The sequence below is a fragment of the Chenopodium album genome, chromosome 19 (genome assembly GCF_948465745.1).
Source record: "Chenopodium album chromosome 19, dcCheAlbu1.1, whole genome shotgun sequence".
NCBI classification, from domain to species: Eukaryota; Viridiplantae; Streptophyta; class Magnoliopsida; order Caryophyllales; family Amaranthaceae; genus Chenopodium; species Chenopodium album.
Genome location: NC_137852.1, coordinates 40,895,837 through 41,005,870, shown reverse-complemented (window position 1 = coordinate 41,005,870; position 110,034 = coordinate 40,895,837). Strand labels below are relative to the sequence as shown.

The 110,034-nt window shown below is 33.9% G+C and overlaps 11 protein-coding genes, 2 long non-coding RNA genes and 1 pseudogene across 17 annotated transcripts; 5 read left to right on the top strand and 9 right to left on the bottom strand.

Annotated features, from left to right (window-relative positions):
* Positions 1-7,246: 7,246 nt before the first annotated feature.
* On the top strand, positions 7,247-15,360 carry LOC145595618 (hydroxyacylglutathione hydrolase cytoplasmic-like). Its single transcript, XM_081652036.1, has 7 exons — positions 7,247-7,374; positions 7,486-7,608; positions 9,008-9,169; positions 9,899-9,977; positions 10,318-10,431; positions 12,011-12,187; positions 15,096-15,360. Exons 1-7 carry the CDS (start codon positions 7,328-7,330, stop codon positions 15,168-15,170), a joined length of 777 nt encoding a protein of 258 aa, XP_081508162.1. The 5' UTR covers positions 7,247-7,327; the 3' UTR covers positions 15,171-15,360.
* Positions 10,605-15,672, bottom strand: LOC145595619 (uncharacterized). Its single transcript, XR_014102981.1, has 2 exons — positions 15,512-15,672; positions 10,605-11,537 (listed from the first exon to the last, which is right to left on the bottom strand). It is a non-coding gene; the product is annotated as an uncharacterized LOC145595619 (long non-coding RNA).
* Positions 15,673-19,545: 3,873 nt separating this feature from the next.
* On the bottom strand, positions 19,546-24,230 carry LOC145594387 (uncharacterized). Its single transcript, XM_081650699.1, has 9 exons — positions 22,865-24,230; positions 22,490-22,729; positions 22,338-22,378; positions 21,625-21,973; positions 20,742-21,253; positions 20,405-20,575; positions 20,234-20,297; positions 19,741-20,125; positions 19,546-19,591 (listed from the first exon to the last, which is right to left on the bottom strand). Exons 1-9 carry the CDS (start codon positions 24,228-24,230, stop codon positions 19,546-19,548), a joined length of 3,174 nt encoding a protein of 1,057 aa, XP_081506825.1.
* A 5,896-nt stretch (positions 24,231-30,126) lies between these two features.
* Positions 30,127-32,558, top strand: LOC145596063 (uncharacterized). Its single transcript, XR_014103070.1, has 3 exons — positions 30,127-30,537; positions 31,460-31,514; positions 31,644-32,558. It is a non-coding gene; the product is annotated as an uncharacterized LOC145596063 (long non-coding RNA).
* A 7,553-nt stretch (positions 32,559-40,111) lies between these two features.
* LOC145595616 (autophagy-related protein 18d-like) lies at positions 40,112-45,877 on the bottom strand. Its single transcript, XM_081652033.1, has 4 exons — positions 44,746-45,877; positions 43,506-43,764; positions 42,697-42,820; positions 40,112-40,418 (listed from the first exon to the last, which is right to left on the bottom strand). Exons 1-4 carry the CDS (start codon positions 45,508-45,510, stop codon positions 40,325-40,327), a joined length of 1,242 nt encoding a protein of 413 aa, XP_081508159.1. The 5' UTR covers positions 45,511-45,877; the 3' UTR covers positions 40,112-40,324.
* A 1,402-nt stretch (positions 45,878-47,279) lies between these two features.
* On the bottom strand, positions 47,280-51,935 carry LOC145595615 (uncharacterized). 3 transcript variants are annotated; one of them, XM_081652031.1, is made up of 6 exons: positions 51,334-51,935; positions 50,241-50,349; positions 50,039-50,130; positions 49,700-49,952; positions 49,342-49,485; positions 47,280-47,711 (listed from the first exon to the last, which is right to left on the bottom strand). In XM_081652031.1, the coding sequence occupies exons 1-6, from the start codon at positions 51,678-51,680 to the stop codon at positions 47,616-47,618; spliced, it is 1,041 nt and encodes a 346-aa protein (XP_081508157.1). In that variant the 5' UTR covers positions 51,681-51,935; the 3' UTR covers positions 47,280-47,615. The 3 variants fall into 3 exon arrangements, with proteins under 3 accessions (XP_081508157.1, XP_081508156.1, XP_081508158.1); XM_081652030.1 differs by having other exon boundaries at positions 49,694-49,952; positions 51,334-51,933; XM_081652032.1 differs by having other exon boundaries at positions 49,694-49,952; positions 50,241-50,386; positions 51,334-51,581.
* Positions 51,936-53,939: 2,004 nt separating this feature from the next.
* Positions 53,940-58,284, top strand: LOC145595614 (uncharacterized). Its single transcript, XM_081652029.1, has 6 exons — positions 53,940-54,284; positions 55,378-55,855; positions 56,361-56,700; positions 56,801-56,899; positions 57,002-57,122; positions 57,896-58,284. The coding sequence occupies exons 1-6, from the start codon at positions 54,065-54,067 to the stop codon at positions 58,102-58,104; spliced, it is 1,467 nt and encodes a 488-aa protein (XP_081508155.1). The 5' UTR covers positions 53,940-54,064; the 3' UTR covers positions 58,105-58,284.
* A 484-nt stretch (positions 58,285-58,768) lies between these two features.
* Positions 58,769-60,947, bottom strand: LOC145593696 (uncharacterized). The gene is made up of 2 exons (XM_081650017.1): positions 60,338-60,947; positions 58,769-59,552 (listed from the first exon to the last, which is right to left on the bottom strand). The coding sequence occupies exons 1-2, from the start codon at positions 60,822-60,824 to the stop codon at positions 58,966-58,968; spliced, it is 1,074 nt and encodes a 357-aa protein (XP_081506143.1). The 5' UTR covers positions 60,825-60,947; the 3' UTR covers positions 58,769-58,965.
* A 150-nt stretch (positions 60,948-61,097) lies between these two features.
* On the bottom strand, positions 61,098-62,721 carry LOC145593697 (GCN5-related N-acetyltransferase 3, chloroplastic-like). Its single transcript, XM_081650018.1, has 4 exons — positions 62,196-62,721; positions 61,871-61,929; positions 61,506-61,562; positions 61,098-61,428 (listed from the first exon to the last, which is right to left on the bottom strand). Exons 1-4 carry the CDS (start codon positions 62,640-62,642, stop codon positions 61,239-61,241), a joined length of 753 nt encoding a protein of 250 aa, XP_081506144.1. The 5' UTR covers positions 62,643-62,721; the 3' UTR covers positions 61,098-61,238.
* A 397-nt stretch (positions 62,722-63,118) lies between these two features.
* Positions 63,119-68,155, bottom strand: LOC145595613 (cytochrome P450 714A1-like). The gene is made up of 5 exons (XM_081652028.1): positions 67,765-68,155; positions 65,148-65,374; positions 64,597-64,847; positions 63,719-64,109; positions 63,119-63,600 (listed from the first exon to the last, which is right to left on the bottom strand). The coding sequence occupies exons 1-5, from the start codon at positions 68,069-68,071 to the stop codon at positions 63,175-63,177; spliced, it is 1,602 nt and encodes a 533-aa protein (XP_081508154.1). The 5' UTR covers positions 68,072-68,155; the 3' UTR covers positions 63,119-63,174.
* Positions 68,156-81,156: 13,001 nt separating this feature from the next.
* On the top strand, positions 81,157-88,589 carry LOC145593695 (uncharacterized). The gene is made up of 8 exons (XM_081650016.1): positions 81,157-81,626; positions 85,665-85,812; positions 85,921-86,071; positions 86,260-86,385; positions 86,481-86,561; positions 87,137-87,329; positions 87,426-87,696; positions 88,025-88,589. Exons 1-8 carry the CDS (start codon positions 81,426-81,428, stop codon positions 88,285-88,287), a joined length of 1,434 nt encoding a protein of 477 aa, XP_081506142.1. The 5' UTR covers positions 81,157-81,425; the 3' UTR covers positions 88,288-88,589.
* Positions 88,590-89,794: 1,205 nt separating this feature from the next.
* On the bottom strand, positions 89,795-91,640 carry LOC145594385 (UDP-glycosyltransferase 76C2 pseudogene; annotated as a pseudogene).
* A 3,188-nt stretch (positions 91,641-94,828) lies between these two features.
* LOC145593694 (uncharacterized) lies at positions 94,829-104,109 on the top strand. 3 transcript variants are annotated; one of them, XR_014102794.1, is made up of 11 exons: positions 94,829-95,373; positions 95,932-96,060; positions 96,148-96,279; positions 96,380-96,505; positions 96,659-96,999; positions 97,911-98,063; positions 99,413-99,505; positions 100,247-100,305; positions 100,497-100,595; positions 101,770-101,863; positions 103,627-103,671. XR_014102794.1 is itself a non-coding variant. In XM_081650015.1 (10 exons), the coding sequence occupies exons 1-10, from the start codon at positions 94,998-95,000 to the stop codon at positions 103,616-103,618; spliced, it is 1,530 nt and encodes a 509-aa protein (XP_081506141.1). In that variant the 5' UTR covers positions 94,829-94,997; the 3' UTR covers positions 103,619-103,722. The 3 variants fall into 3 exon arrangements, 2 of the variants coding, with proteins under 2 accessions (XP_081506141.1, XP_081506139.1); XM_081650015.1 differs by lacking the exon at positions 100,497-100,595 and having other exon boundaries at positions 103,592-103,722; XM_081650013.1 differs by lacking the exon at positions 100,497-100,595 and having other exon boundaries at positions 94,830-95,373; positions 103,627-104,109.
* A 604-nt stretch (positions 104,110-104,713) lies between these two features.
* On the bottom strand, positions 104,714-107,605 carry LOC145595887 (uncharacterized). Its single transcript, XM_081652317.1, has 2 exons — positions 107,088-107,605; positions 104,714-105,311 (listed from the first exon to the last, which is right to left on the bottom strand). The coding sequence occupies exons 1-2, from the start codon at positions 107,441-107,443 to the stop codon at positions 105,200-105,202; spliced, it is 468 nt and encodes a 155-aa protein (XP_081508443.1). The 5' UTR covers positions 107,444-107,605; the 3' UTR covers positions 104,714-105,199.
* Between the last annotated feature and the right edge of the window lie 2,429 nt (positions 107,606-110,034).

Genomic DNA, 110,034 nt, shown 5'->3' with positions numbered 1-110,034 from the left:
TAAGGAGTAGTGCCAAGGCAAAAGTGCATGACTAGGTTGAGTAGTAAACACGTGACACCAAGTTAGCTTCCTAGTGTCCATCGTATGTGGACCTTACAAAGTTGGTCAACTTTAATTAGTGATTCAATAATGGCCATTTTGTTATTTGAAATTGGATAAATTAAAATCATGAAATGTAATCAATCTTACCCGACTCGTCCGAAATATATATATGGATTATATGCCAAATTAAACTTGGAATGATGTGATAATATTGGAAATATTTTATGCATTGGTCTAATTTCTTTTTTAAGACAGATAAGTCTATGGAATTATTAAGTTGTTCATGATGGAATGATACTGTAGCTTGGGTCAAATTTGCAATTGAATGGAAGTATTTGTGAATTGTGATTAACTGTCATGACTGATTGAAGATTGTTACTCTATAGTATTGTCATATTTATAGTCTAGGAGATTTGTAATTGTACTTTCGAGATTTTGGTTCAACTCGATTGCTATTGTTTTGCTGGTTTTTGATCGATGGGTAAATTATGGTTCGCGATACTAGTGTACATTTTTGGACTAATTTTTCAAGGTTTCTATAATGCCTCGACTTATGCGTTCCATAAGGAGGAAAAAGCTAAAACAAATACAACTCGTTATTTCAATGGTTATTATTATTTTGATGATGTATTGGATGTGGCATATATATATTACAATAAGGGATGTTCAAATAAAAGTCAGGAAAAGAAACAAAAAATTGTTACGAATGTTGTATTGAGAGGGTTTTATAGACTTTATAGAAACATAATAAAAGATATTACGTAGACATGAGCATAAGAATGTTGATGTTTTCCATTGTTATATCTGTGAGTAGGGAAGTATTAATAATTTAATATACCTATTCATGTAAAAAAAAACTTAAGTGCACTAGATCCTTGCTATCTAAAGAATTGACTGTTGAGTACTTGACATGAATAAGTCCTAATATCATAGCTTCTCATTACAAAATATAAGTGCATTAACATATTATTCAATTATTTGGTGGCTTTTCTCTGTTATTTGAATTCACAGAAAGTGATCTGTTTTCTCTTAGTTACAGTAGTTCCTTAAAAAGGTTCCTGGTAAGTTGTTTTAGTATACAACTCAGGAATAAAGAAACTAGAAATTGCCCATAGTTTCCATCAGACAGTGCCTTTTTATTGAGGAAAATATATTAAAACCTGCTAGTGGATGTACATATTGCTGCTGTGGAATGTGCTCAATGTACATTCTATCCTGACTTTGGTTTCAAGACATGTATGTTGTAGTTTTTTTTTTTTTTTTTTTTTTTTTTTTTTTTTTTTTTGTGCTCAAACTGAGATGAATAAGGTAGATAGGCCTTGATATAGTGATACCGAAGTAATCAGAATAATTGACCTTTAACTTGTGTGAGCTATTATGAGATAATTATATTATGCGATTAAAAAAAATTATATTCTGTTCTGATGCATTTTTCAGTCATACATGAACTATAACTATAAGATACAAATGTCTCATGTTTTAGACTTAAATTAAAACTTGATTTTTTTGCTGCATCTTGGAACATAAACCATTCCTGGAATGTTGGTTTACTTGGTTCTATCTCTTTGATATTTATGCTAGCAGTTGTACTTTTACATGTTTTGACTTGTTATATTGAATATATTCTCTTATATGGTAGACTCATAAGAAAGCTAAGGGGTGCTTGGAATTCCATTCACTCACTAGGAAACTCTTGCGGAGATATACGCAAAAGACAAAGCTACCGGACATGCAAGTGAGTCGTTTGTTGATGCTATAGAAGATATGGATCAAGAGATTGATAAGCAACCATTGAATGTCGAGAGTGATGAAGAAGATGATGTGAATTCTACTCATTCGGACACTTATTCTTCTACAAGTCAATCCGGAATACGTCCCATGAAGATAGATGATGATCATTCAACTCCTTCAAAAATGGCAAAAGTGAAGGCTTCTACGATTCATTCTTCCGCAAGTGATTCCACTACGCAATCCGGAAAACGTTCTTCAAAAATGGCAAAATGTTTCAATGGTTTTTGAATGTTTTTTTTTTTTTATTATTATTTTTTATTGGAGAAAATACTAGAATTTCAATGCTTTTGTAATCAATAATTTATGTGACTTTGCTTATATCTAGCATATGATATATTATGGTAATCGGTTTATATATATATATATATATATATATATATATATATATATATATGTATATGTATATGTATATGTATATGTATATGTATATTATGGTAATTAGTGTTGCTCTACATTGTATAATGTATAGCAAAAGTTAGCCAAGACAGTAAAAAATAAAAGGAAAGCTATTTGTTTCCAAGTTATTTATGCCAAACAAGAGGAAAGGGAATGGTTATAATTGTTTACATTTCCTTAGTAATACCAAACAACTTAGTAAGGGTAACACTATATATTACCCTTTCCCCTCCTAATTTATTTCCATTCCCTTACATGTACTAATTCGCTACCAAACACCCCCTAAGAATCGCAAGTACATTTGTTAACACTTCACACAAGGGTTTGTAATGAGTAGTGCCAAGGAGAAAGTGCATGACTAGGCCGAGTAGTAAGCACGTGACACCAAGTTAGCCTCCTAGCGTCCATCGTATGTGGACATTACAAAGCTGATCAACTTTAATTAGTGACTCAATAATGGCCATTTTGTTATTTGAAATTGGAAAAATTAAAATCATGAAATGGAATCAATCTTACCCGACTCATCCAAAAGAAATATATGGATTATATTTTTTTTTTCAATTCTAAGATAATTGACAATAAATTATAATTGACCCAACCTTAATTAATCTTTTATTAAATGATTTCTTATGGACAAACTGCTTCTTACTTAAACCAATTGACTCAATTTTCACATCTCATTGATGAGATTGTGAAATCTTGTTTGTTAATTATAATAATGAGGATAATTGTTTACCCTAAAGTTTTGATGATAACTAATGAAACTTAAGCAATTTCATAAGACTTAACTTTCTATTGAGTTGTGTGGATGACAAAGAATTAAGTTGTACGTTATGATGATCCAGAGGAGGATAGAGCATATAACGAGGTCAAGTTCCTTGAAAGAGGAACTAGAGCTTCAGATTTGAAGTCACAAGGAGAAAAGTTGAACCGTCTAATTTGGAGAAATTGCTACCGCGGTTTATTGGGATAGATTAAAATGAAACGATAATTGAGATCAATCTATCAAAGGTTCTCTAGAGATGTCGACTTCAATGCTGCTTATATAAGTGAACATTGAATAAGAATTAAGATAAATTGATTGTAATGATTGTATTTTTAGTAAAAGCAATTCTAAAACAAATTATCAAAATTATAATTGAGTAAAAATTAGGTGAATGGATTAAGGTTTTAGCAGAAAAAACTGATATAAATTACATTATTAATAAAAGGCAAAAGCTAAAGTTTAAGTTTAAGTTAAAGTGTATTTGTTTGGTTGGAATTTGTTATTTGAGAACAAGTTATCCAAACTCAATTTAAACATAAAGGATGAGGTGTTAATGATAGGTCATAGCCTCATAGGTATATAACTTTGTTCTAATAAGTTTACAATAATCAACAACAACGAACGAAGAATTGAACGTAATGAAACGAGGAAATTTTTTTATTGTAGTAAGCAAGTGCCAGGAGAAAACACACCAAACCACTATAGAGAAAATGTTGATGGTGTTGATTACAAGCTTTCAATTACACTTTGAAAGCTCACACTTCTTACATTGATTTCCCGTAAATAAATTCTTTTATACTCTATTGTACTCGTATTTGTTTTTTTTTTATTTATTAATGTCATTCAATCACTTAATTAACATTTACGAGCTGTAACTTTTCATTAACTTGGATTCTAAAAGTTTTTTAAATTACTATGCGATTACCTTACAAAAAAATTTACTCCCTCCGTCTCTTTATTAATGTCCACTTTCTATCATTTATTACTCACATAATAAAGAGAAAGTAGACATTAATAAAGAGACGGAGGGAGTAATATGCAATTCCCTACTTAATTGTAAAACATATATATACTACTACGGGCCTGTTTTGATTGACTCAACTGAGTTGAACTAAACTGAATATTTTATGAGAGAGGGAATTAAGAACTGAACTTAACTTAACTTAACTGAACTGAAAATGAGTTGAAGAGAATAGACCCTAAATCTCTCTTTCTATCCCATAAATATTTTTCTAGTGTACTTTATATTTTATTATTTAAAACTTAAGATAATGTTTTTCAAGATATTATTAAAGCTTAAGGTATTTCATTTTCTTCAAGCAAACCCGAGGAATCGTCCGGGCCTTAAATTAGTTATAACTTTTTAAGAGGTTATTTCTCTTTCAATTCATTCACATAATAACCTAATAATGAAATAACATGGGTATGATAGACATACAAAAATATCCCACAATGCTTAATTGCAAGACCTACAGAAAAGCAAAGCACGACCTGAAACTCGGCTTGCTCACGTAGCTCCCTCTTTCCTCGAGCTATTCCGTTACTGCATCAATTTATACATTAACGCATATTGAGAATAGATTAACATTAATTACACCGATATACACGTGATTTTGTCATGAATTCGCAACTTAATTCCATTAATGGCTACATATATCATTACCCATATTTAGATAATGAACACACTTTACTCGATCAACTTAAAACATATTGGTTCATTAACCAAGGCCCTGTTTGGTTTGATGTACAAGTTTTTTATCGAAAATGATTTTTCCATTTTTTTTTAATCATTTTCCTTTGTTTGGTTTGTTAAGGGGTGGAAAACAATTTTTCCAATGGTGGAAAATTTCATCTTCAAAGATGGAAAAACATTTTCCTTTCCAAAACAAAGGAAGCCACATTTTCCTCTCACCTCCTTACCTCCTTTTTTACTTCCCTATCATTCATCGTTAGATTTTCACTCCTATTTTTTATTTTTCTAAAACTTTTCTTGTATGCAACCAAACAAAGAAAAACTAATTTACAATTATATTTTTCCTTAAAAATATATTTTCCGTGAAAACTAATTTTCTATTGAAAATATTTTACATTAAACCAAACGGAGCCGGAATCCAAACTCTTCAAATGATCCAATCCGATCCAATCCAATCCAACCAACCGACTTACCGACCTAACAAATTCAATTTCAATCTTTTTTGTATACACCCGGTTTTCAGTAATTTACTGTACATCGAGTTCACTTTTGTCTAATTTAGTGTCACTTTTGTCAAATTTAGGGCCTGTTCTGATTGACTGAAATCAACTGAACTGAACTAAACTGAACTGAACTTATTAATTAGTGATTTTTAACTACGGATTAGTGGTCTTTGATTATATATTACTATACCTATGTGTATATACAAATGTACTATTTCATATGACATAATTATAAAATTTATAATATAATTATAAATTTATGGAAAATATATTAAAAACTTGAAACCTCTAAATATTTTAAACACATATACTATTTAATTTTAAAATAAAATAGTATTATGACAAAAGAACACAAAACACTTACATGTAGCAGAAAAGCAGCTATGGATATTGTCCGACAAGAAATAACTGATCAGATATGGGAGTCAGTTCAGAGGAATGCCGAGGTAATGGAGGAGCTTGGTGGACAAGAAGAAGACGAAGAACTAACTGACTATGAAAATTAGTTTAAGTTGTGTAGTACTCTAATTTTCTCAATAAGATTAACAATAGAAATGTGTATCAAAAAAATAGAACCATTTGAACAATGAATTGTATCGATATTATTATTATTATTATTATTATTATTAATATTAATTATTGTTATTATTTTTATTATAATTAATTATTGATTATTATTATTAGTATTATTGTTATTATTATTATTATTATTATTATTATTATTTATTCATGATTATTATTGTTATTTATTGATAATAATAATAATAATAATAATAATTATTATTATTTTTTGTTGCGTCGTTGTAATAAGAGCTTAAAAGAATGAAATTTGGCTTTATATCATTAGCAATATCATTAGACATAAGAGCTGAACTGAACTGAACTGAACTGAACTGAACTGAATTGAATTTCATCGGAAGAGAACTGAATATCATTAGCAATATCATTTCAGTTCAGTTCAGTTGAAATTGAACTGTTCTCTTCCGTGGAAATTCAGTTCAGTTCAGTTCAGTTCAGTTCAGTTCAGCTCAGTTCAGTTCAGTTCAGTTCAGTTCAGCTCTTATGTCTAATGATATTGCTAATGATATAAAGCCAAATTTCATTCTTTTAAGCTCTTATTACAACGACGCAACAAATAATAATAATAATAATTATTATTATTATTATCAATAAATAATAATAATAATCATGAATAAATAATAATAATAATAACAATAATACTAATAATAATAATCAATAATTAATTATAATAATAATAATAACAATAATTAATATTAATATTAATAATAATAATAATAATATCGATACAATTCATTGTTCAAATGGTTCTATTTTTTTGATACACATTTCTATTGTTAATCTTATTGAGAAAATTAGAGTACTACACAACTTAAACTAATTTTCATAGTCAGTTAGTTCTTCGTCTTCTTCTTGTCCACCAAGCTCCTCCATTACCTCGGCATTCCTCTGAACTGACTCCCATATCTGATCAGTTATTTCTTGTCGGACAATATCCATAGCTGCTTTTCTGCTACATTTAAGTGTTTTGTGTTCTTTTGTCATAATACTATTTTATTTTAAAATTAAATAGTATATGTGTTTAAAATATTTAGAGGTTTCAAGTTTTTAATATATTTTCCATAAATTTATAATTATATTATAAATTTTATAATTATGTCATATGAAATAGTACATTTGTATATACACATAGGTATAGTAATATATAATCAAAGACCACTAATCCGTAGTTAAAAATCACTAATTAATAAGTTCAGTTCAGTTCAGTTCAGTTCAGCTTAGTTCAGTTCAGTTCAGTTCAGTTCAGTTCAGTTGATTTCAGTCAATCAGAACAGGCCCTTAGTATCACTTTTGTCAAATTTATCAATGAAGCATAAATAACTTTTATATATGTCAGAGTAACTTATGTGCGTTTTAATGTAATTTTTGCGCCTTTTATTGTCACTTTATAACGGATGTTCATTAATTTACTAACAGAACATCCGTTTTATTTAAAAGTTTGTGATTCAATTTGTTGTTGTGTTGATTCTCACAAAAGAAAGATTAACGACACTTTTTCTCTCTTTGTTGGCGCTTATTACAACACCCATTTTCTCTCTCCTCTGATCACAACAAACAATGAAAATCCTTCATATTCCTTGTTTGGATGACAATTACTCTTACTTGTAATCTTCTTCTTCCTTAATTAGGGTTTCGTAGATTACAATTTTTAATTGAATTCTGTTTGACGGAAAATTAATTTGTGGATTTTAATTTTCTTTATTAATTTTCGGCAGGATTATTGATGAGCAGACGAAGGAAGCTGCAGTTGTTGATCCAGTTGAACCAGAGAAGGTTCTAGAAGTTGCTAACAACAGTGATGCCAATGTCAAATTTGTTCTCACTACTCATCATCACTGGTATTTTTCCTCTTATTTTTAGATTTTTTTAAAAAAAATTTACTCATGTTTCTTCAACAATTCAGTTTCAATTAGGGTTTTTGACAGCTTAATTTTTGCAATTAATTTTTTTTTTCTTGTATGTTTTATGTTGAAAAATGACTGAAATGATTGTTGATTGTGAATATGAATACCTAAAAGAATATTTGGTTTGGAGTGATTTGAAGTTAATCTAATCCTTTGTGAATGACAAACAAGATAAATTTGTTTATCAAGTTTTGGACAATTGCCTGTTTCGAAGTTTTTCGGAATGATATTGATTATTGAATTATTTAGTCAAGGATTAAGAAGTAATGACCTTTGGGCTATTCAAATTAGACAAAGATCAAGGAACATTGTGCATTTTAAATTTGTATATATTTTTATTATGTGTTTGCATGCTGATATTATTCATGGTAATACATTGCTGGTGGCCTGGTGCTAATCAGTCTATTGTTATTTCTTCCTTTGGCTTTATAGTTGTTATTCCACTGCCATTTCTGTTGCTATACTGTGTTGTGTTGACCATTGACACAAAAAACGTGGCGTTCCAATTTGATTCTTTATGTGGTGAATCTTTAATGAAGACTAGAAAATGGGTGGGAGGACCGAGAAGAAAGGCTTAGAAGAGTGGTATGGTATATGCTATTTACACATGAATGGATAGGCAATCTCTCTCTCTCTCTCTTTCTGTAGCCGTTTGGATTAGAGTGGCACTGTTTGGCTTTGGGCTCAAATTGTAGTTTATATAGTTTATAATGTCGGCCCAACACAAAGAATCAAGGCGAGTCAAATAGTGGGAATCACAACGGTATTCAACATCTATTCTCGAGTCTAATTGCCATAGTATCCTTTTTGATAGTACGGGGCTATCTTGTATCATCATGCCAAGAGTGTAATTTTCGCACAAAATTGCAACTTTGGGGGTGTAGTGGGAATCAAGTGTGAGAATAAGAGGTATTTTCTAGGGTGCATGATGGGAACCTAGTCCGAAGACTTCTTGTTGGCATAGAAATTTATTAAGAATTTGCTTTGGACTTTGATTTGTCTCCTTTACAGTTTTCACAACAATTATTACCTACCTAGTTTACCAAAACAATCTACGGGGAGACATAGGTGCCCCCTTTTTCCAATATGCTTTCATGCCATAAAGGATGTATTGTCTAATACACAGCAACGTCTATATGCTATTAATTATATAACTAATTAAGGATCTGTATGGTATTGTTATATGGACTACCACTACCCATAATGTTGTGTTCATTGATGTCATTTGAGAACACATTTATTGTCTTACTTCTGGGACATAATTAAGAAATTTTAGTACCTTAATTTGATACTATATATCTTTCCTAATTGAATATAAACTCCTGCTTTTCAGGGATCATGCTGGTGGAAATGATAAGATAAGAGAGCTAGTTCCTGGAATTAAGGTTTATGGTGGTTCGATTGATAATGTGAAAGGATGCACTAATAAATTGGACAATGGTGATAAGGTCTCGCTGGGAGCTGAAGTCAACATCTTGTCTCTTCATACACCTTGGTGAGTGAGTTTGCTCATAACTCAGTAGTCATTTGTGCCTTAAGTGCACTTTCTTGTATGTTGTGTCTTACAGGAAGAATTCATATCTATTATGACTTGGTTTAAAGGCTCACCTGTAATTGAGCTGCCAACATTTTTGTCACTAAGTGGAGGAAATGGACTTTGGAAGTATGGAAACAGTCATCTGGTTCTACCATAATCATGATAATTGTTTGTTACTGGCAGTTGTTTTTTCCCCTCTGAACTTGACAATTTATTCATAGGATTCATGCATACTCTTAACTTGACACTCTTTATCAATTGGATTCGTAATGAAAATGAAGATACCATTATTATATTGTACGTATTATCTCTGATCCTTTAATTTTATTACTAAGACTGTTGTTTAAAATAGAAGGTTTAAATCTGGATAAGAGAGTATGTTTTGAATTGCCTCATCTACATTCACTGATTATTTATGTTGTTGGTTGTTTGCGATGAAGTTGTTCCTTTTTTAGGATAGAGTCACACTTGCTATCTTTCGATTTGCATCCTATTGCTTTTGACTTTAGAATCCAATCCTTTCTAGTCGCCCTAAGAAGGTTGATGGCTCATCACCAGCCTTTTTGCTTGCATGAGATTATAAGTATGAAATGGTTTTGGTTATTTTAATTTGACTGCAAGAGATATTACTGGAATATCATTCCTATACAGTTGTGTAACGGTTTTGCTTATCTTTGTCTTGCTCAGCCACACCAAAGGTCATATAAGTTACTATGTGACTGGCAAAGAAGATGAGAGCCCTGCTGTTTTCACTGGAGACACTATGGTATGACTGTGGGTAGTATGACAGGAGGCCTTACTCTTGCTTTTTTTTTTTTTTTTTTTTTAGTTCATTGCTTTGCTGTTCCTTTTTTTTTTTTTAAAATTAAAAAAAGAATTACTTCATAGGTTTTGTGACAAGTAAAGAAAGATTGATTCATTTGTACAGTACACAAGAATATATCTTAACAACAGTAGTAGTAATTAGTAGTCACATATGCCAAGTACTGCGAGTTATTGATTTTATGCTTTATTAGAGCTATCAAGCCCAAGCCCATTTATCTTCATGTCTTTATTAATTTATAATAGCTAATGGTCTCATATTTAAATGTGTTTTTTGTTGACAGTTTATTGCTGGTTGTGGCAAATTTTTTGAGGGTACAGCAGAGCAGATGTATCAGTCACTCTGCGTGACATTGGGTTCTTTGCCAAGGCCGACTAGAGTTTATTGTGGTCATGAGGTGAATGATTTTCTAAGATCTTCTGTAGCTGTTTGATTTCATTTGTCTCTGAATTTTAGCTTATATTTCAGAAAAGCAGGTCCCATTGCTTCTGATCTCACAATTTTAATTTCTCATTGAGTACTGCATTATATAGACCTACATAAACTATTGATGTGGAATAAGGAACAAGCTTTTATCAAATAAATAAATGTAAACTATGGAAAAAGAAATGTAAGCTACATTAAAGCTTAGGATTATCGGCTTGCAAGTTTCTGGCAAGCACTGCTGCTTGATTCTATTAGCACTTTGTTTCATCTTTGTTGCTTGTGTTTAGACTCACCAAAATCCTTACAGAAACCCGAAATTTCCTACCCCTGAATTTTCAACTGACCACATATTGGATTGTTGGTGGCTACGTTGGCCCTGAAGCTTACAATAATAGGACTATTCTTGAATAAATTTTTCTATCACCTAGCAAAATTTGAACAACAATCTAAATCTGCCCACCATCAACCGAAATAATTTGCAGTATCTTCCTTTCTCCATAGAACTAGGCACCTGAGAATCATGGATGTGTGTGTGTGCGCGCGCGCGTGCAAAATCCATCAAATGGAATTTCTTGACTTCCTCGTGTTTGTAATTCTGTAAGGGACATCGTCAACATGTGGTTGCAAATAGTTGCTGAAAAGTAAATACATCATTGTTGGATGTGGATTTTGTTCATTGATGATAGAGGAGAATTTCTCCTTTGGTTGGCAAATGCTACAGTTTACCTTTGCTTATGTTTTCCTTTGGAACTCGTTAGAATGTCATATATCAGGCAATGGGACATCTCTACATCATTTATCTGAGAAGTTGAGAACTTGAAGGTTATATCCCTCAGCTCCAATCCGTTGATTGATTATCTAGCCTTGATGAGACTTTACATCAGCATTGATGCTTTTTCCCCCATAATTTTGTTAATCTTGTCCAAACGTCTCTTCCCCTGCACTGCCATCAAGAACCTCAATCATGCTATCTGCAGTCTGTAATCCCTGTTTGCTTCAATATTGACTTTAGTCTTTTTAGACTTGTGCAAGCCTTTTACAATTGCTACACTTGACTGAATTCTTTGCCAGGTGAACCTGTACAAATAAGGACTGTATTAGTCAATCAAAGTTACGAGGATGGCAAAAGAAAGGGGAATGCCTATGAGCAGTTCCTGCATTTCTCTATCCAAATCCTTTCAACATGGTATAAAAAAGGTTGGAAATTGGGTCTCCCTTGAGTCTCTGCCCAACTAAGAGAAAAACAAATAATTCACTATGCCTCCCCTTCTGTTTAGAATTATACTCCATTGTTTTAAGTCACCAGTGTGTCCAATGGACTGCAAATCCAGAAGATGATTACTTCCCTTGTTGCCCGGGCTTATTGGGGAGGTCTTTGTTTTAGTTGTTTGAAAATGAAAGATACTTATATTTTAAGGAAAGGCTTTTACTCTTATTTGTTGCCAATGGTGTTACAATAACGCAGGACATAGAAGTATACTGAACTGCTGCTCATTTTCTCTGTGATAAGTGATTGTCGTTATTGCTCACTTTTTCTCTTCTAATTGCAGTACACAGTGAAGAACCTTCAGTTTGCTTTGACAGTTGAACCCGAAAATGCAAAGATAGCAGAGAAATTGGCATGGGCTCAGAACCAGCGAAATGCTGGCTTGCCTACTATTCCATCAACCATTGCAGAGGAGCTAGAAACCAACCCATTCATGCGGGTTGATATATCTGAAATTCAGGTATTTGTGTCGCACATTATTTCTGTTCAGTTTGTGATCTATGCTATCTGGGTTGAGTTTGGAGTTTTTTATGTTATCTGAAAAAGTGTCTAAATCGTCAAATTTCTCTTCAGAACACACCCCCCCTTTTTTTCTTTAGCGTAAAATGGTCTGACACAGGATATACAAGATTCATTCTTTTTACTAGAAAACCCCCCTTGTCCGTATTTCATTATGGAGTAAACTTGGCTGCCCATATATACCCCCAACTTAAAGAACCCAGCCATAAGTGTACAACCAAGAATCACATCTCACATTAGCATGAACTTTGAAATTTGCTCATTGCTCCTGAAGAGTTCCAATCTCTTTCTTAATACTCTCTTACTCCCTAAATGTATGCTCCAAGTACATTTTACACGATCTTAAATATATAGTCAAGTGGAGTCAGTGAAAAGGTAAAACATTGGGACCATGGTGTTAATGAGAGATTAATGTGATCATATTGTTAATGAGAGATTAATGGGGCCATATGGCTATCAAGGAAATAGAGCATTCTTGTATGAACTTCAAAGAAAGTATGCATATAACCATATCCCTATAGGGACATAAGGAGAACTCCCCGTTTTGTAGCAATGAATACCAAGGAAAAGTGAAAATGGGGACCATGCATGTCAGCATGTGAGTAGTTTTGCTTTCAAGAGGAGAGCGATAGGGAGTAAGGGATTTATTAAATTAAACTGGGTTCACAAAGTGGGGTTGTAGGATGATAAGAAATGAATAAAAGGTTTCCATTAAAGGAATAAAGTAAAATTGAGTAGAACTTAGAAAAACGGATGAAAACGAAAAGTGAGTAACACTTAGGAAAACGGAGGAAGTAGTTTGGTATAAACATTCTGATGAGAGGCCTTGAGGGTTTTGATTAAAAAAAAAAAAAAATGGGTATAATACATCAGTATGGGAAGAATTGTATTGTTAATTATGCTTAATTAGAAACTGAGAGAAAAGGGTTAACGATATACCAAATTCACTGCCCTCTTTCATTACTAAAGTAGATACTTTGCAGTAAGCTGTGTATTTTGCACGATTGAATATTTGATAAGTTTAGAGCTCATTTGTAGGCTCGATTAAGAACCTTTACCGTCAATTAAGAGGACTATGACTGTTTTTTTTTCTACCTTTGGTTCTATGTGCTTGTCATTGTATTTCATAGTTGAGTTAGATTGTTATCATCTTTGAATAAACTCCCTCCATTCCACAAAGAACTACTCACTGTAGACACAATTTTATGCAAGTGGCCAAGTATGAATGAGATATATTATACTCTGCCAAAATAGGATTAAAATGAATAGTTCTTTATGGAAGAGACGGAGTAGAAGTGAGTAGTTCTTTGTGGAACAGAGAGAGTATAGATGAAAATAAAGGTTACTTATTACTCTTGTACTCCCTCTGTTTTTTTTTATATGCATCAGTTTGACCGACACATTTGCCGAGACGCTACTTTGACCATAAATATCTTTAATTGTGTATTAGTAAAAATTGTAACAAAATTATATTATGAAACTAGACATTATGACGAATCTAATGATATATAATATAATAACATTTATTCATTTGTAAGAGGTGAAAAGATTAAGTCAATCATGGTATGTGAATAGTGCAATTGTCAAAGTGATGCATATAAAAAAAAAACGGAGGGAGTATATCAATTTATTTGCTCCATGAGTAGAAGGCACAGTATTTTAGAAATGAATGTGTTAGTGTGGATTGTGGAACCAAACTTAATTAAAAGAAGTAGAGTAGAGCTTTTCCATAAAAAAGAATGGGACAAGTAATTTGAGATGTAGAAAACAGAAAAATAAGGCAATCAATTGAGATGGGGAGGGAGTGTATAAAGTATTTCTCAATATTATACAAACTTTATAGGTCTTTACAAGAATATTCATTTTCTTTCTGTTAAAAATAAATATATATAAATCACTCGCTGGGTCTCTCTTTATATATCTATCACAACTTGGCAATGTTTTTTTTTAAAAAAAGGTACCCTATTATAGTTTTCATTTGTTTGGGTCATGCTGTGGAAAACAACTTATTTAAATAATTTATATTTTACTATTTCAAAAACAAGTATCACCAATCTTTATTTTTATTTATTTATTTATTTATTTACTGCTGAAATGCATGAAACAATACAACAGCAATGTTATTTTTTTACTGATGTAGAAGATTCAAAGAAACTTAGATAATTACAAGTGACCTAAACTATGTTTAATTTTTGCATTATATTTGCCTTGTTATTAGTTTGCATTGAAATCTTTTAAATTTTAGTGATCCAGTGGGAATGTGTTATTATTTTGCACTGTCAAATGTGAAATTTCTGTTTAATAGCTACCCACACATAAAAAAAATAAAAAATAAAAAATAAAAATAAATAATAAAAAAAAAAAAAACACATTATCTAATTAGTACTCAGTAACTCAACATGCAAAAGGAAATCATATTGTTTTGAAAATTTCCCCTATTATAATCAGAAAGTACTTCTACTTCTGAAAACTTTTATGTATATTTGTCATTTTAAAAGAACACGAGCATTAAAGGTTGAGTTTGACATCATTAAGAGAAAACAATGTGATCATCATTTTGAATTTTGAACTTTTGGGTGTAATATATAATGTAAGTTTTGGTGTAATTAATAATATACTGAATTATGCTAGCTTGGTTTCTCGAAATGTATGTATAGATTGTATACCATACTGATTTTGTGTTTGGAACAGCTAAAGTTTGAGAAATTGATACCAGATTTTTTATTAAAAAGAGTGAACTGAGCTGTTCTTTCTCAAACAACCTTAAGAGTCTAATACACTGATCATGTTTTCAGGTGTCTTGTTGTTTCTCTCATATATTATTTTTATTTTATTTTATTTTTTTGCAGAAAAAACTTGGTCTCGACTCCCCTGTAGAAGCCCTTCGGGAAATAAGGAAACTTAAAGATAACTGGAGAGGCTAACGGAGGGCTTACCAACGGGTGTGTAATTCTAGTTTGTAAATTTATGGATGCCGTTCTCAGTCAGAGTCAGCATTTTAATAAATCTATGGCATCCAACTTTGCATAATTTTCTGGAAATAATAATGTACTTTTCAAGGAGAGCTTAAGAAATGGTTTTACCACTTTATTAGACTGCATTAGTTTTTGTCAAGTGATGATGCTAGTATTTGTGTGTTCTAAAGCATTTCCCCCCATTTTCAGACACTTTAATCAACAATCAATTCATTTAAAACAATGATAAAGTAAACCCCATGTGAGTTTCATTGCAATATGCATTACCCTTTACATTCCATGGAACATACCTTGCCTTTGATCCCTAGACAATGCTCTTTTTGCTCCTTTATTTCTTGCTTTTCCTTTTCTCGAGCCGTCACCGTTCGTGGTCGAGGATTACATACCTACATATACTACTTGATTATTATTGTGGTTCTAATTATTATCAATGTATTATTAAGGGGTTCATCATATAATATCAAAGGCTTATCGCTCGTAAAAGACGTGAGCCGTATGACTACTGTTATTTAGGACAAGCTATGTTCCCCATGATTGCAACTTGCACACAAAATGTGGGATAGGATACAAAATATCATATGGTTGTGAAAGTGAAGTAATAATCAATGGTTCAAATAATGGGTGCAAAGCACTAACTTTGAAAGGGAATCGAGCCTTCATTGATTCTTTTAGTTGGCTTGATGGGGAACAGCAAGGTTCCATTTCCAGCTAGAACAAGTGTAACCGATAAGTCCCACAGCATGAACACTAATAAGGACACCCCATATTTATGCCCTGGACCATGACGCTTTTGTCTCATGTCTATTTCAACTTATAAATTAGGACTCCTTTTAGGGTAGGTAATTGTGCCCTTTTTCCATTCGGGTTGGGGTGTTTGCTTCGGTTGGGTAAAATACATGCAATTACTCAATTAGGGCCTATTTTGATTGACTGAACTGAGCTTAGTTGAACTGAATATAATATTTTATGAGAGGAGGATATTAGGAATTGAACTGGACAGAAGCTGAAGAGAACATGCCCTTACTAGAATAATTGGCATAGTTTGACTTTCTGCACTCTTCAACTATAAAACTTGAATTATATATTTAAACTTTGAATGATTATTATAGTTTTTTTCGCTCCATCATTACATGTTTATCATCTTTGGTTCCACTACTTTTCTCTCTTGTCAGCCCGACTTAGCCAAAAATCAAATCAAGTAATTGCGCTTCCATAACACAAACAAAAGGGAACTGATCGTTTTCCCTTCACGAGCGAAAGCAGTTTAATCATTGACATTAATTGGAAATTGCAACAACATATAGCACAAAGTTGCCATTTTCTTCTCAACCATGTAAACAAGAAATAACCTCGCACTTTTTGTGGCTTTCTTGCTGGCATCGTGGGTCATTGTTGCTTTGGAGTTATAGGCAAAGGCAACTAGAAAATAACGGAGGGGAAGGTAAAAATCTAATAAGTATTTCCTTCTCAATCATATATTTTGGAGGTAAATTTTATTTCTTTTTATTTTTTTTACAAAAAAAAAAAAAAAAAAAAAAAAAAAAAAAAAAAAAAAAAAAAAAGAAGTCACGTTCAATATACTTTCCAAATTCACTTCCAAAAAAAGCGTTTCCAATCTAATTTTAAATAGAGAAAATATCACAATTTCACCTACTTGATGTTTTTTGTTATGGTGTAATATTTACCAATTTCATTTCAATTTATAAACTTCGTTTTTTAAGAGAACTATTTTGATTTTTACATATGTATAGTAACATCAACTAAATCATCATTGTGGTAAACAAAGTGAAGTTTCCACCAAGTGGGTTCTCTACTGTTTGTGCGTAGTATTAGTAAGGATAAATTGTTGTTAAATTTTTGATGTAGCTCATGTGAATCACAATGAGCGGGGCACAATGTAGCTTAAAGTATGGCAAAGTACATGAGGAATTTTAAAGGGATGAAAGTTAGGCATTAAATTAAATGCATAACATTGATTAAAATATTTTTAAAACACATGATAGAGAGAGAGAAAAGAGGAAAGGATAGGAAGAGAGAGGTATGTAGATGGACCCCACCTATTTTTTGGTCGGATTGTATCACGTGATGGGGGACCAGATGTTGATTGTTCCACTGAAAGTTAATACTGCGTATGATACCATTGAATCCTCAGTGGTACTATTTATGCATGAATTTTGTACAACTGAATGCATATAAAATACCATTGTGTTCATATATAGTATCACTGTATATTCAGTGGTACCATTTGATCATCCAATGATATCAGCACATTCGTTTGTACATATGTACAATTACATGAATACCCCTTGTTAAGCATTTGTAAATGCCTAAGTTTTCTCCATTTCTAGTTCCTCCTCAGACCTTGTTGGCAATTGTCAACTGGTTTGAGGAATGATCTGTATTATATTGAATGCTTCACTTTTTATTTGTTGAAAAATATGTTAGGTAAAATTGGCCATTAGTAATTAAGGTGTGTACACAAAAATCAAATCTAGGGCATGTTCTCATTGACTGAACTCAGCTGAACTGAACTGAATATTTTATAAGAGAATGAAATTAGGAACTGAACTGAGCTGAACTGAACTGAACTCAGCTGAACTAAATTGAACTGAATTTCAACGTAAGAGAACAGGCCCTTAGTCCAAGGGCCTGTTCACATTTACTTAGTTTCAGTTCAGTTCAGTTCAGCTCCAATCAGTTCAGTTCAGTTCAGCTCTTAATTTTCCTCTCTCATAAAATATTCATTTCAGCTGAGTTCAGTTCAGTTCAGTTCAGCTCCAATCAGTTCAACTCAGTTCAGTAAATGTGAACTGACCCAAGTCTCCAAGCAATCTTTCCAAAACCCGTTTGCTAAACATTAAGTTTGGATGTTTAATCAAATAAAATTGTCAAAAGTCAATCAAAAAGCCAAAGAAAAGCCATATATCAATCAAACAAGGCCATGAATCCTCATGATGTAATGTCAAATGTAGTTCTTTCTCTCAAAGCATAAATACTTTGACGAAAATTGATTTACAATAATACAACCTCTCGACTTTGTCTTAAAAAAAAATAAAAAAAAATAAAAACCCAAAATTAATGAACTTAAAAGTTGAATTTTAAGTTGAATTTTGGGTTGAATTGTGTACTCACAAGATCACAATTCCTTTAGTTGTGATTGTTAAGCAATTTGTTTGTAAGACATAATAATATCTTATTAATATGGGTGTGGTTGACATGAATCAAACGGCCAGCAAATTGTGAAGATTACTTTCATTGAGATGTCTGCCACCAAGTTGTTGGCCGCAACAACAAAAATGGTCAACTTTTCATTGGATCACACTTCACATGCCTAGTATTTTCAGTGTGCTTCATCATATAAATAATTAAAATGGGGGAAATTAAATGAAAAGTAAATGATGTCAATTTGAATTTTTTTTAGAAAGCTATCCTTGTAATAGTGGTCACCATAAGCCAATTCATATGTAATTTACCCTTTTGATTTGGATATGTATTCAATATAAGGTTCAGCGATTGTTTGGTTAAACATAGGGATTTAGAAATACTTTGAATGAAAATAATTTGTCATAAAGTTTTGATTTTGAGATATGCAACAGTTGCTTTGTTGATTGTGAAAAGTTATTACTTAACTTATGGATCGATCTACGCAGTTAATTTCCTCCATTTTGTAGGAATTAGAAAGTGAAATTTCACAATCTCCAATGTTTTTGTCAATTGATCAATTTTTCATAATTCCTAAATATTTCTACAATAGTTCTCATTTCCGCATTTATGTTTTTTCATATCAGCTTAATAAACACTTAATTAAGTTACATTTATCGACTCATTGTATATCTTTGTTTCTCTTTTACACTTGACTACTTGAGTTTGGTTGATTAGATATCCTTCGCATAACCATATGGACATTGTTAGAGCCTCAAAAAAATTAAAATGAGGATTTGAGAACACTGTCCAAATTCCAATTTATACTACTTTACTAAAATATTTGGGCCTATGACTGATTCTGTTTTTTTTATTTTTTTATTTTTTTATTTTTCTATTTTATTATTATTATTATTATTATTTTTTTAATTAAAGATAAATCAGATTATAAATTTACTCCACTATTTTCTTCTTTCAAAAAAGTACTAGTAAACTACATTATCACCAATGTAGTTATTAGTCTTGTTATTCACATTAGTTATCAACTGCAAATAAATAACAATAAATAATTACTTTGTTGGAGATTCATCTTTTAACTTTGATAGGACTAGATTAAATTCTCCTAAACTTCTTGTGGTACTTAGGGAGAGGATTTATGCTAAATTGCATAAAACATCAAAGCTTAATTCTCATTGATGGCTCTAATGGCCAATATATAATACAAGAACCTACATCGGATAGAAATAGGAAACTAATCAAATATATCCCAAAAGATATTCTAGCCAAAAATATGGTCACCAAATATAATCTAATATTTCCTAAACATATCCTCAATACCTCCCCTCAAGTTGGAGCATGGGGATCAAAAATGCCCAACTTGGAAAGAAGAGTATCAAACTGTGTCTTCCCAAGCGCCTTAGTAAATATATCTGCCAATTGTTCCTTAGTGGAAACATATGATGGAGCAATTAAGCCCTCTGTAATAACATCACGGACAATGTGACAGTCAATCTCAATATGCTTCGTTCGTTCATGAAAAACTGGATTTCTAGCAATGTGTAGAGCAGATTGACTATCACAAAACAACTTGATTGCCTTCGGGTGTTCAATCCCCATACTCAAAAGTAAAGCTTTTAACCACTTCAACTCATTCGTAGTTAATGCCATGGATCGATACTCAGCCTCAGAAGAAGAGGTGGAAACTGTAGGTTGTTTCTTGGTTTTCCAAGAAATAGGAGATTTACCAAGAAACACAAGCCAACCTGTCAACGAGCGACGAGTAAGAGGACATGCCGCCCAATCTGAATCACACCAACCCTCCAAAGTCAAATCACTATCTGCACTCAACAAAATACCCTATCCTGGGGTACCCTTCAAATAACGAACCACCCTGAGAGCTGCTTCCCAGTGCTCAATTCGAGGTTCGTGCATAAACTGGGAAAGAATATGGATTGAATATGCCAAATCTGGCCTAGTCACCGTGAGATAAATCAACCGCCCTACAAGTCTTCGATAAGATTCAGGATTCGCAAGCAACTCACCATTAGCAAGGCTAAGTTTGTGGTTTTGTTCAATCGGAAAACCACTTGCTTTGCTCCTAATAAACCTGCTTCAGAAATAATATCCAAGGTGTATTTTCGTTGACACAAAAACAAACCTGATTTACTACGAGCAACCTCGATGCCCAAAAAATATTTCAAAGGACCAAGATCCTTCATTTTGAAACAATCACAAAGATAAGCCTTGAACACAGTTAACGCAGCGGAATCATTACCAGAAATAATAAGATCATCAACATAAACTAAGACATTAATCTGAACTTTGCCTTTAGTATATGTGAAAAGAGAATAATCAGGATAAGACTGGAGAAAACCATACCCTTTCAGAGCCGTGGTTAGTTTTGCAAACCAACACCTCGGAGCCTGTTAACCCATACAAAGACTTTCTCAAACGGCACACCAAGCTCGGATCGGAGCTCTCAAAACCAGGAGGTAGTTTCATGTACACCTCCTCATCTAGATCTCCATGAAGAAATGCATTATGAACATCCATCTGTTGTATTTCCCAATTTTTAGAAGCTGCTATAGCAAGAAAAGTGCGAACTGTAGTCATTTTTGCCACCGGAGCAAAAGTCTCACCATAATCTATACCTTCTTGTTGATGATTACCAAAGACAACCAAACGAGACTTGAGACGTTCAATATCACCGTTAGACAAAATTTTTGTCTTGTACACCCATTGGCTACCTAAAGATTTCTTGCCATGAGGAAGGTGCTCTAAAGTCCAAGTCCCATTATCTTCTAAAGCTCGTATCTCCTCTTGCATAGAATGTCGCCAACCTTCTGATTTCATGGCCTCTTTAAAAGATTTTGGTTCCTTTTCCTGAACCACTGCGACAAGAAATTTTCGATATTTTACAGAAAACATGTCACAATTTATATAGTGTGCTAAAGGATAAGGCGTACCTGAATGAGTGTTGGATGACGGAGAGGACGGAGACGGATTATTAGCAAACACGGAGTGAGTCACATAGTCTCAAAGTTTAACCGAAGTAAATTTTTCTCGATGGCCCTTACCCATGGCCTCAAACTCGGTGTTGGGCTGCTCTTCACCCTGCTGCTGCTGCGAGGAAGGCCCCTCCGTGCCCCCCTGCGGTCTATGACAGGCTGCCGCGGGGTAACAGTGGAGCTGGCAGCATTCGGCGACAAAACAGGCCCCTCCGCAGCCCCCCTGCGGTCTGTGGCAGGCTACCGCGGGGTGCCTGCAGAGCTGTCTGCCTGGCTGTGGGCGAACTGCCCTTGTGCGGTCTGCCTTGGCTGGGCAGCCGGGTCGGTGTCCTCGTTGGCAGCCACAGGTTCTTCGACTACTAACACGGCATCGTCATTACCTACCTCACCTTCATTAGAAATCACTACATCCTCATCAAAGACCACACACTCCGAAAAATCCTCATGAATTTCTCCATTATCATACGAAGTACACTCTATGTTAACGTCATCCGGAGCATCAAAAGGAAACACTCCCTCAACAAATTTCACATCACGAGAAACAAAAAAAAACCTTAGATTCAAGGTCATACACTTTCCATCCTTTCTTCCCAAAGGGGTATCCTAAAAAAACACATTTTCTACTCCGACTTGCAAATTTATCACCATTGGTTTTCTGATTATGAGCAAAACACAAACATCCAAAAGTACGAATAGCATCAAAACACGGAGGTTTATTGAAGAGTATTTCAAAGGGAGTTTTATTTTGGAGCAAGGGTGTGGGAGTACGATTAATAAGATGTGCAGCGGCAAGAACACACTCACCCCAAAAATAAATTGGCTTGAAATCTCAAAGCTCTCCCAACATTAAGAATATGTTTGTGTTTTCTCTCAACCCTCCCATTTTGTTGTGGAGTTCCGACACAAGAGGTTTGGAAAAGAATTCCCGAAGCAACAAAATAATCATGCAAGCAATTAAACTCAGTACCATTATCACTTTGCACAATCTTAATGGTTTGTGAAAATTGTCTATCAACCATTGCAACAAAAGCCAAAAAATTCTTAAAACCTCAGTTTTATCAACCAACAAATAAATCCAAACAGCTCTAGAATAATCATCAACTATTGTCAAAAAATAACGAGCACCACATGACGAAGCATGTTGATATGGCCCCCACAAATCACAATGTATTTTCTCAAAAATTCTAGAAGCCCTACTATCACTAGAAGGAAATTTGTCTTTAGGATGTTTAGCACGCATACATACTTCACACCCCTTATCTAGACAATCTTTTTTATTACTAACATGAGGAAGCAACTTAACCACTTTTTCGGAAGGGTGCCCCATTCGACGATGCCACAACTCCAAATTTGAGGTCGCTTCACCAACGCCAACATGATGCACTGAGTCCGTATTGCTAAAATAATATAATCCGTCTCTCCTAGCTCCCGTTCCAATCAGCTCCTTCGTTTGGTCCTGTATAGCACACATATAAGAGTTAAATTGGACAAAACAATTAAGCTCATTGATAAGTTGAGACACAGAAAGCAGATTACAACTTAAGTGAGGAACATGAAGAACTCCAGTTAAAATGAGTTTGTTCGACAAACGAACAGAACCAATCAAAGAAGCCGCAACAGTTTCACCATTGGGAAGTCCAACGGGACATTCAAAACTCTTAGTATCAAACAACCAAGATAAATCGCCGGTTACATGATGTGTCGCACCTGTGTCAATTATCCAAGAAGTAACATCAAACTTATCATTCAAGCGATTTTCGGAAATATTTGCATTACCGAACAAGCCCGTAATAGCTTTCCATTGTTCGCTCGAGAAAACTTGTCCTTGTGATGATGAATTATCATTAGGACCTGAAACAACATTGGCCCTTACTGAACCTTGTCCACGACCAGCAGAGAATTTCCCCCCCTGGCTGCTATCTCTCGGGGGTGGTCTTCCATGAAGCTCGAAGCACTTTGCCTCAACATGGCCACGCTTCTTGCAATAGTTGCAAGTCTTATCAGACCAACAACTTGAGGACTCATGTCCCACTTTCTTACACTTAGCACACACCGAACCATACCCCTCTCGTCCCCGATCAGAATTCTCAGAACCACGACCTGCAGCAGTACGGACAGCAAAACCCACCGCCTCGGAAGGCTGTTGGTCAGATTCCTGCTTTGTGGTTCGTACCCTTTCTTCTTGAACAACTAATTGATATGCTCTGTCTAGACTAGGAAGGGGATCTTGAGACATAATATTGGAACGAACAGTAGCATAAAAACCAAAATACAAACCCATCAAAAAATCATGTAATTTCGATTTGTCTCGCCTAGCCTCATCTAATTGTCCAGCAACACATTTATCACAACAAGAGCACGAAATTAAGGGTTCATGGTGATCCAATTCTTGCCATAAAGAATGTAATTTACCAAAGTAAACAGAAACAGACATAGAACGAGTTTGTTCACACCTAGCAATTGAAGTTCGTAATTGTTGAATTCTAGGGCCGTTGGTTTGAGCAAATCGTTTCTTGAGATGCTCCCACAATAATCTAGCCTCACGAAATTTAGAAAGAGAAGACCGTACCTCAGAGTCGATGGTGTTGGTAATCCAGGAGATGAGCATCGCGTTAAGGGTCGTCCAATCTGACGATGTACATGGCGAAACAGGGGCAACAATCGTACCATCCAAGAAAACGAATTTGCGTCTAGCCTCCAATGCAGTTTGTATATCAGCAGCCCAGTCATCATAATTGTCAGATTTTAGACGAGAAGGAGTTATGAAATCCCCGGGTCGATCTTGCGGACCAAGGTAAAAAGGAGAATTGGGTTTAATTTCAGTCAGCGGGGGTGGCTGAGAAACATCATCTTCAGCCATATTTGAGGAATTTTAGAGAAAAAAAAAACGAAAGAAATTCAACCTGCTCTAGATACCATGCTAAATTGCATAAAACATCAAAGCTTAATTCTCATTGATGGCTCTAATGGCCAATAAATAATACAAGAACCTACATCGGATAGAAATAGGAAACTAATCAAATATATCCCAAAAGATATTCAAGCCAAAAATATGGTCACCAAATATAATCTAATATTTCCTAAACATATCCTCAATAATTTCTTACCCTATTATGCACTTTTAAGGACTAGTTCTCTTCAATTTAAATAAAAAAATCTTGTTTGATTTTAATAACGATTGATTTGAATATTTATTATCTGGTCAGATCTGATTTATAAATTTAACTAAATTTTGACTGTATTTTAACACTAGTATATAAAGAAAAACATTATCAAATTGGATCTTATTAGATTCGTTTCATCATGTGCTTTTCAAATATGTAATTTTCGTAGTTTTTTTTTAATACGCAATTAACGATATTTAGAAATAAGTAAATGATAAGTAAAAGTTCTGATTCGATCTTTTCTTAATGTTTTTGGTTTGATCTGATATGAATTTATTAAGATTAAGTAATACGTATCTTAAACAAGTCGAAGAGAACAAGTCCTAAGTGTCTGGTTTGCAACTGTAAGATTAAAAAAAAAAAAATCTGAAGACTGATATTTGGTTAAGGTCTTTTTATTAACATATAAAAAAGAAAAATATTTATTCACCACTCTTACATACTCTCTCCATTTCATAATAATCGTAATACTTTCATTCTATGTCACTTTCACTATAATTGCAACAATTCTTTATATTGTAAGGGCTCACTATTATTTTATTATTTTCTTATTTAATAAAGGACCCACTGTTTTTCTCTTCAACACATGCCACTTACACTACTTTTTTATTATTATTATATTCCTCTCCTACAAATAATTAAATATATCCATATTAAATATATTTTATACGAGTATTATAAAATTCTCCTTTTAGGCCCCTTTCACTTCACCTTAAAAATATAATACTTGTATTCAGTAAAATTGATTACATTTCAGTAAAAATAATTTCAGTTCAGCAAAAATAATTTCATTTCAGTAAAAATAAGTTCAGTTCAGTAAAAATAATCTCAATTCAGTGAAAATCAATAACTTTAAAGAAGAAATACAACATAGAATCAGTAAAAATAATTTCAGTAGAACAAAACTTATTTTATTTCAATAAAAATAATTTCAATTCAATAAAAATAAATAAAGTGAATGGGTCCTTAATCTCTTGTCTCCACCCTATAATTTGTCCTAAAATTTAAACCGAATGAGTAGTCAACTTATACAGGCCGGCACTCAGTCAAATGTACTTGTATAATCAGCTAACCTCTGTTTGGCAAACAATTAAACATGGCCCAAGTAATAAATTCAGCCAAAAACAACCAAAAATTGTTTACTCTAGTATACACGTGCACACAAAGTAGGGGGTAAAAATACAGATGTGTATGATGTACATGTACTTTAGTACAGTATTAAAAATGAAAAAAAAAATGGTCCGATTTGAAAAATATCCGATATAAATTTTGACTCGTATAAAATACAATAAGTTAGTATAACTTAAATTTTAAAATTAACTTGATGACCCGATTTCACTGAATCCGATCCGATCATCTGAATTGACACACCGTAGAAAATAGGTTGAAAGTGAATGGAGCTCATTGTTTAATCTGGTAGAGTAATAATCAGCATTGTAGTTGTTGGCTTATGCAGCTGGGATTAGATTGATCAAAATTATATAGCTTGTCTTTTTCTCCAAACCTAGGTAGCTAAGCTAGCTATATAGGTACTAACGTAGACTGATAGTGTGGATAAATAAGATTCATTGGAAGATAAAAACTAGTTGTATATTCAAATATATTCCCCGTGAATCAAACCTCTTTTCCATGAGGGGTTATTAGGGTTCGATTAATATTAGCATCTTTTATAATTGTAATTGTATATTCTCATCTAAGGTTTACTACCTCACTACTGTATACAATAATGTATTATGTACATGTAGTATATATTTTTCATTTTTTGTGAGAATATTATTTTATTATGTCGGGTTTAATCAAGAGTTGTTGTAACCCTATTTATTAATTAAATCATGCCCTATAACAAGATAGTTTGAAAATTAACTTGTCAATTTGTCATTTAAGATGTTCTAACTCCATGATGTTTTCTTTAACAAAATATTCATGGGTGATGATATATGTAGCTATTAGGACTACAATTAAGCATCTAATATCTCCTTTTTAATTTGAAATTAATTTTAAAATGTATGATAAAATCACATATAGATAGATGTAATAAGGGCATGTTCTCATACGATTATTTTCAGTTCAGTTAATGAGAACTGGCCCTAAATATAATGTGTAATACCTTTGTTAATTATAAATGAATATATTATGTCTCACAAATAATAATATCCCTTTATAACACATAATAATTAACGGTGGTAGTATATTGTTTTTCCAATCTTTATTTTTTGGAGTTAGAAAGAGCTTATTTTAAGATAAACAAACATCTTACTTAACATACATTCTCTTCACACAATATTTTAGATCTAATAAACCCTTATTTTCTCTTTAAGAAATAGGCATTATTGGACTTAATCAGCCCTAAACTTTTGAATGTATTTTATAAAGGTGAATGCATTAAACTAGTCAAGCGACATGAAAAGACAATAACCAACCACAATAAAAAGGCAATAAATAAATAAGAGAGGTAGCCACGTAAACTGGGAACTCACAAATTTGCCTTTTGTGGGTTTTTTCATGACCGAAGAGAAAAAAAGGGGAAACCAATAGTAGTAACATGCCACTAACCCACTTCAGACATCAGATATAGGAGAGAGACACACAACCATTTTCATACCAGTACAATTTACGGAAATTGATTTTGGCATATCCTTTATTGATTTTGGTACACCCCTACGTAAGAAGAGCATAGAAAATTATGGTCTCATATAGGGATATGCCAAAATTAATTAGGAGTGTGCCAAAATCATTTCCCCAATTTACAAATACAACTCTTATTCACACACATTTGCTGTTTGGGTTTGGTTGGGTCTAATTGGGTCGGGTTTAGTTTGAATTTAAGTCATTTGAATTTTAAAATTATTGTGTTTATACAAGTTGAAACTTGGATCGTGCTACTTTCAAATTGGGTAAGACTAGTTTTTAACACCTTTACTTACTTTTTATTTTTAAAAATGCTCTAATTTTGATTTTTGTGTTAATTAAGGGCATGTTCTCTTACGTTGAAATTCAGTTCAGTTCAGTTCAATTCAGTTCAGTTCAGTTCAGCTCAATTCAGTTAAGTTCAGTTCCTAATTTCCTTCTCTTATAAAATATTCATTTCAGTTCAGTTCAGTTCAGCTGAGTTCAGTTCTGTTCAGTTCAGTCAATGAGAACAGGCCCTAAGTACCCCCTCAGTTCAGATCAGCTCCTTTACTTCAATTCAGTCCAGTTCATAATTTCCTTCTCTCATAAACAATTTATTTCAGATCAATTCAGTTCAGTTTCAATTAGTTTAGTTCAGTTTAATTCATTAGTTTAGTTTAGTTCAGTTCAGCTCTGTTCAATAAATCAAAACAACCCATAAAGTATTCACATTTCACATACAAATATACAATGACGACAATAGTGTACATGTAGTTTAATGGTCAAAACTAAAAGTGAGTGATAGTCCCACTGCTCACTACGCTCCAACAAATTAAAACTTGGTACATACCATCACTATCCCCAATTTTTTCATCTTCCTCTTCATTCCTTTTATTCATCATCAAAGTATCAAGCTATAAAATTCCCAGTAACTTCTTCAAAATTAACCTTGATTAGTTACAGAATAAAAAACCAGACGAACAACATGAATCATCCTTTTTCGAAAAATAAAAAAATAACCCGGGTCATCGGTCGGTCCTATATATTCTTTCTCTCAAACATACACAATGAATAGTCAAATAATAAAAGAGAAAACTTGGAGATTTGGTAGAGATTTGAAGGTCGCTTTCTGTTTTCTGACTCTCATGAAAGACAATGACCCTTCTATTCATATTCATTCATTAATTCTTTCTCTTCTTCTTCATTCTTCTTCTCCTTAAAAATCTCACTGCCTTTCTTTCTTTCTTTCTTTCTTTCTCTGAGCCTCTCTTACTTAAATGAAGTACATCAGAGCGACACTCTATCTGCTGCTCGATTAGCTTCCCTTCTCGAGTTTTTTTATAAACTCCTAAATTGTTATTATTGCTTGTTGTAGTAAGTATAATTATTTTTTTCCCCTTTATTTAAGGGTTTGTTTACTTATTTGATTTGATGGGTTCCTAAATTTTTGCTTTCTTGTCTAAAATCCAAAAAAATAAATAAACTTTTTTTTATTTAAAATTTTGAGGAAAAATGAAGAGTGCACATTTTGGTGGTGGGGTTGTTGTAAATATTTTCTCAGGTGGAGTGTGGATTTAGTGAATGATTGTGTAGTCTTATCAATGTTGTCTCTGAACAAAAACAAGTTTTTCTACAGTTTTTTTTTTTTTTTTTTTTTTAATAAAAAAAAAATTATTATTAATAATTTAATTTATGAGAATAGAATTATATTTAGAGTGTACTTTGATGGTCAGGGTGAGATCATATCAATAGTCAGTATTCTGCCTTAAATAGATTTACATGATTCCCCATTTTAGATTCTTTTTTCATCAATCTAAGCTTTTTTTTTGTCTTTCTCTCTCTAACATTTTCTCTCTCTAAATTCAGCCTGTTTTTTCATGTCTTTAGATTCACTAATTGCATGGTTGTGAATGATTATTAAGAACATCAAAATTAAAATAGAGTATATAATTATATCTTTATAGTTATTAATTTTTGTTATAAAAAATTCAGTTTTCTTTTGTGATTTATGCTCCCTATGTTAATTTTTTGTAACTTGATCTGTCCCCCCTTTTTATTGCTTGTTCTTCTCCCTAGCATGATGGGTTTATTATATTTTTATTTTCATTTATGTGTTTTTAATTTGTATTTTTTCATATTAATCAACAGTATTAATTTTTTTTTTATTACAGTTGTTAAAGCTTTACATTAGGGTTAGGGTTTGTTTAAGAAATTGCTATGTTCAGTAAGGGTGATTGTTAGTGGTGTTTTTATTTTTTTTATTATGGTATGTTAATTAGTTTAAGTATGCTTATTAGTTTCTTAAGAATTTTTCTTTTTTTTTTCCTTACAATTACAAAATTTGTTTTATGTAATTTTATCATATTTTCTAATTAATTTTGTTTTTGACTAATTATACTCATGCTAGTCACTTTTGTTTGTTTTTATTTTTTTTTTGTTGAGTTTAGTTTCTTTTACTATGAATGAGTCTTTACTCTCTTGAATTAATTACTGTATAATTTGAAGAAACCTTATTTATTTATTTATTTTTTCTATTCAATCAACACGACACGGCACGAATGTCTTGGTTTAATTTAATTATTTTGATTGAATAAGGAAACCTCTAAAACAATTTGATTTGTTTGAATGAAACTGAATATCTTTCTGTTCAAATCACATGAATTTCATTGTTTTGTTATTAAAATCTTACTGTTCACCTCACATGAATTTCTTTAGTTCTCTCTTTAATTGAATCAATCATCGAAAAAAGTCGAAAATCGTGTGTTTAATTTATCTAATACAAGTATTAGTTATGTTGTAATTGCATGTGTTAGAAATTTATATTTATTTGGAAATGTTAGGAATGAAGAAGTAGTGTAAGAGAGCTTCCTTCAGCCCACTCATGGATGGAAAAAAGGGGTATAGAATTATCTGCCGACTCATTCATTCAAACACTTAGTAGAACGAAAGATTATCGAAAATGGTTAATACGGTACTACTGTGATTGCATGAATGATGCGGGAGATAGTTTCATCCTTCTCTATCTTTGCTTGGACTGAAGGGAGCTCCCTTTCTCTATTCCCTTCTTTTCTAATTTGCATCATTTGATTTGATTCGATTCGAATTTGTCTATGAAGATGATTTCTGCTTGCCTATGTTCATGAATAGATCGTTACTATACAACACGGAGTAGTTCGTTGTTGATAATTCTAATATAATTTCATGGTATTAATTGTTTGGAATTTCCTTTCTATCTCTTATTTTTCTCATTGTTTTGATCATATGACATTGACCTGCTTTCTCTATATAATCATTTTGGTGTATGAAACGCGATACATTTGTAAGCCAGATTGGTCTAATCTTGGATGATGGAGCTGATCAGCAAGCTTATTGCTTCAGAGTACACCAGTTAAGGTATTTTGATCTTGCAACCAATTCCGTTCATTTATGCTCAGCATATTATGTTTTCGTTCTTTGCTCGATATCTCTTGTTATAGATGTTTGTGTTGGTTTCTGTCTTAGGTACAAATTATGCATAACACCTTGCAATGTGAACTTAGATTGAAGTATTAATAATCATGTGGCTCGAGTCTTTGAGGTTGCATGAAATATACTTAGAGCTTTGCCAAAACTATTGCTCTGCACAAAATATAAATATTAGGGCCTTAGGGGAGACGTGAGTAATGATCGCAATCAGAAAAAAAATTATAAGTTTGATGTTCATGGCAAGATACTCCATATATATCTTCCTCTGTAAGAAAATCTTGATAGGTTTTGTCTCCCGATTCTTGAGGTTTGAATCATGTCAAATTTTTGGTGATTATCCAACTTTCTGGCAAATAATCTATGCTTCAGTTAGCGTAGCTTGATAAAATGGTTGTCGTGATCATTTCATTATTGACCTTCACTTATGTTGGATGAGACATTGTTGGTTCAAAAGCCTTGAGTTTTACAGGAAGAATCTATGTTTGAGGTCATTGCAATGGATATACCTCTAATATTGTCTTCTAATTCAATGTGTGAAGTTGTTGTCAAGATAGGTCAGAATGTGTTGCTTACACTTTTCATTTCACCTTAATTAGTAAGTACTTCTGTTGGGTCCTCGACACTTCAATTCAACTATGTTCATTTGTCATTAGATAGCAAAATGTGGTGCTTTGACTAATACTCGTGTCTGAAATGAGTACCCTAATCAGAAAACTATGAAATTTTCAGATTCTAGTACATGTCCCCCTTTATATATCTTTGTTCAATAAATCTTTTAAATACATAAGTTGTGATCATTTCCATCTCAAATGCGATCTTAGTGCTGTTAATGACTGCATTTATATTCCAGGCTCAAATCAATGTCTGCGAAATGTCAAAAATTCTTTCTAGATCCCACAACAATGGTAATATTTCTCATTTCTATATATTTTGTCCATCTTGAAAGTGATTGTAGTTGTGCATGCCGAAAATTTAAACGTTGCTTATGGTTGATGAGATTTATTAAGAAGTACTATAAATGTGTTATGATCCAGGTGAATGGTCTTTCAATGGAGTATACTACATATATAAAATCATACCCCTTGTTAACTAGAGTTGGGCTTTAGAGCTGAACTGATGATGAAGTCCCGAGTATTTTGTTGGTCCGAATACCGGAATGCATCCATGGTTCTGCCGGGAATATTGCGCCGAGGTATTATCTCTTCCTTCTACACCTCCTCCCACCTATCCAGAAGCAGCAGTTAGAACAAAGCAGCTCTTTGGCCTAGTAAACCGACATTCAATTTTGATTCGGCGGTGGAACTCCCTTTTTTATGACGGAATTGGAAAAGGGTAAAGGAAAGTAAGCATGGTACAGGCTACTCTTTTTAAAAGTACAATCTTAATTAATAACTAAGTATGATATTTGTTTAAAACTTTGCTTAAAATGTGCTTAGTTTAATGATAACTTGCTCACAAGTACAGATTCTCGTGGGTATTTTAGCATCAAATGCTCAGCTCATCGAGTTCTCCGAGGATGCAAGTACAACCCTAACCCAATATTATTTTCATTTGAAATTGCGCTCATGTCTTTGTGCTTGCTTTATTTCTAATTCAAATAATGCGGCTGCTACTTTGTTTCATTAAATTTTTCAATATTTTAGTGGGTTTACTAATGTCATATAATTGGATCACATTATACAAATTATTAAATGTCCTCTTATTACCCTGGAATCTCAGCTCATTAATTAGAATGATCTAGCTACTAGCTTGGATTTGGCACATTGTTAATACCTAATTTCTCTTGGTATTTACCAAATAAGGATGACTTCTACTTCTTGGTACATTGTCTCTTTTGGCAATAAGGTTATTACTTCGTACTTGTATCATTGTTTTATTAATAATACTCCTTCTGCATTTAAAAGTCGTTAAGAGGAATGAGGAGATGGAGGGATGGTTAGTCTGTCTTTCCCACCCCCCACCACCACCCCAACCCCCCACCACCACCAAGTGGTTGGGGGTTCGGTTCCTCACCCAGCCCTCCCCCCCCCTACCCAGCCCTTCCATTCCTGTGATAGGGTGGGGGGGCCCACCTTGTATCTTACCAATCTAAAAATCATTATTCAAACTTCAAATAGGAAAAACACTCAGTTGTGATGAGACCGTGATAGTTTTTTTATTATTTTTTATTAAAAAAAAATAGAATTATAGTAATTTATAGTAACACTTTGAACAAGAGCACTAGTTTGTTTTATTGATTTATTTATATACTCTAATATTTTATACTATAACACAATGATTTTCCTTATTTTCTAATAATGTTTGGGTACAAAGGAGTTTTTTTTGGTCAAGATGAAATATAGGAATCAGTTAAATGTGGTCCAAGAAAGAATAAAAAAAATTGAGTTCAGAAAGAATCAGAGAGAAATGTTAGATGTTGTATAGTTTATGAAGTATAGTATGAATAGTGGTCCCAATAATAGTATAAGTACATTGTTGTTGTAGTTGTAATGTTTTATTTGTTCCTTCTTTTGAGGTGAACAAGTAAAGATTTGAAGTGGTTTAGCCTAGATTTCTGGTGCACTCTTTAATCTTCATAACTGTGAAAAGCCTATTGTGTGTAGCCTTATTTCTTTTCCAGTTTTTGGTCAGAATTTGTCATGATTTGGAGTTCAGTTTTTCCTTTTTGTGCTACTGGATTGGTTATAATTAAACTAGGTTAATTTAAGCAGGTTAGTTTCTTGTCAAAAAAAATAAAAAAAGCAGGTTAGTACTAAACAGTGTTTGCCTTTTCTGTTTTAAGTTTTTTGACCGTTATCAGTCCAGCTTTTGATGACTACACGAAATAATCAAATTTGGTTCATGTTAGTTGACCCAATTTATGGGATTAAGGCTTGGTTAGTACTAAACAGTGTTTGCCTTTTCTGTTTTGAGTTTTTTGACCGTTATCAGTCCAGCTTTTGATGACTACACGAAATAATCAAATTTGGTTCATGTTAGTTGACCCAATTTATGGGATTAAGGCTTTGATTGATTGATTGATCAGTCCAGCTTTGCAAGTCAGGCCTTTGCTAACGAGAAGATTAGAAGAATGGAACGAGCATCCCCACCTTTGCACCTTTGTATTGTGCTATGTAGCTGGTGGGGATCACAAAGGTCACTATGTAGGATCCCTTAAACGACTCTCATGTGGTTTAATCCCTAGACCTGGGCATATGAGGTGGGAGCATGTCATTACTCCATCACCTCAACCTCAATTTGTGAGTATGATTGACATCGCATATGAATTTGTCATACAAAAGAGAAAAATACAACTATAATTTAGGGTCAATTTCAAAGACAACCACGAATAGGGTCTATAAGGACAACTTCGACTACGAAACATCTAGAATTTGGGTATAAAGGTGTGAATTTGACTCATGAGAAGATTGAGAACGATGTCATCCATGTTGGCCTCTAGGTTCTTTTACTTTTAAGCCATGAAATTATTTGCAATTTAAAGGACAAGTACTATATATTCAGTTAGCTCAAACTAACAGCAAATTAGTGTAATTAATGTTATATTTTCATTTATATTTTTCATTTTTGGCTTCTTATATATAGCCCTTAAAGTTAGAGCTATGTATAACATTTTCTCTAATATTATTAATTTTATGTGGTTATCCTAATATCTCTTGGAACCATGAGGGGAGCTGTAACCACCTGAGTTATCCCTCACTCTAACACAATTAAAGTTATTACTGCAATATTATTAGACATACTTTCTTCGTATATTAAACACTGCAACATGGGGATGGGCAAAATTTTTGGTATTGGATGAAGGAAGAGAAAATAGCAAATAATTTCTTTAAGTTTGATTATGTTGGGCATAATGGAATAAAGGATATGCATAATTCACAATACCCTCATAAAATCTTGTCAAATGTATCACAAGCTTTTTGGTGAATGATCTAAAAATCAACACGTACTTGTATTACATGTGAAAATCTCTTCTTTTCCTCGTGCATTTGTTTCATCAATTCTAATACAATAATACCAAAAAAAAAAAAAAAAAAAAAACAATTATAGTAATTAGACTTCATTTAGAAATGGAGAATTTGTCAAAAATAAGTCGATATTTGGATGGTTAGCTCAAAATAAGTCAACTTTTCAGCTGATTCAGAATAAGTCGATTTTTAAGGGGTTTTTTTATTTTAATAGGTCAAATGATCTACAACCTACAAAATAGGTCATATTTTAAATTAACAATAATTTATTGATTTTAATTAAATCTAATATATATATATAAATAAAGTAGGCATTTTTGGAGAGCATTGGGAGCGCCACATAAGAAAAGGTATATTTTCGACCAATTAAAAATTAGATTTCTATTTTATTTTAGAATTAAAAAAATCACTCGCCACCTAAACAAAAGTGACGAATGAAATTTTAAATTTTTGCCGCGTAGGTAAAAATGACGAATAGTAATTTATTAGGATTTTAATTATTTAAGAACACTAAATTTTATTATTTATATTTATTACAAAACTAAAAATTATCTTTAGATATTAGGATTTATATTATTTAAAAAACTAAAAATTATATTTTGATATTTAAAAAATATAAATTATCATTTGATGTTAATGGTTTTATGTAAATATCTGATGATATGATATTTTCATACAAAATTTTTAAAACTTATAATGCATGAAAACAATTAAGATATCACCAAAAAAATATTTATATACAAAATGTATATAAAAATTCATGCATCGCCTGCCACATAAGCAAAAGTAATATTTCGACCAATGAAAAATTAGATTTATATATTAATTTAGAATTTAAATTTTAAGTCGCCATTTAAGAAAAAAAATTAACAAATGAAATTTGAGAATTGCAAACAAAAAATAGTAATTTAAGATTTAAATAATGAAAAAAAAAAACAAAAGTTATCTATTATATTATCTTTTACATTAGAATTTATATTATTTTAACAAATAATTAGAAATTAAAAAATATATTTTGATTTAATGATTTATCTAACTATCCGATGAATGAGATAATATTTATTTCAATTTATAAATTCAAGTTCTATATACGTAAAATTTGAATAAGAATAATTTAAAACTTAACAAAATATTTTATCTTAAATTAATGTTAAAATAATAGAATAGAAAATAAAAAACAAAAAAATAAGAAATTACAAAAAAAAAATAAAAAATATATGCAAAAATGAAATATTTAAAAACCGTGCATCGCACGGGCTTACATCTAGTGTATAACTATAGTTAAACATTATGCTTATCATTACTTGATAAAAAGTTTTTAAAAAAATTAAGAAAAAATTCTAAGCCACCCCTTCACGACGCACACTGCTAGCCCCCCTTGCCAGCGGCTGGCGGTTGGCCAACTCCCTCCTCTATTGGCGACCCTACCCCTTCCTTTTCTCGTTGTCAATTCCCCGCCTTGACACAACAACCTCATCAAAACCGTTGTCGAAAACCTTCACGGTGGATGATGAGCCCCGCATCCACCACCGCTGAAACCCTTGTCCTTACCTTGTAACAAACTGAAAACCCACAAACCTGGGAAACTTGACCGAATCGGATTGATAGGGTTGCGAAACGGCGGGAAGGGGAAGGGGAAGGGGAAGGGGTATGACGGATTGGGGACTACTAGAGTTAGGGGTGTGCAGAATTGGACCTGGACAGAAAAACCGACCGGGATCTGATCAAAGATGGGCCGGACCAGGGGATTCCGGGTTTCCGATCTGGCTCGGGTAAAAACCGGAATTTTCTGATCCAGACTGGAATGGATCGGAAAGTGCATTTTTGTAATTTTTAGGTGAAACCAGACCGGACCGGAATAAACAGGTATGGACCGAAACCCGGGCCGGTTGATTACGGTTCGGTCCTGGTCCCCAAAAAAAGTCAATTCCGGGTTTCGGTCTGGTTTTGGACCGGTGCACAATCCTAACTAGGGTTGTTGATTTGGGGAGGGACTAAAATTATAATCAGGGATTTAAGGAGGGGGTTGAATGGGAAGGGGAAGTGGAAGTGGGAATGGCTGAATGGGGAAAGGGAGGGGTTAGGTGCCGTGGGAGAGGTAGTCGTCGACCTCTGGTAGTGGGTGGGCTAGCAGTGGGTGGCTGGGATTTCTTTGTTTATTTTATATATATAATTTAATTGTTAATTGAAAAAAAGTTTTATTTTTAATAATTAATCAAAAAATAAATCTTAATTATTTTTTAAAAAGGAACCAATCACATATTGACATGTGTTGTTTTTTTTAATCCTAACAACCAGTTACTTTCAAAGCTAACCGGTTTTGACTCATTTTGAGAAAATATATTATAAAAGTCGACTTATTCTGAGTTAGGGCCTATTCTCTTCATATATTTTCAATTCAGTTATATTCTTAATATCCTCCTCTCATAAATATTCAATTCAGCTCAGTTCAGTCGATATGAGACAACCCAGTAAAGGTGGGCTTATTCTTGACAAATTTTACCGTGAAGGCCATTGGAGCATATAAATGGTGACATGAAATTGAATAGTTACAAAAATTAGACATTTAGACAAGTCAAAAAGATGTGCGAGTAACATTATGTTTGCGTGTCTCACTCACCCAATCGTTATTCGAACATGATATGATATGACATGAATGAATGAGATTAATTTAACACACATGGATGGATGAATAGATGATACTCCATATTGATTGCACCTGGAGATTTTGACTATATACTTCCATATTACTAGGCTACGACCTATTCGACATATTGTCCATTTTATCAAGTTTATGTGCATCACTTGGACAACTCGGTTGGACAACTCGGTATTACTGTTAGATGCATATTGGCTGTGATTATATGAATGATAGAATAAGTTTTATGAAGAAATATTTTCTTCGCACTTTTTAAATCGTATTTTGTAATAATGTTGAATATTTTACGTCAGTTCGTATTTTTATAACATTATAACATTAATATTTTTAAAATAATTTTTTTTTTTAAAATAAAATTATTCATAAGTAAAAGTCATACGACATCTATAAAGAGATTTAGATCTAACAAATACATAATAATTGAATCAAATAAAAACATTTCGTAAGCAAAGCTACGATCGTTGCTACAAATCGTACATTTTTCAAACTCTATTTGACTATTTCATATTGCCATGATTTATAGTCTATTTCCGTGAGGGGGTCTATCGATCTATTGTAGTCATGCAGAAAAATTCCGTCTGATTCGTTAAATTGTAATCGAAATATTAATCTATTTTTAAACTCCGCACAAAATTTTACCCATGAAACAACTCTATAGCAATCTGTGAAATAAAAAAAGCAAATTCTCTCTTAAAAAAAGAAGAAAAAACCCGGTCTTTCGAAAGAGCCAAATCCTTCTAAAGAAATTTTTAAAATAATTTTACTAAAATGATATTTTGTATTTATTATGTCTTTCCACACTTTTTTTTACATTTAATTTAATTTAACTACCTCTTTTAATACCATCCGAAAACGGAAAAAAAAAAAAAAAAAGATTTCACAACCTTTTAACAGTTTTCATTTCCCGTCAAGGAAACTGTTAAGCGACTTTTAAAAAAAAATCTTGATTTCCATGTCAATAATTTGTTCAACTAAAGTCTACAGAAGTCTACCAAGTTAAGCTTGGACTAGTGAAAAAGATTGCAACTACCAACTTTGAGGTTGGGGGTTCAATCCTCACTAGAGGCACTTTGAGGGTGAGATCACTTACCCTTATCCCTAAATATCCATTTAATAATTAAATTATAAAGAATTGACATTTTATAAGAACGAATTTAATAAGATTCACAAAAAAATATTATGATGCCAAAAAGTGTATGTGAATATTGTAAAATTTTAAATATTACCATTAAAAATACGGAGAAAGTAAGTTACAATCATGAATTCTCCTTCTTAAAGCATTAATCATCAAAATGTTCAATTGAGAAAAATTTGCCGTTCAAAAATTTGTATGCGATGGTTTTTACCAATATTACAGATCACGTAGTAGTGTATAGAAAACAATATGCTTTTGTACCATTCACCAAGATGATATTCTTTTATTTAAAAATAAATAAGCAAAAATAATTGGCTTAGACTAGGCAGTGAAAAGTAAAAGTAACTAGGTTTAGAGTTGCATGAACAAAAGTCCAACAACACTAGAGTATTAGGTGAAGGGTAGGAACGTAGATGTTTTGGTTTAGATTGATTTCCACTGTCTATCTTTTGCATTAATCTACGCAATTGCCGGTAAAAACATATTTTATATTTATTTTTTAACTTTTTTTGTTGCTATATTTATTTTTAATTTACCATAATATTATTTTTATTATATGCTCGACTAGATTAATTGCATCAGGTGCAAATTAAATTACTGTGCTTTTCTTTATATGGAGTATTTAATGTTCATTTCAACATGAAATTATGCAGATACATATATGCTTATTGTTAGGGTTGGTGATGTAAAGAATGTAAAAATAAGAAAATAATAAAATAGAAATGACACACAATATCTAACCAGAGAAAAATCCTAACAATATGAAAATAGGAGAGTACAATAACAAAGAAAGTATACCCTTGAAAGGTTGAATAGTTTAAGTAAACTCACTATAGGAACTCATACAGGAGTGGAACAAAAAGGAATAGTGGATTCATAGAAACAAGGTGGATGGTAGATAAGGAGGCTTGAAAAACTCGTATATAAGTATTGCTTCTTGTGTGTGTATTGATTGAATACCCCTGACCTATATTTATAGTTGAATAAAAGGTTGAAAGAAATGGTCGAAAGATCCCAGAATTTCCTTCATCATTCTTGTAGCTATAATATTCTAGAATGTTTATGAACCATATTTTTAATTGCTTCCAATGACAAGAGTTCTCTAGATTATTTTAGTGGCTTATATAGTAGAAAATTCTAGAGAAATAAAGAGCAATACCAACCAAGCTACATGTATCCAGATTCTGAAAGCTTCTAGTATTATATACATAAAATACTTCATCTAACGATGGGCGTATAAAATTTGGCTCATATCCAATGGTTATAAAATTGGGAGATCAAAACATAATCATATACAGACAACTCAATTTGCCTAGAGATTCTATTCAATACACCCTATCAACCATTACTCGTAAATTATAGTGTTTGTAAATATAGAGAGGGTAATAAAGAAGCAAACTATATCGTATCTCAGAATCATTTTGTGCAAACTCACTAAGATATTAGTAGATTTTGTTTGATCATCTGAACGAATAAAGTTGATGACCATTAACCACCATGGTTTTACTCGGACACAATTGGTTCAAGATAACTAGCAATTTTAGATCTGGAAATCCAAGACAAGTTTTTCCTGGTTTTCCTTACATATGCAGAAGCACCTAATAATTTTGGAAGGAGAAATATAAATCAAGGAGAAAGACGAAATTTTTCAGTGTTCAACCAAAGTTAAGATTAGTCTTATTGTCTAAAAGAACAAATCTGAATCAGTACGCGTAATGCAGATATGACGCTATGTATTCACAAGTAACAACAGCAGTCGGCATCTCTACATATTAGCTGAACTTAACCAAACAATAAATTGTAATGGAACATACATACATATATACAGCTTTAGTAAAGAGTTTTATGTTCCAACTTTTGACATCAAACAATATTTGTAGCAATATCTACACATGACAGTTTACCATGGACAGCTGAAGACTTTCAACAGTCACGAATATTTTGCATATAGTTGGACTACCTCGGGCTACCATCAGTTTTGAGAAAGCGAACATATTCCAGCTGAGACATCTCCCCTCCATTGTTGGGATCAAAACTGCACCTATGAAAACTGGGAGGAGAAAATAGATGGAAAAAAAAAAAAAAGTAAGCAAAAGGCTGTAAAATACTTCGACTATATTATTAATAACTAGTGCAATAAACATTCATACAATCAAACATTCAATATAATCAGAAGTTCTGATTCAAGTTCCAGCTATAAAGTCCCTAAAAAATGATAAGCAAATAGTCCCAAGTCCCAAACAAGTTCTGAAAGCAGAAGGTTGAAAAACAAGAGAATTGCAAATTGCTACTGCAATAACCAATCAAGCATATTCATACAAGCAGCCAATCAATTCAAGCTCCTAAAGTCCTTAGTAAATTGACTAGTTTGGGGGCATGAAAATAAGGAGCATTGAGAATGTGTTTGATTCATCTCTTTCCCATCAACATAGAGCATAACCAATCCACCAGCATGATTGGCACGCAAGAGACGCAAAATCATATGATGGTGAAAAGTGAAAACTTGATAGTTTCGACTATTTGCTTGAGTGAGTGATGTCCTGACATAATTGTTCAAGGCACTCAATCACACAGCTCAGAGTATTAGTAAGACCAACAACATTACATGAAAGTTAATAGAGGGCTTGCACCCGTTGACCAAGCAATAGAAATTTCAACCAAATATTTCCCAGTCTGATGATCGGTACACTAAATTTTCACACATTAAAAAAAAAAAAAAAAGAAAAGAAAAAGAAAAAATCAAACAATTTCACAGATTTTATAAAAAGCTACTTCTATCAATCACAAAGCAATAATAAATTCCTAGGAAATGGCAGATATCAATCAAGGCTGAAGCAGTAGCAAGCCCCATAAAATAAGGCACCAATATGGATACATAAAGAGAGACCCTGAAAAACCAAAGAGGCACTTAAAGCTATAGACGGGTACTTGAACAACTCAGCAATCAGGTTCCGTTTCATGATAATTTCTGTAATTGTAGATGCTATCAGAACAATCAAAGGAACCCTGTGATCTTAAAGTCAAGGGGATCTATATAATCGCATGCATCCTCTCCTTCCCTCATTGAACTCTCTCTGCCCCCATCCTCTGCACCAAGAAATGCAGTGATCATAATCTGTGGGAGAGCAACAAACCTATACATTGAGAGTTCTAGACATCAGATATCCTCCCCTACCCTTCCCAGTTCCCCTATCATACTACATAGTGACAACAATGGCAGCAGCAGAAAAGAAGCATGGTTTATGATGGCACAACTGGTTGCTGATGGCTATACATATTTCTGCCACTGGCCTGTGTTGCATTAGGCGGTGGAGAAACAGAAATTCATAAAAGGTTTAAAAGCCCTCTGCCACACTGGCATGAAAGTTGCCAATGGTAACATAAGGGTATAATCAATTACCAATGACAACTTTTGCTATTTTTTGCCAAGATTAGCAATAATTATTCACTTCCCTTAAAATTTACTTCGTACATTCATAGCTTATATATCACCGCTAATATTATTATAAATTATTTATAATTTCCGACAATTTCAACTTATCATCTAAAACTCCAGCCTACATTTATTATATCCAAATTTGACAAAGAATGTACATCATCGTAAGCACTAAGCATTTAGCAAGTCAGTGGATTGAGGCACAGCACGTTTGAACTAGTGATACTATTCAGAAACTTCTTCCCCTATCTCTCTCCAACCCCAGTGCAATTTAGATTTTAGTTAGCCACTCTACTGACTCCATACTTTCTTCATGAAGCTCCTCACTTACTGCAAAAATTTATTTTGAACCTCCTCACTCAAATCAACCCACTATAATTTTGGTTTGTTTCTTTTGCTTTCTTGTGAAGCTGTTTTTAGTTAATAGCTTAGTTACTTAGAAGTTTCTAACGATAATGTGGTGAATATCATCCACATTCAGCTTTTTGGGATATGGCTTATAAATCGTGGACTATAAATTGGTAGAGCTTATTTTAACTTGAGACTTGAAATTTGAGCTTTAAATATACTTCGTATATATTTATATTTCATGATTCATCTGCGTGGCCACAGTACCTAGGTATTGAAACCTTTCAGGCTCTACATCAATTTACATATTACACAAAGTTATAAACCATACATTTAGAAATTGTGATTTAACTTTCACTCATCATGTCATAACAAGAATATAGCTGTCACTGTCACGTCAAAGATAATAACTTAAATAATTCAAAAACAATTGTTTCCAAATCTCTGTCCCAGTCTACTAAGCAATGCCATCATTACTCAAAGTCTAGGGGCACTCATAAAAATATAAGATCAACAAAAAAAGAGAGTAACATTTTCCATATACCTTCCATCCAAGCCAACCACAATGACAGTGTTGTGGGATCCAAATGCAACAATGCATCGGGCATTCTCAGGCAAGTGAAAACGAGCAAATGACCATTCAGAACTAAAATATTTTGGTAATACTCCTGCCAAAAGAAACAAGGGATACAAAAATGTTGGTCAATGAAGGCAACTTACTACATCCTTTAACAGCTTAATTCATGATGCACTAGAAACTCTCTTCTGAACCACAAACAGATTGCAATGAACTGACATAGTTTAACAAAATTGACAAAAGGAAAAAAATCTTGATTGATTAATAGGAATTACAAAAACTATAAGTTAAACACAGGCATTCAAGAGGTTTGTTCTCTCCCATAACACTAATCTACTATTGGAAAGATTTGTATGATAAATTAATAACTAGAAGCCCACTCTATTCCTATCCCACCTTTTCTCGCCCCTCTCTTTCCCGCCACACACGCTAACCAAACAAAGTGTGAATGATTACAACATATGATATCATAGTAAACTTTTTCTACACTATATCTGCTATAACTTTACTCTCTCCTAAATTGAAACAAGTGATTACGGAATTATTAATAGCAGTTTGATATTCTAGAACTTTTCAGATAGTTGCAGGGATAGATTTAGACAAAACGTAAGGTCTTTCTCATATTATATTTACTTCTTTTATATCAATACAGTTCTAAAAAAGGGGAAAAACAAGGATTTTCCCTCTTTGAATGCTCCACAGCGTTCACAACCATCTAAATAAATTCTTCTAGTAAAATCGATTTCATATTATAGCAGGGATGCTGTTAATCATACCTTTTACAAAAGGAAGAGATAAACTCGGATTAGCACCAACACTGGCATTCTGAGCAACGAGGGAGTCAAGAGAAGATGAAGAATTCTGATGCTGTAATCCTGGAGTAGAATAAGGTCGGGATGATTCAACATCACCAAATACACGGACTCTAAGACTAAATATATGGATAGTGCCCCTATCACTTGATACAGCCAACCATTGAATGTTTTGAGAGAAGGCAAGATCGTATATATCAGCCTTTTCAGTCCCTCTACGAACCTATAAAGAGTCAGACAAAATCTCTTTAAAGCTTCTCGATCAAAATAGTATCAAATCTTAATCGGTCCCAACTAAAACAAGTTCCACTTGGTCTTGAAACCTTGAAGATGCAAATTGAGTTGACCTCAAAACGACTCCAAAAAACTCATGAGTTTTTCCATATCTTTTATACATTTAGAAAATACATTTTGTTATTTTGTATACAGTATACTGTGTACCTTAAATATTAAATGAATTTTCATATTACTTCAAGAAAATAGGGAAAACAAAACTGGTAAGATGGAATTTGAACTGTTTATGGCTTATAAGATATACTGCAAAATAAAGACCAGTATTACATTGCAACTAAAAGCTTTAAAAATATCTGCTTACAAAGATTTTCTTTTTATTTGAAATTCTACCGATTCCAATATTATAGACCCCCATTCATCACATTGTCAAAACAAACATTAGTCTCCTGCAGGACTTCAAATACTTTTTTTAAAGTAAAGATAAATTAAGACTTCAAAAAGAGAATCTCCCCGCTTCCTTTCCTTCTCAACACAAGCTCAAGAAGGAAAAGGGAAGACATATTTCCTTTCTAAAGCAAGAGTAAACATAGTAGCTACACTCTACAAACACATAAGGAAAATATGGCTTCAAGAAACTTATTTCTGTAGGTAAATATTCAAAAGCTTATGCATTTACATTCAATTAGCATTTCAATATTTGAGAATCACATAAAAGAGAGCTTAGAAAACTAAGAAAAACATGAGTAAATATAGAACTTGTGAGTTTCCTAGTAGAATTTTACAATTATATAACTCTGTCCATTCCAAAACTCCAACAAATTTTCTTTAATTTATTTCTATCATCTGTTATTTTATATACTGCAAAATATCATCCAGCAATTCAAAATACGTAGTACCAATTTAGCTACTACTAGTATTTGGTGTATAGCTTTAAAGTTTAAAATCCCTTATTCTGAGAAGGAAGGAATACCTCTTGCAAACAAGTACCATCCATGGTATTGAAAATCCGTATGAGTGTTCCCTTCGTACTAGCTGTAGCAAGAATGAGTCCATCCGATGTCAATGCAAAGCATGCCAGGCGAGATTCATGGGCATTTATTGTCTTCGTCACATGGAGTCCAAAATGTTCAACCCTAACCTGCCCTCTACGACGACCAGGGCAAGCCAAGACAAATGTATTTACATGGTGTGACAAGCAACACAACCCTCTAGGATTCGCCAAAGTCTCAATCTGATGAAGCAACTTCAAATCCAAGAAGTTATAAACATAAACCTTATGCTCCAACACGACAACAATGCGGTCCCTCCTCAACCTCACACCGCGAACCTCTGACCTAAACGAAAACTCACCAATGCACCTACTTTGATGATCATCCCATATCATAACTTTATTAGGAGAATACTGAGACTCCATCCCACCACCAACCAATGCCAATATATTACAACGAAAGAGCATCTCAACGATTCCGAACCCTCCATTCTTAAGATCACGCCTAAATGTTTCCTTAAACGGATCACAATTATAAATCCTGAAACCACGGCTAGTACCTGCGGCAAAACAGGTATAGTCCTGGTTCCAGGACACACTCAACAATTCAACATTATCATTATTGTCATCAGCAGTATCATTGTTACCAGTTTCGGAACGACGAAAAGGGTCAGAAGTTCCAGAATTCGACAAATCATAAAATGATGATGGAACAAACCCTTCAGAATTTGAAACAATTGAACTCATTGACTTAGCAGATACCAGTATACAAGATCACAACACCCATATGAAATTATACCCACTAAACCTAACAACAAATTCAATGTTTGAATACCCTTTATCTGATAATTCCTAATTTGAGCTTGCCAATGTCAAAATTCAAGAAACAAAATTTAAAAAATTAACAATTCAATATGAATTCGAAAGAAAATGAGATGAATTTTATTTACCTAGCGAGTGATTCTGGGATTCAAATTTCTGGGAAAGATTGAATTAGCCCCAATTTATTTTCTCCTAAGAAATTGAATGTCAATTCATCCTCAAATCCTCAAATTTGGGGGAAGGAAGAAGAAGGAGAAGGGAGGTTTGCAAGAAGCCTTCTGACTTTTTGGGTGGTTTTGTAATAGTAATCAATTAATCATTTACAAGTTTGTAAATTATTTCATACGTTTCAAATTGACAACAGTAGTTAATTAATCATTTCGATAAACATAATTATATTGTGATTTGTGAGGCGTTTTTAACTAACATGGAGGGCAACTATGAAAGTGGAAATTCCTTTATCCTTTCTCTTACATTTAAGATCCGTTATTTGCTAATTACATTGGATGACTCTTATTTCGGTTTGATCCGATAAGGTTTCTTGTACCTAAATCAACCAAAATATTTCTTGCGTATGTAATCACTATGACATTTGGTTTTTTTATGGGACAATAATTGCTTATTAATAAAAAATTAAAAATTGTCAACTAATATAGTTAAAGCAGATCTATGATTGAATCTCTTTTACATCATTGTCTTTGCTGCTCTTTAAGTCTTTATACACCAATTTTAATGCTCATTTAATATGGGCTCCACCGCTCCATACATGTCCAATTAAGTTGACATCTTTGTAACAACATCACCACCTACACAAAATATGTACTCCGTCGAAAATTGTGATTACACAATCAACAACAATAAATTTACCAATCAACAATCATTATTTTAACTTATGTCACTTGATTTACTACATATTTCATTTATCTAGGTTATAAGTTGGAGAGTGCTCATCTCAAATTAATTGCCACGAATTTCAATTCAGTTCATATCAATTTTTTGCCACATTTCCTTATTTGATAAGTGCAATCTACATACTAATTACTTACATAACTTCGTTGAAGTAAAAAGTTACAAATAAAAGATTAAAAGCGAAAAAAAAAAAAGGAAAATTGTGTCCACTGCATTTGTGACTACAATGTTGAGATGAAAGATAGAAAAAAGATTGCATTACTTTTTTTTTTTTCAGGGGTAAGGTGAAAAACCCTGACCGAACCTCAACCCTCACGGTTTTTTTAGTCCGGTATCTGCGTGCATTACAATTAATTTAAGGTGGTAGAATTATTAACTCCTTTTAAGTAAAAGAAAAGTCATATCCAAATAAAAGGATACACAATTACACCATAATTTTGAAAATGGGCAAACAAAACAAACAAAAGGAAAGAACAAAAATAAGGGACAAATAATGTCGTGTGATATGAATACATGAAGACATTGATATCAATATCTATTGAAAGTGGAGGTTGTCTCGTTTTCTAACAACTATTGTCACAGGATCAAGAGAAGCGAATAACAAGCAGAGAGATGAGAGAGGTTTCAAAAAATAAGAGATATGAGAGAAAGTGTTACTTTTTTTTTTGTATAACATTGAACTATTTATTGGTATTATTAAGCTATCGAATGGAAACTGTTATATTATTACTGATTGATATAATTTATGCATCCTTTACTACTGCAATTAGTCGAAAACAGAGGAGTAAAAGCTGTAAAATTATTTGATAATAGTGTTGTAAGTTAAACCTCAGTCAGAAGCACAACAAACATCATTTACAGGCTTGCAGCTATCTAAATCTAATCTTCTGTAATACTGTTGTATAAAATGTACTGTCATATGCAATATGCCTAACATAACAAACTGCAGCTATCTCAGGCTTCTCAGCAATAGTCACAGACATCTTCCAAGTCATAATAAGCAAATGTAATTATGTATTACAATTTTATTACAGGATTTTATTAGGAAAACAACTCTGGTCTACATCTATGAACAAATTTTGCTGCTATGCTTGACAGTCCGGCGGTGAAACCCATTGAGCCTAAAGCTTAGCTCTTGCAGCCTTCTGATCATCGAAGGTAATAAGAACCTTACCAATTGCTTTTCTATCTTTGATGGCAGCAAATGCAAGGTTAGCCTGTTGGACAAAACTAGAATATCAGATGTTTCACAGTGCAAAACAAAAGACAAATCTACACCAAAAGCCAATAAAATTTTGACCAGCATCCACTAAGATACTTGCTAGAGAATTTTCATAAGCCATTAAGCCCTTAGTTCAGCCAGTAAAACAGCAATAGTGTAAAGCACGGGAAAGCATGATGCAAACACGACAACCCTTGGTAGGCAAAGGGATCAAAACGTCTAAACTTGAGACTCCCTCCATTCCTTGATTGTTGGCTTTCAAAATAATTCCAAAAGGTAAAGCATTTATTAAATATTCAATTGGTATTAGAACTACTTTAATTGGTATTAGAACAAATTTTGGTACATTCAGAGACAGACCATATAAATTAAGAATAGTTATTTAAGTAGACAAATCACAAGGAATGGAGGATTGGAGAAAAAAATTGCATATCCTTCACCTCTGTTATGACTGAATTGAATGAAACAAACATGACGACATAGATAATATGGTGGGTAGATACATAAAGTAAGATACATAGTAGAAAAGTTCTCCCCAACCCTCAACAGCCAACTTCTAGCAGTTGCGCCATCCTCCTGCACCTGCCAATTAGCTAGCCTAGTACAATTATGTGATTCTATAAAAAGACTTTGATTCCTCTGATGTAATAATGGATCTTTTGTAATTTTGTTGGATGAGTGGCTAGCCTGTACTGTGCTTTGCAATCATCTCCTTACTCTCTAGCCTGAGTGATCGAGTTCTTGACTTGGGTCTTTGACTTTGTACAATTTTGGCATTTTGGGCCTTTTTTTTTTTTTTTTTTTTTTTTCTGATTTCCTGCTGCTGAGGTTGTGGTATTTATGAGTTATAATGACGGGCATTACCCTCATGAAGTCATGATTCATGACTAATTATTAAGTGAATAGATTTAAGAATTTAAAGACCATGCCTAACACCAACCACTATAATATGTATCACGGTATCTCCTCCCACCCCCCCCCCCAACCCCCCCAAAGAAAAAAAGAAAAGAGAGATTTCAACCGAACTCATGGCTCCCTAAATCTATCAACTAAAACTAAGAGCCCAGATAATTAAATTCTAATACTCCATAGATTAAGGCTGTAAAGCCTGTAATCACCCACTATTCCTCCATCGATATACATTATCATACAGGCCTTTGCGCCTCTTATGAAATAAAAAGTAAATAGTCAAGTATGTGTGTATGACATCAGGGGGGGGGGGATCCAAAATCACGTGTCAGATGCTTAAGCCCAAAGAACTATATCACAACTAACTTTGTCACATAAAGAATGAACATCCCACGACACTACATTAAACTGAATTCTAGATAGGATTTGTTGATTTCTTACGAGGACCACCACCTAGGTATGATTTGCATTGTTGGGAAAGAGGTCCATATTTGAACAGTAATTAGTCTAATCACTAACCAGTTTAGACCACAGCAGAGAAAAATTCCACAGATTCACAAAAAATCTACCTCATAATTTTTTACTGGGATGCAAGCATAAATTTCATGTCTATAACTATGATTGGGAGGAAAAATTAAATTTCCCCAAGAAGTAGAATTGTAGATATATTAAATTGGTATAGCTAGCGACTAGAACATATGTGCTAATCCACTGACCTCTGCAGGACTGAACGTATGAGAAATATAGATGGAAATCATGCCCCTGGCTAGCCATGAGAGCAGCTCATGGAGTGAATATTCAAGGACACTTGGACAATGAATTCTGTAGCTTCCCCAGTAAAGTCCATGTATAGTCCAATTCTGATAGAAAGCAGACATGAAAGATCAGTAAAAGTAGTCGAAGAAATAACTGCATGCCATGCCCAAAAAGACTGAGTTCAACTGTTTGAGAGTATCATAATAACAGGTAGCAATGTAGCATATTGACACATGAGGAATAGAGCCAAGAACGAAAGAGCATAGGACATTCACCCAAACACCCAAATTCAAGTGTAATTGAGAACAATACCTTAACCAGAGCTATGTTTGCAGGAATGACAGGAACTTCTCCACTGGCAAATCCAATGACCAAAATGTTAGCCCCCCAGTTCAACACTTTCATGGCATCCTTTGTTAGCTTTCCACCAACTGGATCGTATAAGACATCAACCCCTCTGAGCTTCCTAGCCTTCAAAAACTCCTTTACACTTGTAATAATATTATCTTGGCTTATGTCAACAACATGGTCAGCGCCTAATGACTTCAAAAATTGCACCTTCTCAGGCCCCCTAAAGTTCAATATAAAAAGCAAATTATAAAATTCATCACATTCAAAACCTTCCAAACTGCCTTTAATACACACTTAAACAACTACCTCGCAGCTGCTATGACAACGGCACCACAGACCTTTCCTATCTGAACTGCTGAAACACCAACTCCTCCTGCTGCACCAAGCACTAGTAAAACCTACAATATGCCCATCGCCAATAATAAGCACATTAAAACATGTCCCACACTCCCATCCAGACCACTGAAGGAGATGAGGTGAAGCAGAAGCAAGTAAAAATAGGCAATACCTGACCACTTTTAAGTTGGGCTCGATGAACAAGACCGACATGTGAAGTCCCAAATGCCACAGGAAGTGCAGCTGCAGCAACCAGGTCACACCCCTCTGGTACTTTAAACCTTACGAACCAATTATGAATATGGAGGAAAACAAGCGCTATAAGAAACTATGCATTAGGATTCCAACATGATAGTTATCCAAAAGATAGGAGTGAAAAAATTATAATCTATCAAGATGAATAAAGTGTAATACAAATAAATGCCCCTCCAGTCTAATATGTTGCGCACTTTTGTTATACCACGTTGCATCATCAGTTGATAAACATTACTCTAAGATCAACACTACAGATAAAGTCAAGGTTTGCGTCCAGAAAAATGTCCATCTATATTCATAACCAATTCCTCTTCCAGGTATATCCCCTAAATAAGATAAAGGTTTCACTTTTGACCTATGGTTTCCTCAAGCCCCTCCCATTTCACCTCTCTTCATCCAACCCCTCAAGTATGTAGAATAACAACCCAAAAAACGAACCATAATATAAGCATCAAACCAATGCATCAAATATCATACATCTCCAACCCAATCTATGCTCCTTTACCAACACTTATATCATCAAAGAAAAAGAGAGGTAAAACTCCCTCTGCTCATCGTATAACGTGTCGTAAGACTCGTAACAGCCTATGGACCTCTTTCTTAGCTATAGTCTTAATTCATGAGCTAAATTATTACCACCAAAACTCTCCATTCCAGCATTCCTACAACTTGAACATCAAAATCAGCAAGCAATCTATCAATCACATTCACCCAATTCCACTTTAACACTTCAAATCAACAATTTGAAAGCAAATGAGGTAAAGTAAGACTGTTTCAAAGCACTTATTGATTCAAATTAGTACACCTATTCATTTTCTAAACTTATCCATTTTAATTTTCAATATAAAATATAGATATTTTGGAAATTAAACATTAACGCGATTCTAACAATATCCCACATGACTACGATTGTTCTTACTTATGTATAAATCACAAACATCGATCAAAACGACAATTAAACAAGAACAGAGGGAGTAATCAAAAAGGCAATAAACAACAAACCCACATACAATTTGGACTCCTCGTCGACAACGAACTGAGCAAACGAACCCAGATTAGCAACCGAGCAAACACGATCACCAACCCTGAATTTGGAAACTTGAGGACCAACAGCATCAACAACCCCAGAATAATCAGAGCCAGGAATGAAAGGAATTGGAGCTTTCTCCTGGTATTTCCCAAGAACCTGAAGGTAATTGGCGTAATTCAAGCTTGTAGCCCTAACCCTAACCCTAATTTCCGTCGGAGATTTAAGCTCCGGCAATGGTTCGTTGTTCGACAAGAAAATTGGGGAATTTTCGTCGGAGAGATTGGCGGTTGATGGATCACCGAGTTTTCGGACAACAATTGCCTCCATTTTTGGAATTTTGGAGAGAGAAAGAGAGATTGAGAGGGAAAAAATTGGTTGTGATGATAAGTTGATAATCAATCAACTACCCTCTTCAAGTCTTCAATGGTTACCTGGAAGTGTGTACTGAATTACTGATTTATTAGTGTACCCAAAGTCCCAAACTGTGGGGAATTGGCGCTTTTAATTCGGACCTTTTTTTAGTGAATTCCTAGGGAGGTATTTCTCACCAACGTGGCCGACTGGCCGTGCGTAGTGGTGTAGACTCTACTTATCTTTAATATGAGGTAAATGATACGGATAAATGATACGGAGTACTACTCTTTAATTTATAGTATTATAAGGGGCCGTTTGGTTGAGGGTAATTAGAAAAGAGAATGGAAATTAACTAGCCTGATTCCCTTTGTTGATATTTGGTTAGTATTTTTATTCATTTCCTTTACCCTCCCCATTACCCCAAATCCTTCCAACTTCATTCCCCACCCCCTAGGTATTTCCATTCTCATTCCCTACCCACCTCCACACCACCACATCACCACCTTCACACCTACCAACACCACCGGAAAACCAGCCCAGACCACCGCCACCCTTCCCCCGACAAAAACCACCCCTAGCCTCGATCTCCCTCAACCCCAAAAACCGTCGCCTGGCCCTCCCACGTCAATTTTCAGGGAAAGCTGCCGGTGATAAGTCAATTCAGGCGTAAGGTTATTGGTCAGTTGCTCTTGCGTCGGATTTCAGGCAGATTCAGGCGGGTTTTTAGGCTGTTTCGGGGCGAATTTCAGGCTGGTTCCACGTCCATTTCTGGCGACTATTCAGGCAGATATTGCGACGTTTCCAGGCTCTGCAGTTCCTTCGGCGGGTTCTCATCAGTGGGTCAGGTTTTAGGCGGTTTCGAGTCAGGTTTTAGGTTGTTTCGGGTCTGATTTCCCGACGTTATTGGGTCAGTTTTGGGGCGTTCTTGGTGCGGTTTCGGGAGCAGTTGGTGTAGTTTATTTTGATTGTCAGTTGGCGGCGAGGGGAGGGGGAGGGCTTGCGAAGGCCGGCGAAGGGAGGGGGAGAACCGGCGAGGGGCGGGGGAGGACCGACGAAGGGTTTGGTGGCTAAGAAAGATGAAAAATTAATGAAATGTGTGGTTGTGTGGTGGTTGTGGTTGTGGTGGTGGTGGTGTGGTGGTGGGATTGATTACCTTTGTTTTAAAAACAAACAACAAAGCAAAAATAGGGTATTTTCATTCCATTCTTCTCATTTCCCTTTGTTCATTCCATTCCGATTCCTTCGTGCGAACCAAACGACCCCTAAGTGTATTATTACCCCGCATTATGGTAAACACTTATAATTCCTCCTTTTCGTAAACCTACCTTTTTACATTTTTTTCTCCTACTTTATCTTACATTCACTTACATTTTTCAATAATTTCTTAAGTTCATCATGTATAATAAGTGATTATAACATACAATAACGAAGAAAGTAATTAAAGGTCAAGATGTCTTGAAAACCATAGATCATGAAATCCTTATTATGGGACAGAATGAGTAATACAAGTAGTTTGTATCAAAACATTATGGTAGCTACATAATTATTGTAGCCATTGTAAAATCTAAAATTACGAATGAAACGCAACGGTGCAAGTAAAAGTAATAATCCCAACGACGTTCGAACCTAAACTAGTCATCAAGTAAAAACAAGTGGATAGCAGAAGGGAGGGGCTCTTCTCTTAGCTATGAAACTAGCATGAAGATATACGTATGAGAAGGTTATCCTCGAGTCGGATTGTCAAGTGCTCGTGAATCGTCTCTCTAAAGCTGCATTTTTATTCTCAGAGTTTGATGTTGTTTTTGAAGATTTTCTGACTTTAAGTAGTTATTTTTCTTCTTTTGTTTGGTCTTATGTTAAAAAGGGATGGCAACTGTGTAGCTCATCACCTTGCTAGATTAGTTCCTATAAAAAAAAAAAAAAAAAAAAAAAATAAAAAAATCACCTTGCTAGATTAGTTTTGTTTAGAGTTAAACAAGTATGGGTCAACCACTATCCTATGGAGGTTTCTTTATATGTACTTTAAGACACTTTATCTCTTAATTTATGAATGATCTAGCTTGACATTTCCTTAGAAAAAATAAAATAAATAAATAAATAAAAACAAGTAGATAGTTTGTAGCTTGTAATTTTCAATTTTATAAAATGCCCATCCCACCCCCTTTATTTATTTATTTTTTTTATTATTTTTTTTTTGACAAGAGTCCATCCCTTAGTTGAATTTTGGTTTTTGTGTGTGTCCAACAATATGGGGTGGAAATTGGAAAATACTAGTACAAAGAAACTAGCCATTCCTCGATTGCTTTTCAAAGCTTAGGCGTTGTGTTTCTTGTCAGCTTATCGACGCTTCTTAAAAAATGAAAGCGTCAGCACTCTACTTTAGCTCTCACCAACTGTTCTTGGCAACTCCAGTTAAATCATTTTGTGGGGTTAATGGAATTCTACCCCAAAATCATTTGGGAAATTTCTGCAAATTTGAATACACAAAACCCAATTGTAAAATTCACCCAATTTTTACTGTTAAAGCTGCTTCCTCTTCTTCTCCTTCACTTGGTGGCTCTGCTTCTGCTTATCCTGGTATGATTTTTATATTTTTATTTTCAAATTTTAAATATTATTGTTGCTTATGATTCTAGAATATGTAACATGGTCAGAAATTGGATAATTGCTCAAGTGGGGATGCTGGAAAATTCGTTGATTTTCTGACTTTTTATTTGTGTAATTATATGATATGATTTTACAACACATTCATAATTTCATTTGATTCGCAGTAATATGTGACAAGGTGAATGCTTGTTGAATAATTTCCAATGCATCAGGATAATTTCCAATATAAAGTAAAGTAATATATCAGGAAAATGTGATAACTGTAATCAGATATTTAAAAAAATTGTATATGTGACTATTAATTCTGGACTTTTAATAAGTCACAATGACTTCGTCTTTAATGTATTGAATGTGCAATGTGTAGTGTGAATGTTATAGATTAAGAATTCAACCTATGTGGATTTGAAGATCTGAGGTGCTTTAAAGCAAGTAAACACGGATATAAGGAATAGATTTATGGGGAATATCTGTGGTAGAGATTACTGTTAGTCAGTGTTGGATGAGATTGTAGGTGGCAACTCGAGTATTAGTTCAAGCAAGTAATTGTATCATTTTGGAATACTTAATATATGAGAAGCAAGGCTTGGGCGAGATTGTCTTACACTGATATCACTTGAGACTTTGCCATACTTGACACTTTAGCATTTTGCTTTTTAGACCTAAAGCATATGTGGAAGGGTAAGATAATAGTATCAGGATCTGACCCTTGGATCCACCCCGTACCTGGCCGGAGATTTATTTCTGACTTTTGAGTGGATGTATTAACGCTGTTGAATACAAAATCATCATCATAATTATGGATAAGGGAACAATTATGAGACTCTTGTGGATTTCAGCCCATTTTGTTTGTAGAGTATTAGTAGAGAGACGTAGGTTTGAGCCCTCTGCATTTGTTGGTCTTTATTTATGTTTCCACTATACCAGAAAAAGGAAGGCAACTACTAGCAAGTATTTAGCTTTTATTAGATTAAGGTTTGAAAAATTCTGAGATATGCATGTAGAATATTGTTGGAGATCTTGAAAGGTCAAACGTTGATGCCTTTTTTGTTTGCCTAATATCTAGAACAACTGATTGGTGAACGAGTAAAGAAGAAACAAAGCAGAATAGCTGGGATAGATCAGGATGAGTTACTGGACCCGAGACAATTAGCTGATCCAGACAGCTGTTTTTGTGAGTTTAAAGGGGTGCATGTACATTATAAAGTATGCGAAGCAGAACCATCCATGTCAGAGGAGCAAAAAACTTCTCAGCTTGATGTTCCAGTTACAAAGATTGGTTTTCCAATGATTTTTCTACATGGCTTTGGTGCATCTACTTTTTCTTGGCATCGAGTTATGAAGCCTTTTGCACAATTAACTGGTTCAAAGGTTTTGGCATTTGATAGACCAGCATTTGGGTTGACATCAAGAGTTAGACATTCAGCACGTTCCCATGCCAATGGTGATACAATGCCTCTTAACCCATATTCTACAGCATTTTCTGTGCTGGCTACTTTGTACTTCATTGACTTCCTTAAATCAGAGAAGGCGGTACTCGTAGGGTGAGTATTATTTGCTTATAGTATCACAAAACTCTTTCACAAGCTTTATGAATAATGATTGTGCTCAATACTTTTCTCACCTTACAATTGTGAATACTCTTGTCTTCCTAAGTTTTGCTAAAGTGTTATGCGCAAGAATTAAGTATGAAAACTGAAAGTGACTGAAATATTCCTATTTGAGTAGTATAGCAAGAAAATTGTTTATTCAAATGAGGGTATCTAAGAGGTGGAAGACCTGCACTGGGATTAGTTAACATAAATTTACTCTAATACTGTAAGAACAGGAATATGTCTTATATTTGGTATCTGGAAAACGAAAATGAACGTCCTATGCAATTGTGGAAGCATCTCCTCTTCGTTCTTATTACTCTATATTCAACCTTTTTGAGCAGTAGCTAGTAGCTACAATACAAAGTAGTTTATTACTGGGTATTAAATTTACTGCTCAAAGCTGTACCCTTAAAAGATTCCTTAAAACTAACAAATTACCTATATTGGTGTTTAGGCATTCAGCTGGATCTCTAACAGCGGTGGAAGCATACTTTGAGGCTCCTGACCGAGTTGCTGCATTGATTCTTGTGGCACCAGCAATAGTAGCCCCGCGTTCAGCCACCAAGTCTGCGAAAGAAACTCAGTCAGACAAAGAAAATAAAGTCCAAGAAAGCAACTCTACTTCAGATAAATGTCCAAATCTGTTTGCGAGGCTTGGACAGGTCCTGTCAAAGTTTTACAGATACATTGCAAACACAGTAATGCAAGTGTTGAAAGGGATGCTTAATGTAGTTAGCTCCCTGTACACGAAAGCTTTAGTTGCAATCTTGCGCTCAGCTGTAGCCGTAACATTGGTAAAATTCTTCCTCAGCTCATGTAGTGCTGTCTGTATGTTGGTATTCATACTTGGGACATATCACATATGAGAAATGAGAATGATCTCCTGTCTCTTAGGTAAGGATGATTATTGACAAATTTGGCATTGCTGCCGTTAAAAATGCATGGTATGATGCAACTCAAGTTACTGACCACATTCTACATGGTTATACAAAGGTGAGTTGTACACTTCTTTTATTTCTTCCTTCAATGTTTGAAGTGCATCAGTAAAAACTAAATAAGATTTTAGCGAGATTAAATACCTCTATTCTGATGCAGCCACTTCGAACAAAAGATTGGGATAGAGCTCTCGTGGAATTTACTGTGGCTATGTTGACTGATTCTCAAGCTAAACTGAAGCCACCGTTGGCGGAAAGACTCCAAAATATTGCATGTCCAGGTAATTAGGAGATCAGTAAGTTATATTTATATCTCAAATTTGTCTGTGAAACTTTTACAGAAACCTTATCCCAGCATAGGTGTGCCAGGAATTCTCCATTGTCAGAGCTACAATTAGGAGGGATGAAACTTGTAAAAAAAATCTGACAGAAATAGTAGTATTGGCTTCTTGTAGAATCTTAGTGGTTCATATAATCATATGAGATGACAAATCATGAGTGCTTCGATTCAAGTGAGGAAGTCAGGAATATGTGGAGATTGGAGTAGGTTTACCCCAGTAATTAGTTAATTAGTGCAATAGATTGCAGCCTAAATATATGTTTATTAAACAAGCTGCGAAACTGGTGACTCCATGTGTGAGAGAGTCAACTATGCGTAAAAACAAAGCTTCCCTCGTCCTAGAACACAGAGATGACATTGCTTTAGGGCACAGAGATATAGGAGAAAAAGATGAGAAAAAATTGGCTTGGTAGCGCCATGGTAGGTGACCTAGGTGTGGGTTCCAAACTTCCGACTTTAGAAAAGAATTAGACTGTAAAAATAAATTTTCAAGTTTTTCCACTATCAACTGTATGATCTGTCAATGTATGCTTTCGACAAAGGTCTGTCTAGTATGTGTAGTAGCATTTTGATTGCCATAGACATATCATAATATCAGGCCCAACTTTGATACAATACGTACAGTTAATCAATTTCCCTCGCTGTTCTGTATGTTTATGATTTCTGTAGCAGTATTAAAAAGTTAACTAATGTCTGATTTCTTGATGATCCCAGTGCTGATTATCACGGGTGATAGTGACCGGCTTGTTCCTTCTTGGAATGCTGAAAGGCTTTCACGAGCAATACCTGGATCACAGCTTGAGATAATGAAGAGTTGTGGTCATTTGCCACATGAAGAAAAACCAGATGAGTTTGTATCTATTGTTGCAAAATTTTTTAACAAAGTTTTTTCTGGTACAGGAGAATTATGCATGCAAACATGATGAGGATTATTTATTAATGTACACAGTTAAGCAAGTAAGCAACCATCAACTTATTATGTTGTACCATTCTTCATGAAAGATGCTAAATCCTGCTTCTAAGCAGCTGATTTATTTGTAAACTTGCGTGCAAATATGTATTAATTTACATGACTAAAAGTCATTATGGTATTTTTCTGTAAAGTCTTTTTGTTGTATGGCTCCTTGTGGTGTTTAGAAATAAGCACTTATTGACTTATTGTGGTCTGAGTGAAGTGATTTCGTTGAAGATGCACCAAGGCACACAAATTTATTTTTTTTTTTTCACAAAATATTTACTGTTTTTAGGTGTGCCTCAGTTTAAAGAGGCGCACTAAGGCGCAGAAAACTCCAAATCGCCTTGGTGCACCTTAAATATTTTTTTTGACATTGCTCCTTTATCAAAGTAAAGCTTGACATGGGAAGGAGACTAGGCACTGATTAGCTACTTAAAATGGGTAAAAAAAAAAAAATGTTAACTATTACGGGTGATTAGAAGTTTTAATACTTCTCTCTATTTCAATGACGAGGAGAAGATATAGATAACAAATTACGAAGTATTATGAAAGGTACCCATGTCTTAAAACTGTAATAAAAGACTGTTGCAATGCGAATCATATAAGTATCTATGAAATGTGAACTATGCATGTTTAAGATTACTTATATATATATATAAAAAAAAAAAAATGCATGTTCAGATTATGCTGTGCAGCTTATTTGGTATTCAAAATGTAACTATTCATAGTTCTTCAGAACCTGACCATATCTGTAATCACATTTTCAGATTAACAAACAAAGCAATGCTTATAACATTACAATTTTCAGAAAGATTGTATAATCTCTTTATCAGAAAGGATCAGTTGCAAAAGCAAAGGTAGCATCTCGTATTCCTGCAGTTGGGATATCATATCCTGACATAATATCATCACCAAAGATCACAGCACCAGCAGCTAGAGCTCCTGCGCCCAAACCCACTCCAAACCCTGGTCCAACACCCCGTCCTGCTCCTGATAATGGCATGTTAACATATGATGTGGATGGATCATTGGTTCGTGGAAGAAAAGTGGGTACATAACCAGTGTGAGAAGGTGGTGGCGGAGGTGGTGCATGTGGTGGAGGAGGAGGATACCCAGGGGTCCGGGTTGGTGGATAACTTGGCCTACCAACATGTGGGTTTGAATAGTTTGACAGGTAATTGGAGCTGCTGGGAGGTGGGTAGCTTGGTCCAGCAACAGCAGGGTTTGAATGGTTTGTTTGGTGTGGCATAGGATGATTATATGGACGATTTCGAATAGTTACAGGCGGACGAGGATTCCCAGGCTGGTGAAATGGCAGTTCAGCGTGTCCTGCTGGCTGAGCTTGGTATGGTCCTCCATTACTTGCCATGTTATAGTTACTGCTGCTGTCCCTTAAGTTGAATCCATCCTCGTTTCCTACCATGATAGAAGAAAGTAACAAATATCATGCCATATCAAATTGAATATGACTAAGAAGCAGGAAAATAACTGTATACGAAGTATAACATGGTTCTACAAGATGTTGCTTTCAACAAATTAATACGAGCAAAAACTTAAGTCGGAAAAATTCACAGACAAGAAAACTTGCTGGGTTAAAATTTCATCTCATCAACGGTTTGAAGATCGTATTCCAATTGTCTATCAATAATGCACCTAGCTACAACTGACCTGAGTGAGCTAGACCACGGCTGAGTCAACTACCTGACCCTGACCCTGACCCTGACCCTGACCCTAATCCCTAGCCTTACCTAGCCTCTTCTCAAGCCAAGTCTGGACTAGAAAACACTTACTAAAAAGTAGATTCTTTTAGCTTGGTTTAGTCAACTTACATCTGTTGTTTGAATTTCAAATACAAATTCCTCCTTTTCCCTTTTCTATATCATGGATTTCTTTTTCGGTTTTTCCCCTGAATAATCAATCAAGTTTTACTTTTGTAAATGTCTCATTTTCACTCCATGTTCCAGCCACAAAAAAAGGAAAGAAAGCAAACTAGGTCAAGCTTTAAAGTTTAAACCATGCTTTCTAAGACTAGCCCAAGTTCGAGTTCTCAACCCTTGAGGCTTGTGCTTTACATAGAGCACAAACTCGAGCTTTTGCTCAAGCTTACCAAGCCAAGCCCCTACAATATTGGATCATCCACAGCATGATATTTGTCATATTAATAGTTCTGAAATGCTAAAGAAATAGAAAAATCAGCTTACCGAGAAAAAAATGTGAGCTTGTTCCTTCTTTTTCTTCTGAGATCCTGATAGAGACATCAACAAAGCCTTGAGGTTTGTTGGAGTTCTTCTTTCTCAGCTGGAAGCTTCCGACATCCTCATTTCCCTGATTTGAGCCTTCAGAGTTCTTACAGTGTTTAGCTAAGAACTCCTTTAAGATAACAGTTGCACTACCCTGGTGCTTCTCTCTGAGAAAGACAGGTTCCCTGCTGTAAACCTCAACGTGCAGCGCCATATCCTGGAACTCTGACTCTGAAGGATCGATGACAGACGTGAACTTGGTCTTCCACACAGGATTTGCATTCCCTGAAGCATCAATCTTGGTGCAGTACTTGTTGTTGGGGTCAATCCAACCGACTGCATACCACTGATACTTCCAAAGTGAAGATCGAGGTAGCCCTCGAGCTGAAATCAGGCAAACCTCAACCCAAATCTTCCCCATTGACAATGAGCCTGATTGCTTCATCATGCTTACTTAGCTGCAAGAAAGTAGGAATACTGCAGAGAGAATATGTTCACTCCTAGTTTTGGGTGGAATTTGGTAAAGTTGGGGAAAAAGGACAATAAAGTGGGGTTCTCTAAACTTCAAATCATTTAAATACTTTATTGACAAGAAAATACTAGACTAATTGTGCATCAAATTCAAGGGATAACCTCTATTTTGCTGTTTCCTTGACTAATTAAGCATCAAAATCAAGGGATAACCTTTTTTTAAGCACCACTAAATAATTTTTAATGATAGTTGTACAAATAGGAAGAATATATCATATATGAATAAGAAATTTTAGTGGCAGATTTTGAGCTTAACATATATATATTCATAAAGGACTTCTGAATATATTAACTGATATTCTACAGATTAAGGGGATATATTCATTCACTTTCAGCAAGCCAAGTGTGGAGGTTGTTTCTGAGGCGGGAAGGGTCGTCTTAAAGGTGGTGCTACTAGCAGTTTTCGACCAGCTTGTGTAATTATCCGGTCATTGTCAGAATTGCTAGAAGTTGTGTTTGTGAACATCATTGTTGTTGATCCTAAAACATCGTCTCCAAATCCACATGCCGCGAAGAATAACCTGTAAGATGTAGGTATGAGATATATCCGCCTATTGCTCATACCTTCTAAGAAAGAATTATGTACTCAGAGTGATACCTCTCTTCCTCAGAGCAGAGAGCTGATATGTCGTAAATTCCTTTATTAGTAAGAATCCTGGAAGACAGTAAAAGAAATAATCTTAGACCAGTATGCTAGTTTTATCATTTATTAGTAATGTTGGTATGATAGAGTGGTAGTAAGTATCTATGTTACTTGGACTTGGGTACTATCTTGTCAGACACGGGAATGTGTCAAAGTCGATTTCATGTAAATGTACCTAATTTTAGCTTAACATAAAGTGCCACTGTCAAGTGTTCATTCCCCTTTCAGAGTACTTGTTGAAAAAAACTTGATTTGAAATGAAAAGTCCGAGTAACATAGATGCTTATACAAACACAAAATGTAAAAGGAATTAAATAAACCTTAAGATTCTTTGAACTATCATTCGACCAATTCCCAACCGTCGCAAAGAAGGAATGACCTGAAAACAATCACCACTCTTTAAAAAGAGGAACTATAACTTGAAGTCTTGAACCATATCAACTGATAAACATAAACAATTTTAACACAGTAAAACTAAGCACGAATACTATCTTAAATAACCGTCCACCAAACGAGCCGTAAAAAAATAAATCCATTACTAAATGATCAGCTACCAAATGAGCCGTAAAAAAATAAAATCATTACCAAATGATCGACTACCAAACGGGCCGTAAAATAAATAAAATAATTACCAAAGAGACTAACCATGACATCATAGATAGCAGCAGTTAACCCCAGATCAGAAACTGCCCTTCCAAACCCAACCAATTCACCATTCTCCGGCGTCACCACCGCCGGCAATATCTTCCCCCACAACCCCTTTTCTCTCTCCTCCACGTCATCAACCCCAACACCACCACCGCCAACCTCGGCAAAAACCGAGACCACCACAGAGCTGTTAGACACTGCGACACCGAGTTTTCGGGTGTCGATACCGGCTAAAGATAGTGGAAAACGATGTGGAGAGTGATTGCAAGAGAGGTAAAGGTTAGATAAAGTGTCAATGTTTATGTGTGATGGGTTTGTGGATATGAATATTGGAGGAAGTTTATTGTTATTTAATCTTTTGCCATTGTTGTTATTGATGTTGTTGGTGTTACATGTAATAGGGAAGATGAGTTTGTTTGTTGATGTAATAGAAATTATTGCCATTTCTTCTCATTTTCAAGATGATTATGTTTTGTTTTGTTGGATTTCAAGAAAAATCAGTTTTGTGGTGGGGATGCTTGTATGTGTGTTTCTTTTACTTTTGATTTATACCTTATCATTGTTCACACGTTAGATAAGGATAAAGGATTATAGGATCCGAGGACAGAAGTGGAAATTAGCACTCAAGTTCGGAAGCATAATGCACGTCAAGCTCTTAGAAAAAAATATAAAGTCATAAAGTAAAAGGTTGTTGCTAGTTTAATATGAGTAGATGTGATTTGACTGTCTTGGAACCGAGAGTTAAGCTTTAACCACTTGAGCTATTCCTCACTCTAAATCGTTCTATATTAATTACTATGTTCTAAATTGTTAGGGCCAAAAATAGATTTTATCTTACCATTTGCCCTTCTACTACAATTGCTAAATTTAAATGACACTTCTTGTAAATACAAGCAAATTTACTAGAGAGAGCACTTTGTTTTCTCAAAATCTAACATTAAACTATAAAATATATATGTTACTACTCTAAATGTTCTCATATTCTCTTAATAAGAATATGTACACCATGCTTAGGCTCAACAATCATTCTATAAGCAGGTAAATGTATATACTTGGGGGACAAAGTGAAGCTAAATCTAGAGACAATGTTGCAAAGCAAGAGCTTCAATTGCACCATGGCAAAGTTTTTGCCAACACATAATCGAGCACCGAGTCCAAAAGGAAGATAAGCTTGGGGAACTTTGCAAGCATTAGAAACTCCATTAGCAAACCTTTCAGGCTTAAACTCATTGGCGTCAGGACCCCATATTTCCGGATCTCTATGTAATGTGGGGATCAACGTCCATATGCACACCCCTTTTGGGACCAAAATATCTCCAATTTGAAACTCTTCTAGTGCCTCCCTAGATATAAAAGCTGCCGGTGGGTACAATCTTAGGGCTTCTTGAATCACCATTGTCACCTACATTTTTTTAGGTAATTCAGGTCGAGTCAGTTTTGTCAGATCTACACATCTAATCCCCTAATAATTTGTCAATCACTAAAATATAAGTGCGGGAAAAAAGGGTTAAGAGAGATACCGATTTCATCTTAAGAAGAGTCTCAACATCGGGTACAAGAAGATCTTGATCTTCATTACTTTTGCAAAATTGATTAACATCAGCCCTAATGTTCTCTTGCCATTCAGGATGCAATGCCAACAACATCAAGCACCAAGAAGCAGCCACGGCCGTTGATTCGTGGCCAGCAAAGTAGATGTTCTTACAATTGTCGACAATCAACTGCTTGGATGAACCCTTGTCCAAATCTGGATCGTTCATTGCCCCTTCAAGAATCCATTGCATGAGGTCCTTATCAGAGGAACATCTCTTAGAGCATTCTTGTACTCTATCTTGAACTGCCTCCCAAATTAGTGTCTCTATTTCTTTTTCCAAGGAATTCACCTCCTTCTGAACTTTAGTGTTCAAGAACCTGTCAATTATAAGGTTCATCCATTTATCAACTAAAGCAAATATATGTTGAGTAATTCAGTAATCCTTTAGTTTGATCTTTATCCACTAATGAACATCAACTCAAAGAAATATTGTACTTATACTAATAAGTACTCTTTTGCGAGATAAAACTCCAAATAACACCCTCATACACGATACGAGTTTAATTAGTCTTTCCATGACATAAATAGTACTATAATGTACTATCTAGTATGTTTTCAAACTTATGTAGAATTGTAGACGCACGTTCATTTAAACTCAAAAGGACCACACATAATCATTTTTACATCTTAATTAAAGTAAAAGGTTACGTTTGAATATAGCAAACCTATCATTTATACTTCGTATATTGGTTACACATAAAAATGAATGGTTAATCTTATTCAAACCTAAATACGGAGTACAATTCTTAATTTTAAATGGAAAAGACCATTGAACAAGCATATTAAAACATACGAAGTACAAACCTGATTGTCGGCACCTTGAAGAGAAAATTTTGCTTAGAGAGAAGTTTTTGAAGAGTCCTTAACTTTAGGAAAATCTTCTTGCCTTTAGAATAAGAGCTACCAAAGCAAGCCCTAGAAATCATGTCACCTGAAGTTGCCCTTAAATCCTCATCAACTCTCACCTCTGCTATTGACCCACCTTGGGCTTCAATACAAGCTTCCCATTTTCCCAACATATCTTGGGCTGCCTCCTCCATCAAACCCATCATGGACTGTCCAAAATAATATCATGATACAATTTAGATTAATAATACATAGTAGTCATGTTTACTACATAATTTTCTTAAAAAGTTATCTAAGTATCCTATTTTTACTAGGCACGTATTGGTAATGCAGAACTTTGACCAATAACAAACATGTTTAACTGTCATTGAGTATAAATTACGCTATAGAAGATTTTAACAAGATCCACATGACTAGGCTTTTTCAAATATAAATGACCAACATATAGTGGAATATGTAAATAGTGCAAAAAGTCAAAACATAACAGATGGAGTAGAAAATGCGTGTACCTTAACTTTGTCCATAAAGAATTGTGCACCAATAATTTTCCTTTGTTGAGCCCAAAGAGTACCATTTGATCTCAAAATGCCATTGCCAAGCATAGGAGCAAGTGCCTTAGAGACGTAAGTAGGTTTACCCAAATGTAAAGTCATGCTTTGGCTCATCTCTCGCACTAGATCAGGTTGATTTACATATAAATGTTGCCTATTTCCTGTTGAATATGTATATATTGGACCTGTATCCCACATTACAAACAAAGATATATCAAATTAATGACTTTTAAATCTATGTGAAAATTGTTTTAATTATTCTTAGTGTTCCTTTTTTTTCCATAACCTTATAATTTAATCTCTTGTTTATAAAATTTCACATTATACCCCTTAAATTCAGTAATTTTATAAAGTACTTAACATTAATAAAGCTCGTCTTGAGCCTAGAGTATTTTTAATTGAAAACATATGAAGTATTACTAACATGTCACGGAGTTAAAATGGTGACTTTACTTAACATGTAGGATCTAAAGCTTACGCTGTTACGCAAATTCATATGGGATGATATGGGTAACTCGTCAATACCTTAAAGTGCCAATCATTGTAAACGTCTAAAGTATTATGATAAGTAAATTTGACACAGTTACGATACTCAATACTTTTTGACTCATTAATGGTAATACGTATAACTTTTCAACAAAATTACGAAAATGCCATGATAGGTAGTTGTAGACCGTAGGGAATACCTCCCCCCCCCCCCCCCCAACACCCCACAAAGGCACAAACAATGATCATTGTACTACGTAGCAAATAGAGAATTGGAGCGCCTAGTTAATCATGTTAGTATGAAAACAAATCATGACCCTTGGGAAGGTGGCCCTTTGAAGAATTAAGTGGCAAGTTGTGACATTCTATTGATAGCCATAGGAATAGTCCATAGAATAGCATAGACTAATAATTGGCCTAATAAAACATGTACATAGCTAGGTCGTACCTAAAAGCTAACTAAGTAACTAGCATAACTTTCTTGAGAAAAAGTGAGGGGGAAACCATTATTGATTGTTTAAGTCAATACATCTAAATCTAATGTGCTAGATGGCTAATGCTTGTTAAAGGACGAAAATATCTTTGCACGAGTTCAAGTGTGATAAGACGTGAATCATTTCACAACATGACTTGAAACTTCCTCCTTCGAATAATCTTCTTGCTAGGTTTAAGCATGCATATTATAAAATAACTCAGTATGAAGCAACATTGTCAGAAAAGTAGAGTTAATCAAAGTGTCTGAGTGAGAGAAAACGAACATTAATTACTTTCAATTTTAGACCAGTAAACAATATAATCCTAATTACCACTTATGTGTAGCTTTAACATTCTTTCACCAAGAAGATAATTATGAAATCATATTTCCTATTACTAAAAAATTCGTTACTTTACCCTTGTTTCTTAACCAATAATGTGTTACTAGTGTTAGTCATGTCGACGGCTATGATTCCCATGTTTTCCTTGACAATCGTAGCTGATCTGGAGTTTGATTGTGATATTTTGTATGATAGTAGAATGACTGACTATTTCTATGCCATACACTATATTCTATGACCAATAATTGTACTACCCCAAATTGGTAAAGGTAAAATAACAAACTTTATAAAATTTTGAAACTCACACAAATACATAATGTATCATTACTGTACCCTTGTGTGCATTTTACCAATCACATAGTACAAATATCATTATCTCTAAGATTTCTTTAATTTATGGCCTCAATTTCTTTCAAGTGAATAAGTGAGCAAATTACTAGACAATTTACTAATCAAGTTTTACTATATTTGACTATATGTTAGTTAAGCATAGAAGTATAAATTTTCTCAAAAAAAAAAAAAAAGTACTCCATAGAAGTATAAAAAACATTGTCAAAATTAGTACCAGTATAATTAATGACATCATGATAAACATTTTAAAACCAATACATTTAGGGCCTGTTTTGATTTCACTGAACGGGACTGATTGGAGTTAAACTGAACTAAACTGAACTGAAATGAATTGTTTATGAGAGAAGAAAATTAGGAACTGAGTTGAACTGATTGGAGCTGAACTGAATTGAAAGTAAGCTGAAGAGAACAGGCCCTTAGGTTGAAAAAATTGTTATAAGAAGATTACACGTGTACCTCCAGAAGTATCTTAGTAGTTATTTAGTTAAATACTACGTATTTAATAATAGGTTGACCTTCTAATATCTACGGAATTAAAAATCATAAATAACAAGAAGTTCAAAACCTAAATGTGTCTATTACATCTTTTAAATTGATGGAGTGTACGGAGTATTTCTTAACTAAGCACAAGACCGTCCTTATACGAGTTTTTCGTTTACTTAACCTATAGGGTACGACCCATCAAGTTGTTTACCTCTCTTTTTACTTCCCTAAGGACACGCGTTACTCACTCGCTTGCCACTAAAACACTATTATAATACCACCACTCGAATATAACGACTCGTACTTATTTATCATTCAAAATACATGACACCAACAACATGAAAATTCCTTTGTTGCAACTAAAAATCAACGAAGGTACCGAATAAAAAAATCAAGTATGAATATAACTAAAGTAAAAGAATAAGAAAAAAAAAACATACCATATTGATTTCTCCACTGTTCAAAGTAAGGAAAAAGGGTAGAAGTGTAATCATGGCCAACAATTTCATCATGAGAAGAAGATTTAGCCACCATAGATTGAATCCTCTGCATCTCAGGAACATTTCCAAGAAAAAAAGATGGTGAAGGACCATTAATCCCATATTTTCTAAGCTTTTTTCTCTGAATTTGAGACTTAACCCACAAATTATTCTTCCAAAAACGAACCAAAAAACTAAAAACCCCACAAATTAAAAGGGAAATTATGATTAATTCTTGGAATTCAGAAAATACAGCAAATTCCTTCATTTTTTTTTACACTGTTTTTTTTGCTCTGTTTTTTTGTCTGAAAGAAAGGAGAAGAGAGAATAGTTGATGTGCCTACGTTATGAAATATGAATTGAAAGAAATATCCAATTAAGTAACGCACATGATATATAATAGGTGTGTCTCCAAGTGTGCTATAAAAGCAAGATGCTTATGCTAATAACACTGTGAAATTGTGCATTAATTTATGTAAAAGGTAAGATAGGTTACATCATTGGTGTATAAAAATTAAACAGAGAATAATTTGTGTAGTAATAAAAAGCTTTCCACTATTGATTTTTCGTCTTTTACTGGGTAGGGCGCACTCGTATTAATTTATTCTACGAAATAACTTATTTTGTATTTTGTTAGATTTTGTATAATTTTGAACTAATCTGAACTTATGTTAGCTTATACAATAAGTTAAAATAAACTATAAATAACATGGTTTACTCTATAGCCAATAATTATCTTTCACGGGAATGGACTAGTCATCTTGTTCTACCTTCAAGGCTTCTACCCCATATCTCTCATCTCCAACACCCTCACCCCATTATTGTCTCGACAATGGTACCACCCCTACTTCACCAACGATGTTGTCGTAACCCCCAAGCTTACATATATAAGAAGGGGATGTTTCGTGTGATTAGTTTGAAATTAATGATCGCACCTTTCTTACTTTGTACAAGTATTGTTTTGCTACGAAATACGTCCCCGACTCCGAATGGTCTCTAATATATTAAGCTAAGTAAAGACGGAGGCTTTGGTGTCCACCTAAAATGACCATAACACCCCTCTTCCTTTAAAATTCAAAAGATAATTAAAATAAAGGAAACGAAAAAAGGAAGGAAAAATAATCCCAACTACGGTTTCGAGGGTGGTGGGAGGGCCGGCTGACGGTTTTACTGGGAGAGGGAGTTGTTTTTAGGGTTTTGCGGGGCTAGGGGAGGTTTTTTCAGGGAAGGAGAGATCTGTGAGGGTGCAGGGAGCAGCGACGAGGTGCGGGGGAGGTGCGGTGATGGGTAGGGGACAAGCGGCGGTGCGGTGGCTGGATTTTACGGTGGTTTAGGTAGGTAGTAGGATGGTGGTATGGTGTTTTTGGGGTGGCTAGGGAATGAAAATGGAACTACTTAGGGGGTGGGGAAACAACTTGGAAGAATTTGGGGAAATGAAGAGGGTAAAGGAAATGGAAAATAGCCTAACAATAACAGTTAATTCTCATTCCCTTTGATATATACCCCCAACCAAACGGTCTCTAAGTTATAATGGACTAGTCCTATTATTCGGCAATGGACAAATTCTGACACGTCGCTAAAAACGGCCCCTGGGAAGGGAGCCTAAAAAAGAAAGGTGGGATGGAGTGATGGACCCATTAATTGGAACAAAACTACAAAAGAAACGTTAAAATGGAGTTGTACTATACATTATGCAGGCGTCAAACTTCTCTTCATACTATTTTTGTCGGGCTATGACTATGCTATTGCTAACTACTCGTATCAAACTGTGGTCCTTAAATTATTACATGCATCACCACTTGGCAATATCTTTTCTTTTGGGATTTGGTTTATAACTTTGTACGAGTATATGCTACTCCCTTTGTCATTGTATAAACTCGAATTACCCGATTGTATCTAAAAATGAAAATTAAGGTTGGTTTAGTGGTTGGAAGCTCTCCTTCTATTCATATAAGAGAGGGATTCGATATAGTAAAGAAACATATTCATATGAAATCTTGTTGATAAATCTATACTAATCTATTAAAAGGCGTTTCACGTTTCTAAAAAGTCGATATGCCACGTAGTTCCTATTTTGTTGCGCATGTCATCTTTCCAACATCTCCCCAACATCTCATGATGCCACATCATCTCACTCAAACAATGACACATCACCCAAGCAACTAACATTAGTCCATATATATAAAAACATAAGGATAAGGAGGTTCGAACCCTCAACCTTTTATAACACATATGACGATTTAACCATTTAAGCCAATATCAACTATGTTATTCACTTATTTTTATGAAAACAAAATTCATATAATTGCAAACCACAAGATTCAATAAAAAAAATAAAAATCCTATATTTAAAGAATAACTCAATTTTGGTTTGACAATGATAATTACAGTTTTGAAAAAACTTTTAAAAAATTTATCGATTGTGCGCCTACAACAATAGCAATGCGGGGCAACGCCCGGGGTCACTCACTAGTTAGTATTGATTAAATGATTAATTGTTTTAAAATCTTAACTTTTTATATTTTATTAATAAAATACACAATTAAAGTGTTATCAAAGATTTGTATCGAAAACAGTAAAAACAAGGCATATGAAGATTACATAGTGTATAAATGCATATTATTTGGACAATGGGTTAGAAGTTCAACCCTTAGGCCTGTGTTTAATTGTTTATCCACTAATTCCATGCATCTCCTTTGTACAAAAACAATGATATAGTGCAATCTAAGTCATTTAACACAACTTATAAGAGTGCTCTCTCACATGTGCTTGTTTAGAACCTATGAAACATTGACACACCCACCTACAATTTTTACATCAATCCTTGTTAAATGATTGTCTTTCTAATGGAATAATTATCAGTATACTAACAAGAACAATTCATTGGTTGGGGTCATTTCTACTACATTCAAAGAGTTTGATTAATTTTTTAGCTAGAGAAAATATGATGACTATAGATAATAAGATTTCAATAAAACTTGTTAAGATTTTTTTGCTATAGAATTTAACAAAGAAAAAAAAATGAGTAAAGATAAATCAAATTAATTAATGTACCTTCTTTTAAGCAAAAAATTAAAAAAAATAAAATAAAATATGAATGTTTTATTATTTTGACACCCCTATTTTTATAAGTAGCACAAGACCTTCACAACTTGTAAGATTGTCTGGTTCAAGAAAACTTTTCGGTAGTATTTTCTCCATTCCAAAATAGTTGACACGTTACTTTTATTATATTTTTCAATTCATATATTCAACTGCAAATATCTCTAAATATTGATAAGTAAAATTATACAAAAATGACATTTTGCAAATTCACATTGAGAGATCCTACATACTTATATTTATTTTGTTATCTTTAAATCACAAAAGCTACTCAAAATAAAATTTGTGAATAATGTTAAAAGTCAATACGTGTCAACTTATTTAAAAGAGATAAAATACTCAAAAATTCATTTACTTATCCCACAAACGAAACTTGGCCGGCCGGCCGTGTTCTTTCCAAAAAAAAAAAAAAAAAAAACAATCCAAAACGAAACCTTGATTTCATATTTCATGTACTAATAGACAATTCCAAATTTAGCTGGGCCGATCTTAAAGACTTGGCCCATAACACACATTTTTTTGAGACTTGGCCCATGATGTTAGGTTTGGCTAATTGGTATACACTAGACCCTAGTGTAGGTACCACAACCTACACCCCCATCTAAACGGCGCCGTTTTGCGTGTTTCCCCTACCCCCACAAACTACAGTAACTGCCCCCACTCACCCCCACTAACCGCAGTAACTACGGTAAATTAGGAATAACTTCCCCTACCCCACATATATATATACTACCTCCGTTAAATGTTATGTGAAACTTTGGAATATTTTATATCTCACAAATAATACCCCAAAGTTGCACATAACATTTAACGGATGTAGTATATATTAAAAAAAAAATCCATTTCAAATCATTTTCTCTCTCTAAAAACCATCTTCTTCATTTTTCTAGAGATTCTCTCTCATCACACCGTCGAATCGGACGAAATTCGCTTCAAAGTATTGCAAAATTGCTTCAAAACACTACATAATTGCTTCAAATGTCTGATATTCGAGATGAAATCAAACAATCGCAGCAACATTTTGATAAAGAGTAAGTAATTTTGTTCATTTACTTGCGATTTTAGTACAATTTTTTGCATGAAGCCTAATTTTGGTTCATTTTCTTGTGATTGTAGAGTGATTTTGGAAAAAAAACACTTTAGAGAAGAACATGCAAGATGAATCTGGAAAAACGGAGCAAAATGTGTCCAAAGAGTAAGTAATTTTGTTCATTTTCTTGCGATGCAAATTATAGAGCGAATTTATATGTGAAACCTAATTTTTGTTCAATTTTTTGCAATTATAGTATGACTTTGGAGAAGAACACTTCAGAGACGAGTAAATCAGTGACAAATTCTGAAGAAATGTATGTACCCTGATTTTTGTTCATTTTTTATCAATTTTGTTCAATTTTATGTATGAACCCTAATTTTTGTTCATATTATTGCGATTGTAGTAAGATTTTACTGAAAATTAACAAATCAATTAAAACATTAACAATTCATTAAAAATCTCCTATTGTAGATCAAGAACTTTTAAAAGATATTAAAACTTATGGTATAGATGTTAACATTTCTACAATTCCGAGGTAATATATGAACATATACTGAATTATAAATGTTCATTTGTATATTTGAATCTATTTGAGTTTATATTTGACTTTATATGCCAAAATAAAAAATGTTCATTTTATGATACGTTATGCACATTTATGAAATGCATAAATATTCATTCATGTGAGTTGAGAAACTGACTTATGCATACTATGAAATCTTTTGATCATATATGAAATTCATAATGTTCATTTACATATATAGTAATGTAAATCAATGTAAGTATTATACTATAATCTTAGCAATTTTTATTGAAGAACTAATAAATTATATTTGTACATTCTTTAGTTTTGTTTGCAGAGCGAAGGAAACCGTTTCAGAGAAGAGAAACAAATATTATAATTCGTAGTTATTTTTATTATTATTATTATTTCTTTAATTTTTTTAATTTTTATGAATGTTCATTTTCATTTTGTTAAATGTTCATTTATATGTTAGTATAACGTCATTCACATTTTAATAGATGATAAATGTTAATTTACGTATTGATAAATGTTCATTTTCATTATATATAAATGTTAATTTATGTATTGATAGATGTTCATTTTTGTTCTTATTCATGATCAACAAGTAAATGCATTAATTTTAAAATGAATGTGTGCATATACTTAAAAGTTCATTTTTATACTACTAATTAAAGCACCCAATTATATCATGAATTAGTTATTTTAACAAATTTAATAAGGAATATCAATAAGAGTGTGTGCTATGTTGTAGTTTTCATGGAAATGATTCTTACAATTACAATAAGGAGTGTGTGCTACCTTCAAAAATTTTCAATAACAAGTACAAAATTATAAATTTTATACATTTTTCATCTATAATAATGCTCCTTAATTAAATGTTCAATTATAAATAATTGTATGTTCATTTACAACTATTAATAAAATATGTTCAGTTTTAAAATATTATATGTACAAAATGACGTCACTAGGGAAGGGGGGGTGTAGGTAGCAGAAGCTACACCGGGGTGTAGTGTAAAATTTTTAAGGTTTGGCGGGCTTCGGCTAATATGGCCCATTGACGTTAGACTCAAATGAGGGCCTGTTCACATTTACTTAATTTCATTTCAGTTCAGCTCAAATCAGTTCAGTTCAGTTCCTAATTTCCTTCTCTCATAAAATATTCATTTCAGCTCAGTTCTGTTCAGTTTAGTTCAGCTCTAATCAGTTTAGTTCAGCTCCAATCAGTTCAGTCAGCTCAGTTCTGTAAATATGAACAGGCCCTGAGTGTATGCAACCTTTTTATTACTCAACTAGTTTATTTTTGCCCCGTACAATGCACGGATTCATAATAATAAAACTTAAATAAAATTCAGTAAAAATGAGGTTAGTTCAAATGAACTGATTTATATAATTATTTACTAGCATAGTTGTAATCCCCCACATTTTAATTTAATTATAATTTAATTATATGTTATTCTTGTAATTATATTTATGGTAATTTTATTAAAAAAATTATTTTATGGAAGTTTTTTTTAAAATAAAGTAGTGTTTTATTTTTTTATATTTATTATTAATAATCCTAGCCTATTTAGGAATACCACTCCTAATTTAATTAGGAGATTAAAAAGCCCAAAATAAAAACCCTTATACCTCTCCTCCCTCAAAACTCACGTACAAAAAAAAAAAAAAAAAACACTCTCCTTCCTACTGCTTTCACGAAGAGAAGAGAAAAGAAAAAAAAGAAAAAAAAAACTTACCTGCTACAGTGCTGCCGCCAGCAGCACCGCCACTGCCGCCACTGCCTGCCGCCGACCACCAGCAGCCCAGCCCAGCAGTTTGCCCCCTTCCTCCCTTCTCCTTCCCTTATTTCTCCTTCTCTTATTCTTGTTATTTTTTTTTAATTAAAGTTTTGATCTTTATTAAATTTTGTTTATGAATTCTTATTCTTATGGTTTGATATTATATTTGGGTTATTAAAGTTTATAAATTTATGAGTTTTGTCATGTTTAATTTATTTAATAAATTTTCAGATTTGGCTTAATTATAAATTTGGGGTTTAAATGTTGATTTTTCATGGTTTTAGGGTTTAAAACGTACTAATTAAGTTATCTAACTATATTATATGTAAATTATGTTTAAGTTCAATTATTTTGATTATTATTTAATTTTCAGATTTTGTATCTTCTATTTTGAAGCCTCTAATTGCGTTGAATTGATGTATTTTTGGGTTTTTAACACTCTAAATTACTATATGATGGCTTTTTCAAATAATTATGCTTATGGGATTATTTTATATGCTTAAACCAAATTTTCAGATTTATTTTACCACTTTAAAGTTGCTGTAATTTATTATTAAACACTATATTTTCATGATTTTAACACCTAAACTTGTAGTTGGGATGTTGTACTATTAGTTTTGGCTAATTGGATTAATTTAAGGACTTTATTTTAATGGTTTGAGAGGTTTTTAAATACTTTAGTATCGCTGTAATTTTAATTGCTTTGGTATTGATTTATTCCTTATTATTTGGTTTAGGAGAGGACTTTGTAGAAGGCGATTTCTAGTCTTTAAAGTGGCCAATCGAATTGTTTACTCAAGGTACGTACAAGTTACAAAACCTTGCTTTTAGGAGCATGTTTAAGGATGGATCGAGAACTTAGTACCATGTCTAGGGATGACTGGGTTAAATTGTATGGTTATACATTGTGAATTTCATTTGTTGTGCATTATTTATTATTGCAATTATTGGTTATGTACTAATTATGCAAGGTGTGCTTAGAGGCAAAGGTATGTGATTGGTGAAATGATTCAATTATTACTCATTCATGATTTAATGAAATAGGATGAGTAAAGGAATGGTTCATGTCTTATAAGACAAGGTTAAGAGTTTGGGGTGCCTTATGCACTCAAGGTGTTTATACACCGAGGTAGTAAAGGAATGAATAATAAATGTTGCTTGCCACTAATAAATCAAGAATTGAAATTGAAAAGTTGTTTTACTTGATTGAATTGATATTGGATTGATTGAATTATTATGCATGTGAGTCATCACCAAGTCTAAACCTGTAAATCACGTAAAGTGCAAGATGGACGAGCAATAAAACTCTGGATTGGTGCACTTCTGGAGTAATGACAATCAGGGGTTGGGGTACATGGGGTATTAGCCGTGTACTTTTCTCGAGGCCGTCTGATCTACGAGTCTCTTATTTCAAATACTTTTTTTTTATAAAACTTGGAGTTAGGTGAGATCTCATACTAACTACGGTCACGGAGTCGCGCCCGTGGTCGTTGGATGTTTATTGATGTTTCCGAAAGGAGGCATGGGGTTTTTCTTTATTGATGTTCCAAATGGGACATGGGTTGGACAACCTTGTCTATTGCTAAATCCAAAGAATAAATTGAAATGAGTTAGCTACTATTAGCTAGTGGAGTCTTAATAAATTAAATAATCGAGTCGTGTGTTGAGTTTGTGATCTAATTATGCGTATGATTGATTATTAGTAGCATGTTAAGTACTTCCTTATTTTTACTTTGCAGCTTGTATGTACTCAGCTTTGCTGATTGCGTGCTTTTGTGTGTGTCCTTCTTTGGTCATGGCCTTCGCCTTCAAATGACCCTGTGACGATCCAATTTTTACACTTGTACTATTGGGGAGCAGAATAACCACAGGTTCTCTCACATGCAGCATTCATCAGGGTTGTGGGATCTTGAGTAGAAAGTTGGTTGCTTATTTTCGCGTTTCTTGCAAGTTTGATTTTATTTAACTCGATTTTATTTGACACTATTTCTCTTGGTTTAAGTTTGTTTTAACACTGAATTTTAATTACTTACTTTTACTTTTGGGTTTTGAATAAGGGCCTTAAAGGTTCCAACTTGTAATACTTATTTTGATTTAAATACTTTGCTTCGAGGTTTATTTAAAACTGTTTTGGTTTTCCGCTGCTAACTTCTGAGATAGTCTTAACGTTTGAACACGTGGCGGTAGCACACCAGTAATTCTCTTGGATTTGTTCAGGTTATTTACAGGTTTCTCACAGGTTTTTAAGAGAGAATTATTGGGGTGTTACAGTGTCCCAGCGATGCACGGTTTATAAATCAAACTATTAATAATTATTAATCCCGTAGGAAAAAAAAAATTCAATTAATACTAAGGGCTTAATTTCTAATGGTGGATACAAAAATAAAGGATCGGAATGTAATTTGAATAGTATTGTAAGTTATTAGTATTTTTTATAAGTTCAATTTTTTGATTAATTGAAAATAAATGAATATTGCTCCACATAATTATATAAGAGGAGAAGATTCCTTTATTTTCTATCTCCTGTAGAAAAAAAATATTAAAACTTTCTTGTCATACCTTCTACTTCAGTAGCTACAATTTTATACGAAGTATGTATTTTGCCCGTCGTATTCACCAATATTATTATTATTATTATTATTATTATTATTATTATTATTATTATTATTATTACTATTATTATTATTATTATTTTAACATAAACTTTGCTTGGAAAATATTTTTTTAGATGTATATTTTTTTAATCTAAGTTAATTTAATATTACTTTAGGAAGGCTTGTATGTTAAACATTTGGTAACTCTATATTTATTTAAAATTACATTAGATAGTAGTCTAAAACTAGATTAAAATCCCGTGCAATGCACGGTTGTTAATAAATATTTTTGACAATAGTAGTATAAAATACTCCGTATAAAGTTATGAAAGATGTGCAAAAATATTTCATTTATGTATATATAGAATATGATTGTTAAAGTGGAAAGAAAATATCATAATGTATAATTAGTTTACTTAAAGATTTTGCAAAAAAAAAAAAAAAAAAAAAAGCGAAAGTGTCATTGATTCTTCGCTTTTGGTATAAGTTAATAGATTACATAGCTAGAATGGAAAATATTATTTATAGAAATGAAAAGTATATGAATCAAAATAATCATAATTATATGATATGATTTGGTGAATATTTGTAATAGGTAATTAATGGCATTGACTATAAAGGAAATAAAAAAAAATTAAAAAAAAAGGCAAAAAAGGGAAGGGAATTTTGGAGTGAAAATACAGCACCAGGATTTGACACGTGTCATTCCTAGTGTCTGTTTTAGTATTAAGTTATTGATTTGTTTAGTAAAAAAACTGAATTCATTTAATGTCAATACTTAAAACTCTCTTGTTAGATATGTCATTGAAATTTTTATTATTTATATATACTAGGGATTTCAATGTGCGCGGTATAGCTAGTCTTTTAGAAGAATGATTATCGATGTTCTTTATGTCCTATGCCAGTTTATGCATAATATTATCAAAACGATTTGCATATAGACAATAAATGTGGTGGATGTTGTGTAGTTGTACAATTTCTAAACTTTAGTTGAGCTATTTTAAGATAACGCCCACATAAAGCAACAACCTTTCGTTATCCAGTGACTAATGTTGTCATGTAATTAAACCATATAACCCCCAACTTTATTATTCCATCCTCTATTTATTTCTAATTGATTGATGGGTCTTAAAAAAATTACAAAATTACACATGGGATAACTTTTTTATCATGTTATATAAGGGGGACAAAAAAAAAAGATCTTGGCAGGAAAATTTTTGTTGTGAATGCGACACATGTACTTACAATATAATTCTGGTGATTACTTTAGTATTTAGTATAGAAAATGGTCACTAACAAGGTAGCATAGGTTATATTTAGTTGACATGCTCTTAATAGGTTTAAATTTTTCTCACTTAATCTAGTCTAAATTTTTGTAATTTTCATAATTGACCAAATCATGACATAATTTGTATGCTATTTGAAAGATTAAAAAATCATCAAATGAGATACCATTAGATACGTATTAGTATGTACTCCCTCAATTTTTCATAAGTGCCCCATTGAGACTTTTTGCACTATTCACTTGACCCACTTTGACCAATGTTTGTGAATTATACATAAAAATTATATAGTCTTGTTAATACTTATTGGAATCATCTCAATGAATAGATTATTAATTACTATTGAATTTTAGTATGCACTGCAAATATTAGTGTTGACATTATGGGCTTCTCCCTTGGTGAGTGGGTGATGTAATGATGTAGCCATCTATTGATTTATAGAGTAACAAATTGATTTATAGAGTAACAAAGGACTCATCAATCATACCATAGGCTAAATTGTTAAGGGGGTAGTTAGACTTAAGAGGGTTCAATTCAATAAAAGTGGAAAAGTACTTGAGAATTATTTGTTAAAAACTTAAAAATGATCATTAAATTTCACTTCACCTCCTCAGTTAATATCGTATGTATGATTTTGATAGTGAGAGTACCAATGGATTACAACTCTTTGTTCTGTATACGAAATCATAATACATCAATACAAATTGAGCATGACATATGAGAACAAGAGTATTTGAACTGTTTAGTGGGGAAGATATACCTAAATAACTAAATTAAACCATGTAAAAACAAAGTAATTGATAAATCTAGCTAGGGTTGAAGATAACACAACTATTGATTTTCTATCCTCCTAGTGGTAGAGTTTGGAATAATCTGGGATTAAATTAGGATAGTATGAGATTGAAACTTGATTCTTAATACCTTGGGTAATTGAGTTTGGTGATTGTTCAGGAATAAGTTTTTTTTTTTTTAATTTATTTATTTGATACTTAGAGGTGTGGTATGAATCATACCCTCCCCTTTGGGTTTCTAAAGTATTGGTTTAGAAATTTGAATTTTTATTAAACAAATATTCGGTATGAGTTTTACTGAGTTAAATTGTCAACCCCATACGACCATACCTCACACCTAAAACCTATCCCTTAATGTATTGAGTGCTTGCATTGGTTAATTTCTTGAAATGGTAACCCCCTTCGATCTTCTACCTTTCCACTTTTTTTTTTTGTTTTTTTTGTTTTTACTCTTTGCCATTCCAGACCCAACCACTTTGCCATCTCCAAACAAACAAATGTTTGTATGATGGATTGGTGATGCATGGTATAATTAAGTTTTTGCTACTCCCCTTTTGAATGATGGTGATAGCAATGATGAAGGTTAGTAATGACAATGTTACATGTACACATGATTATTGTGGTGTTTTATGTGAGTGTTGAGAGTATCATATATATGATAGAGATTAACTAGTTCCTAATTGACGAGGGTAGAGAATAATGAATTAGTGATGGCATACTAGAATGGGTGCTAAATTGGTTATTGGTAATAAAATAAAAAAGTGTGAGGTGATGGTGGTTATGAGAGAGCCACATGCGCGCGCTCACACACACACACAAAAGAGAGAGAGAGAGAATCATATGGCCTAGCTAGACATAGTTAATGCGGTATAGTTGTTGTAATAAGAATGGTTCATAAAATCAGCAATGAAAAATCGCATCATGACATTTAGAGACCATTACCCTAAATTCCTAAAAATGATAACACGACTCTCTTCACACAAATGCTGAACTGCACTCTTGGGTGAGAGTTTGGAGTTATTGCATGGACTTATGCCCATAAAGAAGAGAAAGGATGTGGCTAGCCTATTTTTGTGATGACGTACTTGGATGATCAACTGCACCTATTTCAATTAACATGTATACTCTATTAGTGTATATATATATATATATATAATGCAAAAAAAAAAAAATCTCTTAGAGTTGAATGCTCTATAATCAACTCACTCAAATAAATTGATAAGAGAGTAATCTAAAGGTACTTGTTACTCCAAGTCAATGGAGTTAAATAATAAGCAATATACTTAATTCAACTTCTTAACATCAAGTATAAATGCATTAAAAGGATTAAATCCATAAAATGCAATAAAACAAAAGTTATATAGGGTGGAAGAATAACAATGAAAACCAACAGTCACAATGAATTACTATGTAGCGAGCCCGATCAAGGAACATTTGCCCGGGAGATAGGGCAATGACTTTTTTTCCTTTACGCACAACACTAGCTTAGCATGAAACGAGAATCACGAGATTAACTTTTTGTATGAGGTATCTTTAAGATAAAATATTAAGCAAATCTTCTTAATAATGAAATTTTATGATTAGCACCAAATATATTTGATATTCCGTACACCATATTCCACAAATTTTTCACATTAGCTCTAAAAAATTACAGGTGTATGGAGGTGATTATTGTATTATCAATCCTATATGATAATAAAATTAATAACCTTCCTATTTTGCTTCTTGTAAGTATAATATACCAAACAAATCATCTTCATATAGGAAATAATCATGATTTCAGATCACTCAACATATTCAGTACATTTATTTTTACTCAATATTGTTCTTTTTTATTTTTACTATCGCTTCTCAACACATAATTTTCAAAACTTATTCGTCTCATATTAGATCCGCATTATATAATCTGGGTCTCATCTACGTAGGGTATCATTATATTTTTTCCCCTCCAAGATTTCAAAAAAATTCACTTGAAATTTGGGTATAGTCAAAAGGGTCATTGCTCATTGTATGTTCCCTACTCAAAAAAATTTCACCCCCAAAATTTGAAAACCAAATCTACTCTTTTCTTCCTTCCTTTCTCTCTGTAATTTTCCCCAAATTATTTCCCTTTTTATAATTCTCTTCTTCCTTCCCCCACATTCTCCTGTCTTCTTCCTCATCGCAGGAGAGAGAGAGAAAGAAGAGAGAGAAAACAATCGACGCAAACTCTCCTTCTTCTTCACTGTTACTCAATCACTACTTCAATAAGATTATAAGAGAGAGAGAGAGAAAAAGGGTTGAAGAAGAAGAAGAAAAAAGCCCTAGATCCTGTTGAGTTAATTTTCATCTGGGGTTTGAAAAACTCATGCTTTTGATTTGTTTTCTCTCTCTCAAAAATCACTCAAAAACCCTTTATTTTTCAACTAATTGGGTGTTCAATTTTGTGCCGAATGTGGGTTTTTAGCTGCTAAAAGGTTGGGAATTTGTCGATTTTTCTGGGGTTTTTGATATTCAAATTGTGGAGAGAGAAACAATGGATGGAAGAAGAATATCGGCGAGCCCTAGGCCTTGCAGCGTTCGACGAGTTGTGGCGAAGAAGCGGCCGAGAGGTGGTGGTGTTGATGGGTTTGTAAATAGTGTTAGGAAGCTTCAGAGGAGAGAGATTTGCTCTAAACGTGATCGTTCTTTTAGTATGAGTGATGCTCAAGAACGATTTCGTAATATTCGTTTGCAGGTTAGGGTTTTCTCGCTGTTTTTCCCCAATTTTAGGGTATTTGGTATCTTATTTTGGTCTTGCATTTGTTATTATGCGTTTAATTTAAGCTTATTTGCATGATGAAACCCTAATTTTGTTTTGCTTTGGTTTGTTTGAGGGTTGAAAACCTAATTTTGCAATTGGGTTTTCATATTGTACTTGATTTCTTGTGTTAGGGTTTGTAGAAAGTTGTATTTGTGTTTGTGGATTGTATAGTTTAATTGAGTTAGTTGAATTTAAACTTGGGTTTCAATGGAGGGGATTGGTGTAATTTTGAATTGGGGCTCGGAGTATATGGTGTTGTAAAATAGAGATGGTATTGGTAAGATGAAATGTAAGGGTAAATTGTGTGAGGGATGAAGTATTGTTAGGGGTTTGCAGGTTTGAAGATCGTAGTTGTTGCCCATTAATTCTTCAGGTTGCTGTGTCTGATGTTGGATCTTATATGGGAAAGTGGATGTTCTACTCAATTGAATTAAACAAATATGAGCTTGAGGAAAGGTGGTAGCATGAGTAGGCAATGTATTTGAAAATTCTATGAGCTTTGGTATGGATTATGATATGATTTGAGAACAAGAGGTGGAGTCACTGTGGATTTTAGTGCAAAAGCGTAAATGTTTTCAGTGGTGTTTTACAGAAAGGATGATCTTTTCTTTTGGTTTTTCTCTGCTCAGATGTTCTTAAGTTAAAAGGGAATTAAGAGTTTACTGGAATTAGGCCGGACATGTTTCAAGTGAAGGGATTGAATTACTTTTCTTACATGGATTTTTTCTCTTTCAATAACCTTGCTGAAAGTGGGAAAAGGTGAGATAGAATAGTAATTTTTGGGGTGATTGGTTCATGATAAGTCGCAAGGGTTACATAATCATCAGTGGAGCAAAGTATTAATCATTCTTAATCAATATCCTAATTCCTAACAAATTAAGCATGCAGCTACTGGCTGCAGAGTAGTTGATTTTCCTTATATGATCCCATCTCGTCTTCATTAGAGGGGAGATTATATATGTGATTCTTTCAAGATGTCTAGTTTTTTTTTTGCACCTACCTTTTTTTGTAACATCTTTATATGTGGTATATTTGCAGATTCAAGACACCAAATAGTGGAGAATAAAGTTTTCAAGTGTGTTCTTAGTCGCTTTTGTGCTATTTATCCCCTTCCCTTTCTTCTCTTTATCTCTTCAAGGGAAGTACATTATACATAGGAAGAGAGAATTGATGCTTGGAAGAGAAGGGAGGGTGGGTGAGAGTTATTTTATGTAGAAGTTAAGAGCTCATTTATTTCTATTATTGTTGCTAATTAGATTTCTTCTTTTTCTAAATTTATCTTTAAATTTTGGAAATTTCTGTTTTTGGCGGTATCTTGTTTTCTTTTCCATAGTAAAAGGGTTTTTTTTTTTTAAATTGAATTAGATTTTTATTTATTTCCCTTTTTTTGTTAAATGCATTTTGCGTTTCTCGATTTTAATTTTCATTTAGGCCTTGTATGTTTGATGTAAAATGTTTTCATGGAAAATGAATTTCCAATTTTTTCCCCATTTTCTTTGTTTGGTTTGTGAAGGACTGAAGGGTGGAAAACAATGTTTCCAATGGTGGAAAATTGCATTCTTTATATTGGAAAACATTTTTTTTTACTTAACAAGGGAAGCCACATTTTCCTCCCTCCTCCTTACCTCCTTTTTACTTTCCTCTCATCTATTCTCACGTTCCCATTCCTATTTTTGATTTTTCTCTAACTTTTATTGTATGCAACCAAACAAAAAAAAATTAATTTGCAATTGTGCTTTTACTTAAAAATCTGTTTTCCATGAAAACTTATTTTTCATTGAAAATGTTTTTTATCAAACCAAATGGGGCCTTACATGCTGCATTGATGGTCTTTAAAGTAATATGTGATGCAGAGTGGTTGAGCTTGATGGGGCTAGAAATTTAACCTCACAGTGTGAATCATTGGATTTGTATTTTGACAAAATCTACCTTTTAAATTTCCTTGTATTTGTGTAACTGAAATGTAGGTTTAAGTATGATATGTGTGACCTTTGAATTAGTTTTAGTTTGGATGGCATTTTAAAAGAGTCCACTATACAGTTAGTGCTCACCTGTATTGGAACTTAAAAGCAAATGCATGTTATTTCATTATGTTTTACATATCTCCATGAATTCTAAGTGTCTTAATTGTGACTCTAAAGGTGATGGCTAATTTTTTACTGGCTATGAAAGTTTGCTTTTGCGTTTACAATTTGCTTTAAGTGGAAGATAATTATGTCTTCCTTGCTGATTAATTTGAAGGTCTAAAGGTTTGGAAGCATTTAATTAAAGGAGTTTTAATGATTTTATTCAATATGGCCTGTAGTTATTTCTCTGTATTACTGTATATGATGTTGAGGATATAGTTGATTACATGTGTACTCTGTCCTTGTTTCATGGAGTGATAAGATGAGTTGCCTTGCAATACCAGGGATGCACTGATAATTAGAATATTAGGTTGTCAGGAAAGTGGATCATGGAGTGGGAAGGGTGATATCTTTGGCATTGCAGCTCACTTGGAAGAAAATATTCTGTTCAATTTTCAGGGATATACTTCTGTGTTGAAAATCCAAAAGAATTTAGTGGTCATTACTTATCATATAGTTCGATCCATGTCCTCCCTTCTGAATGTCAATCACCTTTTATATCATGACATATTTTTTTCTTCTTTATTTTAAGAAAATAATTGTTCTAGGGTAGATACTGGGCAATGCAATGGGTGGGTTAGCTATCTTGATGATAAGAAGTACGGAGTATGCAGTTATGGACAAGTAATGAAACAGTTCTATCAAGGTTCCTTTCATTTTGGATTTCAGATCTTCCTGTTGATCTTCCATTCTGCACTTCCTAGCTTTAGATTCATTTATTTATTTATTTTTTCCCTAAATTTTTTTTTTTTTTTTCTAAAGCTATTTTCGCCGAGACTTTCATAGTTTTTCTCTTGTTGATTTAATTTGGCCACTTCTATTGGATTGTATAAATAAGTTACCGACACCAATTTTTCTCCTTGCTTCCAAATCTGAAATCTCTTAACTTGTTGGATTGGCTTAATCGGCTGGCCAGTTCCTTTCACCTTTTTGTTTATCATTACCCAATGCCAAAAGTGGAATATGTATGCGTTGGGTAATGGTAAAGCAAAGGCACTCCATCTTAATCTTAACCATAGCCATGAGCTAATCCTAACCACATTTAATCATATCCCACTTTACCATCTTAACCACAGCTATCTTAACCATATAGTTTTTAAATTATATGAAATGCATCGGGAAATGTTGAGGAGAAATAGTGGTAAAGCATAATATTCTTGTTTGGAGAGAAAGCAAGGAGTTAGTGCTATGAATACAGATGATTAGAGAGGGGGTAAAAGCATGGGAAAAAAATGTTTGAGTGTTCATTCTTTTTTTTGTTTGTATTGGTGAGAGATTCAAGCCTCTCGAAAGCTTGACTTTGCTCTTTTTTTTTTTTTTTCTTGGACCATCAATCGGATTCATCTTCTTTCCTCAAGTTTTCTGCCCATAATCCTGTTCATTGCACTGTTGGTTCTATTGATGCCATGGTTTTCCCATCCTAAGGGTTTATTTTTTTATTTAAATTAACTAGTTAATGCGTGAACCATGCTTGGTTTTTAAAATTAATACCTGGTTAAATGAATTGGTATGTATATATTACAAATTGGTTATCAATTGTTAATTTTCAAATTGGTTATTTTTTCCCAATCTTGCTTAGAAAATAGAAATTACTATTTATGGGGTTAAACTACAAATCTTTGACTGGCTGTTGCTACTTACATAGAAAACAAAATTTATTAAATGGGATTTTGTTAGAATCGTTACAATGTGTGGTATCCAAGTATCAACTGTGCACAGCTTACTTTGTACATTATTAAATATATAGTGGGTCAAACATGTGTTGGAGACCGCCCAAAATGCAAGCAAGTTTAATTTACTAAAACTATCACTCCCCTGTATCTAAGCCTTCTTTGTTTTGCTACAGGAAGAGTATGATACGCATGATCCAAAAGGTCACTGTCCTACAATATTGCCTTTTCTCAGGAAGAGATCCAAAATTATTGAAATTGTTGCAGCGCATGACATTGTTTTTGCTCTTGCTCAGTCCGGTATCTGTGCAGCTTTTAGCCGAGGTCAGTGGCTGGAATCTGGTGGTCAACTTTCTGTAAATATTATTGGTCTATTGATTGAAATTGTGCTTGATTGTTGGATTGGTCAATGATGGATGCTTTTGATCGCAGAAACCAACCAGAGAATATGTTTTCTGAATGTCAGTCCAGATGAAGTCATAAGAAGTTTATTCTACAACAAAAATAATGATTCTCTCATCACAGTTTCAGTATACGCATCTGACAATTTCAGTTCCTTGAAATGCAGAACGACTAGGATTGAGTGCGTAAACTTTAATCTTTTCAGATCTCCTTTGATTTTATGAGTTTCTGCCAGGTGTTTATATAGTTAAAACCAAGGGAATCAAAACTTAGAGTTACCTTCCTTTCCCTTTTCCTGGTTTAGTAGTTCGTCTATATCAACAAAGCTCTTCTTTTGATCATGATGAATTGTTTGTTAAAATTGTACAGATACATCAAGAGAGGAAAACCAGATGCTGGGTTTGCTCTTTTTGAGTCTGAGTCGCTAAAGTGGCCTGGATTTGTGGAGTTTGACGATGTAAATGGAAAGGTTCTCACATATTCTGCTCAGGATAGGTAACTTTTGGTGATTGGGTTTTATGGTTGAATTTGATCATTCTTACCCTTGTGTTCATTATGAATCAAGACTGATATATGTTAAACTTTTTCAGTGTTTACAAGGTTTTTGACTTGAAGAACTATACTATGCTGTATTCCATTTCTGACAAAAATGTTCAAGAGATTAAGATCAGGTAATTCTTCCTTCTTGCAATTGTGAATCTTTCTGGCTTGATAACCGTAATTTGAAGATATGTTTGTAATATATTGATTTGTGATTCTTATTATTAATTAGTCTATCAAGTACTTTAGTCTTTTGCTTTTTTGCCAGCAAAATTCATATTTAGTTTTATCCTTTGGTTGCTGAAAAGAGGAAAATAAAGTGTTTGCAACTCCCTTTATATTCTTGCCTGAAGTTGGTGCACATAGGATCGTTTATTATAGAGTAAAATGTAAATTAGTTAAGGCTGCCTTCATTTGTTCGTGGTTATGATAATGCTTTAGGCAAAAGATGATAATAGTACATTGGCTTAATTTATATCTTATCAACCAATTTGATCCTCCTCTCCTAGGTGAATCAAAGCAATTGCTTTAGAATCATATCAAAATCTTTCCTCTCATGTTATATGTTTTATTACTTGTTAATGTGAATGTTGTTGGATTTATTATGTTCAGCATGTTGATTTCCTTCTGCTTATGTAGCTGACATGCTTTGCTGGTCTTGTTGTATGCATTGATCTTCACGTGTCCTTCCTGTTCCTATAAACAGCCCAGGGATCATGCTACTGATATTTACCAAAAATACCAGCCATGTTCCGTTGAAAATACTGTCCATTGAGGATGGTACTGTTCTGAAGTCATTTAATCATCTGATCCATCGTAATAAAAAGGTGGACTTCATCGAACAATTCAATGAAAAGCTTCTCGTCAAGCAAGAAAATGAGAATCTTCAGATTCTTGATGTAAAAATCTCGACTTGTCTTTTTTTATTTTATTAATATTATCTTATATAGCAACCATATCATATATCCCTAATGGTATGCTGCCACTATTTGCAGGTACGGAACTCTGAGTTAACTGAAGTCAGTAAAACCGACTTTATGACCCCATCTGCTTTTATTTTCCTGTACGAGAACCAGTTATTCTTGACATTTAGGAATAGAACCGTCGCTGTGTGGAACTTCCGTGGTGAGCTCGTCACTTCCTTTGAGGACCACCTCTTGTGGCATCCTGACTGCAATACAAACAACATATATATCACAAGTGACCAAGATCTTATTATTTCTTACTGCAAGGCAGATTCTGATGATCCCTTGTCAGAAGGAAATGGTAGAACCTCTAAAACTCTTCTTCTGATGCTTTGGTTTTACAGCACTAAATGTTTATCTAGATTTGAGAAATTTACAGCACATTATTCTTTTCGTGATAGACAATGAACTTGATTATTGCTTGTATGTGTTGAGTGTTTTTGGTTAATTATTGGCAAGTGTTTTTCATTGGTTGCTCTCACATGCTCTCATGGGAAGATCCCCACATTTTTCTATGGGAATGCTTATTGCTGTGATGTCTTAGACAAGTGTGCTAAAATTATTTTTTGACATTTTTAGATGTCTGGATTAGATGTCTTGATATGGTCTAACTATAATATATCTTGCAGCTGGTTCTATTAATGTGAGTAATATCTTGACCGGAAAATGCCTTGCAAAAATAAGAGCAGATAATTGCTCAAATTTGGAAGATGATTGCAGTAGCAGTAGCAGTAGTAGTGGTAGCTCTTCAAAGAAGCGAGTAAAAGCTTCAAGGATTAGGAGTACGCCTGCAGAGGCTTTGGAAGACATCACAGCTCTCTTCTATGATGAAGAGCGCAATGAGATATATACTGGAAACAGGCACGGCCTTGTACATGTATGGTCCAACTGAGGGTTGTATCTTCTTATCATCTCCGCCTTCCAAAATTGAAGGCCGTTCTTTGGGAACCCGAGTCTTGTGTCATTTTGATGTTTCCCTGGACTTGTATTATTAATTCTGTAACAATGCTTCACCTTTTATTTATTTTTATTTTTTTTCTTTTTCAATTTCGAGTGCCCCTACCACTTGTGCTTCTGCTTTCACTATTCAGTGATACACTGCTGAAGCTTGAGGGTTCAAAGATGTAAACCCGTCTAATCTACTTGTAGTTATTGGTGAGTTGTCTCAAATGAAGTTCGAGTAATTGGAAGTGAGTTGTTGCCATCTTTGAAGTACTAATGGTAGATGCTTGTCTATGTTCACACAATTCTCTATTTGTTCCGAGGCAATGCTAAGATTCAGATCAGAAGTAATAATGCTTAAGTGTGTCTAACTGTTCTCACAGGCACACCCTATCCCCTTTAATATACTTTAATTTTGCAGATTAAGCTAACCTTAGCACAATATTAAAAATTAAATAACAATTTTTTTTTTTTTTTTTGTGGGTTGGTAAGGAGAAGGGTCCTACCGAGCCGGAACCTCCCATAGGTCCTCCGGCCCGGGTTAGCGGGCTACACAATTTGGAAGAGTGGGGGGAAGATAAGGGAATCTCACTCCCCCAAATTGTCACTAGTGGGGATTGAACACCCAACCTCATGGTTGGAAGGTATTCTCCTTTTCACTAAACCAAGCTTGGCTTGGTAAATAACTTAATATGTATAACCATAAAAATTACTATAATAAGTTATAATCTTGATATTAAGAATAATATATTATCTCTAGACAAATTAATCTTACCTGATTTATTTTTGTACTTGTTTAGATCTACTGGTTCTTTGCATCATGTGTGAGCAGTCCCTTAGGATTAGAGTAGCAGCGCCCTAGTGGACTTTCACCGTTGGATCAGGGTCTAAGGAATTGGTATGACCCTTGTATATATAAAAGATTACCATGCATTATTAAAATTCTCGCTCATTCTCGGTCTTTATATTTCATGTGATGTGAGACCCTCCACTAACTCTTTAACTCTCAATCAAAATGTGAGACCTTTCACTAACTCTTTAGCTCTCAATCAAATTTTTTGTTTTTATTTTTTCACTATCTACCAAAAAAACAAGTACCCTATTAATCTATTATCTACTTGCACGTCCAAGCCTAAGAGGCCAATAATTTAAGGGATAACAATTCTTGTTGTTCATACACTACAAACTTTCTTTTCTTTCTTTCTTTTTTTCTTTTTTTTTTTTTTTTAAATATTTTTTTTTTAATTTTTTTTTTAAAGAGAGTAAACATACAAGAATTCTAATTCAAAGCATCAGAAAGTATATATGAACATACTGAATTCCAATGCAATGGCTAATTATGTAAAGTTTTCTTCATTTTGTGAGGCATTTAAAATGGTGTGTGCATAATATGGTTTAAATAACAATAAGAAGCTTTGAAAAGTACAGAGAAAATACAAAGGGTGTTTAGTTCATGATTAGAATGACATTAGATAGTTAGTAAGATTTTCCAAGGATTTGTAAGAGGAACCACCTTCCATTACAGAAACACTTGCTTTTTCTTTCAGAGTTGTGATTCTATCTCTCATTGCTTGACCATCTTCTTCCACCATCAATTTTCTGACTGCCTTCGCGATTTCACCCCTTTCAATACCCTTGTCTAGCTCCATTCCGATCCTCCAATTGTCGCATACGTGCCTCGTGTTTATATCTTGATCAGCAAAGAAGGGCAGGCAAAGCATTGGTACACCTTCACTAATGCTCTCTATGATCGAGTTCCATCCACAATGTGTCCAGAAGCCTCCTACTGCAGGATGGGCTAAAACTTGTTGTTGAGGTGCCCAGTTGACAATATTACCCCTTTGACATATTGTGTCTGAGTAATCCTCTGGCAAGGGGAGTGGATCAGTCTCATTTGATCCCTCAATTGAGCCACGACGAACAACCCACAGGAAAGGCTGCTTGCTGTTGGCTAACCCACAGGCTATCTCTACAAAATCGGCTTTGGTCACTTGTACCATGCTCCCAAAACTAACATAGAGGACTGACTTAGGGGGTTGTGTGTCTAGCCATGAAATGGATGTATGGTCTTGTGTCCATATGCTTGCCTGATGAAAACTCGGCGAGTTTTTATGTATTGGACCAAGTGTAAAAATAGGGATGGGAAGGACTTGGTGAACTCTTGTTACGTAAAAATGTTCAAGTTCGTCGAAAGTGTTGCAGATGATTCCTTGAGTATTCTCCATTTCTCTAATTATATCAACCAAGAGGTTATATTTTGCTTCTGGAGGTAGGTCTTTCACTTTGAGAGGGGGGAGCTCTGGTACTGGCTCATCCGACTTAGTCTCTGAATCATATTTCATTTGCTAGTTGTTAGTGCATTGGATTTCAATAGAGTACAAATTGCATTGACATGATAAAATACCAAGTACTATAATACATTTACATGAGCAACAGTTTTAAACATTTTAGTAAAGTTCATCAACAAGTGTGTGGTCAGGGTGTTGCACCTTGAGTTGTTCGTTATCATATTATAGTATTTACACGTGTTGGATAGGTGAGTTTGGACATAATTTTATTTCTATATTGATTATTTGAAAGACTTATTATTTTAGCTTGGCTTTTGTCCTATTTCATAATTTAGTTAGTTTAAATTTGTTCTTTCTCATATTATCCTGAATGATTCCTTAACAGATACAAAGTATTATAATAACGAAAGATTACGTTGGTATGTAATATGTATGGATATATAGTGAAAAATTACGTTTGTAACGAGTAGAATTTGAAATAGAATATTGCCAAGGCAAAGCTAAGGTTAGTACCTTGGAGAGGGTAGTAGCCCTTTTCTCGTAGAAATGGCAGTGAATGATAAACATAAAAGCTAGACATGCTAGCACACCTGAGCACAATCCTGGGAAGGCCGAAGCTAGTGGCAACAGACTTTGTGAATGACCACATAGGATCTGTAATAAGGCAAGCGACGGGGTCCTTGCTCAAAATCCGGGATATGCAATTTCTGAATGGTTCTGAGCAGTTTGTGTTTAGGGTGTCTAGGATGGTGGTATGATTATATGGTCCGAAAGTGGCATTATCAGGCAAGCCATCATCGTCAAGGAGGTGGAACGTGAAGTGTGGGAATATAGTAGGATCAAGAGACCTATATTTAGCTTGGATGATGGTTATTGCAAAACCTTTTACGTGGAGTAGAGTGGCTAGATGGAACATCGGTGCAACATGGCTTTGCAAGGGTAGAGGGAATAAGACTAATCTTACCCCCCTCTGTGTTGCTCCCTGTTTTGGAACTTTGGGTATTATCTGAGACATTAGGTCGGATCAAAAGCTGGTTTCTTAGTAATATACCACGAAATGGTTACGGTTATATATAGAAGATTCAGAATCCTATACTTTGGTAGCACCGTCTGATGGATTTATCTTAGAAGTTTTGGCAGTTGGAATTACATTTGAAAAAAGCCAAATGCAGAAGAATCCATGCATGCATTGTAGCACACTAGCACTAATAAAACAAAACATGTGAATTTATCATGGCTTTGCAAGGGTATTTATGCATGGGATTGAACAGCTGTGTCTTTTTTTTTTTTTTTTTTTTTTTTTTTTTTTTTTTTTTTGTCAAAATTCTGCATTTCATCAGCTTCTTCCCTACCATGCACTGGTCGTCTGGTCCCTTGATTTGGAACTTGCGAAAAAAAAAAAATGCTTTTCTAAGTTTGAAATTGAATTTACTTTACTTTTATATTTATCTGCAAAAAAAAATCCCTCATTCTCCCAGCAGCTGTCTCCTCTTTCTCTTCCCGAATACGGCCAAAACAAGGAGCATATGAGTTTCAGATAGCAATATCAGCAAACATAGCAGAATTCCGGTTCAAAATAACAGAAAGTATATATGAACATACTAAATTGTAATTCCATGATTGTGAAGTTTTCTTCATTTAGCAAGGCTGTTAAAATGGTGTGTAATATGGTTAATATACCACTGTGAGCTTTGACATATACATAAGACAGGAAAACAGAACTGCTCATCAGTGCAGTCATTTCTAATTTATGCCAACTTTCGTAGTGATTTCTTGGACAATGGTAATTTCTTAGCACCAGCTTCAAATCCCTTGTCAACCATAATATCCCGATAGTATAATGCACTCGATAAGTCATTCTTGTGAATAAATGTTCTAACAATATGATCATAGGTTTCACTATTGGGATAGCAGCCTTTTTCCTCCATTTCAGTCAGTAACTGAATTGCTTCATTCATAAGCCCTTTCTTGCAGAAGACATTGATCAGTATATTGAATGTTTTAACATCAGCTTCCAAACCCTTGGATGCAAGATCAGATAACAACTTCAACACATCATCATACCGTTCAGCCTCACTCAAGCTGCCAATTAGGATATTGTAGATGGTGATATCAGGCTGAACACCGAATATTTCCATACCTTCGAACATTTTCATTGCCACATGAGTACTATCACTTTTGCATAGGCCATCAAACAACGAAGCATAGGTGACAACATTTGGAAAAATGCCACGAGCTTGCATTTTATAGAATAATCTACTTGCAACCTTGACTTTTTTAGCTTTACACAGGCCATTGATAAGAGTGGTATAGGCAACAACATCAGGTTTTATCCCTCTATTATAAAACTCTTGGAATAAGCTGCGGGCCTTCTCAATTCTTCCAATCTTGGAATAACCTTTAATCATAGTGCTCAAAATGACAAGATCAGGCTCAACACCATTTTGAGCCATGAGATCAAGTAGCTTCTCGGCATCTCTCATCTTAAAACGCGAACAATATCCATGAAGTAATGCACTGTAAGTAACGATATCTGGAGCCTTATCTCTCTCAATCATGTACCGCAAAATCCCTTCTGCTTCATTAATACACCCATCTTTACAAAACATGTCAACCAGTGTAGTAAAAGTCTGAACATCCAGCCCTATGTTGCTATCCAATATCTCATCCAACATACGCTTAGCCTCTTTCCGAGAGCCAGACTTATAGATGGCTCGAACCAAGGAGGCATACGTGACTACATCAGGACTAACAGCTTCACTTTTCATATTGGCAAACAAATCCAACGCCTCGTTTAACAACCCGTCCTTACAAAGACTCTCGATAATGGTGGTGTACATAAACTCACACGGCTTAAAAGGACCCGATTGCATTCTACTAAGCAACTTAATAGCACCCGCTTTTCGGTCCATTCTACAAAGCCCTTTAACCAAAGCAGCATAGGTAGCCATACTAGGTTGAAAACCTTGATTAACAATCTTATCCAACAACTTATTAGCTAAAGGCAACTTATCACCAAGAACAAACCCATTAATCAAAGTATTATATGTAACACAATTAGGGTTATATCCAAGCTTAAGGCATTTACCCATAAGAGAAAACCCGAAATCGACACGACCTAAATTACAATAACAATCAGCAAGAATACCCAATGAATGCCTATCAGGCCGAATACCCAGTAATTCAAGCTCCCCCAATAGAGCAATAATGGTGGAATGAGGTTGCAGGCGTTTCAATTTAGACATTGCAGTGAATAATTGACAGAAATCAATGATTGAAGGAAGAGGGCGTAACGAAGTCATTTGACGAAAGAGGGAAAGGGGGATATTCATGTCGGAAAACCCTAATTTACAATTGTCTCTTACATGATTGATAAATAATTGACGATCAACAAAAGTATCGATTTCATTTGCATAATTTGAGTAATTTCGGAAATGAATCTGAAATTGAAATTGAAATCGAAATACAGAGTATATGATGGAAGATTGGGGATTTGCAGAAGGAAGAAGATGATGAAGAAGAAAGTTACCAGTAATGCGACGCATTTTTGCTGTATATTTCTGTTTTCCTGTCCCTCTTAGCTCAACTATTGCGCAAACTGCTGCATAGTGATTTAACTGATTTAGAGAGTGCACACCGAGGTTGCAAAGAAAGGGGGTGCGATGATCGGATATCCGACCCGAAAAATGGAGTACGGAATATTAGTAATCTAATTCGAAACATCTGTACTTCGTGTATTCCTATTAAACTAATCTAAATTATATTGAATGAGCTAAACTAATCTATTGATTAAAACAAAAAAAGTATTCTGTACTTCTATAGTAATAAAGCTTGAAACTCGCATCAAGTTTGTAATGAGCCGAGTTCAAACAACCCAAGTTCAATCTCGACTTACTAACAAATTGCCAACTCACTTGGTAATATTCTTACCTCCGATTCAAAAAGTTTGGGATTCACCGATTCACTTTAACATAGTTAAAAAGTCCGCTCTTGCCTCTTAATTACTACCCATCACAAGAACCCCACACGTTTAAGAAGACCGATATGAAAATGATTGTTGTAAACTTGTAACATAACACAATCTAACAAAACACAATGATCATTAAAAAAAAAAAAAAATGTAAAGAATTTAAAGGTAAGATAAATAAGACAAATTGCTGACACATGGCATACATTTTATATTATTTTTTCTTTTTATTTGTGAACCTGGTTGGACTGTTCATTTATCCGATTTTAGGATTTTTACTTGTCAAATTACCAGTATTTTCCAAAGCACAATTCCAAAGTCCATTGAAGTTCAATTGTTCATGGCCAAATTAACCTCCAAGAAAGCATATTAAACCTTTAAATTAGTAATCTTAATCAACAAATTATGCCATCTCTCAGTCAATCTTCATGGTTTTGTTCTCTTCACTCTACCAAAACCTTTCAACCCACCAAAAAATCCAGTCTTTTTTACCCCACAAACCCCAAATTCATCAATTTTAAACCCTTAAATTTCTCTTCTATTATTGTCAGAAATTCGAAAGATGGATTGAATGACCCAGAAGAAGAAAGCTCAGAAGAATCTGTACCAGATAGAGTTAAACTTGCACTTGAGAGAGCTAGAGAGTATAAGAAATCATTGCAATTGGGTAAAAATCAAGAAATTAGCAAATACCCAGTTGCTGAATCTAATGGAATTGTAACTGAGAATGGTGGGTTTCAGCAGAACAAAACCAATGTTAAAGAAGATGAGATTTTGTCAGGTAATATGTTGTTTGTTTCTTCAAAAAAATGTGTTGTGGATTAGTATATGATTGGTATGTTATCGTTTGGAAGAGTTTATCTTTGGTGTGTAGAATGTGGTAGTGATATAGACGAGATTTGATCGTATGTCTTGTGTACCATCCCGAAACACTTTACTACATTTCTACGAGTGGTAGACCTTAAGAATTTCACTATAATTGATTGGTTTAGGTTATAATTTTTAAAAGAATAGGATGATTGTGGACTTGAAAAGTACTACGGAATATAATTCTTGCTCCGTTTTTATTTTAAGATAAATCATAGTCGTGTAGGCTCTTGTTAGATTCGTCTTAACATATAATTTTAAAAAGTTTCATGTTAATAATTTAATATATTAACCATTGTATTATGCGGTGATAAGCGTGAAAACAAAAACATTGCAGCTAAATGTATTTGCTTGAAGCAGAAGAAGGATAAAATGTTTAGGCTGTGATATGTTTTAAAAAGTTATGGTCAATTGATTATTTTGTGAAACTGTCTGGGGCTGAAATTCAATGATAATGTGGGACTGATTTCAGTGGGGGATGGTGGAGAAAAGGAGATCCCTGAAGCTGTTAGGAGGGCGATGGAGAAGGCGAAAGAGTACCAAAAAAACAAAGGAGTAGTGAGCAATGGCAGAAGCAATGTGGAGAGTGAAAATTTATCAGGTAGTATGAGTGTTATTAACAGTTTGTTTGAGATTTTGCAAACAATTGAGATTGTTTTTTTGCTAAAAATATTGGCTTGTGTTTCAGACTACGTAGATGGCAGAAGGGAAGCGGTCCCTGATGCTGTCAGACTTGCAACGGAGAATGCTGAAGAGTATGATAAGAATAAGGGAAAGTTGGGTGATGATAAGAGTAATGAGGAGATTGAGCAGTTGCGTGGTAATGCTTAGAGTTGTTTTTGTTTTGTTTCCAAACTGTGAGGCTCCCTATTTGGTTGAGTTATGAACTTATGTTTGGTAATGGTCTAATGGATGTTCAGGTGATGGAGAAGGTGGGGGTAAGGAAGTTCCAGAAGCATTTAGGATTGCAATGGCGAAAGCCAAAGAGTATAAGAAGAACAAAGGAACCATTGATAGTAGCACTATGGAAAATTCAAAACAGACAGGTATTCTTAGTAGGTTATCATTTCAACTATTAGATATATTTGCTACAAAATATGTTGTTGGGTCTAAATGAGGGCTGGAATTCTTGAAAGAATTTGTAAGTTAATAATACGGTCTTGTGTAATTGATTCCTTCATGTGATGATTTGGATGTAGGATTGGAGGGAGGAAGTGCTAGTAATTTGGGGAATAGAAGTATTGAACCAAACACTGAAATAAAGGGCGACCTTAAAATTTCAAATATTGATTTTGTCGGCTTAAATTTTGCGGACAAGAAGAAAAGCAGGGGACTGCCAGCTGGGCTGATCCCAGTTGCAGACCCTTTTCCAATTGATGAGTTGCCCGAGGTGGAAATTCTTGTTGGTGATTCCAGCCAATTCGGAAATGTGACGTCTTCAGAATCTAAGACGTCTTCACAAGAAGAAAGCACTGATCTTTATAAGCCAAAGGTTACTACATGGGGTGTATTTCCCAGACCCAACAACATTTCCAAAACGGTATGATGTTTATTGCATTGTCTTTTAATGTTATTGTTAATAACTAGAGAAGTTGAAGTAGATATGAAGGAGAGTTTGGGCCATCCTACAAGCCCCAAGGAGGTTCTATCCCAAAACCAATTGGTAATGGGAGTAGTAAATCCTTAGGCTTGTAAACTGGTTACTACATCCCCTCTTCTTCAATGCGATACTACTCAGTACTCACATGTTCTTAACATGTGATTTTAACAGATTTATACTCCTAATTTTTGTGTATAAGGAGAGAAATATGATCAGAATTCAGGATTCGTAATTTAAGGAATAATGTTAACATCTTTTTTAATTTTATGCCTCTATCTTGCCATTAACTAAGTCTTTTCTTGGATTCCTAGTTAAGGTAACAATAAGGGTAACGTGGCCACGTGGGATGGTTTCACTTATTTAATGTAAACATTTTCTTATTCCATCTGTTCCTAAGATATTGTCCACCATTCTATATTGAATTGTCCCATTTTGTTGCCCACTTTGATTGATGAAAGCAATTTATTTTAACTGCTGTCTCTTTTACACTATAATACCATATTGTTCTTTAAATCCCACTTTGATTGTTGAAGGGAGGATTTTCTATTGTTCTTAAATCCTAAGTCTCCTTTTGTAATAGAACACTTGCTAATTACATTACGACTATGCCTACCATCCTATTGATGCATGTGTATATGTTTCTTTTTCTTTCTATTTTTTAGCGTTCACCACAAATCTCTCTGTTGGACTGTTGCTTGTTTTTTGTCATTGAATTCTTCTTGTTGTCTCTGATGGTAGTTTCCTTTACATGCCTTCACCATGGAATATGTTTGTTTTATACTTCATATTTTCTGATTTTTTTTTTTTTTTGGTTGGTTCAGTAAGAATGTAGTTCATTTATGCTTTTACAGTTTGGCGGTGGTAGAACTATTCAGCCTGGAGAAGAACTTGAAACTCCGGAGGAAAGAGCTGCCAAAGAAGCTCGCTCCCGGGAGTTAATTGCTGCTTACAAGCGTAAAATGGGCTTAAATATGGATCCCAAGCTAAAAGCAGAATGCGAGAAGGTATGCTTAGTGATAAATATGGATTCTTAGTTAAAACAGAAAGTCTTCTTTAGCACAAGTATATCAAGCTAATTGTACTGGGTTTTGGCATCACTTCTTTAGCCATGCACTAATATTATACAGTATTATTTTTTTACCATCATATTTTTGGAAACTGATATAGTATCTAATGCTAGGACTTCAAAGGAAAAATCCTCCTTTGAAAGGTATTAGTTACCTTGTTCTGTTATACTACTTATCTCATCATGCTAGAATGCTTCCACCAATCCACCATTTATCCCAACTTAGCCATACCACAACCACTGTCTTGCTTACCTAACCCAGCCGCTGCCATTGTCACACCCTCTTGTACTCCACCACCGTCCCCACCCCCCCCCCTTTTTTTCCTGCAGTTGTGCTCTCACGATGGCTACTCTATTCCACCATCCCCCACCCTCCACCAGTCCCACACTCCCACCTACTTCTTGATCATACTAGAGACCTCTCAGCCTCCATTGATGCAATTAGTAACCAAATGTAGCTCACAGTTGTCATTACAACCATATCCAGTTCCCCACTAAAGAAACAGTTTACAAATAATTAATGCAATTTCAGCAAACTATAGTAATTGATACTAAAACAACAAATTCAACATCTCAATGTTAAATAATAATGAGAAGCTAGAAAAACAAAAGTACTCAGAAGATGAAAATGGTTTAATTATAAGTAACAAATAAATATAAGAGTTTAAGAGTTCCCCAAAATGCAGCAACTATTGAAGCCTAGAAAAGGAAAAACTTATTTGGGGGTCACCAGAAGAAAATTATATGAGACAAGTCTGCAAAACATTAGCTGAAGTCACCAGGTCAATGGCGAGAAAATGATTGATTCACTGACAAAGAACTAAGACAAGAGGAAGCTAACAACAGAAGATCAAGAGAGAAGAAGTTTGAGAAATAATGTACCTTGTTGGAAACTAACACCACCAATTAACATGGAGGTTGTGAAAACTTGACACGATGATTGTTAAATTATGAGGGTAAACTTGAAAATTATATAAAAAAAAACTTAACAAAATGTTGCAAGTACTGTGATTCTATAAAACATCCCCAAAATGGTATACATTGCAAGAATTAAGAAATGCAGAAAGCTATTTGTGCAGTAGGTTGTAGCTTTGTAACATCATATGGAAATGTTTATAACTGATTTGGCATCTTAAATAAATAAGGAAGTCTTCTGATTGTGGTTCATTTCAATCATCTAATTTCTTTTTGTTTTTTGTTTCTTGTTTCTTTTGCCAAGCTGGCTTTATTAAAGAATGACAGTGATTTTTGTTCCCTATACTCTAATTCAATGATATAGTCATTTAGGCATTGAAAGATGGAGACTCCTTGATGGATGTAGGAAGGCTGAAGGAGGCATTACCATACTTTCAAATAGTTATGGATAAGCTGCCTTTCCAGGTACATTTTAATATATAGACTTCATTACTTATATATAAGCAGTTTGTATTTCATCCATTCTGGTTTTTCCTTCATCTTTGGGGGTTAAGTTTATGCCTAATTACTAAACCATATAACTCATTTGAGTCACTGTTTCGATGTAACGAATTGGGCTTAGCTTTATTTTAGTTTGCCTTTAATGGAAGATCATGCTATGTTGTTGCTGGACCAAAGTTAGTAAGTTTACCACTCCCCACCCCCCCCCCCTCCCCCCAAAAAAAGAACATAAAATTTGTATTGATGGCCAAAGACGAAGATACCTTAGCTTAGAAGATTAGAGCTGATGTGCTAGGATAGAAAGGGGGAAAAAAAAATTGAACGATAAATCTTATCACGCCATCCTTTGAAGCACTGGTTTAAGTCAGAGGAATGCCTTAGCAACCATTGTATCCAGTAATGAAGGGTAGGTGTGGTGGCATTAGGGAAGCTAGCTATCCAAGCAAATGGATATTATGTTGAATCAGTAAATACTACCTCTTACCTCGTTGATACTGTCAAAGCAGAATTACACTAAAAGGGGGACCATTATTGGTTGATTAAAAGGATTTTTTTTTTTTTAAATGTATTGTTTTCAGGAGCAAATATAAGGGTTATTGTTCACATCTGGTAAACAACTAAGCTTTCGTAAAAACTAAAATAGTTGCTACATTAATTATGTTATTTTAACCTCTTTGTTTATATTTTCTGATTGATTGTTTGCAGACTAAGCTTCATGGTTTGGCTGCTCTACAATGGTCAATATGTCAAGATTCACTTCGTAGGTATGCTCTTGCAGGTCATGAGATCTGTTACTTGGTAGCATATATGATTCATATAATAGCTGTCTTAGGTGCTCTTGATAGTTCTGGTTCATGACCATCAATACTTTTGATTTCATAGAATTGCATAATAATTGATGAAGCATTTCTAGGATGTCACATTATACCGTACCGCTTCCATGATTTTATTGCAGCATGTTTGTCAAGCATTCAGCTCATGTGCCTAAGTAAAACATTTTTGGTGTGGTTGAGAAGTATAGTTTGGAAGATCCTCCATGAAAAGCCTTACCATGGTGCTCTTTTTGTGCTTATTAGCAAATTTTCATTCTCATTGCCTGCTTGCATCAAAAGGAAAAATGAACTTTAAATATGAGCTGAAAGATCGCATTTTAGTTACATTGGAGGGAAAAACTAGATGCTCAATGCATACTTGGTAAAAACAGAGAATATAATGCAGGATCTTAAACTATAACTCCCCTTCTTTTCATTGGATGATTATCATTTCTTTTGTTGGGTTCATAGCTTCACATTTGTATCTTACACTTAACAAATGCTGCCATTTTATTTAAGTATCATACTTCCATTTTTGTCAAACTACTCCATTTTAATATGCATCTCTATCCTCCCACGGTCCCAACTCATGCCCACTACTACTTATTTCTTTCCCTCTCACATCCCTTACTTTTCAATAAATTACTAACCCCATTATCTTTTTTTTCTAAAATACTAATACTCCAACTACCCCACTTACATCTTTTATATTAAAGTCAATTAATAATTACCTAAAACTATGTGCCAGTCTAAATGCAACACTTTAAAATAACCCGGAGGGAGTAATATATTATTTGGATGATGGAAAAAATGTTTCATTTTGGTAGCCTATTGCTATATCATAGGATTTCCACTTGACCTTTGTATTATTGAAGACATGTTCAGGGAGAAACCTCTAAACTAGGCTATTTTAAAAGCTTGTGAAGGTGTTTACACCTTTATTCATGAGGGATCTACTTAATGGGCAGCTACACAAACGTGCTTAAAAGGGTAGATAATACATGTTTTACAGCTACAACACCCATGATGGGAAACAATTTTTGGAGAATGGGATATGATTGTAGGGTATTCCACATTTCCACGTATATCCATCTACTTGAACTTTTCATTCGATTTGCACCCTACAGTTTTCTAACTTGAGATCTCCCCACAGGGAATTACACTTCTACAGGTTATCTACTGCTATTGTAGATGTGAAAACCTCAAAATCTTATTATAAACCAAGGAAGCATAGTTAATAAAAATTAAAAAGAAGAGAGAGAGAGAGAGAGAGAGAGAGAGAGAGAGTAGAAAAGAAGATTGATGGACTTGTCATGCGAATTGTATGAAGCGTCTAGGAACCAATTATTTATGTTGCTAACTTCCAAAGCCTCAAAATGGTGATAATCTTTCTTGTATTTTGGGCTTTTTCTGCAGGACAGAAGAAGCTCGAGCTAAGTATGAGAAGCTTCAGTCCCACCCTACTGCCGATGTTAGCAAGAAGGCAAGACAGTTTGTTTTTAGCTTCAAGGTGAGTAGCATTTCTATGGTGTTCCTTCGTGATGAACCATATTTTCTAAAATATGTATCATCATCAGCTAAAAATATTGGTTATGAACTATATGTCAACTCATAAGCTATGTTCTTTTATTTGCACTGTGGGTAATGATGAAATTTTTGTTTCACTGAAACATGCCTTTTAGATTCTTAGGCTATGTTTTTCTATCCTGGAACACCGATTTTCCCAATTATAGACACCCCCCAATTATAGACACCTAAATGTTTGTTTCCTCGAATTAGTTAAAGGTTTCGAAAATTTGCCAAGAAATTGATTTATAATTAGTTCATACCATAAAAAATACCCATATTATGCATCAACTTAATTCTAAGACCTAATAAAGGGTGCAAGATGACTTAAACCTGGATTTTCTGTAAGCCGGGATCCGATGCAAGGACCTACTGCTATGGAGCCTTCCATCCAAGGGAGGCAATTGCCACAATGGCCTTAATGCAACATGCATGCACGACACAACCCTTTTAGGAACACTTTCTACTCTAATTTACCCCTTTTCCCTATAAATAAGGGTGGCTTTTTCAACATCCTTGGAGTAAAAGAGAACCCTCGTCTCCCATGTCGTTGTCCATTTTTGAACCCTAAACAAGCACCATACACATTTGCAAGCAATTTTCAGTAAACCGTTCTTTATGATGCAGGTTTCTATATTAATAAGCATGTTCGTACAATTTGTTTGCTTCTGTATCATTGCTTTATATATTATCATGCACGCTATGTGATACACTCTGTAATCTATATATTATGCTTTGCATCTGCTATTGTGCTTCTTCCTATCCCCCTTTAAATAATTGATCGTCACGCCTAATAAAGATAACTTACAGAATTGGTTTTGGGTGTATACAATGTTTATAATTTAATGAAGTGGCCATCATAATTAAATATTTTTGTGGAAGCCAACCTTGTGTAGTAATTTGTGTTGATTTTTTTTGAGGAATAGAATTTGTGTTGATTAGCATTGTATATTAGGTAAATTGTATGCTGTCATTAATCTCATTATTATAGCATTATATTCCTCCCGAGTCCCGTCCCAATTTGTGGCCCATTTATTATGGCACTTAGGTATGGTTGAGAAAATAAGTTTGATATTTGATTATTGAATGTTAAACTTATTACAATTTTTTTTTTTAAAAAAAAAATATTGGATGTGATGGGAGATTATGAGATACCTTTAGTGAATAAGAGAGAGTGTAGCTTCTTTCAAAAAAAAAAAAAAAAGAGAGAGAGAGAGTGTAGATGTGTAGGACCCATAGTTTTAGTAGTGGGAAGAAAGTTAATCAAATTAAGACAAGAGCAATTGTGTGCATTGAATCAAATAGATGTCTCTTAATGGCGGATATAAGCTCTTTTGGCCTTAACTGTACTCATCCCCTAACCCGCTTTGATTCATGTTCAATATGAAGTTATATACTTTGTATATGCAATGATCTAAAGTAGAAACATTTGTTAGATTGGTTCCTTTGGTATGTCCCTACGTAGAATCCAACAAATTTTATGACTTTTCCTATGAAAATTCATTGGCAATTCAACTCCCTACTTTGCTTCTTTTGTTGTCTCTTTCGCATAAAGTAGTTTACATGTTCAATGGGTGTAGGCTAACCCACAAATGCTTACACATTTGATTTGAGCAAATCTTTCTTAAGTTGAAGTTAATACTTCTAATAAAAAGTGTGGCATACATTTTAGGGACTGAAGCAGCTTATATGTTGTTAATATGGCAGGCCATGGAAATGTTGAAAGTTACTAAATCAACTGCACCACCCAAGAACACTGGATACCAGAGCTATTTCGAAGCTTTTGTTGAGGACAAAGCAGATTATAATCTGGGTAGTACTGAAGAGAAATATGATACTTTTAATCAAGCTGCTTTGTATGTTGTCTTTCTCGCATCTCCCATTTTATTCGTACTACTACTGGTAGCTATCAGAGGAGCATAGATTTTGGTTGAATGCCAAATCATGTCCTCAACCGATAGTTCCTTATTATCAAGGGAGTATAGATGTTGGTTGAATGCCTAAACAAGTCCTCGACCATGGTTCCTTTTTATGTACATCTTTGTGTATATTTTACTCTATGTATTTTGAACGATAAAAGGTTGTTTGTCACTTCCTATACTAGGAATCCCAGGATTAGTTTGGCAATCTATATGTCCTCTGCAAATTTTAACAGAATTTACAATTTAAGCCCAAAAGTTTACAGACTCAGTTCAGTTCTTATAACATCTTGTTAATTTAAAATGTAGTTTTGTTCTGTTATTATTTATTTTTCCTGCAAAGTTTGGAAGTTATAAAATGATTGATGTCTTTGCTTACAGTTTCAGGAATCAGAACCAGCTCTGCCAACTTGTTCGGCCGTAATGAGCTCTTTAAGATAGAAATGTAAAAATGATCCGATCCGAGAATAACCTGACAAAATTTGAACTGATTCAATCACCCGACTCTACCAGACCCGATCTGAATCCAATATTCGCACACTCTGATAGCTCAACTGTTAGTGAGTTGAAAATGATAAAATTGTCGGGAATCCAAGGTTTGGGTATTAGCAGTCATTCATGTGTTTCATTGCTTGAATTTTATACTCACAGGAATTTGTGATTTCTAATTTAAGAACTATCACATATTGACATGATTATCACAAATTAACATGTCTTGTTTGTTTTGATAAGCCATATACTTCCTCTAATTATTTTTATTGACACAATTTGACTTTTGACATTACTTATGTATCCCTCAACTAATAATTCACACCTAAAAGCTTCATGCTTACCTTGGGTGATCCCTTAGCTACATGCTAAAAAAAATCGTGACGACTAATGGAGCATGATCTATATTAATGGCTTCAATGTGTGCAGAAATATCAACCTTAATCAGATAAGCTGAAGCAGCAATAGTTCATGTAAGTCATTTCATTTAGGTGCTCCAAAAAAAAAAAAAAAAAAAAAAAAAAAAAAAAAAAAAAAAAAAAAAACACCTTAACAGTTTCGGCATAAGGTCCTAAGGTGCCTGGTGATGCTATTTCGTAGCTCTTGTACATAAAAAGTTCGAGCTTAAGCTGTGAATGTCATCCCTTTAAGCAAGCCTAAACATGATATCAAGTGACAGAAAACATCCGACACTACATAGAAGAATACAGAAAGGGTACGTTCTAACAATTAAAACATTGTGACAAAAACAATAACTGTCACTTGAGACAATGTTGTTGAGCTCCTTTATCACGCGGCATAACTAACAGCTTCTTAGGCTGGCTGTACATAAGGAATTAAGCAAAGGGTTTGCTAACCCAGAGAAGAGTAATTCAGAACTCCCAGTCCTTCAACTTCTTGTTGCCTTTAGGCCTTGATATCGGCTTGTCCATGCCACCCATTCTTGCATTGTGTCTCATGGAGAGAGGACGATTGTAAGAGAGCCTGCAATATAATAAAAAGGTAACACCATCAATGAAATGATTATACAAGAAGCTAAGTCAAAATATGCTAATAAGTTCAGAATTTCAGCACATATAACTGCATTAGTGACTATAATAATCCCAGATAGCATGGCATATAACTGCATTTCCATTACAAAAACAGAAAATCAAGTCATATTTCATACACATCAAATTCCTCATTCATCCAAAATGAGTCTTCATTTATCTATACATACACAAGACTTAAAGCCTAATCTGATGCTAAGACGTAATAACAAGAACATCAATCTCAGATATGGAACTTAAATAAAGTATAATTTACGTTATTCGATCAGAAGAAGCCAAAGAGTAATAGGGAAGACACCAAAAAAAACAATAGAAAGAGAGTGAAGCCACTTGAACTGAACTGAGATTATTCAATCCACTAGCTCAAGCTGTATTTTAATAGAAAACATATGCATTTACAAGCTAATACTCCTTCCGTCATAACCCTACAAACTGATTACTCTCCACACGCATAATTAGTTTACACACAGGATTACTCCGTCCAAATCTCTCATTATTTAAGAAATACTCGTACTAAGGATATTGCTACGCCTTCTCCAAAAGGTCTATAATAGATAAATAGTTGTATCCCTTCTACATTATATCTTTTCGCAAAGGCATAATAATATAAGCGATTTCCTTAATACTCAAACAATGAAAGGTTGTTATGATTTGAAAACTAATCTACATATGTACGTGACCTTTTTTGTGTGTGTGTTCTGTATTATTACTCCGTATGACTGTATGAGTGAACACTCTTATCGGAAACAATTTAACCCTTCCAATTACGAAGTAACAAATACTATACAAATTAAAGTAACACAATCTTTCAATCAATGATTTATGACCTATAACTTTAATACTATGTACCTTTTAAATAATCACACACATACTATAATCTATCTATACTTATATATTAAAAAGCGTTCCTAAAAACGTTTATGTGCCACGTGACACCCTTCACATCCATTTGAGTATGACACATCGATCCATTGTAAAATAACATGTTTTTCTAACAATAAAAATTCTTATTACAAGGTTTGAACCCAAGACCAACAAGAAATCAACTAATGTTGTTACCATCTTTGCTATCTTTAAATTATGTTTCATATTCAAATATAAAAAACTAAATACTTTGCATTAAACATCAATTCGAGAGCCCTTATTTAGTTTCAAAGTTTTATTGTTCACTTTTATTTTTAATTATATAGGTTATAATTTATAACTCAAAAAAATTTGATATTCAAAGCAAAATCCGGTGCATCGCCCGGGCCACACATTAGTTTAAAGTTTTAAACTAATAACACAACATTCACGTGTAAAATGCCGTATTTATATAGCTCTAGAAATTGCAATTTGTTTTAATATAAGTTTGATCACCATCAATTACTGAAAAAAAAAATTCACCGGAAAACTAATAACTAGTAGACCGATCAACCAATGGAAAAAGAACTCACAAAGCCACAAATACAAGTGTCAATTCAATTTAGGTCACTAGGTCAAGTTTAGGATGTTAAACCATTGTGTCCATACAAATCGAATTCTAAATCGAACGTTAGGATTATAGGTCAGGTCTAGTCAAGTCAGTTTTTAACCCTCTAATTAATAATCATGCACAACATCAACTCAAAACCCTAATTTCACACCTTCACAATCATCAAACCCCTAAAACAACAAAACTAATCAATTCAAAAATTAAAACAAAAAAATGGAAGAAAGTAAGAGAAATTACGGAGAATTGAAATCAGAGGTATCCTCATTAACAAGGTGAGTCCACTTAGTCCTGCCACGTCGGCCAAAATTCTTAACCTGCATAACCTTCGGAAGAATAGTCTTGTCCATCTTATCCTCACCCGTCGGCGCCGAGAAATCTCGCCGGAAAATTTCATCGGAGCCAGCAGTTCCGGCAGGATCATCGGGATCCGATTGGAAAAATGGGCCCCGATGATAATATTTTTGCATGAATTTTCTCTTCGTTTTATTGGGATAGGATTCTTGGGTAGTGCAATTTCTGTTGACAATGGCGGTTTCACCATGTTTTGCCGCCATTGTTGTTTCTCTCTTTTCTTCCTCTCTGTCTCTCTTCATCTTTTGTGTTTCTGATTGTAATTCATGGGTCACGGGCTTTTCCTCTTGTTTTATAGGTTTCGGGATGTCAATTCACGGGTGAGGAAATACGGCTCGGGAATATATTTTATACTCTATCAAATACAATTGATCCATATTTAACTTGAATTGTTCTGTCAAAACCCATACTCCGAATTATTTACACCCAAGGTGCATTACTATATGCTTTTTCACCTTATATTTTTAAAAAGTTAAATTATTACTGGTATCAGTAAACAGAATTTTTTTTTTTTTTTTTTTTGAAAGAGTAAACTGAAATTATTTTATACTCAAATTAATTTAACAAATTAAAATAAATTTCATTGATTCTCTATTATAGGAAGTGTACATAACACTTGAAATTATTCCATACTAAACTTTTGCCAAAATCGAATTTAATATTAATCCTACTAAACGAATGAATTCCCAAACAATTGCTCAAAGTTAAATAATTCCCTATTTGCTTTGGTTTTAAAACTAATAATATGTGGCGTATGTATTTATAATGCAAAATTTAGGTGAAGGAAAAAGAAAGAAAAAAGAGGAAGATTGAATGAGGCAATAAACATTCATTTTCTTTAACCCTTTTTGCCACTCCTCCTATCCCTATTTTATTGCCCTATTTGATTTCACAATCTTTTAAACGCATTTTAAATTATATATACCTCCATTTTCATATGCATAAAAAATATAAAAAATTTACATACAATGAAATGAATCTAATAAGATCTCACGTGACTAATTTATCTCTTATAGATTAATGAGAATTTATAGACAAAATTTTAAGTTTAACCTAAATATTGGCAATAGGCCAAAAAATAAGAAATGTAGGGAGTACTTGCTAGAGTTTTTTTTTATTTTTTTTTTATTTTTTTGGTGTTCCACCTAGTTCACCCTTTGAGCTAATCCGGATTCGGGATTAGTTGTGGGTGGTTAGGTTCCAGTCCCCTCCCAATTGTTGTTGCGGGGGATCGAACACGAGTTCCCCCTACCAAGTTTAGTCCCAATCATCATTACACCAACAACCAATCGGTACTTGCTACAGTTGTTAGCTACTCGGAAAAACAATTGTTTCAAGACTTGTAATTTTGCATATGTAAAGTTGAATTGGACCGGTCCAGCACTTTAGCACATCAAACAGTCCATTTATATAAGCATGCATAATGGGATTAGGCTAGTCCAAACAATACGCAAGTTTTAACACCTAAAACTCTAGACAGTCCATTTATATGGGCATGGAAGAATGTGCATGATGGAGTAGTTAGAACGTGGCTAGGCAAGGCACATCACTTAACCGATCCAAGACCGAAAAGTTAAACGCAAGGTCTGCAGCTCGAACCGGTTGTGCTAGGACCAAACTCTGAAACTCGGACCACTACACCAAAGATTTATACTTCGTATATGTAAAAGAAAATAATTGTTTATTATTGAATTTGAAGGTTTAATACAAAGTACTCCGTAGCTCATAATATAAAAATATTTGTAATATATTGATTAAAAAAAAAAAAAATAGGTCCAAGACTGGTTTTTGTTGGGACTGGAGTGAACAAAAAAAATTTTAATTACTCGACTCAAAGACCAAACTAAATCCTTTTGTGAGAGAATCTAAACCGATAAAACAATTCTTCTTACTTCAAAGAAAAATGATGAGAAATAACTAACCGTTGTTAATCATGTAAACCTAGATATCGTCCGATCTAAATACTAATACTAGTTATAATTACATTGAATCATTTGGCAATAAAAAATTGTCATTATAAAGACAGACACATAGCAGAATATATATTAATTGAAGTTTGTCTTATTTACATACATTGTCATGAATAAATATTTGACTTTGAATTATCTTGTACAAAAATCGTCAATTTATAACAAAGACATTAATAATTGAAGAATTAGAGAGATAATTGCCTTGCTTCTCATTAAACGAATTGGGAATATATAACCAATACAACTCCTAGTCCTCGTATCACAAGATAACGTAGGATCTTAGGTAATTAACTAAAATAGAATATAGATAAACATATGGAAATAAATCTAAATATTCTAAATATATGATATTATCTCAATACCCCCCCTCAAGTTGGAGCGCTAGGATCGTAAGTGCCCAACTTGGAAAGAAGATAATCAAACTGTGATTTCCCAAGTGCCTTTGTAAAGATATCCGCAAGCTGTGAATTAGTTGGAACATGAGATGTAGAAATCCACCCGTCGGTAATTGCATCACGAACAAAGTGACAATCAATCTCAATATGCTTTGTTCGTTCATGAAAAACCGGATTCTTTGCAATGTGTAGAGCTGCTTCATTATCACAAAATAACTTAATAGCCTTTGGATGTTGAACCCCAAGACTCAACAACAAAGCCTTCACCCACTTTAGCTCTTTAGAGCACGAAGACATGGACCTATACTCGGCCTCCGAAGAAGAGAAAGAAACAGTAGGTTGCTTCTTAGTTTTCCATGAAATAGGAGATTTTCCAAGAAAAACTAGCCAACCAGAAATAGAACGACGAGTCAAGGGGCAAGCAGCCCAATCCGAATCACACCAACCCTGCAGATTTAAAGCACAATC

Excerpts from the sequence above, each read along its gene's own strand:
- LOC145595618 (XM_081652036.1), top strand. The coding sequence starts at position 7,328 with ATGAAAATCCTTCATATTCCTTGTTTGGATGACAATTACTCTTACTT. Across the intron at positions 9,170-9,898 it reads TTGTCTCTTCATACACCTTG|CCACACCAAAGGTCATATAA; the intron begins GTGAGTGAGTTT and ends TGTCTTGCTCAG. Across the intron at positions 10,432-12,010 it reads GAGTTTATTGTGGTCATGAG|TACACAGTGAAGAACCTTCA; the intron begins GTGAATGATTTT and ends TTCTAATTGCAG.
- LOC145594387 (XM_081650699.1), bottom strand. The coding sequence starts at position 24,230 with ATGGCTGAAGATGATGTTTCTCAGCCACCCCCGCTGACTGAAATTAAA. Across the intron at positions 22,379-22,489 it reads TGCTTCGTCATGTGGTGCTC|ACAATTTTCACAAACCATTA; the intron begins GTTATTTTTTGA and ends AATGGTTGATAG. Across the intron at positions 20,576-20,741 it reads CTAACCACGGCTCTGAAAGG|GATCTTGGTCCTTTGAAATA; the intron begins GTATGGTTTTCT and ends TTCAAAATGAAG.
- LOC145595616 (XM_081652033.1), bottom strand. The coding sequence starts at position 45,510 with ATGAGTTCAATTGTTTCAAATTCTGAAGGGTTTGTTCCATCATCATTT. Across the intron at positions 43,765-44,745 it reads ATGGTACTTGTTTGCAAGAG|GTTCGTAGAGGGACTGAAAA; the intron begins GTATTCCTTCCT and ends GACTCTTTATAG. Across the intron at positions 40,419-42,696 it reads GTGGTTGGCTTGGATGGAAG|TTTTCATAGGTGCAGTTTTG; the intron begins GTATATGGAAAA and ends TTCTCCTCCCAG.
- LOC145595615 (XM_081652030.1), bottom strand. The coding sequence starts at position 51,680 with ATGGAGGCAATTGTTGTCCGAAAACTCGGTGATCCATCAACCGCCAAT. Across the intron at positions 50,131-50,240 it reads CCCAACTTAAAAGTGGTCAG|GTTTTACTAGTGCTTGGTGC; the intron begins GTATTGCCTATT and ends GGCATATTGTAG. Across the intron at positions 49,953-50,038 it reads GTTGTCATAGCAGCTGCGAG|GGGGCCTGAGAAGGTGCAAT; the intron begins GTAGTTGTTTAA and ends ATTGAACTTTAG.
- LOC145595614 (XM_081652029.1), top strand. The coding sequence starts at position 54,065 with ATGAAAGCGTCAGCACTCTACTTTAGCTCTCACCAACTGTTCTTGGCA. Across the intron at positions 54,285-55,377 it reads CTCTGCTTCTGCTTATCCTG|AACAACTGATTGGTGAACGA; the intron begins GTATGATTTTTA and ends CCTAATATCTAG. Across the intron at positions 57,123-57,895 it reads CCAAAATATTGCATGTCCAG|TGCTGATTATCACGGGTGAT; the intron begins GTAATTAGGAGA and ends TGATGATCCCAG.
- LOC145593696 (XM_081650017.1), bottom strand. The coding sequence starts at position 60,824 with ATGATGAAGCAATCAGGCTCATTGTCAATGGGGAAGATTTGGGTTGAG. Across the intron at positions 59,553-60,337 it reads AAGCTCACATTTTTTTCTCG|GAAACGAGGATGGATTCAAC; the intron begins GTAAGCTGATTT and ends CTATCATGGTAG.
- LOC145593697 (XM_081650018.1), bottom strand. The coding sequence starts at position 62,642 with ATGGCAATAATTTCTATTACATCAACAAACAAACTCATCTTCCCTATT. Across the intron at positions 61,930-62,195 it reads CTGCTATCTATGATGTCATG|GTCATTCCTTCTTTGCGACG; the intron begins GTTAGTCTCTTT and ends GATTGTTTTCAG. Across the intron at positions 61,429-61,505 it reads CTCTGCTCTGAGGAAGAGAG|GTTATTCTTCGCGGCATGTG; the intron begins GTATCACTCTGA and ends TACATCTTACAG.
- LOC145595613 (XM_081652028.1), bottom strand. The coding sequence starts at position 68,071 with ATGAAGGAATTTGCTGTATTTTCTGAATTCCAAGAATTAATCATAATT. Across the intron at positions 64,110-64,596 it reads TTCAAGGTGCCGACAATCAG|GTTCTTGAACACTAAAGTTC; the intron begins GTTTGTACTTCG and ends TATAATTGACAG. Across the intron at positions 63,601-63,718 it reads CTCTTCTTAAGATGAAATCG|GTGACAATGGTGATTCAAGA; the intron begins GTATCTCTCTTA and ends AAAAAAATGTAG.
- LOC145593695 (XM_081650016.1), top strand. The coding sequence starts at position 81,426 with ATGGATGGAAGAAGAATATCGGCGAGCCCTAGGCCTTGCAGCGTTCGA. Across the intron at positions 85,813-85,920 it reads CTGTGCAGCTTTTAGCCGAG|AAACCAACCAGAGAATATGT; the intron begins GTCAGTGGCTGG and ends TTTTGATCGCAG. Across the intron at positions 87,697-88,024 it reads TCCCTTGTCAGAAGGAAATG|CTGGTTCTATTAATGTGAGT; the intron begins GTAGAACCTCTA and ends TATATCTTGCAG.
- LOC145593694 (XM_081650013.1), top strand. The coding sequence starts at position 94,998 with ATGCCATCTCTCAGTCAATCTTCATGGTTTTGTTCTCTTCACTCTACC. Across the intron at positions 95,374-95,931 it reads AGAAGATGAGATTTTGTCAG|TGGGGGATGGTGGAGAAAAG; the intron begins GTAATATGTTGT and ends GACTGATTTCAG. Across the intron at positions 96,061-96,147 it reads GGAGAGTGAAAATTTATCAG|ACTACGTAGATGGCAGAAGG; the intron begins GTAGTATGAGTG and ends CTTGTGTTTCAG.
- LOC145595887 (XM_081652317.1), bottom strand. The coding sequence starts at position 107,443 with ATGAAGAGAGACAGAGAGGAAGAAAAGAGAGAAACAACAATGGCGGCA. Across the intron at positions 105,312-107,087 it reads ACCTCTGATTTCAATTCTCC|GCTCTCTTACAATCGTCCTC; the intron begins GTAATTTCTCTT and ends ATTATATTGCAG.